Source organism: Talpa europaea, assembly GCF_964194135.1.
Source record: "Talpa europaea genome assembly, chromosome: 6".
NCBI lineage: Eukaryota > Metazoa > Chordata > Mammalia > Eulipotyphla > Talpidae > Talpa > Talpa europaea.
The window spans coordinates 42454497-42571625 of NC_140072.1; the positions used below are offsets into that span (position 1 = coordinate 42454497).

The window sequence follows — 117129 nt, forward strand, 5'->3', positions numbered from 1 at the left end:
TTGCTTCTGATTTTATGAAAAGTCTGATATCTACATTGAGAAGAATGATTAGTTTAATATTTAAAATTTTACAACTGGTTAATTCTTTGATATGACTTCCTAATAAAATATGAATGAGAAGGCTATTATTCTTACTTGAGACTTAGGAAGACAGTGATCACCAGAGGTCGTGGTGCCTTTGCCAAGGAATTCCCTTAACATCTGGCCCTTGATGTGATTGTTCTGAGCATTCTTGACATTGTTTTTTAGAGCTATAAAAAACCACTGCAGGGTGTCCCAAGATGAAGAGCAAAAAATTGTCAAAGGATTAAAAAACACATCTATGTAAAAATATTTAAAATCAGTTGTAGAAAAGAGGCTGATGGCAAAGCACACTTCTGATGGGTGGGCAGGATGCAGATTTCATACTCAGCGCTCCTGAGCTCATATCTTTGCTCCACCGCTGCATAAACAACCTTTGTTTGTGAGCACTTGTTATCTCCCAAGCATTTTATGTGAACTGTCTTATTTAATCTCTTCATCACAATCATGGGTACCAGTAGCATGTATGAGCCAGGAAACTCAGACTAGACAGGCTGAATAACCTGCTATGGCCCTGATCTAGAGGGGTGGAACAGAATTCAGAAGCAGTCCGATTCTAGCTAGTGCTAAGCATCTGGTTCAGGGATCAGTTCCAGAGCCTCTTAACCTTTTAATTTATAGACACATCGATAGCACTTATCTCCTTAATGCTCAAAACCACCCAACCAAGTAGGTGACTCAATCATTTCCATTTCATAGATGGTCAGACTGAAGCAGGAAGAGGCTTGCTTACTCTACTAGTTAAATGCCCTAGACTGATGCAGTTCAAGTGTTGAGCCCTCCGCCTTCAGGGTAGCCTCACAGGTCCAGGGCTGATCGTGGCTAGACAGGGGGAGACCAAGTAAGATACTCTGCACGGTGTAGTAGGAAATCTGCACACACATAGAGTTTATAGCCTGTCTGATCTAAGTTAATTTTCCAGCCCAAGGACACATCTGGAGGAGGGCAGGGAGCCAGCGCTATCTGAAGAACAGCCTCAGCACACTGGGACGAGCCCTGGGCAGGTGTCCAGGAGGACAATAAGGAGCTCCAGGAGCCGGACCTCACACGCTCCTGACAGCAGTGAAGGCCTGTTTACTACTGAACTGTCTTTGTTTAACTCACTATAAAAAGCCAGCTAGAAATGAAATGTTAAGGTGGTTTCTTTAAGGTGTAAAACCCGCTCCACCCCATCTTCCAGATTGCCAGCTATCTGATCAAAGCACATCTTAAAGATTCAATTCCAACACTAATGATAAAGGACTGATGACAAAAATCTACAAAGAGCTGATGAGACTCAACAAAAACAAAGTAAATAATCCAGTCAAAAAATGGGCAGAAGAGCTAAAAAGAAACTTCTCCAAAGAGGAAATGCAAATGGCCAACAGGCATATGAAAAAATGTTCAACATCACTTGTAATCAGGGAAACGCAAATCAAAACTACCATGAGATACCATCTTACACCAGTGAGAATGGCACATATTAAAAAAACTAGCAACAACAAATGTTGGTGAGGATTTGGAGAAAAAGGAACTCTCCTGCACTGCTGGTGGGAGTGCAAACTGGTCCAACTACTATGGAGAGCTGTGTGGAGATTCCTCAACCTACTAAAGATAGAGCTTCCATATGATCCAGCAATTCCACTCCTAGGTATTTACCCAAAGGACACAGAAAAGGTGCTCCACCTTTTGAATTAAAAGGGCATCTGCACCCCTATGTTTATAGCAGCACTGTTTACAATAGCTAAGCTTTGGAAACAACCCAAATGCCCAAAAACAGATGACTGGATCAAGAAGATGTTGTACATATACACCATGGAATATACTCAGCAATCAAAAAAGATAAACTCACGCAATTTGCAGCAACATGCATGGAGCTGGAAGGGATCATGCTCAGCGAAATAAACCAGAAAGAAAAAGAAAAATACTGGATGGTCTCACTTATAGCAGGAATTTAGAAAACCAAAATAAGGGACCAGGAAAGAGACTAAGTATAATAAAGAAAAAATTAAAATCAACAAGGAACTGTAGACCAGAGACACACTGGAGGGGAGGGCAGAAGGAGAGGAGGGATTAGGGTCAAAATAAGGGGGGTGGGAATTGTATGGGGAATATAACCAAAACAAAAATGCATACATTGTGCAAAAATGAAAAATGATGTAAGAATTATATAAAATAAAATAACAATAATAATAAAAAGATTCAATTCCTCTCTCTATTGGCATTCAGTGATGACAGGTGGCCTGAACTCCGGTCTCCGATCTACAGGGCCACTGGTTTCTCCAGGCCAGATGCACCCCACTTGTGAGTAGCCTCACGGAGACCCACACAGCCTAGTCCAGTTACCAGCCCAAGTGCTCCAGCCTCCAAGGAGAGCCAGTTCCACTGCGCCTGTGAAATATTCCATTTGAAAAAGTTCTGAGGGTTTGAAAAGAATCAACATTGTTAAGAGAAATGCCAGCATTACATTTTATCAATGAAAGAAAAAAATAAATGTTAGACTATTAAAATAATTTCTATTGTTGAAAACATTTGCATGGTTATTAAAAAAATCAGTTAAAAATGTATACTTGTGGGGCGTCCCTGGTGGCGCAGCGTTTGAGCGCAGGGTTGCGAAGCTGCCCATGGCCTCTGAAGCGCTGGTTTGATCTCCGGCTGCTCCCCCACCACCAGAGGAGGGTCCCACATGGCGCGCAGACCTCTCCTGCCTCCCACTGCTCCCCTCAGCAGTGTACTTCGGTCCTTCTGCCTGCTCTGCTCCCTGCTCTGGCTCTGGTGAATTCTCTCACCCTCCTGCGCTTCTGACTGTCTGTACCTAGTGTGCTTGTATAAATAAATAAATAAATCTTAAAAAATAAAATAAAATAAATCTTTAAAAAAAATGTATATTTGTGCAAACAAAGTTACTTATTGATGGTGATGATTGAAATTTTTAACAGCTCATCACCTTAAATCTTGATCAGGAATTCACTGACTAGATCAAACAAAAAACCCAAGGTATAATCACATGTGTAAGTTAAATAATCAAATACAAAAATTGAAAAACTATAAAGTTTCATATAAATTTAATATTAAGTTCTTACACAAATGGACCTTGTGTTTCATATTTCTAATTTTAATTATAGAATATAAAATACACAATGAACAGTTCATTGTGTTCCCACAGATGCAGTCCAGTTTGCTCAATAATTTTCATGTGGCCTAAGAAGGGTGGGAAGCCTGGGCCAGTTCTGCCAGGGGAGAGTAAGAAGTGAATGAGTTGTGGCTTATGGCTTTTCTCGAGACAACAACAAACAGCAGAGAAATTTGCTTCATCCCACCAATAGCCATGCTCCAAGGCATTGGTTAAAAGTGGTATGATGAGCAGTGTTTTCTCACTCAACTCCCTATTACCAAGAGAAGAAGAAAGTGGACTACAGTATTCAGATGCATTTATCTCCTCACTGAGAACCTTGGGATTGCGTGTTTTACTTAGCCACACTTGAACAGTTTAAAGTTTAGAAAGAACGAACTTTCAACAGAGCTAGTCCTTGGCAAACTCTTGTACTGTCTTCTGAGCATGAACTGAAAATAGCCCTTCTCAAGTTTTCTTTTGTATAAACTCAAAGTGACTCTTAAGTGAAAAAAGTGGGGACAAGAAACCGGAAGAAACAAGTCAGGTCATTGTCTTCTGTGGCCTGAGAGGACTGGGCTGAGCAGATCAAGCGGACAAGGGAATAAACAAATGCCAGAAATACTCATGACCTACAGGTTGAGACTAGCTCTGCCTTATGAAGGCTCTGTCTTTGTCTTCCTTCTTTCCTCTTCTTCTCTTTGCTTCTTCCTTTTTCTGGCCTTTTTTTTCTGAGCAGAAAGGCAAAATGAGTATCAGGACCCCAGAACCCCAGGCAGGGGCCAACAGCAAAGGCTGAACAGAAACCAGTCTTGTGACCTCTGCTTGGGCAATTTGAGGATGTCCCTTGGCTCCCCTAAAGCCACAATAAGTGTATGGTAAAGATAGTGACGCCTCTCCTGCAGCCCCTGGGTGATTGTGTAAGAAGGGAAGGAGCAAGGTTTTTGAAAGAACTTTATACTTGCTAGAGGCTTTTTCCAATTAGAGGAGACTCCCAATTTCATTTCCGACGTAGTGCAAACTCACTATTTGTCATATTAGAAATATTTCCCTGATTATATTATCAACTCCCTCCAAAAGAATGAAAACTAACTCAAATACAAAATAAAAGACTTTCATCTATGCCCATAACGCACACAGTTAAGGAAGTTGATAGAATGGAGGAGACTAACCTTCATCTCTCACCTAAAAGGCTGTTGAACTCCAAAGAGGGCAAATCCCTATACATTAGTGCCCAAAGGAATCTCTCCTACCAGTCTCAACCTGGAGTTTAGTTACCTGTGAGCCTCAGTGCCCAAATATGGGAGAGGGTAAGCAATGGTGACTATACGGACAGGATCTGGGAACACAAGGTGGGTCAGAGTGTGGTCCAGAGAGGAGGATGTTCTTCCTTTGCCTTCATGTCCCCTAGATTCAGCACAGTTTTCTCAATCAGGAAATGGGCCAAATCACAGTCTCTTATCTTTTGAATCAAATTTATTCTGGCCAGACTAGTCATGACTCATAAAAGTCAAGACCTTTGTAACTTCTCCTGGTCAATGGCAAAAGCAAGTTGGAACTTCTGCTGAGTCAATGGGAAAATGACCTCAAAATAAGTCAGCTATGACAGCAACTTAACTTCTCAAAAGACATTTAATTGTCTTGGGCGACAAATGTGAAAACAGGAAGTTTTGTTTTCTTGAATGAAAATTTCAGTAATGTACACTTGTTTCAAATTTAGATTTTTATCATTCCTCTTTTATTTTATTTCATTTTTTTATTATAGAGGCATGTTTTATTATTTATTTATTTGTTTGTTTGTTTGGTTGGTTTATACATGCACTGGGTACAGCCAGAAGCGCGGGAGGGTGAGAGAATTCACCAGAGCCAGAGCGGGGAGCAGAGCAGACAGAAGGACCGAAGCACACAGCTGAGGGGAGCAGTGGGCAGCAGGAGAGGTCTGCGCGCCATGTGGGACCCTCCTCCGGTGGCCGGGGAGCAGCTGGGGATCGAACCGGCGCCGCAGAGGCTGTGGGCAGCTTCGCAACCCAGTGCCCAACCGCTGCGCCACCGGGGAGGCCCTCATTCCTCTTTTAAAGTTCTGAGTAAGAACAGAAGTGAAACTGTCATTCCACTATCTTGAAAAAACATGTTTAAATTACTCGTGTTTAATTACTGCTATTTAAATGTCATGAGTATTTCTAGAAATTATAATCCAAAGACCACTTACTTTACAATATTTTTGTTTTCCATGGCTTTTACTGAAATGGACTTCGTGTTTAGATATTTGAAAGAAAACTTGAAATTCATATAGAATTTCAATATACATATTCCTACCTTTTAAGAACACAATAATTTTAAATTAATTAGTGGATTTATTCAGGCTGCACAATTATACATCATAACCCAGAAAGTGCTTTTGAATAACAGTCACAGGAGGACAAATGCAATCGATTCATTCCTTCACTAATATTTACTGAGAAGAAGGTTGTTCTAGACAATGGGATCTTTCAAAGGATAGCAATCTAGAATAACAATCCTGAAACGGGAACACAAGGTTTCAACTGAATACTTTCTTTTACAGAATTTTCCTCAGAATACTCTGGCATTTTGTTTATAAATACCACAGTGAAGTGGATCATCCAAGCCTGCAGATCTATTTAGCTCAGCAACAAAGCTCACAATGCTTTCCCTGGAAGCAGGCTCTTAGGCCCTGCCTCACAGAATTCACAAGAGAAGGGCTAGCAGTTGGAGTTTGAGAACCAAAATTCCACTCTACCACAGTGTGAGCAACTCAAGGGAATGCATCTTACCTCTTTATAAGTACTGATGACTTGCTTTAATAAACAAAAACAGAGGACAGGTTCGCTTTACAAAATTGGTAGCTAGCCTCCATTTGCCTCCATGTCCCCCAGATTAAGCAGTTTCCTCAATCAGGATACCTGCCAAATCACAGTCTCTTGTCTTTTTTTTTTTTTCTTTCTTTTTTCTTTGTTTGTTTATTTGTTTATTTGTTTATACATGCACTGGGTACAGTCAGAAGCCCGGGAGGGTGAGAGAATTCACCAGAGCCAGAGCAGGGAGCTGCACATGCAGAAGGACTGAAGTACACTGCTGAGGGGAGCAGCGGGCAGCAGGAGAGGTCTGCACGCCATGTGGGACCCTCCTCCGGTGGCCCAGGAGCAGCTGGGGATGGAACCGGCGCCGCAGAGGCCGCGGGGAGCTTCACAACCCAGCGCTCAACCCAGCTGCGCCACCAGGGAGGCCCTCTCTTGTCTTTTTATCCCAAGTCTTTTTATCCCTGTACTTCAGATTATGTTATCTCTAATGAGTTATCTTCAAGATTGCTAATTTTTGCTTTTGTCAGTTTATATCTGCTGTTGAACCCTTCCCAGTGAGTCTTTCTCCCAACAATTGCACATTTCCAACTATAGAAGTGCCAATTGGTGGGCCTCCCGGGTGGCGCAGTGGTTGAGCACTGGGTTGGAAGCTGCCCGTGGCCTCTGCAGCGCTGGTTCCATCCCTGGTTGCTCCCCGGCCACCAGAGGAGGGTCCCACATGGTGCGCAGACCTCTCCTGCCGCCCTCTGCTCCCCTCAGCAGTGTACTTCGGTCCTTCTGCCTGCTCTGCTCCCTGCTCTGGCTCTGGTGAATTCTCTCACCCTCCCGCGCTTCTGACTGTACCCACTGCTTGTATAAATAAATAAATAAATCTTAAAAAAAAAAAAAAAAGAAGTGTCAATTGGTTATTTTAATAACTTCTACTTCTTTATCGACATTTTCTAGTAGATTCTAAATTAAAAATTTTAAACATGGTTTTCTTCAATTTTTTGACTGTATTTTATAAAGATACTATTTTTTTAAAGATTTATTTATTTATGCATACAAGAATTGAGGTACAGGCCAAAGTTGTGGGGGGTGAGAGGATTCACAGAGACAGAGTAGGGAATAGAACAGGCAGACTGACTGAAATACACTGCTGAGGGGAGCAGCAGGCGAGTCAGGAGAGGTCTGCTGTGCCATGTGGGTAGCTCTCTGGGTGGGGATCAAACTCATTCTGCAGTGGCTGTGGATAGCTTCATAGGTTGTGTCTTAACCCCTTGTGCCACCAGGGAGGCCCCAGATACTATTTTTAAAATAATAAATTGTCTGCTAAGCCAACATCTGGGCCTCTTTAAGAACAATTTCCAATTACTTTTTCCCCTATTATCTTGGTTTTTTGCATGTTTCATATATTTTTGTTGAACCCACATATTTCAGATTATAAATTACATCAATTATGGATTCTAATTTGCCCCTACTTCCAGAGTCAGTGGTTATTGCTGACTTTGCTGGATTAATCCTATTGATTGGCTTTCACTTGCAGTATTTGACCACGATGTCTCTCCTCAGTTGCCAAACAATGAAACTAGTTCACTATCTCACACTATATACAAAAATTAACTCAAAATGAATTAAAGACTTGGATGTACGATCTGAAACCATAAAATACATGAGAAAAAATATAGGTAAAACACTACACAACACTGGCTTTAGTGATGTCTTTTGGGGACTCAGTACAATAGCAAGTGAAAAAAAGCAAAAATATAAACAAATGGGGCTACATCAAACTAAAAAGCTTCTGCACAGCTGAAGAAATGATCATTAAAAAAAAAAAAAGACATCCACATCAAGAAAAATAGAAGAGCCCAAGTAAATAATCTTACCTCTCATCTTGGGGAATCAGAAAAAGAAGAAACAAAACCAAAAATCAGCAGAAGAAAGGAAATAAAAATTATTTTATTTAGAGCACAAATAAATGAAATAGTAATCAAAAAAATATAATCAATGAAACCAAATGCTGGTTTCTGGGAAAAAATAAACAAAATAGACAAATCCGTCTCCAGACTAATTAAGAAAAAAAAAGAAGAAAACTCAGACAAATAGGATCAAAAATTATAAAGAAGAAGTTTCAACAGACACTATGAAATTCAGATAAATAAAAGAGTACTATGAATATTTGCATGCTAACAAGTTCAATAACCTAGACAAGACAGGCAAATTCTTAGAATTATACAATCATCTAGAATGAACAGGGAAGAATGAGAAAACCTGAATAAACAAATCACTAGCAAGGAAACTGAAACAGTAATTAAACCAAAAAACAAAATTCTAGGACCAGATAGCTTCACAAGTGAGTTCCACCAAATTTTCAAATATCAACTAATAACTATCCTGCTCAAACTTTTCCAAAAATTTGAGATAGATGTAATACTGCCAACCACACATTTTATGAGGCCAACATTACTCTAATACCAAAATCAAATAAAGACAACACAAAAAAGAAAACAGTAGACCAATTTTCCTAGAACACAGATACAAAAATCCTCAACAAAATCTTAGCAAACAGAATCCAAAAATGCATTAAAAGGATTCGATACCACGCCTAAGTAAGATTTATAGCAGATACACAAGGATGGTTCAGCATCCAAAAAACAATCAATATAATTCACCACATCAACAAAAAGAAAGATAAGACCATATTTTCATATCAATAGATACCAAGAAAACATTTGATGAAATGTTTTCATCCATTTATGATGAAAACCCTCAAAAAACTGGGGATAAATGGAAAAAACCTTAACATAATAAAAGCCAGATATGTAAAACCAACAGTTAACATCATTCTCAATGCTGAAAAACTGAGTTTTTCCACTAAGAACTGGTACAAGTCAAGGGTGTCCACTCTCCCCACTGCTATTCAACATAGTATTGGAAGTCCTAGGTAGAGTTATTAGGCAAGAGAAAGATACAAAAGGAATCAAATTCAGGGAAAAAGAAGCAAAACTATAATTATTTGTTGAAAATATGAAAATAGAGAACCTGAAAGACTCCACAGAAAAACTAATTAAAACCATAAACAAGGTCAGCAAAGTGGCAGGTTACAAAATCAGCACACAAAAATCAATTCCTATATGCAAACAAGGAACTAAAAGAGGAAGAAATTAAGAAAACCATGCAGTATCTACCTAGAGAACGAAAAACATTAATTCGAGGGCATCTAAGCATTCCTGTGTTCACTGCAGCACTATTAACAATAGCCAAGGTATAGAAACAATCTGCATGTCAAACAACAGACAAATGGATAAAAAAAAGAATGATAGAATCATCTAGACTTAGAATGAGAAAACATCATTCTAGATTGTATACATACACAGCGGAATATTACTCAACTATAAAATGATGAAATCTTGGCATTTGCAACAACATGGACAGAACTGGATGGGATTATGCCAAGCAAAAACAAAAGAGAAAGACAAAATACCAGGTGATTTCACTCATGTGGAATATGAAGAAACAAAGCAAATGAACAGACAAAAGTAATCCGAAAAATAACCATAGAAATTGGCCACAGAAGTGAGACTATCGAAGGGGCCTGGGAAGTGGGACATAAAGCAGGAGGGGAGTCCAGTGGACTACAGTGGAGGATTATTGGTGCTTTGGGGTAGGTATGTATGGTAACTTACATCTTGAAAAGGTGTGCACCTAACCTAAAATTATTTACATTGTTGTAAACCAATCTCAATTAAAAAAGAATACAATTTTTAAAAAGTAAATAATGAAAAAAATTAACATCTTTTTTGGTAAGCTTCTTATAGATACCAGAAAGTTCCAACCTTCTGTTCCATATGTTCTGCTTGTGCTTTATCCAATTGAACCTTTATAAATTGACTGCCATTCAGTTTCACGTAGATTCTCTTGTCCACAATATCATTTGGGAAAACCAAGTCCGTACAGATCTCATCATGCATGGCTATCAGAGTGTGGCTCCTACGACACCTATTTTTTGTAAGGTTTTTCTGCAGTGGTTAGGCAGAATTTTCCTCTGAACAACAAAGACAGCGTGCCTTCTACAGAACTTTTCCTCCAATAACATACTAGCAACTTGGATTTTTTGGAAAGACTTCGGTTGAGAAATAGGAACAAAGATCATAGTAGCTTTCCTACCACCACCCACTTCAGTTCCTTGGTGATGTTATATTCAGTTCCTTCAACTGGGCCTGAAGGTCTGTGTTCATCTACAGCTCAAGAAGAGGTTTTTTGTTCTAGGTTACTTGAAAATTGTTCCTTTTGGGTCTTGCTTTTATGATTTGTTCATTGAGATGAGCCCTGGACTAAGTACTCTCCACTACCGAAGCAAGAACCTTTGAGTACTCCATTCATCCCCTATGAACTATGAAGCTTTCTAGATTAGCTGATGGAAACAGGTACTTTTCCTGGCCCTTTTGCAGTATTACTCCTTTCATTCTGTTTGGTGATTCTTTTCTTGACTTCAGACTGTTCTTCACATGCAGAGGTTGACATTTCTCTGCTGAAGATTTTAGGAGGACCCTCCACACATCTCGAGATTCCTCTCCACACATCTCGAGATTCCTCTCCACACAGTCTCCTCTAGATGGCCTGTCTGCACACTAGCTGCCCTATTCACGTTGAACTCAGGCTGTCTTCTAAATTCAAGGGATCAGACAGGCTCTCCTTTGGTTTCTCCTCCCTACATTGTCATCCAGAAGCCAGTGAGTAAGCTGAATCAATCATAGGGCGCCCTTTCTCTGAAGTATAACTGTCATTCATTGCTTGATGTTCAGTGTCTTGAAAACTACCGCTGCATTTATTTGGTCTGTATTTTCATTGTTGCCATTTTAGACAGAAGAGTAAATTTAGTCCCCATTACTCCATTTCACAGGAATCTCTAATGTACTTTTTGTTATATAAAAAATTTTTTAAAAAGATTTATTTATTTATACAAGCACTGGGTACAGTCAGAAGCGCGGGAGGGTGAGAGAATTCACCAGAGTCAGGTCGGGAAGCAGAGCAGGCAGAAGGACCGAAGTACACTGCTGAGGGGAGCAGCGGGCGGCAGGAGAGGTCTGCGCGCCATGTGGGACCCTCCTCCGGTGGCCGGGGAGCAGCCAGGGATTGAACCAGCGCTGCAGAGGCCACAGGCAGCTTCACAACCCAGCGCTCAACAGCTGCGCTACCGGGGAGGCCATGTTATATAAAATTTTAAACTTACACAAAAGTCAGTCATGTAACTGTCCACATATCCATCTCCAGTCTTTAAAAAATGAACTACTCCTGGCCAATCTTGTTTTATCCATGTCCCCACTCTCTTCTCTCTGTCTTGTGTTATTTTGAAGCAAGTCCCAGACCTCATCTAAGCTCTTCTAAATATTTCTCGGTCACTTTCTGTAGTAGTCCTTCTTAGTGGGCCGCCCACAAGCCTCCTGTCTTTACCATCAGTATGCCTAAAGCGACTACTACTGCTTGTGGCATGCATCTCTTTGCTTAAAGTCTTTCCTTAAAAGTGGGTGAAAGCTACCCCGCCTTCTCACAGCAAACTGGAACTGCCAGTATAATTGGTGCCCTTCTAGGGACAGCCCTCAGCCAAGGACCAGCGGGTGTGAATATCCCAGCTCCTTCATCCCTGTGTGAGAGGACTCTAAGTCATGGACTTCACACCTTTCGCCTTTGTTTCTCTTGGGGATTATATTCCCTTTGTTCAAGGTGGTAGCTCAGTTGATGATGCCCTTTTTATGATCTCTAATCCCTCCCTGTCACAATTTCTTACTCCCCATATCACTGTGCTATTGCTGACATTACAAAGCACCCCAGACTGGGTGACTTGAGAAACTCATACTGTGGGGAGCTAGAAGTCTGAAATCAAGGTGTCAGCAGGGTTAGTCTCTTTGAGGCCTTTCTCTCTGCCTGCACATGGCTTTCTTCTCCCAGTGTCTCCACATGCCCTTTTTTTCTGTGTGTCTTTGTGCTCACCTCCTCCCCTTATCAGGACATCATTCCTATTGGAGTGGGGCCCAGTGATATGATCTCATTTCTACCTTGATTATAGCTTTAAAGGTCCTATCTTTAAATACAGTCACATTCTAAGGCACTGGGATAAGAAGATAAGGGCTTTAACATAACTTTGGGGGAACACAATTCAGTCCATAACACTCTTCTGTTGGTATTTACTGCACCTCCCAAATAAACTACTTCCATCTAAACTCCTACTCGGTGTCTGCTTCTGGGGGAAATGCAAATTAAGGAAATCTCTAAAAAATAAGGTCTCTTGAAATAAATAACCAGATCACTCCACATACTCTTTCTAGCTACATGTCAAGTGTTGACCCATTCTGTCTCATTTTGTTGGCTTTCTACATGCTCATCTCCTCACAGTGACAACAGGACTTCATTGATCTTCTTATCTGCTTCATTGATCTTATCCCTACGCAAGCAGTTCCTCTGACTGGGAGACACCAACTGCTACTTGATTTGCTTAAATCAATGAGTTAGTTCTAATCTGCCTTGGAAACAAAGTTATAATAGAATAGGAAAAAAAATCCAAACAACAAATAAAAGTCATTGCTGTTAGCAGGGAAAGGAGTGTGGGAGGAGTCAAGACAGGGGAGGGAAGACCACAAGGGACTGTGGTGATGGATCACCGGCTCCACCATGGTGGGAGAACTAAGGGGACTACACTTGAGGGGAGAAAACACTGTTCAAAAATGAACAATGATATAAGAAAATAAATTAATTGATTAAAAAAAAGCCATTGCTGTTAAATAATGTAAAATCCCTGCTAACTCATAAACACAAATTTGTAACATCTATCCCTGATTAAGGCATTGGGTATTTATTGATTTAATTAAGGTTTGAATACTTTAAAGGTGTCTATATAATATCATCAATTGACATATAGGGTAGATACTAATTTATGTCAAATACTTTCAAGCAGCTAGTGTCACCTACTGGTGAGGACTGGGTAGTGCGCTAAAGACAATATTTCTCTGAGTTCCTGAATTTGGTAGGTTACATAACAAGAACAGTTTGAAGTATTAGTAAACAACAAAAACTTGGCACAATAGAAAAAATATTTATACAACATGTAATTATGTTTCTTGTGAAAAGAAACTATCAGAAATGTATCTTCATAGCTACATATATATAAGCCTCAAAAAAGTAAAATCAGAGAGTATTGATTATGAAAAAAAAGTTAAATGAAGGCAACCAGAAGTGGGAGATGCATAATAATCATAATAATCTTTCAACATTTCTCAATTCACATAATCCCAATATTTTAAGTAAAAGCAATAAGTGAAAAATACTTTTATGCAGGGCCTCCCCTGGTGGCACAGGCAGTTGAGTGCTGCACTGTGAAGCGCCTCTTCAGTGCCAGTTTGATCCCTGCCTGCTGGCGAGGGTCCCACATGGCGCGCAGACCTTTCCTGTCATGCCCGCTGCTCCCCACAGCAGTGTATTTCGTCAGTCTGCCTGTTCTGTTTCCTGCTCTGTCTCTGGTGAATCCTCTCACTCTCCCCCCGCATCTGGCCTGTATCCCGGTTCTTGTATAAATAAATAAAATAAATGTAAAAAAACAACTTTTATGGAAATAGCACTATTCATGTTTGCTGTTAACCATACCCAGAAGCCTCTAATTAGCAGTGTAGGATTTCAGGGGCTCCTGGTCTTCTATGTTCTCAGCTGTCTTTTCATTTCCTCCCACAGTAACTTCTGGACTATGATTCAGTTTTATATTAGTTGCAACAAATTCCACTAGAGGAAAGCACAAATATGCATATTTGCTATTACCCCTTCTCTCTTATATAAGAGAGAATACATATTCTCTTTTGCACTTGGATTTACTTAGAAAAATATATCCTGAAGACCACCCCACACTAGTTCATAGCAACCTCTTATTTTTCACTTTTATTGCAATGTATTTGACGAATAAATCTATAATATAGTTAAAATATACAATGTGATTTGATACATGTATACATTGTGAAAGGGTTCCTATACCGAGTTAATTAACGCCCCATAATCAACTCATGCACTTTCCTTTTTTATTTATAAAAAAAATTTTTTAAGATTGATTTATTTATTTATACAAGCACTGAGTACAGTCGGAGGCACGGGAGGGTAAGAGAATTCACCAGAGCCAGAGCGGAGAGTAGAACAGACAGAGTGACGAACTACACTGCTGAGGGGAGCAGCGGGCGGCAGGAGAGGTCTGCGCGCCATGTGGGACCCTTGCCTGGCAGCCAGGGATTGAACCGGCGCTGCAGAGGCTGCAGGCAGCTTCGCAACCCAGCGTTCAACCGCTGCGCCACTGGGGAGGCCCTAAAAATTTTTTTTGATGACAACATTTAAGTTCTACTCTCTCAGGAAATTTCAAATGTGTAATACAAAAATATCAACCGTAGTCACCATCCTGTACATTATATCCTCAAACTTATTCATCTTATAATTGGAAATTCAAATGCTGATAGCACCCCTGTTATCTGTAGTTTTGTTTTTTTTTTTAAGATTTATTTATTTATTTATACAAGCACTGGATACAGAGCCAGAGCGGGGAACAGAACAGGTAGACTGACGAAGTACGCTGCTGAGGGGAGCAGTGGGCGGCAGTAGAGGTCTGCAGGCCATGAAGGACCCTCGCCGGTGGCCCGGTATCAAGCCTGCAGAGGCTGTGGGCAGCTTCGCAGCCCAGCACTTAACCGCTGCGCCACCAGGGGAGGCCCTGTAATTTGTAGTTTTGTGGGGATATTTTGTCCTGGTTATTGCTCCTATTTCTGTGGGGTTTTGGTAATGGAGTAAGTCCCTAACATTAACCATAGGTTCTTAGAAACTGTGACTTAAAGAAAAACTAGATAGTACAACAAACCAGATTCTCAAATAATACTGATTTGTTCACAGTGTCAAGCAGCACATTTTTCCCCTCATCATGCTAACAAAACGAGGTTGGATGAAATAACATTATTCAAGGACTGGTACCCATCCTAGTGGAGGAGTATGGGACAGTCCAGGTAGATTATAAACCACTCATGCTCTACTGTCACTATCTTTCTAGTTTTAGTGACTGGATATTTTAGAAAGCTCAGTGACTCTCCTGAGCTGCCGGGGTTGCCATGATGTAATTGCTCTGGACTCCTTTCCAGACCTTTGTTCCTCAGGATTCGCCTCCATCTCATGCCTTCACTGCCTCCCATAGTCTTAGCATCCCTTGGCAGTTTCTCACTCCTGGATTCAATTTCTATATTAGACTGATCACAACCTCAGTTGCTTTTCCTGACCTGAGAATCATACCTAGACCTACCCATGTTATGGTTTCATTTGACCACCCCCCTGGGCAACCCCACTTATATTGTTCACATTTTTCCTGCCTCCTGGTGTTCTGCCCAGTGGTTCCAGTCACAGACATTGGAACCAACCTTAAAGCTCCTTCCTAAGGTGCAACATCTATTCAGTCACCAGGACTTTTTTATTTAAAATCTACCTCTCATGTCTCCAAAATCCATCTAAATCTCCATTCCCCTGGCTGTTTTTGTGGTTGAAGCCACCATCTCTGAATGACTATCACTTATTTTTAAGTCATACAAATTATTGAAATTGTCTTAACTGGTCATGTGACAACCAAAATGAAGGAGGTAACCTCATCCTCCTTGCTTTAAAATCACCACTGTCTCTCTGGGTTCTTAGACTAAGTGTTATCTTTCCTGGCTCATAGGGAACTGTATGTCCTGGAACTGTTTAATTATTTTCAGTCTTGCTAGTATCCACCTCACACCAATACCTACTCATCTGGAAGGTTTTCTGCTGCTCCAGGTCTTGGAATAGGTTGTTCTATTTTAACTAAAACACCTTCAAACCTACCCCTTGCTCCCAGCCAACCCACCCTTAACTCTTCCTGCAGGACTTGACTTAAATGTCATCTCATGTCCTCTCCTCCCACCTGTCATACCTTCTAAATCTCTAGTGGATGTTCCCATGTGATCCCTGTTATTCGAGAGACATAGAAATGACCACACTTCTTGCTGCAAAGGACACAGATGCAAGTGCAGTCTTTAGTGAGTTTTAGGTCCTCAATAACTGCTAGCTGAATAAGTGACTAGGATGACTGGCAAGGTAGTCAGGGCCTCTTTAGTATAAATTGATCTAATTTTACGTTAATGACAATGTTAATGCAAGATTGTATTCTCCCTCTGGATATTATTTATACGCAATAATAAACTAGTTCTCTTTAAAAGCCAAGCATTTATTCATCTTTTACAGTTGAATGCCAGGTGACATACACCAAGTCTACCATCTGAGCTTTAAGTAATCAAGTAACTATTTGCTCTGAAAATTACTAACTGCCGAGGTTATGCTCACAACACGATGCCTTGGGTTCAAATGACTCTGACCTAAAGTACCTTTCAAGCTTTCCCATGAATTTAAAGGGCCATTTGTCTCACCTGCGTTGAAGGACTCGGAGGACGAGCAAAGTGCAAATGAGTCAAGAAACACAGACTGAGCCGACCTTTAGTTAGCAAGTCCATCTCATAATTCCCACTAAGCGCCAGACCAGAGTCACGTGGAATCTGGACCCTAGCCTCCTCCTGGGGTGGAACCAGCCTCCGCACTACGCCCACCTCACACGCCCTCCCAGCACCTGGCCTTCCCTCTCGGCCCCGCCTCCACGGCACGGCCCAGCCCTGAGGCCCGCGTCCCGGCTCGGCCCCGCCTCCACAGTCCAGCCTTGCTCTGAGTCCGATCTCCAAGCCCCGCCCCCCAAACCACGCCCTCCCAAGCCCCGCCCGCCTCCGAGCCCCGCCCGCCTCCAAGCCCCGCCCGCCCCCACGCTACCTTCCGCTCTTAGCCCCACCTTCGAGCCCTCCCCCACTCCCTACTGGCCCCGCCCCCAAACTCCGGTCCCGCCCTAAGGCCCGCCTCCACGCCCCGGCTCCTCCCCCCAGCCCGTTCAGTTCTAAGCCGGGCGCAATCCTAAGCCCCACCGCCGCTCTCAGCTCGGTTTTCCGGGCCCTAACCGCGCACCCTTACCCAAGCCAAAGCCCTGCACCCCCGAGTCCGAGTCACGCCGCCCCGTGCCGCCTCCCCCTCCCGGGGGCGGAGCCGCATCAGGTGCGGGGGCCCCGGGCGTGGCGGGCGTCACGGAACGCCAGGTGCGGCTTCCGCGTCAAGATGGCTCCCGCGTCGCGCGCCGGGGCCTGGCTCCGGCCCTCCCGCCGCCTTCCTTCGCGGGCCCGGCTGCTGTGCGTCGCCCTCTGCTTCCTGTGCTGGGCCCCGGCGGCCGTGGGCGGCGTCCCCGAGCTCGGGCTCTGGACCGCGACGGTCAGCGATGTAAGTGGAGTGGGGAACCCAGACGCGGCGCGTCTCCCGGGGCCGGCTCGGTCCCGCCGCCCCACGGCCCCGGCCCCGGCCCCGGCCCCGGCCCCGGCCTTGTTCATCTGCGCTTGCCAGGCCTGCTCTGGGTCCCCGAAGACGCTCCCTGAGCCTTTGTCCGTGTGGGTGGGACGCCCCCTCCTCCAGCCCGTCCGAGGCTGTGGGGAACATGATTGCAGTAATCATGTTTGTGCTTGAGGACCGTTCTCCCTTCTAAACGCTGTTACTCATCCCGAGGATCACCACTCCCCAAGTCCTGGCCTTTCGCTCTTTGACAAATTCTGGCTGGATCAGGTCCTCGTTTATTCAAACCTGAGCCCCCGAATTCCTTGGCACTTGAAGCGGCACCTTATGAGATTTGACCTCGGTTCCCCTTAAGCAGCCACAGGACCACACCCCTGAGGGCACAAGGACTTTTCCTGGACTGCTGTTTGGGCTTAAATGTAGAAAAGCACGTGTGCTGGTTGATTGATTTTTTTTCTTTTCTTTTTCTTTTTTTTTTTTTAATGAACAGGGAATAATTCAATAATCAAACACCACTCTCCCCTCTTTGTGGGTTCCTGCATTTCTCTAAGCCCCTATCCTAGTTCTGGACCTGTGTGTGTGGAGGTGGGTTGAGATGTGTGATAGGAGTGTTTGAAAGGCTGTCAGGAGGCATGAATGTGTGGAAACTAACTTTCCAGGGCTGGTCATTTGAGAACTTGGCATCCATTGCCTACATGAAATGATGTGGGAGGAATGCAAGAGTAGAATTTTGGAAACTCTTGCTAAAGAGATTCGGGAAATCTGGAAGAGGCGTTAATTCTTGCTTTTTTAGGATCAGAGGGTGACTCATTCAGCTGTTTCAGATGTGACTTTTCCACATGCATTGAAATGTCAAAGGCAAAACCTTTATTTTTTATTTTTCTCAACCAGAGGCCACAAATGCTTCCTACATAACACAAACTACACCCTCCAAAATAGTTTAAGTCCTAGTGCAACCATTTCTTCCAGTATTCTTCTGGATTGGTACCCTGTTTTGTGCACCAGTAATGTAGTCCGCATATCTCCATTATTGAATTTCTCTAAACGGTTAAAAAGCAAAACTCATGGTTTCATGCTGTGTCCTGCCGTGGACCAGCACAGCAGTGGATGATGAGGCCGTCTCAGGGTTGAGAGATTGCGCGGGGTGGTCAGGGAGTCGGCGAATAAATGACACAGACACACTTCAAGAGAGTGAAAATCTGAGTGCAATTTTATTTGAGTCAGTGGTCAGTATATATATGTTTTTCTAAAGGCATAGGATCAGTTATCAGTGAACTAAACCAGCTGGCTCATAGGTTTAACTTATCATTGACAGGGCAGTGATCTATGTCCCAAGTTACATCTGGACCTAGTCATATTCCTAAGTAGTCAGGCTAATAATCTTTTTTTTGTTCTATGTAATTACCTTTTTTGTATTAATAACTATTCACTACCACTAACTTATTTATTAATTAGTATGGGTGAATATACTTTTCACAAAGTAATATTTTTTCATTAAGATCAATGCTAACAGGGCCTCCCCTGTGGCGCAGCGGTTGAGCGCTGGGTTGCGAAGCTGCCCGCAGCCTCTGCAGCGCCTGTTCGATCCCCAGCTGCTCCCCGGCCACCGGAGGAGGGTCCCACATGGCGCGCAGACCTCTCCTGCCGCCCTCTGCTCCCCTCAGCAGTGTACTTCGGTCCTTCTGCCTGCTCTGCTCCCCGCTCTGGCTCTGGTTAATTCTCTCACCCTCCCACACTTCTGACTGTACCCAGTGCTTGTATAAATAATAAATAAATAAATCTTTAAAAAAAAAAAAAAGATCAAAGCTAACAAAGCCAAGGACACAACAGAGAAATCATAAAACTAACAATTCTATTATTACACAGAGTTTAGTAATGTTTCATTTGAATTAGCCTAATTATTAAATTATGTATTTTTTTTTTTAATTTTTTATAGAGGCATGTTTTATTTATTTGTTTGTTTGTTTGCTTGTTTATACATGCACTGGGTACAGTCAGAAGCGCGGGAGGGTGAGAGAATTCACCAGAGCCAGAGCGAGGAGCAGAGCAGGCAGAAGCGAAGTACACTGCTGAGGGGAGCAGCGGGGCCGGGGAGCAGCCGGGGATCGAACCGGCGCTGCAGAGGTCACGGGCAGCTTCGCAACCCAGCGCTCAACCGCTGCGCCACCGGGGAGGCCTATGTATGTTTTTTAATTAGCAACCAATGACCAGAAAAAGGAAAGATTTTAGAAAGTTGTAGCAGAATAAAGTTTGTGGGCCTTGAGAAAGCGAGATAAGGTTCCCTGTGTTCAGCATTCCTTTTTACTTTCTTTGTGGCGGCTTCTGGTGGTCGTTATCTCTTAACAGGCATCCCGCCTATCTAAGCTTTAGGGAGTTTGCTGTTCTGCATGGTTCCTTGCCCATGCCGGACCTCAGGGACCATGGCAACAGCCATTAGCCCTGAAGGTCACTGCAGGGGGAGGTGCAGCAGTGTCCATAGTGACACACACTAATATAAACTAAGTCAGAATAAGTAATATTAAAGTGAATCAACTGTTCACAGATTGTTAAACTACTTAACCATATCTGTAAAGATCTTTGCTAATTATACTTTGGATGGTGATATTCCAAAGGCCATAGGGGAGGAGTGACTTTACTTCCTGACTAACAAAGACACATTTTTTTTCTTTGGTCCCACATAAGCTTTAGTACTGTGTGACTCAAGTCAACAGCAGTTCAGAAGGTCCACCGTTGTTGAGTAGTGTGATAATGTCCCTTTTCAAGTTAGTAGAACTTCTTTAAACGGAAAAGGAAAGGGCCTCCCCTGGTGGCGCTGCGGTTGAGCGCTTGGTTCCTCTGCAGCGCCAGTTTGAGCCCCGGCCACCGGCGAGGGTCCACAAAAAAAAAAAATAAATAAAAATAAACGGAAAAGGAAAATGGGGAAATATTTCATTTGCACTGCTCATCTATCAAGAAATGGGTCTTTTGATTGTAAAGATCAGCAAATAGTTTGAGTACCTAATGTGCACCATGCACTATACTGTCCATTATTGCAAAGATGAATTTTAGATACAGCCCTTTCAGGAAACTCAGGCAACAATAGTCACAGCAGATTCATGAGTAATTACATATGTGGCAGCATTTGGGGATATTAGCCAAGCACCAGGATGATCACCCTATGTTGCTTTCTGCTGGCTGGTTCTAAAAGATAAGTAGATGTCACCTTGGTGAAGAAGAAAGAGGGGAGTACAGCTGCAGCAGTACTTGGGGCCTCTACTTCATGAAGTTCAGGCAAGAGTGTTAGAAGGGTCTCATAGTCTTTCCTGCCCAAGTTTGGCCTTGAGCTTGAAGCCAGGGGTTGCAAACTCAAAGACCTGTGGGAACTGAGGCAAGTGAGTTAAGTGAAGTAGGTTCAGGACTGGGGAGAGTGGGCAACTGGGTGGACTACATACGGATTGCATAATCTTCTAAAGAGGGCAATTGTCATTCAGCTCCAGCTGATAGAAACTATATGGCAGTGTGGGCACAGAATTGCCAGGTCTCCTTTTTATAAGGTGAAGCCAGAACCCATAATTTTATTATGTTAACTAATTGAAAGTTTTTTAAAAGGCCCCTGGTGGGCCAAACACCTATAGAATAGAAAAGGCTACCTGGCCACCAGTAGCTACTTTCTGGTGTGAATGAGAGAGAGCCATTGAAAGATTTTAGATTTCATTAAATGCTAATAATCCCTCTGGCTGCTATCTAGGGATAAATTATAATCTTACCTCTGGAGACAGAGGTACCAATTAAGTTACTATAGAATGGTAGGCAGGAAATGTTGAGGACTTGCATTAAGGCAGTGGTGGTGGGAATGGAGAGAAAGAACTAAATTTGGGAAGTGTTTGTGAGATATCATAGACATACTTTGGGGTTGGGTGATGGAGATGAGGCACTAGGAGGAGCCATGGCTTGGGTGACTGTGGGTGTCACCACCTACAACCAGAATAGTGTAGAAAGAGTTGGTGAGGAAAAGAGGAATGTTGCTGGTTTAGGTGATGTTGGTCACTGCAGAGGATATGACCTTTAGACAGTTAAGTATGTGGATCAGAGGAGGTATCCAGGCTTGGAGTTTTGTTGTTCATTGTTGAAATTCCTGGGGAGGGAAAGACAGTAAGAAAAAAATGACTGTCCTCTCATTGTTTTAAAAAATTCTTAATCACTTGCTCATTTAACCCAGTCCCTTCAGACATTAAACAGTTAGCTAATACATTACTTCATTTTGGTTGTAGTAAGGGTTGTGAGGATCAGTGGATCTTAGGAACCATGTATGGGACCTGGCTTGATTTAAGCCATAATAGAAGACTTCCTGAGAAAGTCTTTTGAACCTAGCCTTGAAGGATAAGAAGGAATTACCTAGATGAAGAGTGACATGGAAGGGTTTTTAAGGAAGTGTTCAGGTTGACCACTAAGGCTCTGGGTGCAGGAGGGAGACTCAATCATGCCTTTTGGAACTTAAAGAGAGGTGGGCAGGCCTTGATCATGCAGGACCCTGTAGCTCTGACAAGCTGTTAAAAGTACACGTGCAAACCTACAGCACTTTAGGGAAAGGAATCCCTGTTTTAGCAAAAGTACTTTAATGTTCCCAAGACAGCAGCTAAATGCACAGATGGGTCCTGTGTCCCAACAGCAGTAATCATGCAATGGCAGCAGCCCCAGGGTGAGACACTTGAGGCAGGAACTTTCCAGAACCTCACAACTGAAGGAAATTGATATGGCAGGCAAGCTTTTAAGCAAGTGAATGATGTGATCAAATGAACATTTTTAAAAAATAATCATTGTGGGGGCCTTCCCGGTGACAGAGGGGTTAAGCCTTAGCACTATCATGTTATCCCTCAGTCACTGCAGCACCAGTTCAATCCTCTGCCAGGGAGCTAACCCACATGGCGCAGCAGATCTCTCCTGTCTCACCCACTGCTCCCCTCAGCAGTGTATTTCAGTCAATCTGCCTGTTTTGCTCCCCACTCTCGTGAGAGGATTCACCCCCCCCCCAGCCCTGCACCTCTGGCCTACACCCCAGCTCTTGTATGCATAAATAAATAAATCTTAAAAAAAATAATCACTGTGGTCACAGGATTAAAGCTATATATTTTCTAGGGTAAAGCAATAAAACGGTAGAGAAAATTTTTTAAAACTTTCCTTGTTTTTCCATTTTAGAAATCAGGACCACTGATATTTAGGAAAACTATGTTTAACTCTACGGATATCAAGTTTTCTGGTAAGTAATAAACTTTAATAAAATAAATACAAATGTAACAATATAAACAAGGAACATCTTGCAATACATGTTTTATAAACTAATTCATTAATATATTGTGAACTAATATAATCTATATTATGAACTAGGCAAATGTTTTGTTTTTGCGTGGTTCTAGTGTTTTAAGGGTTTCTTTTGTTTCAATCAAAGCTTAGTTATTTGCAACAATAGATTTTTCTGAACCTGTCTCAGAAAATGTAATATGAATCATTCCTTAAAAATTATCACTAAAGGGCCTCCCCGGTGGCGCAGCGGTTGAGCGCTGGGTTGCGAAGCTGCCCGCAGCCTCTGCAGCGCCAGTTCGATTCCCGGCTGCTCCCCGGCCACCAGAGGAGGGTCCCACATGGCGCGCAGACCTCTCCTGCCGCCCACTGCTCCCCTCAGCAGTGTACTTCGGTCCTTCTGCCTTCTCTGCTCCCCGCTCTGGCTCTGGTGAATTCTCTCACCCTCCTGCGCTTCTGACTGTACCCAGTGCTTGTATAAATAAATAAATAAATCTTAAAAAAAAAAAAAAAAAATTATCACTAAAGTCTAGTAAAGTATTCTTTAGCAAGAAAGTATTTGATTTCTATGAAATTTGACTCTGACTTCCAGCTTTTCAAACTAGATGCATTTCTTTTAGTAACAGATGAAATGTCACGATTGTGATAAACTATGATCTGAAGATTTTCTAAATAAATACATGATCATAGTATGAAATTAAAATTATCAGATGCTAATATTTTAACTAGGATTTTAATACTTATGAAAATCAAAGTATTTGTTAGCACTGTGTTGTCAATGTAAACACAATATAAATACTGGTATGCCACTCATAGAGCTTGAGGTTTTCAGTATTTTTAATGGATTTATATTGGATAACATTTACTGTAGTCTAACTCCTCTTATTATTTCCAGTCACTTGACTAGATGAGTTGGTGGTCAGAGTTAGAGTTTAGGGATAAGGAGCAGTGTTCAATGGGTATAGCGTATTGGCTTTTTAGGGTCCAAACACACTTCCCTTTTCTCTAGCACACCATGTACTGATTGTTTGTTGGGGATTCTGATTTATGTGGGTCTTTGCTGAGGGAGGTAGGCCAGATAGCAACTACAAAACAGATGAGTTCAAAGCAGCTTGGTGATATCACAGATCATCAGTGGTGATAAGAGCTTGGTGAGGGGGAAAAAATAATGGCATCTAATTGTGGTAATGAATTTATACTCAGTCTTCAGACAATTAAAATGTAAAAGTCTAGTGCAGACAAAAAAAGTTACATGAATTATGAAAACGCAATTTGATTTAAAAAAATCAATCTGTAATATCTGAGAGCAGCCTAAGAATAATCCACAACTAAGACAGTGGTATTAACATAGCTAAAGTAAGAATGAAGCTGCAAAAACATTTAAAAATTAGGTAGGGGCCTCCCCGGTGGCGCAGCGGTTGAGCGCTGGGTTACGAAGCTGCGCGCGGCCTCTGCGGCGCCGGTTCGATCCCCGGCTGCTCCCCGGCCACCAGAGGAGGGTCCCACATGGCGTGCAGACCTCTCCTGCCGCCCGCTGCTCCCCTCAGCAGTGTACTTCGGTCCTTCTGCCTGCTCTGCTCCCCGCTCTGGCTCTGGTGAATTCTCTCACCCTCCCGCGCTTCTGACTGTACCCAGTGCATGTATAAACAAAACAAACCAGCAAACAAATAAATGAAGCATGCCTCTATAAAAAATAAATAAATAAATAAATAAATAAATAAATAAATAAAAATTAGGTAGTTTAGTCAGGCAAAAGCTGGCAGTGCCCCAACGGCATGGATGAGAGAGAGGTCTTGGACCATGACCGCAGCCCTGCCATGTGGCTGGCAGGTGTGGATTCCACCTCTACCTGAGCCTCCTTATTTTAGTGCCATGCTCGCCAAACAAAATTTTCATTACCATTGGGCATCCTTTCTAATTGATTATTACACATCCACTTTACAGTTCTTGTTCTTATTCATTTGGAAATTCTAGTTTATATATCTGCTTTAGTGGTGTGGTGAAAGACTGAGTCTCTGTTCTCACAAGGTCCCATTTTAGTGCCTGTAGAGCTAAGGATTAGCTTTTTTTTGATGTGTCAGTACTGTTTTGCATTTGAGACATCTGGCTTTTCCTCTTTTACTGTCCTGTTCTAGATTTAGTCATGTGGACCCACTGTTGAAAATCTCTTAGTATAGGGCCTCCCTGGTTGCCCAAGGGGTTGAGACACAACCTATGAGGCTGTCCGCAGCCACTGCAGCATGAGTTCGATCCCCATCCAAGGAGTACAATCCCTACCCTTGACTAAGAGATACTGAGGGAAGGGGAAGGCACCTTTGATAGAACAAGGATCAAGAGGCCTTTGGGCAGGGCACCTAACATAGTCTAGAAAAGCATAAAGAATGGGGTATAGTATGCTTGCTGGAGAAGGCTTTAAACATGAAAGAAGAGCAGGAGTCAGCCAGATGAAGAGGAGGTCAACAGTATATGCAAATGCCCAGGATAAGTGAGACTACTGTTCCATGTCTATTCTTACACCAGTACCACACATTTATAATTACTGTAACTTTGTAAGTTTTAAAGTCCAATAGTAAAGTTCCTCAACTCTGTTCATTTTGAAAACTGTTTTTACTATTTTAGGTATTTTGTATTTTCATATAAATTTTACAAATAGCCAGTCAACTCCTATATAAAAATCTGCTTGGATTTTAACTGGGATTAATCGACTCTATAGACATGGGGAGAAATGACGATGATATAGATCTTTTTATAGATGCCTTTTATCAAGTTGAAGGAATTTCCTTCTGTTCCTAATTTTCTGAGAGTTTACCATGAATGGTTTGTTGAGTTTTTTTCCAAATGCTTTTCTGTATATACCAATATGATTATGTGGTACATTTCTCTTATCCTGTTAATATGGTGAATTACACTGAGAGATTGTCTTTTCTTTTTTTTTTTTTAACGATTCATCCATTCATGCACACGAGAACTGGGGCACAGGCCAGAGGCATGGAGGGTGAGAGAATTCACCCGAGCCAGAGCAGGGAACAGAACAGGCAGACCAACTGAAAACACTGTTGAGGGGAGCAGCGGGCGAGCCAGGAGAGGTCTGTCGCACCATGTAGGACCCTCGCCAGCGGCCGGCCTGCAGAGGTTGCAGGCAGCTTTGTAGCCCAGCACTCAACCGCTGCGCCACCAGGGGAGGCCCCACTCAGTAATTTTTTAATGAATCAATGAGTGAAGGAAACATTTTAGATGTATTAAGCAGTGACTAGCCTGTCCAGCTACTCAGTTGACTTTAACATTGTTCTGAGCATATAGATGCAGCTGTGTACTATAATCACTTTTAGTTAAGTATAATAAGTTAATGTCTCATTTGCGGCGACTTTGGTAGAAATTAGGTAATATATTACTCATTGTTTCATTAAAGTAGCCTATTTTAAATTGTATTCTTGAAACCTTAAATTTATATTGAAATAAATATGTTATTATTGTAAAATGAAACTTTCTTTTTCTAAACAGTTAAGTCATTCAGTTGTTCTGGGCCTGTGAAGTTTACCATAGAGTGGCATTTGAAGTACCATATCTGTCACAATGAACATTTTGAGCTGGAAGTAAGTAAAACAAATTTTTAAGTCATGTAAAACTGTGAAGGAAAGATTTTGAGTGTATAGATTTAATAGCTCATTAGGTGAGGAGGCTAGAAATACTAGATTGTGCTTTAGAAGTTCCACAGATTTATTGGGACTTTGGCAATAAATAATTATATCAAAGTATATTCATAATAAGTATAAACCTTATGAAAAATGTTAGTAAATGTTTAAATCAGACCGTGGAAACTATTGATACAAGGACCGTAGGTTACTTACAACAAATAAAAATCAACTTAATTCAAGAAATAAATGTAAAAGTTTCAATTCATTAAAAAAAATTAGTAATTCTATATTCTACATTTGTTAGCATTCTGACATTTTCCTTTGTTTTACCTCTCATAAATCAATCAGTTTTCAGTATGAACTCATATTTTTACTTTGTTTTGTGGGTTATAATATACTACAGGTCTGATTGATTTTGCTCAAACTGTAGCTTATTTTGCCAGTGGGAATCAACCTTTTCTTGATGCCTAGGAGCTGTAGCTAGGTCATCTTTATCCTTTCTAGGATGAAGAACCTTGGGTCATTGATACGGAAATGAGTGTCCTCTTTATACTCAGTTGAATTAGCCACTTTTGCTTTCTGTTGCTGTTTGGTTTGTCTGTCTTTGTGGTTTAATGCTACTTTCTTTCTGGGTCTCTTACATGTAGGGGAAAAAATGAAAGTAGCCTCAAGACAGAGTATTTCTTCATGGTCATACCTTAATTGCTTTTCTTACTAGAAGATTATGCGTGTATTAAATACTGCTATGTCTGAGAACACTAGAATGGCTAAAATGTTAGGATTACCTTAATTGTATTTAACATTATACTCAAAACTCTGGTATTTTGTTCTGCATATTTCAAGTATTCCAAACTGAATAAATGTTGGTATTACTTAGCTTTTAAATTTTATTTATCTTCTTGGCTAAGACATTTGGAAAAAATTATAAGAGAATTTTCTTTTGGGTAGGACCTGTCACGAAACCATGAACTTAGTGTTGATGAAGACTTTTGTGGTCATTATTTCAAGAACATTGATTGTTGGACAACAAAAAATGAAAACTTAGATTGCAACAGTGATTTGCAGGTGTTCCCTTCATTGAATGTGAGTATTTGTCTTGCCTTATTAAGATAGAATTTATTTTATTCCCAGTGAATGTAAGTGTCAGTTTGTTTGCCTTACCAGTATTTTGATAAAGAATGGGGCTTAATTTGTTCATTTTTAGGCTTAGTTCTTTTGTATTTGTAGTAGTACATGATAAGTAAGGTATTGGCACCACTGTTGTATTTTATTTTACCCCTTTGCAGCAACATCTTTAAAAAGTGATTTTTTTTAATCTTCCTTTTATAATCTGCTGGTAATTCACCCTCATTCTCTCTTCTGTCCACGCCAGTCAGACCTTTGCCCCCATCTTCCATCGAAATAGGTCTAGTCAAGATCACCAGTGACCTCCATGTGTTAAATCCCATGATCTGGTACTCTTACAAGAGTTCTGTCGGCTTATTTCATTTATCAACATTGAACACACTGGAACACTCTCCTCCTTTATGTACTTTCTCCACCCAGCATAGAAGGTTATTAGATTCTAAAATTTATAAGCAATCCCTGGGTTGTGAGGCTGTGGATCATTTTATTTTTGTTCTCCTGTAAGTTCTGTAACGAAATGTATCGTTAGCAAAAGTTAAGGTTCTTTTTTAATGTGTATTGAAGTGTAATAAACATAGTGTAAAGCATACATGTCTGGAATGTACAACTTGAATTTTCAAAACCTCAACACCCATGTAGACTCAGGTCAAGCAGGGAGTGTTTTAGCACCAGGGACCCCTTTCAGTTCATCATACTCTCCCCACCAGTGGTAACCATGATCCTCACTAAGGGAGTTTTCAAAGACAGAATTTTGTTACTCACATTTGGGGTACAATAAGATTTGTTTGCTGATAATAGCTTTCAAATCTTTACTTTGTTCATAACACCATTTTTTTCTTAATTGTACATTGTAGATAAGCAACAATATAAAGTGGAATTATTATTCTTTTTTCCAGAATAAAGAACTAATAACAAGTAACAGAAATGTTTCACACCACGACAGATCAATGGTAAGGCATTTTATCTCTTTAAAATATACAAATTATAGTAAAACTGAAACATCTGCTAACAGATACTTGTAGAGTGATATAAAGTAGAACTTAGACATTTAGGGGAAGAAAAACATTTAAAACAATGTATTTCTTATATCTGAATGTTGTATATACTTGTTTCTGTCCTTAAAAATCTCTTTAAATTTTATTTTAAGATTTAACTTCTACCCAGCATTTCTTTTTTCTTTTTTTTTTTTTTGTTTGTTTGTTTTTTGTTTTTGTTTTTTTAACTGATAAAATATTGGTTAGGTCAATACCTAAATACAATACCTAAAACATTAAAGGAATATGTTCATGTGTATCACCACATGACACCACCACCAAAATACCCTTAACCCTTTGCCATAGACCATTCTCCCCTTAGTTCCCTCCCTCACCCTGCCCCTCTAGTAACCTCAGTTCTGCAGTTAGATTTCTAGGGCTTGTTTTGGTTTGGTTTTGTCAGTTCCTTTGTTTTGTTTTGTTTCTGTGTGTTCCACACATGAGTAAAGTCATCTGGTATTTGTATTTCTCCTTCTGGTTTATTTCACGTAGCATAATCCCCTCCAGTTCCATCCATGTTGTCACAATGGCTGTAGGGTTTTTTTTAAATAGCAGAAGAGTATTCTAATGTGTATATATACAACTTCCTAATCCATTCACTGTTGTTGGGCACTTAGGTTTTTCCCTAACTTGGCTGTTGTTAATGGTGCTGCAGTCAACATGGAAGTGCATATATCCTTTCAAATTAGTGTTTTGCATTCTTTGGATAAATGCCAAGGAGTGTGATTGCTAAATCTTTGTGTATATCTTTAATATTTTGAGAAAGCCCCATACTGTTTTTTCATAGGGACTGGTCCACTCTGCATTCCCACCAACAGTGTGTGGGGGTTCCTTTTTCTCCACAACCTCGCTAACATTTGTTGTTCCTATTTTTTTTGTTGTTGTTTGTTTTTGCCATTTTCACAGCTGTGAGGTGGTATTACAAATTGTTGATTTGCAATTACCTGATCATAAGTGATATTGGACCTTTTTTTTTCTTTTAACATTTATCATTTTTTACATTTTTGTAGACCATATTTTCTTCCCCCAACCCCTCTTTTTTTTTTTTTTAAAGATTTATTTATTTATTCATACAAGAACCGGGGTGCCAGCCAGATGCACGGGAGGGTGAGAGGCTTCACCAGAGACAGAGCAGGAAACAGAACAGGCAGACTGACGAAATACACTGCTGAGGGGAGCAGCGGGTGAGACAGGAGAGGTCTGCCGCGCCATATGGGACCCTCACTGGCTGGCCGGGATCGAACTGGCGCTGCAGAGGCTGCGGACAGCTTCACAACGTTGCGCTCAACCACCTGCGCCACCAGGGGAGGCCCGATGTTAGACTTTTTTTTCATGTACTTGTTGACCATCTGTATGTCTTTGGAGAAGTATCTATTTCATTCCTCTGCCCATTTTTTGATTGGGTGTTTGTTCTCTGTAGAGTTGTATGAGCTCTGTGTAGACCTTAGATATTAGTTCCTTGTCACCTATTTTATGTGCAGATATTTTCTGCTGTTCAGTAGAAGGACTTTTTGTTTTAATAGTAGTTTCTTCTGCTGCACAGAAGCCTTTTAGTTTAAACCTTCTTTTTCTTTAAAAACTAAAATTCTACTTCCAGATATCCAAGACAGCACGTGGTGATTTGGGCAGCATGATCATCATTAAGGATTTAAAGAAGTAGATGGAAACCATGGTGTAGCACAGGTTGAGGGGACGGAATGTAGTATTTGAGGGAATTACTAATAGTCAGAAGACTAACAAGTTGAGAGGGTTGGAGGAATGGTGTGTAGGAACAGAGAACAGGTTTAGGAGAGAGCTTAATGTTTGCTTTCATATTGCTGGTTTTCTCAGCCAATCTTAACTTGTAGTCTGAGAATGCAAAGTCATTTACTCTGCAGTGGCTAGGACAAACTTTTTGCTGTGTACAGGCTGGGGAAGGAGTGGGAAATGAAAGAGAAGGGGAGGAAATAGTAAGGAGGAATGTGAAAAGTTTGGTCCAGGTATGTGGAGCATTAGAAGGTTCTTAGATATTACAGTAGGCAGTTTTTCCTCACTGGACTGCTAGTGACATAGTACCTTAGAAATTTAAATAATTTAGCTATCATTTCTAACAATATTATGACTTCCTCACCCAGTTCAATTTAAAACCACACACACTTTTAAAAAGTGAATGCTTAGTGATACTAGGATATAATATGGGAGGAATCGATTTTTTTTTAATTGAAGGGTTATATTAAAACAGAATAGTTCTGCTAAGGGGAAACCGGTAGGAATATAGAATGGAGAAGACTTTTCCTTCTTTATCACTTTAGGTGTGGGAAGATAGTGGTTTAAAAAAATGGGGGAAATTCTTCTAATGTCCTTCCACTGACTACCATTTCTTTTTATTGTTTTATTTTTCAGTGTTTTTATGAAAGGGCCCAGTTTAATTACTAAAAATTGTTTTATTATGAGGAACCAATGTTTATTTCTTATATAGCAATTTAAAAAATAACTTAAAGATTATTTTTTCCCTGTTTCAGGATATTGTAGCCAGAACACAGAGAGATGGGTTTCATATCTTTATTGTTTCCATTAAAACGGAAAAAACAGATGCACAATGGAATTTGAATGGTATAATAAAATTACATGCATGTTTATTGTTTGCTTTCACTGTATTCTGTATTTTTGTCATTGACACAGATCTATTTTCTGTTAAAGCACAATGCTTAAAAGTGAATTTCTGTTAATCACAAAAATGAATAATCTGTTTATTTGAATAATAATAACAAATAATAATTTGTTTATATGAATAATCTGACTTATGTTTATCTCAACTCTATTTTTTTTAAGTGGGTTGGAAATTTAAAATTAAGATAAATTAAAATTTTTATTATTTTCTTATTAATTTTTTTAAAGATTTGTTTATTTTAAAGATTTATCCATTTATGCACACAAGAGCTGGGGCACGGGCCAGAGATGCGGGGAGTGAGAGGATTCACCAGAGACAGAGCGGGGAACAGAACAGGCAGACCAACTGAAATACACTGCTGAGGGGAGCAGCGGAAGAGACAGGAGAGGTCTGCTGCACCATGTGGGCTGCTCCTTGGCCAGCCGGGGATCGAACTCGTGCTGCAGAGGCTGTGGATTGCCTCATAGTGCGGTGCTCAACCCCTTGCGCCACCAGGGAGGGCCAAGATTTATTTATTTTTATACAAGAACTGGGGTACAGGTCAGAGGCAGGGAGGGTGAGAGGATTCACCAGAGACAGAGTGGGGAGCAGAACAGGCAGACAAACTGAAGGGACCACTGAAAGGGAGCAGCAGGCAAGACAGGAGAGGTCTACTGCACCATGTGAGAATCTCTCTGGCCAGCTGGGAATCGAACACGCACTGCAGAGGCTGCAGACAGCGTCACAGCGCTGCGCTCAACCCACTGTGCCACCTGGGAGGCCAAATTAAAAATTTTAAACTTTATAGTGAGGTATAAAATTTTCCTTCCTTCCAGATTAAAAAAAGTATATTTTAACATGTAGAGATGGGTAGGCAACACCTCAATTACATTTGAAGTAGATATTAAATAAATAAATAAATTCTAACTTTAGAAGATCAAAAAAAAAAAATAGCCATCATTAGGAGTTTAAAATTTTGGCTCTTTGAAAAAAAATTTGAAAGGTCTGTAGCCTAGGAGTAGAAGTATGTCTGTTAACTGTGTGATTTGTAAGGACTTGCTTCTCCCCTGACCTCATGGTAGACCCTCTGTGCCTTGTTTAGCTCTACTTCACACTGCCCAGTCATGAGTAGGCTCATACTAAGCAATTTTCACAGGAATGACTGCTTTCATATATCTTAGAATTACTTTGACTGCCATTTCCAGTGGGGTATCTGCTGGGCTGACGGTAGGCAAAAAACATGTGAGTGTCCTCGAGATTTGCAAAGTGCTCTGGCTCATCCTGTAGGAACAAGAGATAAGATAGGCTTTACCTCTGAGTGGCACTCAGTCTAGTGGGGAGGCAGAAAGCAGAGGTGAGACAGGGGAAGCTAGTGGAGGTGGTTGTTCTGGAAAAGTGTAAAAAGTAGGACTTCCTTTTTGAAGATGACATAATGGCCTAGACCATGCCAGAGAGAGGGAGCAGGCACCTTGATGTCGTTCTGCTACCTGGCCTGTGCCCCTTTCTTCCTCAGTGTCCTTTTCTTCGGACACCAGCAGACAGACGTTAAATCCCCTGTTAGAAACTGAAGCAGTTGCCGAGTTCTGCAAGTATTTCCTTATATTTAGCATTGTTACTGCTGCCTTGGACAACATCCCAAACTATATGCTTGAAATCAGTAATTTAGCTCAAGTTGCATTAGGGAAGACAGTTCTCAGTGAGGGGCCAAACTAAAACCAATACTAGGGCCTCCCTGGTGGCGCAGCGGTTGAGCGCTGGGTTGCGAAGCTGCCCGCAGCCTCTGCAGTGCTGGTTCCATCCCCGGCTGCTTCCCGGCCACCAGAGGAGGGTCCCACATGGCGCGCAGACCTCTCCTGCCGCCTGCTGCTCCCCTCAGCAGTGTACTTCATCAGTCTGCCTGCTCTACTCTCTGCTCTGACTCTGGTGAATTCTCTCACCTTCCCATGCTTCTGACTGTACCCAATGCTTGCATAAAATAAATAAATAAATCTTAAAAAAAAAAAGAGTTTAAATGTTAAAAAAATAAATAAATAAAACCAATACTACTGTGCAGTCTGCAAAAGGTCAGTTTTGGTCCAGCATTTTATAAGCAAAAGTATCTTTAATAAGATTACATAATCAAGCAACTAGTAACTTATTATCCAATGCTTTATGTGTGCTCTGTAAAAATTTAGCCTTTCTTTGTTTGGTTTCTACTTATGGAAACTGATGGGAATGAACTTATATTCAAAAACTTAAGAAAAGATTGTTAATTTTACTTTTTCATTTTTTTTATCCCCACCCTAACCGTCACCAGTTTCTCTTTCAATGGTGGGGCCTCATGGATATATCTCTGCATCAGATTGGCCTTTAATGATTGTGAGTATTTCTCATTTTTCCTTTTTTTAAAAAATGAATTTTGTATCTTAAGTGGAAAATCAGTGGCTCAGAGGTAGTAAGCCCTCAGTACCTTATGCTTTGACTTAACCTCTATTTCTGACTCCAGAATGACTGGAAAATTAAAAAATTAGATACTTGAATGTAGAAATGCCCATTTTCAAATGATCAGAAAAGGATTAACTGAAATTCTTTCTCTTCCTACAGTTTTACATGGTGATGTGTATCGTTTATATTTTATATGGTGTACTCTGGCTAACATGGTCTGCCTGTTATTGGAAAGATATATTAAGAATCCAGTTCTGGATTGCAGCTGTTATTTTCCTGGGAATGCTTGAAAAAGCCGTTTTTTATAGTGAATACCAAAATATCAACAGCACTGGACTATCAAGTAAGTTGTGACCATCTCCGTAAATATAGTATAATGCAGGAGTCTGCTGGCATCCATGAGCAGCACTGTGGGGGCCCCTTTCCTCAGTGGTTTGTTATCAGCCATAATATAGGTGAATGGAGGGAAGCCAAGAAGAGAATGTCATAGTTGAACTCTGATCTAGGTTAGCATGTGTGTTATCTTCATTTTCAGTTTTCCTCGCTGACTTCCCCTCACTTTCTTCCTGAGAAAAGAAAATTCCCATTCTCTAAGGTTCATCTACCAAGTATTAAATGAAAATAACATGAAGTTCTGAACAGGGAATTTTAATCCTTTCACCATTTCTGTTTCTCACCCCCGCCTCCCACATCATTCTCTTTCTTCTCCTTTCCCCTGCAAAAAAAGAAAATTTGGCCACAGAGAATAAAATCTGTGGTGCCAGGATGAATGGTTCCTTCAGCCTTTTTGCATTCTCTCCACTTTGTTGCTCTTACAAAGAACTTCCTGTGGGGCCTCCTTGGTGACACAAGGGGTTAAGTCTCAGCACTGTGAAGCTATCCACAGCTACTATAGCACAAGTTTGATCCCCCACCAGGGAGCTACCTACATGGTGCAGCAGACTTCTCCTCTCTCACCCGCTGCTCCCTTCAGCAGTATCTTTCAGTCATCTGTCTGTTCTGCTCCCCACTCTGTCTCTGGTGAATACTCTCAACCCCCCGCACCTCTGGCCTAGACCCCAGCTCTTGTTTACATAAATAAATTAAATAAATCTTAAAAAAAAAAAACTTCCTGTGTCCATTGAAGGCACCATCACAGTTTTCCCAGTGGGATGTGTGAAGCAGGGCAGACATATGTGTGTACCAGACTTCCAGAAGGTAGATTTAGAAAAGGCCAGTGAAGTAGAGGTACAGATGATTCTATCACTGAACCTTTGGAAAGTGATAGCTCAAGACAATTGAAAGTACCCAGGATGGTGCTTCTAAGCAGCCAGTTACAATTGGCTTTGGTACAGATTTTCAGAGGGCTTGGTTGTGTCTGCTATTTATTTTTAAATATTCCAGGACGAAGAATGTGAGTTGAAATATAGATGAAGCAAATTAGGCAGAATGTTGATAATTTTTGAAGCTGAATGGTGGGTAAATGGGAGTACATATATTGCTTTCTCTGTGTCCCAGAACAGTTTGTATTTTCCCCAAAATAAAAAGTTTCAAAGGACATATACAAAAGAATAAAGGACAGAACCCCAGAAAGGCATGTTAGAAGTGTTATCACTCTTACGGAGTTCAAGCAGTGTGGGCCCGCCTGCTCTAACACACTTGAGGAAGGAGAGAGCTGCGCCAGGACTAGGAGGTCGTGCTCTTGAACATCAGAGAAGGCAGTTCCTCTCCTTGCCTGCTAGGGGAGATGCTCCTATCTGGAGAGAGTAAAGAGTGGTGTGAACTTAGGTGAGGGGCAACAAAAACCTGAGATCCGGGAAGAGGTGAGAAACTATTTGCCATCCTCAGACTTCCACCCCTCTGAGATGACACCAAAGGGCTTGGAAAAGAAGCCCCAAGACTGCTGTCAGTGTCTTTGAGGAGTCCTGTGTGAAAGGAGAGGTACTAGAATCCTGGACATGTGTTGATGTTGTTTATAATTTTCCTGAGTGGGAATTGTGTGACCTAGGCTGTCTTTCTTAGCATCGATTCCGGAAGTGTAGACATTAGGAAACTCTTTAAGGGCTGAGAAGCAGGGAATGTTAGAACGCAGCCTGGTGCCTTAGAAGTAGTTTGTGTCAGATAGACTTCTTTCTTTTGTGCTTCCAGATTGGTGGCTAGGAAAATGTAGCCCTTCATATTTCTTCAAGACTTCTTCAAGTTACTTGACAAGGTCTTTTGTGATTGCATATGAAGAAAATAGAGAAAGGTGGGCTGAAATCAGTGTGTTCACAACTGGTTTCCAAATATCTTTCTACTTCTCTTCATCTTCACTGCCAGCATGCTTATCAGCTCTTGGCTGGATTTCTAGAATAGTCTCCTAAGCATTTTCCTCACCTGTAGTCTAATTCCTTTTTAAGCTATTAAGTAGCGCAATCTTGGCTTTATAAAAAATTGCCCAGGGCCTCCCCTGGTGGTGCAGGCGGTTGAGCGTAGTGCTGTGAAGCTGTCCGTAGCCTCTGCAGTGCTGGTTTGATCCCGGCTGGCCGGCCGGCGAGGGTCCCACATGGCTCAGCAGACCTCTCCTGTCGCACCTGCTGCTCCCCTCAGCAGTGTATTTCATCAGTCTGCCTGTTCTGTTCCCTGCTCTGTCTCTGGTAAATCCTCTTGCCCTCCTGCGAATCTGGCCTATACCCCGGTTTTTGTATAAATAAATAAATAAATCTTTAAAAAATAAAAATAAAAAATTGCCCATTTTATTCCTAGGGTCAGCGAACTTTCTCTGCATAAGCCACATAGTAATTATTTTTTGACTGTGAGGGCCATATGGACTCCGTTGCAGCTACTCTGCCATTGTAGCTTGAAAGCAGCCACCAGCAATAAATGGGCATGGCTGTGAGCCAGTGCAGCTATATTTACAAAAACAGATGTAGAGACTAGTATGGCTGATGACCTAGTTTACCAATTCCTTTTATATTCCCTGTTTTCTCTCATTGACTTCCTGCTGCCCTTAGCAGTTCAGACCCACAACATGGCCTTAAAGCTCTGTGTGACTGGTCCCTGCCTCTGTCTTTCTTTTCTCATTACACGACCTGCTACAGACGTAGTGAGCATTCACTTATGGCATATTTGCCCTTCTTCTTTCCCCTTTCCTGCCCTCACATACACCATTTCCTTTGCTTTCCCCTATCCCTTCTCCCAGAAGTTAACAAATACTGATTTTGATATCACTTCCTCTGAGAAGTTTTTCTGGACTCAATCGCACCTCCTTAAAGTGAACATTAGGTTGACTTTCTTCATAGTTCTGGGAGATGGTGCTGTGTTACCTCTAGCACTTACCTCCTGAGTTCTGTCTGCTTAGCCAGAGTACAAATTAGGGTAGGGGACGTGGTGTGTCTTTTTCTAGTTTAGCCACAAAGTAGGAGCAATAAATGAATAAATACTGAAAGCTTCCTGGAGAAAAGAAAGCTAGAAGACATTGTGGTTTTCAGATATTTACTGGACAAGAAGGAGGACATAGATTTTTGTAGCCTCAAGGGAATTAACAAAAACAGAGGGAAGCTCAGCGAGACAGATTTCAGGTTGATATGAGAAAGCGTGCCCATTAGAGATGATCAAATAAGGAGTGAGTTCTTCAGCAGGAAATGAATTCCCCTATACTGAAGTTTTTAAATAGCATTTGGATTAGATGACTTTTAAATCAAGTCTCGCTAATTTGTTTGAGGTCAGAATATAGTTGTACATTACATATTTAGAATCTTGGTGGCAGGCCTCCAGATGTACACAGAGTGAATGAGTTATTCTCTTTTTCCTCCCCAGCTCAAGGTTTATTGATATTTGCAGAGTTGATATCAGCGATTAAGAGGACATTGGCTCGCCTCCTTGTGATTATTGTGAGCTTGGGTTATGGCATCGTGAAGTAAGTATTGGTGTGTTGAAAAGACAGTATACAGTCTTGTGATTCCATTCATCTACATTATGGCTTCTGTAAAACTGGAAACTTCTTAATATTATAATGTAAATCCTATAGGGAAATAATTGCAAGAACCTGTTTTCGAGGGATTTGCATGTACTGGCTCGTTTATACTGTCTGCAAATAAAGATCCTGAATTTGAGTTCCAGTAACTCTATATAGTTAGATGAATAAATAACCAACCTTAAGAAGGGAAATTTTTAAATATTTCTTAAAGTTCAAACCAATTTCTGTTTCCTAGAAATAGTTACACTTCTGTGATTGTATTTGAGCATTGTGAGAGAAAGAGAAATAAATACCAAGACAGCAAAATTTCTGACTGACACCTGGCTATCCCCTGGGGAGCCTGCTGCTTCCTGACCATCTCAGACAGATCTTTTCTCTCTCATACCTGTGAGTCACTGCTGTAAATATGGAAGAGCTCATCTTCTTTATCCTCATTGCCTTTTTCAGACCATCATTCTTCCTTCCTCCGTAAGACACTCTGGTTCCCAGAGCTCAGACCTTCAGACTGGATCATCTGCGACACCTTACTGTGGGCCACTCTGAGCACTTGCTTCACTGTCCTCAACACTTCATCTATCAGAATTCCCTGTGGATGATCCTTTAAGTAACCTGATCTCACCCCATCTGCTCTTGCCCTTCACCACATCTCAGCTGTTGAGTCCCATGACTATTTTCTAGTTGTTATTATTACATAATTGTTCCCTCTTCATAATCGTAACTTTAAGCAACCTATTTTTTAATTGTCACCTGTTTCCTGTTTACTTTCTCCACTCTCAGTTTCAGTCGCTCTGACTCTACTATGGCTTCTGGCCCTTTGATCCTACCAATAGGTCAGCAGGGAACTGACATTCTTGAATACACCTGAAACCCCCTGCCTGACTCTGTGTCAACTTCACTTGGTAAGACCAGCTTTCTATCTGTCAGGCTCACCTGGAGCAGCAGGAGCTGCCTGAGAAGAACACCCAACCACCCTCCTCAGGCTGACTTTTACTTCATGACCCTGAACTTTCAATGCAGCCCTAGTGGTGCTGGCAGTTCTAGATCCCCTTGACAATTTATCTTCTCATTCTCCCTCTCTGCACAAGACAATTGTACCCCTTCTCTTTCCTCAAACCTTTGACTCGCTACCCATACCCATTTCCACTGATCTTGGTTCATTTCTCACTAAGGAAATAGCCATCAGACGGGAATTCCGATGTGATCCTACCGTCAAATCTGACCCTACATAGTGTTTTCCCCTTATCTGACCCTACACAGTGTTTTTCCTCTTGAAAGGCAGGGGCCATCCCTGCTCATGGTTAAGTCCTGCTCTGCCCTGTGCTCTAATCTCATCTGTCAAAGAAACTGGTCAGATACTCAGTCCTCTTTTCTCCCATATCATCAGTCTTCCTCTCTGGTGGGTCACTACCAACAGCACGCTGTCATTGCCATCACCTGCAGAAGCAAAACCCTCCCTTGATCCCATATGACCTTTTCCTCTACTTCTACTCCATTTCTCTTCATTCCTGTGCAGCGTAATTTTTCAAGTGAGCTGTCTGTACTTGCCACTTAAACTTTCCCTCATTTTCTTTTGAACATACCCTAGTAAGGTTTTGTCCCATCCTTCTGTTGAGACTGTCCTTATCAAGGTCACCTCTCCTGGCCAAATCAAGTGGCTACTCAGTCCTTACACAGGTACCTGGTCAGCAGCTTCGTTGGTTGAGTGCTGGTTGCACCATCTGTCTCTGCTGCCGGCCTTCCTCATCTTCTTGAGTTATGGTACTAGAGTGTCCCAGACTCAGGCCCCTCACCTTCCCCCTAGTGATTCGCACCCCTGGGCACGCTTAGCCAGTTCTGTGCTTCTAACATCAGAATGCTTCCAGAATTACTCAGTCCCATCCCCTCCCGAGCTACCCCCCTGGTCCAAGCCACCACCTGCTGCCTAGGCCTCTTCAGTTGGCTCCTGACTGGTTTTCCAGCTACTGCCCTGGTCTCCTATCATTCTTTTCAAATACAGCAATGGCCAAGATGATGCTTTAAAAATGTAACTCAGATCTCGTTACTTTCTTATTCATTCAGTAAAACCCAGACTCCCTTCTGTGGCTTTCCCAATGGCTGACTTCATCATCTGCCACGCTCCCTTTGCAACTGGCTTTCTTGCTGCTGTTGTTCTATAAATACAAACACTTCTTCACAGTGCAGTAAAGGCCTCTGCCTGTAACTGTGTTCTCCCAGATCCCACACATAGTTCACTTCCTCACTTCTGCTCCACTGTCCTCTCCCAGGGAAGATTGCGCTGTAGGATTCCTCACAGAGTACGCACCCTCCATCGTGCTGACCCCTCATTCTTTTTTACAAGACCACTTGATGTACATCTTAGTCTTTGCTCTCTCTCCCCCTCACTTGAGTGGAGTAGGATCTTTGCCTGTTGTGTGTCCTACTGTACCTGGAGGCCCTGGTGTGGTCCATGGCACAACTCAGACACTCAGTAAATATGCACTGTGTGCAATCGTGTGTGCTTGTGAGCTCAGGATTGGGGGGGTAGAGAGATTCTAGCCAGGAAACCTAAAAGTATAATGATACTTTTATTGAGGTTCTTTCTCAAATTATGGGGCCGTGGGAGGCGGGTGGCCCAAGAGGAGCTTAGTACAGTATTAAGAACACAAAATTCTCTTGCAGAATCTTGTACCTCTCAGTTCTAGTCAACATCAGGTGCCTATGGTTGCTGCAAAAAGAATAGAAGATTGAGTTCACTGTCAACTTGTTATAGTCAGCTCAAAGTGAGAGGTGTAACAGTTGCTACTGGAGTTAGCTGGCCAGATGAATCAGACCTTAGATTAAATAAATTATAAGTAGTCTTAAGTATGAGCTATGGATATTAGTTTAATTTTTATTGAGATTTTATTTTTAAATGATTATCATGAGTATTTTTTCAAAACCAGTTTTTTCTTTTAACTGTTCTGATGGTTTTTAAGTTAAAACATGTACAGTGAATTCTAATTTATAAATGTCATGAGATTTCTATTCTATTTTCAAATTATTAATAGCAAAAAATATCTTTGTATTTTCCCATCTCATTTATATTTTTAAGGAATAAAAAATGTTATTTTGATTCTTTTTAATTTTCAATGAAAACTCAGGTCTGTTAGCACTCTTATTTTGGGTATTGAGAGACAGAAGGTAATTGAATTTATCTTCTTAATATCCTGCACTTTCTCTACGCAAGTCAAAATCAGTGGATTATCTCTAACAAAACATAACTCAGAATGTTTTTAAATTAATGTTTAGTGAAAGAGTTAAATTATTACTTCTATTAAGACACTTAGAGGTTGGCACGTAACTTCTTAGGTTTTATCAATCTACTCTTTCATTTAGTAGAAATAGCACCTGGGTTATGTTTATTATATTACTTGAATTTCAGTGGCAGAATCCTCTAGCATCTGTGTGACCTCAAAATACTGCTGTGTGGGCATCTGTACAGCTTACTGTCCTAGAGAAGGAGACTGTTTTTTTTTTTTTTTTTTTTCTTATGTTTTTTTCTGAGCCTGTCTGTGCCTTGTTCCCAGAGAAAACGCTGTGTGCTAAAACAGTCCCTCAGAGGCAGCAGCAGGCTGATTTGCTGAGATCGTGACTACTCTGGTGTGGGAAAATGGCACCAGTGACTGAATGCGGATGAATCTTACTTACCAGTTTTTGTTTTCGTTTCTTCTGTTTCTTCTTCCTCACCCCAGGCCTCGGTTGGGAACAGTCATGCACCGGGTGATTGGGCTGGGGCTGCTCTACTTCATCTTCGCGGCTATCGAAGGCGTGATGAGAGTCATTGGGGTAAAGACTGCATCATTCTTTTCGTAGGGGTGGTGAAATGTGATTTTACTCGAGATCTCCTGAGATGAATTTTTAAAGATAAGAAATTTATGAGAAAGGTCAAATTTGAGCTATTTATTCCTATAGGACAGTTCCCTTTTTAAAAATACTTCTCAAAAGTAAAAGCCTGGACAGAGCCCTTCTTAAAACATTATTTGATTATGAAGACACCACTTGATATCATCCCAGGAGAATGTTCATAGTTATTCTTTATAAGAACATTTGTGTTTGTCCTACCCTCTGAACATGTTCATTTCTCCCTTAGTCCTTGTTTTAAACATGTGTAAGTGAACAGGGAGTTAATTGTACCCTTCTCAAACATACAAACATTAGATGGCATCACTTCTGTAAGTCTCATCTGATTATAGGTTTGCTCTAGCGCTTGTGGAATCAGTATTTTTAGCAACTGAGCAGGCCCCCCTCTTGGAAGACCAGGCGGAGGTAATTTTCAAGGGAAAAATGACCTGTCATTGTGGGCCTCAGTGCTTTACTCTCTAGAGAACTGTCAAAATATGTATTTATGTCTGTGAAGACCCTTAGTATCTCTAGCTCTTGGTTTATCTTAATAATGTGATTGATGGCTAGTGATTAAAAAGCTTATATTTTACTTGATTCAGATAACCTTGTAATTTTTACCCAAAATGCCTTTTAGCTTAGATCTATAAATCAAATTACTGTGCATGGAGAGAATAATTTGTTTATTGCTAGAAAAGGTCATTTCACAAACTATTTTCATCTGAACTTTAAAGCAGGGTACTGGTCCAATCCTCATTCTTCTTCCTGTTATCTTTGATACACCTATGTTCAGTTAGACATATCTATTCTCTATATCTTTAACTCTTTGAAAGGTACATTTACTTTTACCTTTACATGATAATAAAAAACTTTACATTATATGTAAGTTGATATTTCACAGGAAACTAATCTTTGCTAGAAAGAAAAGAAGATAAATATCCCACATATAGATGTAGCATGTGCATTCTTTTTATTTAAAACTTTATAGTCAATATCTTAGATAAAACTGGCTTAAATATGATTTTCTGTCAACTCTTAATTAGAATGTCTAATCTACAATTTGTTTATATCTTTCCACACAGTTCTTACTCACTTGTGTGTATATTCATCCTTTCACATGTGATGGGAAAGTTCAGGAGTCCATTTCATTAGTAGCCTGGGCTGTGGTGTGGAGTACACAAGGCAGGGATTGAAATGGTTGACCAAAGTGCCATGCCATTATACAATTTTACATTATACTGAACAACTTGATGACAAATTAAGATTTGTTGCTGCCCAAACAAATCATTTCCAGTGTCTGAACACAATTCTATTAATAAAGTCTTAGATGTGACTTCTATAAAATGATGACATGAGCTAGATTGTTTTTCTTAATCAGATTATAATTCCTATAATGTAGTGAAACTTTGACATTCAGGATTTTTTTCCTATTTTTATCTTTCAGGGTTCTAACCACTTAGCTGTTGTTTTTGGTGACATTATTTTAGCAGTCATTGACTCCATTTTTGTATGGTTCATATCCTTTACTATGTCCTAAGATAATTTGTTGTATCATTACTCTTAATTTTCAATAATAATAGAAACATAATTATGCATTATTATTACCGCAATATAAGAACTTAGTTGAAGGTGAAAAGATAACAACTCCCCAAACAATATCTTTATTTTCTCTGTTAACAGCAACCTTAGTATGTGTAATATGTGCCCCATTCCTGAGGAGGCTGGAAGAAAAACAGTGCCCCCACATTTAAGAAATTTATGATTTGTAGTAGAGACACATGCGTAATGAAGATCAGGGTAGCAATAGTAATTGCCAACTTGAGGGGAGTTATGCAAACAATGAAAGAAGTTAATTCTAGTATAAAAATCAGAAAACACTTCACAGAGATGTTGACATCTAAATTAAGACTAGGAGGACAGGGGCCTCCCTGGTGGCGTAGCGGGTTGAGCGCAGCGCTGTGAGGCTATCCGCAACCTCCGCTGCACCGGTTCGATTCCCGCCTGTCCTGGGGAGATTCCCACATGGTGCGGCAGACCTCTCCTGTCTCACCCGCTGCTCCCCTCAGCAGTATATTTCGGTCCTTCTGCCTGTTCTGCTCCCTGCTCTGTCTCTGGTGGATTCTCTCACCCTCCCGTACCTCTGGCCTGTACCCCAGTGCTTATATAAATAAATAAATCTTTAAAAAAAAAAATAGGAGGACACAAAGGGACTTAAAGGAGGGACTTACAGGAAGAAAGGCATTATGGAAAAGGCATTCTGGGAAGAATTGAAGAAAACATAGTTGGAAGCATGAAGATATACAAACAGTAGGGGAATGTCCCCAAATAGCTTGCCTGCAGGTAAATGTGTTGGGATAACCATGGAAAATCAGCCAGAAAGGAAAGAATGACATGTTTAACAGTTTAGAGTCCCTTTGGAAGGTAGAAAATAGTGAGGATTTGGAATTGTGCAGGTAATTAGCATGCTGAAATCTGTGGAAAAGAATTTAAGGATGACATGAAAAGATGACTGGGGATAGGAGTGTAGAGAAAAGAAGTCGAGTACGAAGTTATTTGCAGTGGAGGAGAGGTGCTGAGGCTTAGAAATAGAACAAGGGAAATGGAAAAAGGAGTTCAGATGCTAGACTTGTTAGAAATAAATGGGTGGCAAAAGAAAGAAAAGAGACTCCAGAGAAGTCTTGCACATCTCATTTGGATGGCCGGGGCAGTATTGCCATTCTCAAGACAGTGAACTTGGAGAAGGGACCTTTGTGGGTGAAGTTTGAGCTACTAGAACACCCTTCACTGGTGGTGAAGGTTGGAGGTTGTCTTTATGTGGAAAGAGGTTGCAGCCTTGGAAGCAACACAAAAAGAACATATAGACAGACCAGTGAGAGAAGAGAGGGCCCATGAGGGTACCTGGTGGGAAACGTGCCTGGGAGGAACACCACGGTGAATGGAGGTGGAATTATAGGATACAGGCATGGGTAGAGACTGCGAAAGCTTTGGTGCGGAGGGTGGTGAACAGTGACCAGTACTGCAGAGATACCGTCCCATGGCACACCTGGCTCTTTGGTCATTCCAGAGGTCACAGTGGGACAGCAGGAAAGCAAGTTAAGTGAGATGGTGAGATAGAAGTTTCAGAGGCTATGTTAACTGATCCTTGAGGATCCGCCTCACTGACGTGATGCATGCTCAGTCTGGGGAACTCCACTGTTTGTTTCTCCATCGCAGGCTCTGATACGCATTCATTGACATGGGAGGAATTCTAGAGAAACTACATCAGAGATACAGCGTTGTGCACATCTCATAGTATTTTTATCTATATCTTCTACATTTATGTTCTCTTTGAAACTCTTATAAAGGTTTTTTCCCCTACTGTCTTTGATACTTATCTTTTAACATTAAACATTCTTTTGTTTTCCTTGTATTTCCACTTTCTTGTCTTTGTTGTCATAGGAAGGGTCAGAGGCCTTAAATTTGCCTGTTTTTATAAGGAAACTCTCCCTTTCTGCAGGTGTGCTCTCAGCCTGGTCTGCCTATTCTTTACATTTCCTGTATGTTTCTGTTTTTTACTGAGGTAACATTGGTTACAACACTCTGTATGATTCAGAGATAGAGGATCACACCCTTCAGGTGTATGTTACCACACCGCACCCACCACCAAGGCACCAGTGATACTCCACCATAGTCCATTGGGCACCTGCCCACCCTCCCCAGCCTGCGGAACTCACTCCCTCTGGTAGCTTCTATTTTACTAGGGTCTGTTGTTGGTTTAGTTTATCTGCCCCTTTGTTTTTCTGTATTCCATATATAAGTGACACCATCCAGTACTTGTCTTTATCCTCCTGACTTATTTCTCTTAGCATAATCGCCCTCCAGTTCTACCCATGTTGTGACACATAGCATGAGTTCATCATTTTTTGTCTATAGCTGAATGGTAGTCCATGGTGTATATATACCACATCTTCTTAATCCACTCATCTGACTTTGGACACTTAGGTTGTTTCCACAATTTGTCTATTGTAAATAGTGCTATGGATCAATATAGGGGTGCATATATCCCTTCAAATTAGTATTTTTGCATTCTTTAAATAGATTGCTAGCAGTAAAATTGCTCTATATTATGGTGGATTTTTTTTTTTTTTTAATATTTTGAGAAATCTCTATAGTCTGTATTTTTGTTTAGCTTTCTTTGGGTTCTGGGGTCAGAAATGCCTTTGACAATCTAATGAAAACCATGGGACTCTCTTCACTGATTATAACACACGCTTCACACAATTATTTATTTTTTAATGATGTACCATTATTTTACATCCTTGTTAATTTTTTGACAGTACAGGATTACTCCCTCAGGTGTGGTCACTATAGCTGTCCCATCACCAAAGCACCCATAGTCCCCCACCATAATCCACTGTGCTTTCCTCCACCCGTTCAGCACCCCTCCCCATCTGCTGAACCACACTACATACCTTGTTGGGGATGATGTATGGACTAGCAGTGTAGACATAACTGATATGCACAGAATTGCCATGAAGATGAATCAAGCTGTTGGGCTCAGCATCACTGTCTCTAGATCTGAATGTCTTCTCTTCTGTCATTGTGCATTTAGAAATGAACTTAAGATATCTGTTCAATTTGAAGTTATCTTATTTCTAAAATTGTATATGCTGAGAGCCTTTAGCAGGAGGTATATTCTTCAGTCAGTCATTCCATTGCGCTATTGACTTTGCACATTTTACACATCTGTATTATCTTTTTCATGGTAATTTGCATATATGTGTTTCAAAGATAACTTGTTCTTAATCATTTACAAAGTAGTTCTTTGGGAAAAGCACTCAGTAATGCAACTTGATGGAAAGGTCCAGAGGAAAGTGGCTGTAAAGTTGCTAATTTCCTCTGAATTTGAGTGAGGGTAATTTATCTCTTTTATGGACAATATTGACTTTGGTCTATTCCAACATGTAATGAGCCAGATTGGGGTGTAGAGATAAGAAAAACTAGCCAAAAAATTTAGTTTTCTTAATTATTAATATTTTCAACAAAGGTGTTTTAGATAAAAGTCATAAAGAAATCTAGAAATTAAAATGATCTTGGTTGCCATTTCATGGTGAGAGAGAAAGAAAATTTAGTATCTCTGCTAGAACCTGAAGTTATGGTGTTTGCTTTTAGACTGCTGTTTGGGAATTTTCTTTACTGAAATAAACAGTGTGCTGCTCTGTACAAAAAGGAAATGGTTTCCTAAATGACTACAAATTATAAGCAGAAGAAACAGGTATGCATACATACAGAACTGAGTGCTCAGTTTAGTGACCTTGCTTCCTTTGATTTTGATGACCTTAATATAGCTAATGATCTTGTAAGAATCTAGTTCTAAAGTAGTAGAAAAAAATAGCCCCCAAAATTCAAAAGGTGTACAGCCTTTCTTTCCTCTTCTTTTCTGCTTGTTTGTTTTACATTTTGCTGTTTTGCTACAGGCAAATGATTCTGATCTTGTGCTTCTGGCCAGCCTCCCTCTCTCTCTCCTTGACTCTGGCTTGTGCTGGTGGATATCCTTTTCTGCCACAGCAGTGCATTCACGTTGATTCTCACTTAGGGTGATGGGGCCTGCTTGCTTTCATTACTACTTTCCTTTAATGGGAGAAACGATTTAATTAACTTTAACTAAATTTAACAGCATCTTGGTAAGTGGAAGCTTAAGTAGTTTCGAATTTGCTTTTCAGCCTTTATTTGACTTTTCAGAAACACTTGAATTATTAAATGAAACCAGATTTTTAATAGATAATTGATATTAGTCCAAAATGTTTTAAAAGTATTTGACTTGATAATGTTTAATGAATAAAGCATATTTGCATTTTTATAAATTGTGACAGTAGACTTAAATTGGTTGAATTTATTTTAGAAATTGATCTTCTTTTGCAACTTAGGGATCATTTAGAAAGCTTGAAAGGCAGTTTTGGGGGTCTCCCTGTTGGCGCAGGCAGTTGAGTGCAGTGATGGGAAGGTGTCCACAGCCTCTGCAGTGCTGATTCGATCCCCGCCAGCTGCAGAGCAACCACATGGCGTGGCAGACCTCTTCTGTTGCACCCATGGTTCCCCTCAGCAGTGTATTTCAGTCAGTCTGCCTGTTCTGTTCCCCGCTTTGTCTCTGGTGAATCCTCTCACCCTCCCGCACATCTGACCTCTACCTCGGTTCTTGAATAAATAAATTTTTTTAAAAAAAGAAAAGCAGTTTTGATAGTTTTCATACGAAAGTAAGCTTTTGATTAAAGAAATACTTCAAAGTTAAATTAGGAGGTATAATCTCTCCCCAGGAAGAAGTAAGGGAAGAATTGACCCCAGGAGCAGGTTTGTGAGCCTTACAAAGCTACAGAAATAGGCCCGGCCTCTCAGCCATGACAGCCCTGAATGGGATCTGGAGACTTGTGCTTCAGCCTTTGTTTGCCATTAATTTGCAATAAGTCACTGAGTCCTTGAGTAAATACCACTGCCTGTTATCAGTGAAAAAAGAAACAATTTCAGAAACTCTGGATTATCTGTAGATACTTACAAGCCTATGAGTCTAGAAGATGGCAAGGCTGTATTCTGTAGGATCAAAAATTGTCCATAGCTCAGATGTCACTTCTTCTGAGGGGCCTTCCTTAAGCCCAGAGAGGGTTTGCATCCAGTCCTCACTCCCCTGGGGAGTGTTTACTTATGATGTTGCGGAGTATGAGGATCTGCTTTCCTCATTGGAGGAAGGAGGAGGAAGTCTGATGGTCTTGTTTGCCTCCATGTCTCCACTGTCTGGCGCGCAGTAGATGTTCACGAAGCATATGTGGAGAGGAAGAATGAACATGAATAGATCCAAGCACTGTGACAAGTTGGAAGAGTAGTTTTATAGTGGTATAAGAGCCTACTTGACAGTGTTGAACTTTACCTGAACCCTGTGCTCCTGGAAAACAGCTATGGTTAAGACAAACCTAGCCCTTTTGTATTCCAGGAAAAGGCTTACTACAAAGAACCTGTTTCCCCTCAGGACACAGAGTAAGACTCCCAGATGCCCCCTTGTTTACCAATGACTAGGCTAGACACAGATCTGTTTACTGACTGATCTGGACAAAATACCAAACTGGACCAAACTGAGTATTCATATTCCCCCAAGTCCCTGAGCTTTGTCCACCCATAATCCTCCTTATTAGCCCCTCCTGGGAATCTGCACACCTCAAATAATGTCTTTCCCTGATAACTGTCCAGTCACGCCACTCACTTCCCCACACCTGCTTTCTAGTCTTGTTTACTCCTCTCTGCAAAAGTAAAACCTTGTTCTGCCTAGCCTTTGATCTTTATATCTTTGCAGATCTTTTAGTCAAAACATTCTATCATAATAACCTTCCTCCTATTGCAATAATCTTTTGATTAAAGTCTCCCTCTACCCAAATGTTTCAGATATTTGTTTTTCAATTTATAAAATGAAATTGGTAGGTGACCTGACTTCTTAATTATAGTGTTTGGATGATAAAATGTAAATACACAGAAACAGAAAGCACAAGCCAAGTGGCACGGCAGAACATGTAAAGAGTGGCCAAAAGACAGGGTATTTAATTTACTTAGTTCAGATGATGATAAATTGTAAAGCAAAATCTGGGATAAAATTAGTACCATGATTGTATAATGTTGACTAAGATAATATTTTCTGTGTATTTCACTTTTAATTATAGGAACTCTTAACAGTACCAATTTTGGAGATGTAGTAAGATTTTTATTTTTTATGTTAACTATTATTACATAAAATGCTTTTCCTTAACTTCTTTTACATTTTTATAAGTTTGGCACAAACTATGAAGACTCTAAGGCTAAGAAAGAACACAGTGAAATTTTCTTTATACAGGCACTTTACAAATACTCTGATCTTTGCCGTACTGGGTAAGCTATTTAATTTTCTTATTAAATGGATTATTTTAGTATTGCATGTCCCTTCAAAGGTTGACTTTTTTGGTGTTTTTCAGCTTCTGTAATCTTTATGGTGTGGACAACCAAGACATTTAGAATTGCAAAATGTCAATCGGTAAATAAAACCTTTCTATATTTTTTTATGTAATTTCATTTTTAATTATACTTTCAAGTATAATTTTGAAGAATTTAGTTTGCGTTTGTAAATAGATAATTTTAGTGGAGATTTTCTCTTTACTTTCATTTCCTTTGCATAGGTTTAAAAAACTTTTGCCTTCTTTAAATGAATCTGAAGCACTTCTTCGTAGATCTACTTTTCTCATTTTTTATCTGTTTTGGAAAAGAATTCTCTCCCTATATCATTTCATTTAAAACAACAGCAAATCTTTTTTTTCCTCTACACCATGAAACTGGGTTATTTTGTATGTAAATGGTTCCATGAGCCCTTAGTCTAACATATTTCCAGGGTTATATACTCATCCTGAATCCTGGGAAGACACTCTCCAGGGGCTCTCTCATTAAAAGATACCTTTCCAAACCTGAGATAGAAAATGCCCTCTGCGGGGGGTTTCTTGATTTAGAGCTAATCTCTACTATATAAGCACTTACAAACAGCCCTCCGAAAATCCTGAACTTTTGCTGATGTAAGTATAACTCAATGAGAGAAGGGACTGAACCTTCTGGAATTCCTTATTTTTTCCTTCTCTAAGCTTGATATTTTTCACTTGAAGTTTTATATGTATGTTTTGGATTTTCATTATTGTTTCTTATGTCTTCCTGTTAACCCTCAAGTTCTTTGAAAGGAGATATTTAGAATGTCAAACAGCCTTTAGGGATGTTTTGGGCAAAATAAAATTGCCTCTCTTACTAAAAACAAAATAATCTATTGGGGAAAATATTGCATTAAGATTTTTGGATCAGAGATTGTAGTGTCATCAATGTGAAAAAAAAATTGTCAACTTAATTCTAATTCTCCTATTAACCTGCCTCATGACTACTTTAGTCTAGAAAATAGCAACCTCTGAAGCCTCTTTACACTCTAATTTTCTTTGTGGCACTATATAATTTATGTTAGGATTTTATTCACCTGTTTGGTAATAAGGATGAAGTTAGCAATTAATGTTGATTTGGTAAACATAACATTTCTTAGTGTCTATGTTTCTTTTAAAAATTTGTACATATTTATTTGGAAAAACTTGATGATTGGAAAGATTTTATTAATACTTACCAATGTATACTATCTGAATGGAGATCTGTATATTTATTAGAAAATTAACTTTATGTTGAATTGTCCTTATTATAGGATTGGATGGAACACTGGGTTGATGAAGCATTTTGGAGCTTTCTTTTTTCGGTTATCCTTATTGTAATAATGTTTTTGTGGAGACCATCAGCAAATAATCAGAGGTACCTAGTAGGAAAATTCAAGTTTGGTAAACATTTGTCAGTTACCGGCTACAATATTAAATGGATTTTTAGAAACTGGGGGGAACTAGTCCTTGCTTTTAAGGAGTACACAGAAAAACATAACAAAGTAAAATAAGAGATATATAATATAAACTAAGTCCTGGGGTGAGATGGAAGAGGGTTGTGGAAGACTCCATGAAAAGGCAACATTTATGTTATGCCTTGAGGAAAAGAGCAGGACTGGGAAAGAATGTGCATTTTATGGAATAGTAGGAAAAGACTTTGTATACTTTGGAGATCATTGAAGCATGTGGTTTGCTTAATGTGACCTACATTGGAGGGAGATAAAGCTGGAAAGAAAGGGTGAGACCAGAATCCTAGAGATCCCAAAGTGAGGTTTAAAGAGTTGTGCTTTAGGGCCTCCCCGGTGGCGCAGCGGTTGAGCGTTGGGTTGCGAAGCTGCCCGCGGCCTCTGCGGCACCAGTTCGATCCCCAGCTGCTCCCCGGCCACCGGAGGAGGGTCCCACATGGCGCACAGACCTCTCCTGCCGCCCGCTGCTCCCCTCAGCAGTGTACTTCGGTCCTTCTGCCTGCTCTGCTCCCCGCTCTGGCTCTGGTGAATTCTCTCACCCTCCGGCGCTTCTGACTGTACCCAGTGCATGTATAAACAAAACAAACAAACAAACAAATAAATAAATAAAAATGACTCTATAAAAAAATAATAATAAATAAAAGAGAAAGAAAAAACTTGAAAAAAAAAATAAAAATAAAGACTTGTGCTTTGACTGCATGCCTGTTCCTCTCCCCCAAGGAAGGTACTATTAAGTTTCTTATATATACCATTGTGTGTGTTTCTATTATTTTAAAATTACTTAATAAATACATGCATACTTACATGTATGCATTTTTGTGCATCTACTTTTTCCTCCACGTCATTTTATATAGATCTGCCAATTAGTTTTAACAGCTATAGGGCATTCAACATGGTTTATATAACAGCCTCTAATTGTCAGACACTTTGTCTCTTGGCTTTTGCTGTTATCAGTAGTAGTGCTATTTGAATACTGTTGAACCTAGCAAATGAGACTCAATCAATATGCTTTATTTTCACCAATCAGATTAGTGATTGGAAACTTTTCTTTCATTAGAGGATAAGATTAATAAGTAGTGGAGATAAATATGACATGGGGAAAAAAGTATAGCAGAAAATTCCCTTCCCTGAACATTACATATTTCAAAGTTGCTTTCTAGAAAGATTTTATCCATCTGTGTTTTTACCAGCAGGATTTGAGAGCGCTAGTATGTTTCTTCACAATAATCTTGCCTAATTTAATGATCCAATAATTAAAATTTTTATTGTTTTAATTTATGAGAAACTTTTAAAATGCAGATATTTTTGTGTGGAATGACTCTTAGAAACTAAACAGGTTTAAACATGCTAGTAAAATTAAAACTGTTCCTTGGTTTTCATATAGATATGCCTTCCTGCCCTTAATAGATGATTCTGATGATGAAGTTGAAGAATTCATGGTAACATCTGAAAATTTGAGTAAGTAGTATGTTTTCTTTTTAAATGACCATTGTATAGTTGTAACGGGAGTATTGTAGTTATAATGCAAGGCCATGCACATTTTTTCCCTGTTTTTTTTTTTTCTTCTTCATTTTTCTTTTTTTCTTTTTTTTTTTAATTTTGTAGTTTGATTTTTTTTTATAATAAATTTTATTTTTATATTCCCCATACAATTGCAACCCCCTTATTTTGACCCCAGTCCCTCCCCTCCCGCCCCCTACCCCCATGGAGTGTCTCTGGTTCATAGTTTTTGTTGATTTTGATTTTCACTTTCTTATAGTTATTCATTTTCCTGGTCCCTTATTTAAGTTTTCTAGATTCCTGCTATGAGTGAGACCATCCGGTATTTTTCTTTTTCTTTCTGGCTTATTTCGCTGAGCATGATCCCTTCCAGCACCATCCATGTTGCTGCAAATTGCATGTGTTTATCTTTTTTGAATGCTGAGTAATATTCCATGGTATATATGTACCACATCTTCTTGATCCAGTCATCTATTTTTGGGCATTTGGGTTGTTTCCAAAGCTTAGCTATTGTAAACAGTGCTGCTATGAACATAGGGGTGCAGGTGCTCTTTGGAATTGATGTTTCTGTGTCCTTTGGGTAAATACCTAGGAGTGGAATTGCTGGATCCTATGGAAGCTCTATGTTTCGTAGGTCCAGAAATCTCCACACAGCTCTCCATAGTTGTTGGACCAGTTTGCACTCCCACCAACAGTGCAGGAGAGTTCCTTTTTCTCCACACCCTCGCCAACATTTGTTGTTGCTAGTTTTTTTAATATGAGCCATTCTCACTGGTGTAAGATGGTATCTCATGGTAGTTTTGATTTGCATTTCCCTGATGACAAGTGATGTTGAACATTTTTTCATATGCCTGTTGGCCATTTGCATTTCCTCTTCAGAGAAGTTTCTTTTTAGCTCTTCTGCCCATTTTTTGACTGGATTATTTTCTTTGTTGTTGCTGAGTCTCATCAGCTCTTTGCAGATTTTTGTGATCAGTCCTTTATCATTAGTGTTGGGTGCAAAAATGTTCTCCCAGTTGGTGGGGTTTCTCTTTGTTTTTGTTATTGTCTCTTTTGCTGTGCAGAAGCTCTTTAATTTGATGTAGTCCCAGCTGTTTATCTTTGCCTTCACTATCACTGCTTTGGGTGATGTGTCTGTAAAGATGTCTTTGATGTGAATATCACATAGTGTTTCGCCTGTATTTCCTTCTATGTATTTTATGGTTTCAGGTCTTATGTCTAGTTCTTTAATCCATTTTGAGTTGATTTTGTGTATGGTGTGAGGTAGTGGTCAAGCTTCATTCTTTTGCATTTAGCGACCCAGTTTTCCCAGCACCATTTATTGAACAAACTTTCTTTGCTCCAATGCATAGTCTTTGCTCCTTTGTCAAAGATTAGTTGACATAAATCTGTGGGTTTATTTCTGGATTTTCTATTCGATTCCATTGGTCTGTATGTCTGTTCTTGTTCTAGTACCATGCAGTTTTGATGATTATGGCTTTGTAGTATAGTTTGAAATATGGGAGTGTGATGCCTCCATTCCCTTCTTTTTTTTTCAGGAGAGCTTTGGCTATTCGGGGTTTTTGGTGATTCCATATGAATTTCATCAATAATTGTTCTGTTTCTTTTAAGAATGACATTGAAATTTTGATTGGAATAGCATTGAATCTGTATATTGCTTTTGGTAGGATGGCCATTTTAATAATGTTTATTCTTCCAATCCATGAGCAGGGGATGTCTTTCCATTTCTTTGTGTCTTCTTCTATTTCTTTTAACAGTGTTTTATAGTTTTCTTTGTATAGGTCCTTTACCTCTTTTGTTAGATTTATTCCCAAGTATTTGATTTTTTTTTTGTTTCGATAATAAAAGGGATGGTTTTTTTATTTCTTCTTCTTCAGATTTATTGTTTGTGTATAGGAAGGCTACTGACTTTTGCGTGTTGATTTTGTATCCTGCCACTTTACTGAACTGATTGATGAGTTGAATTAGTTTTTCTGTGGAGTTTTTGGGGTCTCTATGTATATTATCATATCATCTGCAAATAGTGATAGTTTGACTTCTTCTTTTCCTATTTAGATTCCTTGTATGTCTTTCTCTTGTCTTATTGCTCTGGCTAGGACTTCCAGTATTATACTGAAAAGCAGTGCTGAGAGTGGACATCCTTGTCTTGTTCCAGATCTTAATGGAATTGCTTTCAGCTTTTCACCATTGAAAATGATACTGGCTGTTGGCTTGTCATAGATGGCCTTTATGATGTTGAGGTATGTTCCTTGTATCCCAAGAATTTCAAGGACTTTTATCATAAATGGGTGTTGCACTTTGTCAAAAGCTTTCTCAGCATCTATTGATATTATCATATGGTTTTTATATTTCTTTTTGTTGATGTGTTGGATAACGTTGATTGATTTTTGGATGTTGAACCATCCTTGTGTCCCTGGAATGAATCCTACTTGGTCGTGGTGAATTATCTTATAGATACATTGTTGGATTCTGATAGCTAAAATTTTTTTTTTTAAACATTTTTTTTTTTTTAAAGATTTATTTTTTATTTATTTATACAAGAATTGGGTACAGTCAAAAGTGCGGGAGGGTGAGAGAATTCACCAGAGTCAGAGTGGGGAGCAGAGCAGGCTGAAGCACACTGCTGAGGGGGGCAGCGGGCGGCAGGAGAGGTCTGCGCGCCATGTGGGACCCTCCTCCGGTGGCCGGGGAGCAGCCAGGGTTTGAACCGGCGCTGCAGAGGCTGCGGGCAGCTTTGCAACCCAGCGCTCAACCACTGCACCACCGGGGAGGCCCTGATAGCTAAAATTTTATTGAGGATTTTTGCATCAGTGTTCATTAGGGAGATTGACCTGTAGGTTTCCTTTTTTGTGTTGTCCTTGTTTGGTTTTGGTATTAGTGTAATGTTGGTATTAGTGTAATGTTTGGTATTGTCCCTTCCTTCTCAATTTTTGGGAAGAGTTTGTGAAGGATAGGCACTAATTTGTCTCTGTATGTTTGGTAGAATTCATTTGTAAATCCATCAGGTCCTGGGCTTTTGTATTTGGAGAGGTTTTTGATTACCATTTCAATTTCGCTGCTTGTAATTGGTCTGTTTAGGTGTTCTATTTCTTCTTTATCTAGCTTTGGGTGATTGTAGGGTTGTAGGAATTTGTCCATCTCCTCTAGATTGTTGAACTTGTTTCCATATAACTGTTCATAGTAGTTACTGATTATTCTTTTGATTTCTGCTGTGTCCGTTGTGATTTCTCCTCTTTCATTTATGATCCTGTTTATTTGTGCTTTCTCCCTTTTTTCCTTTGTGAGCCTGGCTAGGGGTTTGTCTATTTTATTGATTTTTTCGAAGAACCAGTTCTTGGTTTCATTGATCTTTTGGATCGTTTTTTTTAGTTTCAATTTCATTTATTTCTGCTTTGGTTTTTATTATTTCTTTTCTTCTACTGGTTTTGGGGGTTTTTTGTTGTTCTTTTTCAAGATCTTTCAGCTGCGAGATTAGGTTGTTTCTTTGAGTTCTTTCTTGTTTCTTGATGTGAGCCTCTATTGCTATATATTTTCCTCTTATTACTGCTTTTGCTGTATCCCATACATTTAGGAAATTGGTGTCCTCCTTGTCATTCAATTCAAAGAATTTTTTAATTTCTTCTTTGATCTCCTCATTAGTCCAGTGGTTTTCCAGTAGTGTGGTTTTTAATCTCTATGAGGTAGGAGAGTTCCTTGCCTTCTTTTTATGGTTTATTTCTAGTTGATGCCTTCATGGTCAGAAAAGATGGTTGGTATGATTTCAGTCTTGGTGTATCTGTTGATGTTTGTCTTGTGCCCCAGTGTGTGATCGATCCTGGAGAATGATCCATGTGCGCTTGAGAAAAATGTATACTCCGTTTTTTTGGGGTTTAGTGTTCTATAGATGTCTATTAAGCCCAAATGCTCTAGGTCCTTATTTAGAGCTTTAGTTTCTTTACTTATTTTTTGTCTTGTTGATCTATCCATTGTTGATAGTGGTGTGTTGAAGTCTCCCACTACGTATGTGTTTTCTCTGATGTCTGTTTTCAGAGTTGACAACAGTTGGTGCTCCTTCGTTTGGTGAATATATGTTAATCAGTGTTATTTCTTCTTGAAGTATTGAAGTATTTGTCCCCTTGATCATAATGTAGTGACCGTTGGGGTCTCTTTTTATCTTTTTATGTGTGAAATCTGTTTTATCTGATATAAGTATAGCTGTTCCTGCTTTCTTTTTTGGTCCATTTGCTTGTAGGATTGTTTTCCATCCTTTAACTTTGAGTCTGTTTTTATCTTTTGTAGCTACTTTGTGTTTCCTGGAGACAGCAAAAGGTTGGGTTTTGTTTCTTAATCCAGCCTGCGACTCTGTGTCTTTTTTTTTTTGGTTCTTTTTTTTTTTTTTTTTTTTTAATAGAGGCATGTTTTATTTATTTATTTTATTTGTTTGTTTGTTTTGTTTATACATGCACTGGGTACAGTCAGAAGCATGGGAGGGTGAGAGAATTCACCAGAGCCAGAGCGGGGAGCAGAGCAGACAGAAGGACCGAAGTACACTGCTGAGGGGAGCAGCGGGCGGCAGGAGAGGTCTGCGGGCCATGTGGGACCCTCCTCTGCGGAGCAGCCGGGGATCGAACTGGCGCCGCAGAGGCCGCGGGCAGCTTCGCAACCCAGCACTCAACCGCTGCGCCACCGGGGAGGCCCGACTCTGTGTCTTTTTATTGAAGAGTTTAGTCCATTTACATTTAGAGTTAATATTGATATGTTAGGATCTGTATTTGCCATTGTGTTTGTCTTTCCTTTGATTTTAATTATTTATTCTTTTAATAACTTTTTTTTTTTTTTTGGCCTTCTTTCGTTGTTATTCATCCCTCTGAGGTTCTGACTTTAGGATTCCTTGTAGTATTTTTTGGAGTGGGGGTTTAGTCGTAATGAAATTCCAGAGTTTCTGTTTGTCTGGGGAGGTCCTTATTCTTTCTTCATAGAGGAAGGAGAGCTTTGTGGGATAGAGTATTCTTGGTTGGCATCTGTTTTCTTGGAGTCTGTTGACTATGTCTCTCCACTCTCTCCTTGCCCGTAGTGTTTCTTCAGAGAAGTCTGATGTCAGCCTGATTGGTTTTCCTTTGAATGTTATCTGTTTCTTCCCTCTTGTCAGCTTCATTATTTTTTTCCTTGTCTTGGATTCTTGGGAGCTTTACTATTATGTGTCTTGCTGTATTTTTCCTTTCGTCATGGAAGTTTGGTGTTCTTCTTGCTTCTTGTATATCAATTTTCAACTCCTTCTTCACGTTTGGGAAGTTCTCTTCAGTTATCTCCTTGAATATTTTCTCTGTTCCTACATCTCTCTCCTCTCCTTCTGGTATTCCTATAACTCTTATATTTCCTTTCCTCATGGAGTCAGATAGTTCCCGAAGTTTTTCTTCGGTCTTTTTCCTTCGTACTTCTCTTTCCTTTTCTGTTTTGGTTCTTTTTATTTCTGTGTCTTCAAGAGTACTTATTCGTTCTTCCATTTCATCTATTCTGCTTTCATTGCTTTTCCCAGAGTTCTTTAGTTCCTCCATTAATTCTTTGATCTACTGCATTTCTTTTGCTTCCCTCTTTAGGGACTCAATTTCATTCTTCTGATCGTTGATTATTTTTCCCATATCATTGTTTTCCTTTATGAGTTCCGTCACTTTTTTAATCATGGCAATTTTAAATTCTCTTTCTGGAAGGCTCAGAAGTTCTTCCAAGTTACTGTCGTTGCAATCTGGGGTGCAGTTTTCTTTTTGTGGTGTGCTTTTTTCCTGAGGAGTTGCTACTGTCTGTTGCTACTGTCTGTTTTCTAATTTGTCGTATGCATTGAGACACTGTGTTGCCGGCACTGGCTGGCATCTTGGGTGAACTTCTCCGCTCCCCTCTGGCTCCTCCAGGAGCCCTCTGTTGGCTTCAAGCAGTCTTTACTGAAGAAAGGTCCCTGTTCCAAAATGCCAATGTGGGGACAAACTCCCCTGTGTGCCTGGTCTGCCCCGGCGGTGGGTTCCCGCTCCCCCTCTGGGATTGGACTGCAGGCCAGAAGGGGCCTGGCGTGGGCGAGCTTCCCCGCTCACCTCTGGCTCCTGGGGGAGCCTTCTGCTGGTTTCAGGCAGTCTTTACTGAAGAAATGTCCCTGTTCTAAAATGGCGATGTGGGATGCACTCCCTGCGCGTCCGGTCTCAGGCACACTCTTCTGCGCACCCAGTCTGCCCCAGCCGTGGGTGCCCACTCCCCCTGTGGGCTCAGACTGCTGGTTGGAAGGGGCCTGGCGTGGGCTAACTTCCCAGCTCACCACTGGCTCCTCCGGGAGCCTTCTGCTGGTTTCAAGCAGTCTTTACTGAAGAAAGGTCCCTGTTCTATGGGGTGTTAGTGACTTTTTTTCTGGTCACTAGGTGGCGCCAGAGAGATCTCCTAGTGTCCTTGGGGAGCTGTTTTTTTTTCACCCCATGGGACAGTTTTCCCTGTATTTGTAAGCTCTATCTGAGGAAACTTCCATCATGGTAGACAGTCACAAAAATAAAAGTTTGTAGTGACACTCTCAAGATTGCCAACATAGTTTAAACTTTTATTACTTGTTTGATCTTAAAGTCCAAGTAATGAAGTAGGTACACTTTTACATAAAGCCAATTTGGGGTGTGCATGTGGGTGTGTGTGCAGTGCTTAGTTCTTAAATAATACTCACCTTCTTAATGATGATTGCAAGGTTTCTTTGAATCACCTCTTGTTCTTTTAAAATTATATGTACATCTGTAATTTCCTGGTCATAGCCAAAGCATTTCTAATTATGGTTTTAGTGCTATGGTCCGTGTTCTATAATTTCTGTATAGCAGCTTATCATTTTATTAATTTTGCCATAATAAACATTTGTTAAGGCAACATCAATTAGTAGCTCAGATGTTGAGAGTAATTTTATCTTTGTTTCATTTTGGTTTCTTGTATTAGAAACATTTTTTTCCCCATTTTTTTTGATGCTCTTAATTGTCTAAAATAATAAATTGCAACATAATCAGTGTGTCCTCCCAATAAAATATAATTAATGTGTTTTAAATGATTTTAAGATAAAAATTTCAGCTTCTTAAAATGTTAAACATACACCTGTCATGAAGTCTAGCCATTCTACTCAGATATTTATGAGAAACAGATGTCCACAGAAAGACTTTAATGTACACTATTATTTATAGTAGCTTTATTCTTAATAGTATTAAACTGGTTATATCCTAAAAATTCATCAAGAGGTAAATGAGTAAAGTAGTTATAATATACCCATACAATGGAATACTCTCAGTGACCAACATTGTACAACATGAATAAATCTTAAAACCTTTATATTGAGTGAAAGTAGCAAATCCAAGAGAATACATATAGAGTCCATGAATTATGTTACTACATATGAAGTTCTAGCACAGGCAAAACCCAGGTATGGTGATTATATAAATCAGCACAATTGTTGCTTCTGGTAGAACTAATAGTGACTTGGAAAGGAATTTAAAGAAACCTCCATGGTGACAGAAAGGTTAAATGTCTTGATTGAGATGGTAATTCCACAAGTGCACATATTTGTAAAAGCTCTTCTTCAGAATGTACACTTAAAATTTGTGTATTATATATGTTAACACCTCAACTTTTAAAAAGTCACTGATTTGCCCTTTCAAGAGAATAGATCTCAAATGTCAGGATTTCAAATGGAAATCTTTAGATTGAGGAACCTTGTTTTCATTCATTTTATCAACTTATGCTCTTGATGTCTTCATACTGTGCCAGTTGTCCTCGTTTATGGAGAAGCACTGTGTACCAGTTATCATAGTAACAAAAGTAAATACTTTGCATGGATTTTGTGTCAGGCACCATTTGTATGCTAACTTGTTTAATGCTCATCAGAACTCTACAAGGTAGACAATTTCCATTTTATAGCTGGAAACAAGAGTTGTTAGTTGCTTTGCCCAGGTTGGTTAGGTCAGCCAGAATTCTAAATGAGGCTCTCTGGTTCCACAACTCAGGTTCCTCATGTTTGCTCTACTCAGATGGCCAACAAAAGAAGAGCCTTAGTCAAATGTGAAGAGAATCTTTTTCCTTATTTTATACATCAGAGAACTTAAAGCATAACCAAAGATGTGTTTTATTCATGAGTATGATACCAAAAATCCTGTAGATTTTTTTTTTTAATTCATAAACTTGAAAATGTGATGACACTTTCTGAGGAAATATGCATATATGTGTGAATGTTTGTTTTGTTACATGCTTGCTTATTTAAACATCTCTAAAATTAGAATTCAGCCTAGCAAATTGAAAATTTGGTGGTGGTTGCAAATAATTGTCAACTCCATTAACTTTTTCCATCCCACCTACATTTCCAAATGGTATATCAAAGCCAACACCTGCCCAAAGCTCCCACTATTAATTATATTTTAAAAATCATATAATACTTTTACCAATTGTATATTAAATATGAGATTATAGAGGAAAATATTCTGATTTTATATTTTCATGTATATAATATTTCTCATCATAGCTGAAGGGATAAAATTAAGAGTCTCAAAGACGGCTGCCAATGGAACCGCTAAACCTACTACTTCTGATAATTTTGTGAGTATGGTATATATTTATTAGAATGGTTTTCTATCTTATGTATCGGTTCTTTGTATCTTTACTTTGTTTTTTCAGGACAAAAAAAATCATACCTATGCATCTAACTAAAACCAATAAGTACAACTATTTAGAATCCAAATTTTTCTTTAACTCTCTAAGAAAATGTTGACATAATTTCTGTAAGGCATAAATGCCAACTTCCTACAACATATGTAGAAATTAAAAGAATGTCATGCATTTGAGTTTACATACTTAAATTGTTATACATTCTGTTTTAAAATTCTGCTTTCAGGTAATAACATATAAATAATGTGTAACTTTATTTCTACAGGATGAAGATTTGAAGTGGGTAGAAGAAAATATTCCCTCTTCATTCACAGATGTGTAAATATCCTCTGTTAAAGTTTTAGTCTAGAATTTACTCAGGCTGTAGCATAAAGGGATCATGTTTATCCTTTGTCATGTGCTTTTCAAACCTTACCTCTCTATGTTTCTGTATGTCCTATGATTAGTGAATGACTGATTTACTTCATATGGAACCTTCATGCTACCTTAGTCTCTTGCTTTCCTTTTTTCTCTATACGGCCATGATTTTAATACTCCTGACCTAAACCAGCTTTTTCTGATCTAAGATGATCAGGATCAGAATTATGTTATTTTTCTTTCAACTGTCTATTATGGAAAAGTTCAAACATACATAAAACTTTTTTTTTTAAGTACTTGTAACACCCATACATGTATGGTGTAGAAGCACCGGAGAAGAACATGAGCATAGGAAGAGCGCAGAGGAAGGCCCTCTGGGAGCTTTGAGTTATTCAGTGCCTCTTCAGCTGTGTTGTGTTTGATACAAGAATTCCAGATAGCTGTTCCCACAGTAGAAGCAGAAAACAGTCAGATAGGTAGTGTGGATTTTCAAATGAGATAGCACACCAGTACTCAGATACCTATCCAATTTTAGTCAAAAATAACAGGGGCTTAAATAAATATGCAGTTGGATTTCAGTTATGTTTGGAATTATTCATTTGTATGCTTTAGTCATTGGTATTTCTCCAACATATTTGTCTCTAGAATTACTGATCGTTGTTTTTGTTGTTGTTTCTACTTCAAAGTTGTGATTATATTCTTACTTTACTTTTTAAATGATATTTTTGAAAATATAACACATTATGAAAAGCACAAATTGTAAGTGGATAGCTCAATAAATTTTTAATATGAGCACACTCAGGTACCTAGTGCCTAGGTAAAAAATAGGACATCATTAGAGCACCCTCATTTTCCTTTGAAATCATCACCCCATTTCCCAAAGATACTGCTGACCTAAAATCTGTTACTGAACATTACTTGTGTCAGTTTAAAAAAACTCTGTATCTCTCAGTAGTTCATTCATTTTCTTTGCTGTATAGTGTTCCATTATATGAGTAAATCATAGGTAACGAATATGGGTTGTTTTCAGTTTGTGAACTCTTAAGAACAGCATTGGCATAAATACTTCTCCATGTTTGTTGATGAACCTTAGTATTCATTTTTGTTGTCTGTCCAGAAGGAAGAATTAATGGGATATTCTTCTGTCCAACTTTAGTTGATAAATGGCCTCTTAATGCATTGCCAATTGTTTTGTTTTTTTATTTTGTTTCAGAGCTCTGCCAGTGTTAGTGGATTCAGATGAGGTAAAATATATTTTTGTTTATTTCTTTGGAGCTATTATTTTCACAAAGTAGAAAAATATTTCAGAAAGGATTTCAGAAAGTTACTTTTGTGACATGATTACAAATTGAGCAGGCTGAAAGACACCATACATTGGTTTGTTGATAAAGTAAAAGGAACTAGATTCTCATATAAAACAGGAACAAATTAAATGATTGTTGGTTGTAAAAGAGGGGAAGGATTACTTTATGAGATTTTGAGTCTGATCTTTTTGACATCTTGTTTATAGGTAAGAATTTAGAAGACCTTAAGATGGAATTTTATTTTATATTTGTAGATATTTTGCTGAGGTAGTAAATAAAAGTTTCTGATTCATTTTCACTTACTAAGTAGAAATTACTGAATAGAGAATGTGGATTTAGAAAAGTTTGGGGGGGAAATTTAACTAAGGAGCCTCTGGACATTGAAGAGTAGCCCAAGACAAAAAAATTTAAAAAGTGTAACAACTGAAGAAAAAGAAGTAGTTTATGTAGTTGTAGAATATGAGAGAAGCTACAGCTCTGTTCATGAAAAGGTAAGGGAAATAACTTTGATATCAAATGTTGATTTGCCTGTGTGGAATGGGGAGTTTTGAGAAGGGCTCAGTATACATGTACCTTGCTATAAAACACCTGAACTTCTATACTACAGAAAGATATACCATAGAATTACTTTAAAAGGGCATTTATGGTATTCATTTGATTGTTGATTTATAATTTCAATTATACATTAATTGCATACGTTGAAATAATTTCCTTGATGAGCTATCCCTAAAAACCCTATTTTGGCCTATTGCCTCATACTGATACTTCTGAACTTGAAGTATTTTCTAGCTAGCAATACAATGAAGTTTTCTGAATTTCTCAGCAGGTAATTTTATGTCACTAGAAAGTGTGAGTTACATGGTTTTTATTTCTGTATCTAATACTCTGTGTATATTGTTGTGTAATTATAAATTTCAGTCTTCTACAAAGTTGTATGGGAAGATTAGAGAATTTTGTTATGTTCTGGAAGGTGCACCTTCCAGATGCATTTTGATGCTTTTTTTTTCTTTTTTTTAGGAAATCATGACCAGATCTGAAATGGCAGAAAAAATGTTCTCCTCAGAAAAAATAATGTGATTGGGACCAATATAAATGAGACTGGCTAACGGTGAAGGACTCACTTAAGGCTCAAAGAGAGCTTTGTTTTGATATAGTGCAACAAGTTTTTATTGCATCATCTTAGAAATCTGTATATTAAAATTAAATATCCGGGTGGTGGGAAGGCCATGCAACCCTTCATAAACTGACTCCTGACTGTCAGTTTAATGTCCATTAAATTGCCTGGAAAATAAGGATGATTATGTGATTAGTTTTGCCGAGTGTGCACGTGTGTGTGTGCACACATTTGCACAAAGCCCTTGTTTGCAAATATCACCATGCACATCAAATCATGGAGTTAGGTCTTCTCTTTCTACGCTCTGGGGAACCTAACTCTCCAGAGAAAGTGATTGTGATGGTCACTTCCAGAGCTCTGCCAGTCCGCCCTGACTCAGGCTGTATGTGCATGTACTGCTGCGAATCTGCCTGAGGCGGGTGGTGGGCACCCAGCCACAGGGCTCCCTGAGCACTTCTCCCCCACAAACTGGGTGACTCATGACCAGTGAACCTTAGGGAACTTAGAACCTTATCTTTTGTGTAAACTTGACATACTTTGTTTTATAATAAAACATTTAACTGCACAGCACATCACTATTAATCTTTTCATTTGTTAACCTTCAATCATGTTTATACAATATTTTGTTACATTTATATGTAATGTGTGATTTGAAAAGTTTTTTGAAATGCAAAGTGTTCTAAACTTGAAAGGCAATTGAATGTAGTGTGACAGAAATGTGATGTTTTGCTCCTTTCATGACCAAAGATTCAGGGGTAGTGGACATTTAGACTAGGAATTAAAATAAGAATCTTGTATGTCTTTCTTTTGAAGAGTTTTATCTTGTGCATTAAGAATGATTTCAGGGATTGTTGATTAAGAAATTTTAACGTCCTAAATTTTAACAAGCAAATATAACCTTTTCTCTGGATGTGAAGCTACAAAACAAAAGTTTTTCTTTTGCTTTTTCAATTCATTTCTTTCTTTCTCATGTTACAGAAGTTTGTAAAAATTTATTTCAAGTAATGGTATCCTTGAATAATATTTTCCAAATTAATTTCCTATAGTGAAATCCAGATGTTGTCAAACATCGCTCAAAAAAAGCATGGGCTTCAAGATGTCAGTACTTTACAATGTCTGTCCTAGAGAAGGATTTCTAAGTTAATAGTGTGGACTCCATTCCTTATTTCAGTTTCTGCCCCAGTCACAGGGTCCCACCCACCCACTGCATTGTCCCAGCATTTATGTCCATTCTGGTTTTGGTGTATGCCAACCTCCGCCCAGTTGTTTCAGAGTGGAGGTGACATTGCTTCTTGTTCCCAGCATTTTTGTCTAATACCATGCCTCACATTTTGAGTCAGATTACCGTCCAACTCATCATATGATTCTAATTGAGTTTTAAAATGCAGACTCCTGAGCTTCCAGCCAGTGGGAGTTGCATATTTAATGAAGTCGGAGTAAGGAGTTGATGGTAGGTGTGATGATAAAGTAAACGGCTTCAGACATACTCTCCATAGTATTATGAAAACACATTTTCTGCAACTGGGAAGAGAAATGAGACTGCCTACAAGATTCAGCTACAGGTTGAAATGCAAACTTTTCTCATTAGTTAGAGAAAGCAGAATGCACTCCTCATAGCTTTGATAGAAATACTGTTTCTCAAAGGACGTATACTGAGTCTGTCACTTTTAATAATAGTGTGATCTGTTGCTGTTTCATGACCCTAATTGAATATCCTATGAAGGACCTTCTTAGATAAACCCTGGAGCCATAGATGTACTTCACATGAAGACACTGGGGAGAAATTATACCCAGGGCTACTGCACAGCTCATTATCCCTGCTTCTGCATGAAGTTTCCAGAAACATCATCAAGGTCTCTGAGGCCATCAGATCCATTCTTACAATGCCATCGAGATGGGTGTCCCTATTAATGAAGGAATCTGAGGATGAGTCCAGTTTGTACATGTTTCCAAATAAAATGGCTAAGTGTTGTTATACAACTTATGTAAGATTTATATGATGTGTGAAATTTATTTAAAATTTTCATGGTTTGAGTTAAATTAGTATTAAACTATTTGAATATGTGAACTTTTTAAGCTGAAGAGATATGATATTCCCTTCCCTTGTAAAAATATAAATTACCGAAATTTTTCATATCCCATAGAGAATACTGACTTCCCCCCTGTAATATAGTACAAAATTATTGTACATTGTTTGCACTACTGTAATGTCAAGACAAAGTATAAAAATGTAAATATAAAGTTGATTTTTAATTCCTTTTTTAAGTGGGTTGAGTTATTAAATTAGGTTATACATGACTGGTTTAAAGTTGAGACATGTTATACTAAATTTATATATCACTTGGCTGGGTACTTTTGTCTTTGTCTGATCAACAGCATGCAATAAGCAATACAAAACACCAAGCCTTACAAGTTTAACATATTGGTTAAAGTTCTAAACATATCAAATATACATGTGACAAAGCTAGATTTTTAAGGAAATGTATATTATAATGCAGGGCTCACTACTGCATTAAACAGTGTCTTTAGAACTAGGAAAACATTATCTGGGGAGAAAGTTTAGGGGTGTAAGAAGTTATATTTTTCTATTTTAAAAGGTTAAATTATTGTATAATTTGGAAGAAATTGTTTTGATTGTAGGACAAAACTATTTCAAAGATTTTTGTTTGAAAAAATTGATGTATTTTTGTGCCTTAATATTTTAACTTTTAATAAAATACCTTCTGGAATTTTGCATGAATGCCTGTTAATATCTACTAAGGTATAAATGTATAGGAAATATAGATTCCAGTAGATTGCAGGACATAAGGTTCTTAAGAGGTACAACTAATTAACAAGCATGGAAAAGTGTTCAACCTCAATAGTGATCACAGAAATACAAAATAAAGGAATTCACAAATCAAATTTAAAAATCAAATTCATATATTTACACCATTATAAATATTTGCAAAACCCTTTTGCTCTAATAGTCTGAAATGAGCACACATTGATGGTAATGTCATGGATTCAGTTTTTGTGGAAAGGTCAACTATGTTTATAACCTTCAAATACTGCCCATTTAGGTGATGTTTCAAAAATGATTCCAAATACAGAAAAAGACTTCCACACAAAAGTGTTTAGTAGAGCATGATTTAGAGACAAAATTAGAAACATCAACAGTAGTTCAGTGAATTATGGTTCAACCAGCTGCATGTTATAGAACACTTTGTAATCATTAAATTATTAGGGATTACAATAAAAGAAAAAATAAGGAATAGGATACAAAGTTGTGTATGTGGAGCCTTAACAAAGTGGAAAAAGGATCCAGTGGAATATATCACTAGGACCACTTGGTATTTAGGTTCAACTGGGGGATGGTCAAATTGTACCAACATTTCAGTAGAAGTTTGCTTCATGATCATGTGACAAATCTAGGTAGGTGTAGAGTGAACATCTCTCCACATGGTCCCTTGCGGACCCAAGATTTATTTCCATATTGCATGTCTACCATCAGAACCTATCAGCAGAGGCAAATGTTCATCCAGCTTGGGAAGTTTTGTGGGGCTACACCTGGAAGTGTGCACACAACTTCTCAGCATATTCCATTGGCAGAAACATCGCTGCCGCAGCAAACTGCCAGTTAGACTGGGAAATGTCAAGAGCCATATGCCTGCCTAATCTCCCATGAAAGGAGAGGATGGACTTGAGTGGACAACTGATGACTTCAACCACAGATTATTTGGGGCAATGGATTAGGAGAGATTTAAAGGGCTTTCTATGTTTTCTCAGTTTTCTAAGATAAACAGGTAAAAAGATAAATGTCGTTATGAGGGTATATGACTTCTAGAAACAAAGATTGTTTTATATCACAGTTAAATCCATTAATAAATAAATCTACCCTGCCTTGGCTACATGGAACTTGGGGAATTTTCTTCATAGAAATTATCCCAGCCTTGGGGTGGTCAAGATGGGTCATCCCAGAGGAAAACCTGGGATTATTAACAGTGATGACAGCTTAAGGAGTATTGGGAGTACTTAATGCCAGGCTTTCTTAACCATTGTATTCTCATAGTGACCAATAAAGTAGATAAAACTTATAAGTTTGTTTTTTTTCTGAAAGATTATGCATACTTACCTTGCAGGGGAGATACCATGATCACGAAGTGGTTTTCCCAGGGCGAGGCTTATCCATTGCACTCCGGATGTGCTGACCCCTGCGATTTCCCCAAATGTGGGAAACTCGACTGCATAATTTGTGGTAGTGGGGGACTGCGTTCGCGCTCTCCCCTGTTTAAAAACAAAAAGAAAGATTATGCATATAAGAACTGGGGTACAGGCCAGAGTTGCAGGGGGTGAGAGTATTCACCAGAGACAGAGTGGGGAGCGGAGCAGATTGAAAAAGCTTCTAAGTTTATAGATAGAAAAGGGACACTAGAGTGGTTAAATAATGTGCCAAACTCACTTTCCTGGCAGGTGACAATGCTGAAACAGTGCTGGTGGGAAACATCCTTGAAGGATTATTCTCAGAGTCTTGGGGAAAAGGGAAGTTTCAGTTAAACGCAAGTTTGCTTGTCATGCAAGTTAGATAATGTATCTAAAATTGCCTTTGCACAGGCCTTCACAAGGCAGCTAAGGTCTACAAAACAAGCAGCAGTGATTGTCAGAGGTGCTACCCAGACCCAGCCAAAACAAGCTCCTGCATGTGAAATTCAAACACAGGCTACTTTTATTTATCTGTGTTAAAATGAAGTTATCCAGGGCAAGTTCTATACCCATTGAGCGGTAGTGGGTCCACAGCTAAATTCCAACTGACATAAACTTGCATGGTACCAAATTCAAATGTAACTAATTTTGACAATATTTCCTTTAAATCATTTTGGGAAAGTATTAAGAAACTGCAATGAAAGTTAATATACAGAAAAAAAATTTAAGCTATCCAGTAGATGGTGCCAAAGTAATGTCTCTGAAGAGATCTGATCTCAACATTTTTGGTCTCTAAAAATTCTTGCTTTTAAAAAATGTATACTTTTACTTCACAAATACCATTAAACAAATTTAGAGATCAAATAAAACACTTTTCAAAAAAAAATACACAGACTATCCTGACAAAATACCAGGTGCTCAGGACTTCACAAGACGGCTAAGGTTATTATAAAAGCTGCACAAATTACCATTTTTAAATATTTTTCCAGTTTTCCTCAGAATTAGAACTTAAAAACTGGAAGTGGCTTCTGAGATCATTTTACAGATAAGAAAATGGGGAGGCAGGAAAACTTCATTGTCCCTCAGGTCAGACTTGGCCTACTTATTAGCTTTTATAACCTCTGGGATTTGGGGGATCAATGGGTTGGAGGTGCCACAGAAAGTTAAACTGCATGTCACAACTTGAAATACATTTTACATGCTTTGGTTACCCTTGCTGTGTCATTTTATGTGACTTTGCTGTCTTTTATTCTAGACCAAAATTCTGCCTCTACATAGTCATAATACTGAGTACATAATACTCTGGCTCTTGATAAATGGAGATTTCCTGGGGTATAGTGGAATCCAGAGAGTGACAGAGTCTATTTTACTTGTGGCACTGAAAATACTGAGACTAAATATTTTAGTCCATAAATGTTATCTTCCCTTTAAAAAAACAAAAGTTTGGGCATTAAGGTATATGTTCCCAAAGAATTAAGAGAGTGAAGTTAGCCTTTTCACTAACTATGAAATTACTTCTTAAGAATTTCTCATTTTTCCCTTCCTTTCTTTATGTGTGTGTGTGTGTGTGTGTGTGTGTGTGTGTGTGTATATATATATATATAAAATTATATATATATAATTTTTTTTAATTGAAGTAACATTGGTTTATATCAGTTTTTGTGGCTTAGAGGTATAGGATCTCCCCCTTCAGGTGTTGTTACTACACCACACCCACCACCAAAATACCCACAGTCCTCTGCCAAAGCAACCATTGTTGCTGTTCTTTTTTTCTCCCCCCTCCCCTCTCCCTTCTGGTAATCTCAGTTTCATAGTCAGATTTCCAGGGTTTGTTGTTAGTTTGGCTTTATCTGATCCTTTGGTTTCTTCGTGTTCCACAAGTAACTGACACCACCTCCTGACTTTATTCCTCTTAGCATAATCCCCTCTGGTGCCACCCATAGAGTCGCAAATAGCAAGCATTTATCTTTTTTTTTTACAACAAAGTAAGTTTCCTTTGTGTCTATATACTACATCTTCTGTACCCTTTTATCTGTCATTGGGCACAAGTTGTTTCTGTAATTTGATTATCGTAAATAGTGCTGTAAAGAAGGCAGGAGCACATACAACTCTTTGTTTAGTGTTTCTGCATTCTTCGAAAAGATGCCAAACTATTCTTAATAGTTTGAGGAAACTCCATACTCTTTTCTGCACAGAATAAGATCAGTCTCATTGCCACCAATAGCCACAAAAGACAATGAAGTCCTGATAGATGCTACACTATGGATGAAACTTGAGAACATTATACTTAGTGAAAGAAGGTAGCCACACACATACACACACAAAAAAATATTGATGTTTATATTATAAAATTTCCACGCCAAACCAGATTCCAGAGGGCACTGCAAGACTATTGAAGTGTTTCCTACAGGTTGGCCTCTGGGGGACAAAAGCGCTGGATGGGAAAGGATGCAGAGAGCACTTGAGGAGGCAAATAGAGCTGTCTGAATTCTAGGCCTGGGAATTAATTTTGGAAGGCAGCCAAGCTCACCTACCCAGAATTAATTTTCATAATTCCTTGGAGGTTGTTATCATTAGGTCTAACTTGTATAGGTGTGGTCTCAATTTACAGTAAAAAATGTTTTTGAAAAATTATACTTGAAGCTAATTCTGATAAATCTGCCTTAGAAAACATCAAAACGTGACTGAAAATAATGAGCAAATCCTTGTGTGTAGTTTCTGCTACAGTGTGCAGCAGAGAGTATACTCATGGTGCAAACACTCCTCTCTCCCAATCACTAACTTGCTTTTGGATTTTGGGCAACTTTCTGAAGCATTCTAAGCTTCAGTTTCCCAATCTGTAAAATGGGGAAAATAATGGGATCCATTTCCCTGTGTTGTTATGAGGGAATAAATGAAAACACTTGGGGCATGATTAACAGAGGGCCTAGCCTACCACAAGTGCTCCAGAAATGTTAGTCCCTCATATTTTCCCTGTATGAAGGATCACCAGTAAATTTAAGCAATGCCCCGTGAACTAAGCACCTACTAAATGCTAAGCACTATGTTGGGAATTTAATAGTATTTTGAAACTCGGTAAAACTCTTCAGACAAAGACTGTTTCCATTATATGCATGAAGAAACTGAGGCTGGCAAAGAAAGGAGAGTTGCAAGACTACATTGCAGCGTGCATGGAGTAAGATTTGATCCAGGTGTGTCTGATTTCAAGGACTGTGTGTCCTTGACTACAGCCACTACTCTGCCCCTTCCAGCAGCCTTTGGACGTCAATGTGGAATGGCATTCATGGATTTGCCATGTTTTCCTACTTTTGGCAGAAGTTGACTGGTATTTGGTCTTTAATCATGGAACAATTAGATTTTTTTCCCCATAGATTTTCATTTTATAAAATTGGAAACAGTTTTCTAGAGGGAAAACCTTGTCTAGATGTCATGATATCATACACGAGCAGAAAATATTTTCAAAGTTCAGTGCTGTACTGCATGGTTTGGTTGGCTAGGACTTGATGTCATGTGAAAGCTTAATGTAGTGCTTCACTCAGGGCTCTGCCTGGAGCCAGCACTTGATAAATATTTATGTAGTGAATGAATTAAACTATGTCACAGCATTCCTGCTGGGCCCTGTTGCTACCCTGTTACCCTGTGTCAGGTTATCACAGGACAATCCTATTATCACAGGAACACGGCTTTATTCCTGGAACTCTTGTAAGTAAGTGCTTAGTGACTGATGACATTTAGAATCAGAGATAAATGTGGGGATGGAGGCAGTAAAGGGAAAGAATCCACAATGAACTAACAGGCAAGATTTAACCACAGGTAAATCACTGAGAAGCCCATGAAACCTACAAGGGTAAGCCATATGGTGTATGACACCGTATGGACCCAGGAGGACAGCTCTGGAATGACCACTTCAGACTAAGTGCTGCTTCTGGCTAGGTCTTATACAGATTTCCATGACAAACCTCATTTCATTTTGCATCCCCAGATTATACAGGGAACATGACTACATCCAAGCACCAATCCCAAGAGATGGCAATAGATTCTGCCAGAAAACTTTTAAAATATTTTCTTTAGACATGTAGACCCCCTGCCAATCCCTTAACACTTAGAATATTCTCATGAAAACTAAATATAGAGCAAACAGGAGAAGTGTTTCTGATAGGCCCATTTTATTGTCAAAGGTTAGTTTGGGGAGTTTTTAATAAAGGGTACTGGGCTTATTTTCATGGGCTGTCTGCTTTTAGACAGTTTTGACAGGTTCTGGGCCACTGAGGATCCCCTGGATGACTACAGATCAAGGGCAATTGAGGACAGAGAGCCAAGGGACAGTGGTGCTGGAGCAGCAGGACCTTAGAAGGGTAATTCAGACCAGACATCAGAACACCAAACAGAAGGCTGTCATAAGACAAGAATAACAAACAGAAATTAGCAAATAGGGGGGAAAAATCCCTGTTCAAACTTAGAAATCCTTGCTAAATTTTTTAAAAGGAAAAAAATATCTATTCCTGTCAATAACAGTCCCTGAAACCCCATGATCATGTAAGTCAAAGGTGGGGTAGATTGAAGATGGTCTGTCTTAGAAACAACCCAGCTCTGGGAAGGGGCCCTGGGTTTGCATACTTTGGGCAAGTCACTCAATCACGCCCCACTCCAGAGTCTTCATCTGTGAAGTCAGGAGTCTCTTCCAGCTTTAGGAAACCATGGAGTGGGCATAAGAAAAGAGAAGAAGGCTTGCTTACATCTGCCAATGTGTGGTTTCCAGCGCACAGCCAGAGCAGGACTAAGAAGGTTTGGCCTTCCGGGGAGGCTGCCCAGTAAACACAAGGTGGGATAAAATACAAAATAAACACGGCCACACTGACCAGAACGAATCCTTTCATTACTGGGGCGGGGGACAGAAAGAGAGACGACACTGGCCTTTAGCATGGACAGCACACACATGAGAGATTGAGGCAGAAAACCACAGTTCCCACCGGTGGCCCAGGCTTGGGCCCTGCCTGCCTGATACCCTCCACCTGGACAGGCAGAAGCACTCTTCTGTCCAGGTCTCTCTCCAAGATGTTTAAGTAGGAATGAGAGTAAGATTAACTGGCCTGTTCTACTTCCTTTGGCAGGAAGGGGAGGGAGAAGCACAGTAGGATTTTCTGGGTAATGACTACCCAGGTGGCTGGGCCCCCACACCATGCCCCTTGCTTGCCAAGGGGCACCAACTTTCCTTTCTGGCTTGCAATAGAAAACAGTTCCTGCCTGCGGCTGCAATCTTCCAGGTTCATTCCCTGATATCTGATTGAGCACTAACAAGTGAAATTCAGAAAAGGAAATATATCTTTGAAGCTTCATCAGACTTGATGTGCACCAGGACATCTGCAGTATAGCCTCCTGAAAACTTTCTAGTTAGAAAGGAAATATTTTCCAGGAGCCTGAGTCAGCCCTTCCCAGCCTGTTTCCCACCGAATTTCAGCAGACCATGCAACACTCCGAAAACCCTGCCTCCCTGTTAAACTGAGTTTCTCCTTCCACTTGGGAAGCAGAAGGCTGTAAAATTAGGTCTGTAGGTTGTGTGTTCTTGTCTCCCAACAGCATTATTTGAAAAGATGCTGGTCTTATGGAGAATTTAGTTTAACTTATGTCAAGTTTATGAAGCCTATCTCCTGGGCCTCCCTGGTGGCACAAGGGGTTACGACGCAACCTATGAAGCTATCCGCAGCCTCTGCAGCATGAGTTCAATCCCCAACCGGCCAGGGAGCTACCCCCATGGCGCAACAGACCTCTCCTGACTCACCCACTGCTCCCCTTAGCAGTGTATTTCGTCAGTCTGCCTGTTCTGTTCCCCGCTCTGTCTCTGGTGAATCCTCTCTCACACACACCCCCCCCTCTTGCCTGTACCCCAGTTCTTGTATGCATAAATAAATAAATCTTTTTTAAAAATGAAGCCTATCTCCTGGCCAAACTGATCCTGGTTTCTGAGGAAGTTGGCCTTGCGTGGGTTTCTAAGTAAGATGGATCTGGATTGGACTCCCGGCTCTACCACGTGTTGCTACGTGATGTGAGCCTCAGTTTCCCCAGCCGGGAAAGGGGCCGGTCAGAAGCGTCCCAGCCCAGCCCAGGTGGACCCCGAGGCTCCAGTAGATGCCGGGTACCGGCCGAGCTGCCCCGGTTGCCCTTCCCTGAGAGGGCCCTAAGGATGCCTCGGCCTCTCGCCCGGCCTCTTCGGGGAGCGCGGGTTGGGCGCGCTCCCAGGCGCATTCCTGGCCGGGCAGCCCCTCCTCCTTGGCCTTAGCCAAGGGGCTGGCGCCTCCCGGCCTCGCCGGAGCTGTCTCGTGCGGCGGCTGCGGACGCTCGTGGGCGCGGGTGGTCCAAAGCCTGCGCGCCGCGCACCTGGACCCACTCGGCGCCTCGGGAGCGGAGCCGCCGGCGCCCGCGCACTCCCGCCTCCCGCCGGCCGGAGCCGCTCCTGGGCGCGGAGGAGCCCGGCACCCTGCAGGGGCGGCGCGGCACCCGCTGGGGCAAACTCGGCAGGAAAGGCAGACGAAGTTATTTCCCCTTCCCAAGCAGAAAGGTTCCGATTGGCAAGATGGTGCCCAACTGTCCCCGCGCGCTCTTCCTTCTGCTGCTGCTCCTCGCCTGCCCCGAATCGCGGGCTTCCCAGGTCAGTGTCCTGCCCCTTTCATCTGTCGGGGCTGCAGGGGGAAGCGACGCCCAGGCCGGAGGACCTGGGCTCGCCACATTCCACGGCAGTGGGTTGAGGCTGGGGGGCTTGGAGAGATTCTGGGCCAGCGTTCCATTTTCAGAGATGCGATCCCCCATCTGTCCTATCAGACGCATCTCCCGCCGGGTTTCTGGGAAGACCCGGGAGCAGTTTGTGTAAAAGCATCTGTCCGCTGGGGAGAAGGCGCCACGTGAGAAGCGCGGGCTGGACGAGGATTACCTTGGCATTCATGAGACTTCTGTCTTGCCTGGGTCTCCATCAGAGCTCCCTGTCACCCAAGTACTCCGAGAACGTCCCAGCTCTCCAAACTCCGACATTTAAATTGCTCACTGAAATGTTTCTTACCACTACCAATTTTTAAACGGGCTAGGACTTTGCATTTTGTAACGTGTCCCAGGCAGAGGTGGGCGGGAGGTTTCTCGAGTGTTCTCATCCGGAGTCTATGAGACTACATTTGCTTTCCCACACATACAGGCTGTTTAGTTTTCTTGTCCGTGCCCTTTGGCATTTGTTGGAGTCCTACTGCATTTATTTATTTGACCATTAAGAACGGGTGGTTAAAATTAAGATAAGAATGCTGATAAAAATGCCTCCTTCCTTGGAATTATAGAGAATGAGGGTTCAGTAACCTCTAGATTAGCTCTGGCAGCCAAAGACCCCTGTCTCTGGGATGGGTGTGGGCTGTGGACTGAGTGAGCAGGTACCCCAACAATAGGTCCTCAGCTGCAAAAGTGTAAACACTAAGGGAAGCAGGCCTGCAGGAGCTTACTGAGAGCCTGATGAGGGCTAGGTTCTTGCTAAGCATCTTTCAGGCAGTTCATTCTTGGAGCAGTTCATTGAGGTTTGAATTATTGCCATACCATTTTGCAGATGCAGAAACTGAGGCCTAGGGAGATTGTGACTTACTCAAAGTCATGCAGCCAGGAAGAAATGGAATAAATTTAGTCTCTCTTGGGCTCCAGACTTTCCTTTTCCCCACAAACACTAGTCCATGGACTAAATTCCCACACCATGAAGGTCTCCTTGGCCTGCAGGTCTCCTTGGCCACCTAGAATTCTGGGTTTCAGGAAAGGATTCCAGGCAGGACCAACCTGGTTCAAACTACCCCATGGGTGATGTTTATGAAGAAGTGGTGAGGTGTAGAAGTGAAACTGAAGGAAGCTATTCAGCCATCTGGTAACAGAGGCCTAGCCTGAGGCAGGAATTAATCCACCCAACTGGAAGAAGGGGCACCCACCCACACTGCAAATTACAAAACAATACAAAACCTCAGACCCAGAGTCTAACTGAAGCACAAGGGGTTAGGTAGGTGCATCCCCAAGCCATCCAAAGCCAATGGAGGGGGCAGGGTAGAAAGGATGTGGAAGAGCCCTACACTGTCAGTGTCTGCTTTACTGGGCTAACTGTCTCTCAAGGTTACCTGGAAAACAGGTGAGACCTCTGCAGCCTCAGATGTTGGCAACTGCTGCAGAGGCAGAAACAGGAACTCTCTCAGACACTGTTCCTGGAAGATCTGGGTTCACTCTCTGCCCTGCCATATCCAGTCTTTCTCAAATTCCTTATCCTCTGAACTTCAGTTTCTTTACCTCAAAAGCCCTGTCTCACTGGCCTTTGTGAGGGGAAGGGAGCCAAAGAATAGCCCTAGAAGTTGATCTGGAAATGCTAGTGATACTTTCATGCATAGAAAGTCCTATGAGGCAGGGGGCTTCTCCTGACCAGCTCGAAAGAGGTCTCAGTATCCCGTGCATGCTGAACCCCTCTTTACATGGCTCCTCCTTGGATCTTTGCTCAAATAAACACCTCTTTGCAGAGGGCTCCCCAACCCACTCGAAATAGGTCCCCTCCCGGGCCTACCTGGCAGCGCAAAGGGTTAAGACGCAACCTATGAAGCAGTCTGCAGCCTCTGCAGCACAAGTTCAATCCCTGGCCTTGCCAGGGAGCAGCCCACATGGCTCAGCAGACCTCTCCTGTCTCGCCCGCTGCTCCCCTCAGTGGTATATTTCAGTCAGTCTACCTGTTCTGCTCCCCACTCTGTCTCTGGTGAATCCTCTCATTCCCTACATCTCTGGCCTGTACCCCAGCTCTTGTATGCATAAATGAATAAATCTTAAACAAACAAATAAATAAATAAATAGGTCTCCTCCCTTCCCCCTTGTGTTTTCCATTATGTTCCTCTAAAGGACTATGGCATAGGATTGATCACATTTGTGACAATTATTTTGGCAGGTTTGGGGTTTATTGTCTGTCTTCCTATTACAGGGCAGGGTGAGGGGCACCCCTCAAATCTGCCTGCTCTAATTAGGTTCTGCCATCCGCCACATCAACACAAAACATATGAGACTTTAATGAAAAGGAACTTTAATACAATTAGTAAACAATACAGGAAAGGCAAAAAATACAGTTTCTAAACCAAAGCACCCAAAGATACCCGTCCCCTCGTGAGTAAAAGTTCACCCAAGCAGGATTGGCCCAGAGCAAGCCCCAAAAAGCCTGCCATAAGTCTAAAGATCTTCCAGTGGGGACCCACAGAAAAGGATCAGAAGCAACCAGACAAGTCTGGAAGGAAAAGAGCAAAATCAAAATCAAGATAAAAGCTGCCATTGTCACCAACCCATGGGTCTCTCACCCACATCTGTGTCACCCAGTCCACGACCAAAAGGCATGTGTAGTTTCTTCACGTGTCTCTCTGCTCCATGTGCCTCCTCCAGGCTCCATTCTGCTTCCACCTTTCTGTCTCCTCTGCAGCTTCTTCTCTCCCTGCTCAGCTCCACCCTCCTTTTGGGTGGGGCAGGAAACCTGGAACCTCCCCCTTTCCTGGGGACCACCCTGTTACATTCCCACTACAAGGTGCCAGGGACAGGGCCCACATCTGGACTTAGTACCCAGGGACCTGCTCTAGTAGGAGTTCAGAGGAATGAATGGAGCTGGGGCATACTGGGCTGGTCTCACTCAGCAGGGTGGGGCTGAGCAGTCTCTGGGCCGGCCTTGCCTGCACAACAGATCACCTGGCCAGCTTCTTTCTAGAAATCTTGATGCTTGCCTCAGCCCAGAAATCCTGACTCAGTGGGTCTGGATTGGAGCTCAGACATCAGTCTTTTTTTTTAAATTGTCCCTGGTAACTCTAATCAAGCAGATTCCTGAGATGTAGGAGGACCCCAGCTTTCAGAATTAAAAAGCCGTGGGCCTAGGGGAGGGCGGAGGGCAGGGGAATTCACAGTGGACACAAGATTGGGCTCTTAAAAAAAAAAAAAAAGATTGGGCTCTTGAGAACCTGAGGTGACCATGGACCCAAAATTTACCTGAGCTGAACACGGTATGGGCCCTGGGCCTCCTGACCCCAGCAGTAAGATCTGTTGGCTGGTGGAAACTCAGCAAGTGTTTAGAAAATAAAGCTACCCCCTGGGACTATGTCTTGCACAGAGGAGATGATGGACAGACAGCAACCCAGAGACCCCTAGGCAGAAGCAGTGAGATTTTCTCGTGGCAGCACCCACGGTCCTGTCTGGGATTCCTCTGTTTACTAGTGACTTTGGTAGCAGAGCAAAGGGAAATATGAAGAATGTGTATTTGTGTGTGTATGTGTGTGTGCACACAGGTGTGTATAGGTCTGTGTGCTGGTGCTTATGATTGTGACACTGTGCATGCATGTGTATGAATGTTGCATGGCGATGTGTGTGTGTATGTGTGTGTGCACACAGGTGTGTACAGGTCTGTGTGCTGGTGCTTATGATTGTGACGCTGTGCATGTATGTGTATGAATGTTGCATGGTGATGTGTGTGTATGTGTGTGTGCACACAGGTGTGTACAGGTCTGTGTGCTGGTGCTTATGATTGTGACCATGTGCATGTATGTGTGTGAATGTTGCATGGCGATGTGTGTGTGTGTGTGCACTCTACAGGGGAGTAGGAGGTCTCTTTCAGCAAAGATCTGGAGCAATGATCTTGTGGGGACAGGCAATTGCCCTCTCTCTCCTGCCATCCTCCAGTCTTTCCTCTTGTTTCCCTCTTATCGGCACATCTGTCCTGAGGCACTTTGCAGCTTTTGGTGATGGAGAGCAGGTGGTTGTGGGGAAGGAGGGAAGGTTGAGCAGAGTGGGGTTCCCACCAGTAGGCACCCTTTCTCAATACTGCTGTCCACTCTGTAGCCTTCCCACCGGAAGAGAAACAGTCCTGCTGGGGAGACAAGAAAGGGAGAACACTTTAAAAATCCCTATACCTCACCCTCTTCCTTCTATAGTGCCTCTGGCTGAACAGGAAAGGCAGGCTCTTAGCCTCCTCCTGAGTGTGGGGTGGAGGTACTATGGTTTTTCAGAAGGATTCCCCCTCCCTCGAGTTTCTCCTTGTGACCTGAGGTCACAAGGTTCCACATTCCGCCATCAGAGCTTCATTTTTTTGGTTGCCTCCTCCCATTTGACACATTGCTTTTCACAGTTTAATTTTAAAAACATTTTATATTTTCATGATTTTAGTCATAAAACTATGTTCTACATGTGATAACCATATCCTACAGTCAGGATACAGAACAGTTCCACCATCCCCAAAATGACCTTTTGAAATTCATGCCCTCTACCCACTTTAACCTCTGCTAACTCTGAGCTACCCTTCATTACTTGCACTTCGTCCTCTCCATAATTTCATATAAATGGAATTTTAAAAGTTCATGAGCTTTGAGTCTGACTTCTTTAAACTGGCAAATGCATTTAGGATTCTTCCATGTTGTTTTGGGTGTGTGTCATTCCTTTTTATTGCTGCATAATATTCCATTGTGTTAGCAATTACAGTTTATCCATTCACCCCTTGAACTGAATGACACCCATGGTGTCATTTCCAGTGTTTAGTCATTTATGATTAGAGTGGCTTTAAACATTTCCATACAGTTTTTGTGTGAATGCAAATATTCATTTCTCTTGTGTAAATATCAGGGAATTGGATTGCTTCTTGCCTCAATTCATTCACGTATCATTCAGAGTTGCTTTCAGTGCTCAGTTGCACTGTTCAGTAGTAGCAACAGAGACCTGTGGGTTTCCCAGTGCCTGTGCTATAGTTTTCTTTACTGTCTTTGCCTGGTTTTGTTATCTGGGCTTCATAAAATGAAACATAAAATATTCCCTTCTCTTTTGTTTCCTGAAGGAGATTGTGTGGAATTGGTGTTAGTTCTTGGAATGTTTAGTAAAATTTACCATTGAAATCATGTGGGACTCAGGTTTCTTTTCTGGAAGGTTTTTGACTATGAATTCAATTTCTTTGATAGTTACAGAGCTCTTTAGGTTAGCTTTTTTTCCTTTGGGTGATTTCTGGTAGTTTATGACTTTTAAGAAATTAGTTCACATATAACTAAAGTCATCCATTATTTGTCTTTCTCTTTCACTTTTGCTAAGAGACTTATTTCACCTAGTATAATCACCATCCAGTCCATAACAGTCCATCCCTGTTGTGGCAAAAGGCAAGATTCCAGCATTTTTATAGCTGAGTAGTATTCCATTGTGTATATATATGCCACATCTTCTTTACCCAATCTTTACCCAAAACAAACAAAACAAAACATAAACAAATCCTTAGATTCTGACAACAAAATGGAGGTAACCAGAGGGACAGAAGATGGGAGGTGTTTGGAACACGTAGAAGGGGATCAACTGGATAGTGGTGGTTGTGGTGGTATGGTGTTTACATCTATAGGGATGTGAAGTTGTACTCCTAAACTTACATAGTGCTGTTAACCAATGGTGTCTCCATTAAAAAATGAGAAGAAATTGGTCCATAGTCCTCTCTCTCTAAGACAACTGTTTTTAAGTGCCCTGAAGAGCACTCTGCATTTCTAAATGATGGATCTTCTGCAATAGCAGATTAATGCTTTGTTCTGCTGTTCACTGCACAGCCAAATAGTCTACTATGATTAACTTCCTTTTTGTACAGCCTTTTAGTTTTCTTGAAGTTTTTTCTCTTTGCCCTCATCTCTGTAAGCATGATTGCTGCTGTCAGCTGCTTTTCCCTGGAGCCTGAACCCTTAATCCTGCTGTGGCCTTGCAGCTGCCCAGGGACTTCTGCCTGGGCTGAAGATTACATGCTCTAGATCGTTTGTCATCCTCTTTCCTGGCTTACTCTCAGGAGAATGAGCTTTCAATTCTCTATGGTTAAGCCTTCCCAAATCCCTTTCCTACTATAGATGTTACCCTTTTTCTCCACTAAAACTTTTAAGCAGCCAGCTGTGGCATCTCTATCCCTGCTTTGCAGCTGGGGACTCAGGTGGCAGTGAGGCCACAGGTAGGAGCAAAGCCAAGGAAGGAGAGAGAGGGGGAACAATGACCTCATCCAACATCCCTCCTGTCCTAGGGGTGTTGGGGTGAGAGGATTCCAGACCTAGGCTTTGGTCTGAGAGTGAATGGGGTGATGAAGGGTGGGAAAATGAAAACCCAGGCGTCTTCCTTCCTAGGATGGTGTGGTCGGCTTAGCTGCCAATTCAGATCGATTCCCTGGGTCTGCCTAGAGTCTTGGTGGAGGTGGACTGTTGGTCACTAAAGCTCAGCCTGAAAGGATTGCATGGTCAATTAGGGGCATCTGCCATGGTGGCTGCCCTGGGGGCATTTGCCAGCCCTGCTGTAGGGATTTTCATACACTAGCCCTTGTATTATACAAATACATGGAGACAAGCTGAAGGTACAGGGATATGTGAATTATTCAGATCTAAAATGGGGTATTCCATAACACAAAGTGGTGCCTCAGTGACCTATGATGGGCCTGGCCTGGGAACAAAGCAGACAAGGACCTGCCTGTGGTTTTGAAAGAGCAGCTCTGGATCTGGAGTTGGCAGAGCAGGGTGGCAATCTGAGCCGGACTGTTCACTCATCCGTGGACGGGCCAGCTGGGTCTGGCTGGTGTAGTGTGGCCCATCTGGTGTGTCTGGCTCTGCTCCACATGGCCTCTCAGCTTCCAGGGAGCTCACAGACCTTCTCACATGGTGGTGGAGGTGGCGGCGATCCAAGACTGAGCACAAGACTTCTTGAGACACAGCCTGAGAACCAGGGCAGCACTTCCACTGGACTCTGCTGGCCACAGCAAGTCAGGAGACCAGCCCATATCCAGAAGTGGAAAAGCAGAGGTTCCTTTTGATGAGAAGAATTGGCAGTCTCCTTCACATTGTGTGGGTGTGGGGAAGGATAAGGACTATGGTTATTTCTGCAAACTTTCCACCCTAGTGGCCCAGTGATTCCTCCTCCCTCGCCCCCAACCTGTGTTTACACAGCTGGGTGGAGTCAGCGTGAGGACAGGTGTCAGGGAGGCCTTCATGGCACCTTTTGCTTTCTCCAGCAGGAAAGAGACTCAAGTCCTGTCTTGGGCAGTCCTGATTAGAGAGAAGAATGGAGGCCCTTTTGCTCGTGGGGGCAGCTTCTGACACTTGGAACACTGAGCAGTGAGTGTGAGGGTAAGACATGGGCAGCGAGGAAGGTGTGGCTGAGTAGCACAGTGGTTTCTCAAATTGCCCTGAAGTCTTTTAACTAGAACCCCATGCCCTCCCAGGCCACTCACCCTGGAGGGCCCTGTTTGATGCCAACTTGATTCTGGGCAGACCAAGTCAGAGGCCTATGAAGCTGCTCCTTTTGCTAGGTGGACACTGGCCCTCCCTCCACATGCCAGGACAGTTCTGCCTCCCAGATCCCCCAGGAGGAGTGATCATCTCATTGTTATTAGAGGCCTGATTGTCTGGGCCTCTCTCCTGATCCATAGGGACAGTGGTGGGTTTCCTGGTCTTCTGCCAACCTTCCCACAAATCAGATGACAAATAGCTGAAATAGGGTGCCATGTTGGAGGGAGGCCAGGAGACTGTTCCACACTAAGTGGGCAGGTAAGGACTCTCTGAGGAGGGAGCTTCAAAGTGAAAGTGGGAAGATAGGAGCCCAACCTCTAAGGAGCTGGGACAGATCTCCTATATAGAGGTAACAGCCAGTGCAAAGATCCTGGGGTGGAAATGAATTGCTAAGGTGTGTGGAGAAACACAGAGGAGGTTCAACTATTGAGCCCAGTTGAGAGAAGGCACCCACTCTAGCCATAGTTGGGGTAGGAAGGGCTCCATTACACAGGGCTCTGTGGGCAGAAGAGTGGTCTCTCCAAGATGTTTATATTCATATTCTCAAAACCTGTGACTCTTACCTTGAGTTTCAACCAGTGACATCCATGTCAGATATCTGGCCCTAGGACTATAAAAGAATAAACATGTGTTGCTATAAGCTGCCAGGTTGATGTTGATTTGTTATAGAAGCAAAAGAAAATTAACACACCCTGTCAGCAACATGGTGCGGAGTTTGCATTTGTCCTCATGGGTGGGGTCTCATCAGTGGGGCTTACGTAAGGAAGTGATGCAGTCTGCTCCTCATCTCTGTTATTAGGAAGCATAGGTTGTAAGGGAACAAGTGAGGACACAGGGAGAATGGGGGAGACACATGTGCCATGGTCCCCCGGGATCCTTTCTGTCTCTTTGTTGTCTTCTTGCCCAGACATACTTGGGATTTTTCTCTAGAGTGTAGTAAAATCTGAAAGCATGCCACATATTTGATATAACCTTCATGACCATCCAGGTTAGCTACTCTCAGAATAAAGACTCAAAGACTCTGAATTTCACCTGTGACCAATTCCCAAGACCCCAGCAGCTATTCTCTCTCCCTCTTGATTTGCCCATGCTACTGACCAGCACCAGGCCTGCTCCCCAACCTGACCGCTTTCCTCCACCTTCTCCACCTCCTCAGAGTTAACTGCCTGTGAGTATGGAGGGGGGAGCGGGAATGAACTGAGAGGAGTCGCTAATAAACTGGAGCCGCCTTTGAGCCCCTCATCATGGTAACTGTGGACTGAACACGCTTTCCAAGTGCGTGGGCGATGCATGATGTAGCCCCACCATCTACCCACCAGGTGACCTTTAACCTCAGTTTCTCTAGCTGTAAATCCTGCCTGCCTAATACAACTGTCAGCAGGTCTAAATGAGATAAAGATGGTTCTGATTTCTATGGCAGTTTCTGGTACAGAGTAGGGTGCTTGGTAAAAATTAGAGGAGTAATGAGTCAATGAGTAAATGAGGAGATGATGCAGTATGTTAAATTTCTCCTCCTTCTTTGCTCTATTTTCTAAACCATCTTTCTCTTCCTATAGGACATTGGGTTAAATCTCAAAAGGAAACCAGAAAAACATGTCCCATGTCTGCAACTAGGTCTTCAAGCAGCTGGGGGAAGGGCCGAGCACCAGGCAGGCTCCCACAGGGGATTGCAGTTGGTCAGGTGGCTCTGTGTGTGTGTGTGTGTGTGTGTGTGTGTGAGAGAGAGAGAGAAAGAGAGAGAGAGAGAGAGAAAGAGAGAGAGAGAGAGAGAGAGAGAGAGACAGAGAGAGAGAGAACTCAGCTCCCCACTGGACTGGGCTCCAGGGGAGATGCTTGTTGAAGATAATATGATGCTGTTAAAGCACAGCAAAGTCTGCAGGTGTATGTGGCAACTGGACAACAGTCAGCTGGGCAGCTAACCAGTGGGAGAATAAGGCAGGTTTGGGTAGTAAGACTAAGTGTACTCTGGGCTCACACCTACTCCATTCATTTTTTGGTTGGTTATTTGTTGGTTGGTTCTTTCAAACGGCCATCTGGTGTATGCTCAGATCTTATACTCAGTGGAGAGCATTTCAAGTTGTCTATGAAACTTGTTTGCTGCCCTCAGGCATACAACAGAGCCAGGACAGAGGTGTCCAGAGATGGACGTCAGCTCAGTGAAGGCTGCTGCGAAGAGGAGGAGTCAGGAGATGGTTGAGGCAGGGCTTGTGGTGGCCCAGTGACCCAGTCTCATCAGGGCCTGGAGAAGGGACACTGGAGGTTAAATCCTGTATATGTCACTCTGAACAGGTAACTTTGGTACCCACACCCTGCGTTTGTCCTTGTTACTGTGTGAAGTGTGGTGGTGGCAGCTCTAGGCTCCCATTGTTGTCACTGCTCCCATGACTGATTTAAAAAATAGACAGAAAGGAGGCTGGTGGTGTAAAAGTAGAATTATGGCTAGCCAGCATGGTAAATGCCCCCAAATACTCAGCACAGGGGGCTCAAAGCCTCAAAGCGAGACCCCAGGTGGAGGGCTGTGATGGTTAATTTTTTAAAAAAGATTTATTTATTTTTGCATACAAGAACTGGTACAGGCCAGAGGTGTGGAGGGTGAGAGGATTCACCAGAGATGTGTGGGGAACAGAACAGGCAGACTGACTGAAATACACTGCTGAGGGGATCAGCAGGCATGTCAGGAGAGGTCTGCTGCGCCATGTGGGTTGCTCCCTGGCTGGCCGGAGATCGAACTCGTGCTGCAGTGACTGCGGACAGCTTCATAGGTTGCATCTCAACCCCTTGCGCCACCAGGGAGGCCCCAAGTGATGGTTAATTTTATGTGGCTGACCATGGTATCCAGATATTTGGGTAAATATTAGTCTGGATGTTGCTGAGTGGGTATTTTTTTTTTTAACATTAATTAGCATTAAATTGGTAGACTTAGAAAAGCAGAGCGCCATGTTGTAGCTGCTGCCAAAAGGTTGGGTACCCAAGAAGGGAGCAATTCTGCCTCCAGACTGCCTTTGGACTTGAGCACAATGTCCTCTCATCCCTGGTTCTCCAGCTCAGTGGCCTGTCCTACAGATTTTCACTTGCCAGACCCAAAACTGTATGAGCCGCTTCCTTAAAATAAATCTGTCTCTCATTCCTCTCTCTCCATAGGATGTGTCCATATGCAGTAGACAGCCTATTGGTTCTATTTCTCTAGAGAACCCTGACTAATACAAGATTGCTGGGTAACTCCCCCCAAGAAGAATTCTCACTTCCCCCAGAAGCATCCACTTTCTCTGCTCTTCTGTGAGGGTACTGGTTAGAGGTCACTGGGATGAGAGAAGTCAGGGTTATAATCTGCCTCCGACTTGGTCTAAAATTAAAATAACTTCTGGAGGAAAAAACATGCACGGATCTGACATGACTCAGACGCCAAGGGCTTCAGACCTTGGCCAGCAGGCACACATTTGGCAAGTGTGCTTGGTCCCTTCCTAGACCTAAAGGCATCAAAACATCTGTGTTCCCATTAGCAAAGTGCTGACCTGACACATAGCTGTGGCTTGGGAGGAACTAGAGCGAGAGATGGCCCCTCCAAGGACCAAAGGGTAACTCATGACCACCTGGACTGGCCTCAGGCTCATCGTCACCTACGGGGCTCTCAGAAATAGCCACTGTGCCAAGAGAGCCACTACGCAGGACTTCGAGCCTGGACACAGGAGAACAAAGGCCTCAAGGACACCCCTGTGGGCCCCCCACATCCCTGGAGCTTCACTCCTGCCTTTTGGTGTCTTGAGAGTAGCTCTGGGTCTTGAACTTCATTTATAAATTGAGCCCAAACAACAAGGAGGCCGGGGTGGGATGGGAGGGGTCAGGCCTGCCGGGTTCTGCAGGGGGATGAGTGAACTGGAGGGACACATATCATCTTTGTTTATCTTTAATCCAGTTTGAGTTGATTTTTATGCATGGTCTAAGATTAGAGTCTGGTTTCATTCTTTTGTTGATGGCTGTCCATTTCCCCAACCCATTTATTGAAGAGACTATCCTTCCCCACTGTACATTCTTGACTCCTTTGTTGGAAATCAATTGACCATGAATGCATGGGTTTATTTCTAGACTCACAAAGATCTTCTTTGCATGATACTGTGTTCTGTTACCATCACCCAGCAAGGTCAGAGACAGGGATGGGCCAAGGCTTCCCAACCTTTCCTCAACAAATGCCCCCACCGCCTGTCCCTCTTCCTTCCTGCCTGGCATGCAGCCTGAGTGTGCTTGGACTTGAAGGTTCTCAGTTGTGACTGGCAAGATGAGCACATCTTCCTTCTCTCTAATGAGCCCTGGAGGGGCAGGTGGCTGATGCTGGTTGTCCTTGACTTGGGTGCTAAGCAGGAAGTGCCTCGAAGCAGAGGACAGTTGTGTCTGGACAGAGGAACAATGAGAACTAGAGACACTGGGCTGCTCAATGACCAAGTGATCTGGGCCCCATTCCCTCCATAATGCTCCCCTTCTTTCTGTACTTACTGGTGCCTCCATATATGCTCCCCTTCCCTCCATACATGCTCTCTGGGAGCCCTGTGTCACCGATACCAGGTTCCTAGGGAGGGTAATCTCCTCTTCCCTCTTTAAAACTTAGCCTTTTTGTGTACCCAGGGCAACTGTAGCTCTGCAAACCCTCTCCCTGATGTCTGGGCCAGGGCTTGTTGCAAAGGGAGGCAGCAGTTGCCTGTCTCGTATGGTGAAGGGTGTTTCATCCCTGTTCTTTCCCCACTTCCTGTCTCCTCTGTCTATGCCTCCCAACCTAATATTTGTACAGGAGATAGATATCTACTCCTGTGGGATCTTTGGCTTGGACCATAGAATTATCAGTCCATAGTGCAAATCAGCAAGACCATTCACCACACGGGTGTGTGAACAAATGAGACAAGGCATAAGACAGTCTAATGGGGCACCATGGCTTGTGGGGGATACAGGAGCACTGGAATTGGAGTTGGCAGAGCTCCCACCTGGCTCTACAGCTCAGGTCCTAAGCCCCATGATTTGGGGCAGGTTGCTGGACTGTCAGGTTCTCTATTGTCATCCATGAAATAGAGACAACCCAGGCCTTCTTCGTAGGGTTACTGCCAGCCAGGTACTCTTTAAGATATCTTTGCATATGGGAAGACCATCTCAAATATAATTACATATAAGTATCTATGAAAGCATTTCTCTCCCCCTTTTTTAAAAAAAGGAGGGGATGTGGGTGTGGGAAATGAATTCTGGGTGGGATCTCGGTGCAGCACTGGGCAGGTAATGGATTGTGGGAGGTCACTGCCCGGGTGCCCCGGAAACTGCGTGGGAAGGACCGCAACGGGGGAGGAAGAAGGAAAGCAAACAAAACTTCTCTTCCCAGCAATTGCATTTGGGGCTGGGCCCAGTCAGGCCCTGGTTAGGGTGGCAGCCAAGGAACCCCCATGGATTAATGAGTTCCAGGGGCAACTGGGGATTCAGCTTTGTCAAAAGCGTCCATTGAATCAGGCCAGTGAGTCATCTGTTTGGTGCGATCTCCAAGGTGCAGGGCCTGGCAGCCTCCCTGGGAGAGCGGTGGTAGCTGTGTTTCCACCCTGGTGGCAGCCTTCCACCAGTGAGGCCGGAAGCCACCCAGTCTACAGAGGTCACGTGCCTCCCTGCCACCCCACTGGTTTTTAGAAGATTTTAAGATTTGTAAAACTAATACCAGTTGTACATAGAAAAAATAAGTATGAAGATAAGAGTAAAGAAAAAGTAGTCATAAGTCTATCCTTAGAGGTAACTACCAGTACCTTTTTAATGTTCTCCCTTCTTCCATACAGATCATGAGTCAGGTAAGAAGAGGCCATGATGAGGTCGCTCACAACCCCTGAGGACTCCCCACAGCCAGGGTCCTATCACTGCCCACTGTAGGCTCCCCTCTCCACTCCTCATATTCTGCCTCTTACAGGCTATCGAGACTCATCACTAAGCCTGATGCAGAGTGTTGCTCTAAGTTAGGCTTTATTGTGGAAGCAGGAGTCTCCTTGTTCTGTTTTTAAAGTTTTTTCAAAAATCACCAGAACTGGGCATTGCCTTTTAGTGAATACTTCTTTAACGCTATTAAGATTTTTTTCTTATTTGCCCTGTTACACTTTTTAAAGTAGGAATCATTAGGCATTCCTGTTTGGCCTGTTTTGTGTATTTCAGCATCCCTCTGCTTTTAAAAATGTCCAAGTTGCAAGAAAGAAGAGGTTCCCCAAGGCCCAGGTATCCCAGCATTCAATTGAGAGAATCAGGAGCGTTTTGTGCAGTAAGCAGACTGAATGTAAGACTCTTTGGGCCCCGCGTCCAGAGTCCTCAGTTCTTTCTGCCTTCACTGTGGAAGTGGTAGTTTTATTTTGTTTGAGGGGTGAACTGGGGCAACCATATGTAGGACCATACATCTGGTGACCTTACTCGACAAATGTCACCATCTGGAAGGAAGGCTGGGGCGGTGAACACCTTATGAGTTCACTCTTACATCGTGGGCCCCCGATGGAGCACATGGGACTGAACCAGAGAGGGTGATGCATGTGGTTTTTCTCTCCCCAGAACTGCCTGAGCAAGCAGCAGCTCCTCACAGCCATCCGCCAGCTGCAGCAGCTGCTCAAGGGCCAGGAGACCCGCTTCGCTGAGGGCATACGCAACATGAAGAGCCGCCTGGCTGCGCTGCAGAGCTCTGTGAACCGAGTGGGCCCAGATGCCCCACCAGGTGGGTGCTGAGTCAACATGCTGGAGCCACGGGGCACACAGACCCTTCCTTGTGGCCTTTCTCCCCATTCTGAGCTGCCCATGTGGGGGATACAGGAGCACTGGAATTGGAGTTGGCAGAGCTCCCACCTGGCTCTACAGCTCAGGTCCTAAGCCCCATGATTTGGGGCAGGTTGCTGGACTGTCAGGTTCTATATTGTCATCCATGAAATAGAGACAACCCAGGCCTTCTTCGTAGGGTTACTGCCAGCCAGGTACTCTTTAAGATATCTTTGCATATGGGAAGACCATCTCAAATGTAATTACATATAAGTATCTATGAAAGCATTTCTCTCCCCCTTTTTTTAAAAAAGGAGGGGATGTGGGTGTGTGGGTGTGGGAAATGAATTCTGGGTGGGATCTCGGTGCAGCACTGGGCAGGTAATGGATTGTGGGAGGTCCTATGCCTTTCCCTGCCTCATCTTCCATCTGGGGCCCATTTTTTTAACAGTTTGGTGGGGAGGGGTGCACTGTATTAAAAAGGCATCTATCAGCTCTCCTTTCCACATCTGAACATTGTGCATTTTCCCTTAGACCTTTTCATTCCAGGCTGAGGAACGCTCATGTCTGCATGTTATCCTTACAGAACTGTTGAAAGGCCCCACTTTGGGGGCCAAAGCTGCTTCTCCCTTCCCCATTCCCTGCCCAGGTAGACTAGTTGGCTCCAGGTTGTTTTTGTTTTTGTGTTTTTTTTTTTTCCATTTAATAGATAACTTTTTTTTTTAAGATTTATTTATTTTTGCATACAAGAGCTGTAGTACAGGCCAGAGGTGCAGGGACAGGGAGGTGAGAGGACTCACCAGAGACAGAGCGGGGAACAGAACAGGCAGACTGACTGAAATACACTGCTGAGGGGAGCAATGAGCGAGAAAGGAGAGGTCTGCTTCGCCATGTGGGTTGCTCCCTGGCTGGCAGGGGATTGAACTCGTGCTGCAGAGGCTGTGGATTGCTTCATAGTGTGGTGCTTAACCCCTTGCGCCACCAGGGAGGCCCCAATAGATTACTTCTTAGAGCAGTTTTACGTTTACAGCAAAGTTGAGCAGAAGGCGCAGAGAGTTCCACATATAATCTCCTTGAACACACACCGTCCCCCTGGATCAACATTCTAAGCCAGCGTGGCCTGCCTGGTATAGCCCAGGGCCTGACATTGGCTTCGGATTTTCAGGCATAAGAATGACTCCCCCATTAGTGCCTGAAGGTTGGGAGGGTAGGGCAGCTGGGGGCAAGATCTGTTTGTCTAGTGGGGTTACAGACTCCTCCCCACCCCCAAACTCCCTCTCCTGAGGATGACTCCGAGGACCCTGGGTGCTTTTCCTGGCTGTCCCTGCAACTGCTGGCTCATTGTCAAGGCCCAGAGATGGACGCTGCACGTCCCCCAGCCAATCCCTGGTGGGATGGAGTTGGGGTGGGGTTGGGTCCTGCTGGCTCTAAGCCATAAGCCCACAGAGCAGCTGATGGCATGTAGTCATGTAAGATGAAGTTTGCCAGGAAGGCATTGGATTTCCCACCTTCTCAGAGATTTGGTAGCAAATCCAGTGTCTGAGCACCAAGTTGACTGTTTCTCTTGGCACCACTGTTGCGGAACTAGACTTAGCCACCAAAGTGCCTCAAGCTTTCCAGGGTGCTGTGAGGGCCCAGCCCTCTGTGAGACTCATTATTCCAAGATGCGGCAGGACATCCTTTATGCTTCAGATAGGGAAACTGGGGCCAAGAGAAATGAGTTAGAAGTAGTAGGCCCCAGATCTGGTGAATTTCTTTTTTCTGATAGAGGCTCAAGTTCACAGATCCTTTCTGTCTTCATGGGATCAGAGGTGTCTATAATCCCTGGGAGTCTGACAGAAGAACCTGCAGGAGATAAATTATAAAACTGCCCTACTTGGGCCTCCCCGGTGGTGCAGCGGTTGAGCGCTGGGTTGTGAAGCTGCCCGCAGCCTCTGCAGCACCGGTTCGATCCCTGGCCACAGGGTGAGGGTCCCACATGACGCGCAGACCTCTCCTGCCGCCTGCTGCCCCCCCTCAGCAGTGTACTTCGTCCATCTGCCTGTTCTGCTCCCTGCTGTGGCTCTGGTGAATTCTCTCACCCTCCCGCGCTTCTGACTGTGCCCAGTGCTTGTATAAATAAATAAATAAATCTTTTAAAATAAAACAAACAAACAAACAAAAACTGCCCTGCTTGAGTTAATTGAGATAATTTATAAAACTGCCCTGTCTACTTGTGTAGACAGAAAGGCAGCTATTTCTAATTACAGTCTCATCCCCAGCTTCAGGGTCTGTCTTCCCTGAACCATGTGAGATTATTAGAAGTGACCAATTCTCTTTTTGAAAAAATTGTCACCATGTACTGTATCTCTCATGTGTTGGATGTGGGGCAGGCAGCTACCAAGTTTCCCATTGCCATGTGCTGGGGTGGGGGTTGGGAACTGCACCTGTGCCTAGGCGAAGCCAGAGATTGCCCCATAGTAATTGCAGATAGTTAAAAAAAAAAAAAAATTTTTTGCTTTTTTTTTTAAATGACATTTGCTGGAGATCAGGAAGAATACTTCTTCATCCTGGAAAATTGGCCTTCCTTTTTCTGACTTCTCTGTAAAGTATCTTCATCCTATCTCCCCAGCTTTTCTTTCCTACAGCTTTGGGGCTCATGCAGGCAGTTTCATTCCATTCGTGTTCCCAAATTGCTGGGATTACTTAAGTGCTGATCTCATTCCTTATACATTGACCTCACTCCGGAAGGTGCGAGGAGCTCCCCTGTGGCCCTGGAGACTCACCAGGACGTGGTCATGGCAAAATGAGCCCACCAGGAAGTATGTCCTCCCACTGGACAGAAGCCTTTGGCTCCCACTGAGGAAGTGACTGCCAATTAAATCAAGTAGTTGATTTTTAATTAATCTGCATCCATTCATTAATTCTACCACCATTTATAAACACATCCTTTGTGCCAGAACTGTCTGAGGTAGTGAGGTATGATTTACCTGTGAGTTGCCCCAGCAGGTAGTTTTTCTTCTTTGAAGATTCTTAATTTTTTTCACCCTTGGAGAGACCCAACGTCTTTCCCCTCAAAGCATTTTCAATCCTGTTCAGCACAATAAAGCAGTAATTTTTTAAAAGCGCTATCAAGTCATGTATTTATAGGGACTGAGGCAGCAATCTGGGAGTGCCCAAGACTAGGAGGTGAGGTCACACTTCCTTCTCACACTGCTTTTACCCCTGCATGCCAAAAAGACCACAATGCAGCCTCGGTCAGTTGTCCCCCAATAACCAAAGAGCATTGAGAGCACTCAGAGAGGGGGTGGGCTCCTGCCTTGCTCCCCAAGCCAGGCTGCCATGGCTGCCCCGGGAAGAACACGGGTGGGATTTGGGGCCAGAATCACAGTGCTTTGCTGCTGCCCTTGGAAACCCAAAGGACCCATGGGGTGTGGGGCTCCTCCACATCAACACGTGGGCTGGTGTTATGTCATGGTGGATGCCATGACACTGGCACCACTATAGCCTACACAGAGCAATAATTTCATGTTCATCTGTTTAAAACCCTAGCAGTATTTCTACAAATGACACTTAGAAATTATTTTAAAGTGTTTTTAGAAATGGTTCTGAATTTCCAACTAAGCTAAATGCAAATCCAGCCTGTGGACACTTTCTCATTAAATAAGGGTGCCAAGCACCCCCTTGCGGCAGGTAACAGCGCACCACTGTCCTGCAGAGAATCCAGCTGCTTCTGCCTTCACGGCACAACCAGGGCTCAAACCATCCCTCTCCAATCCCAGCTCCCACCTTGGTCTGACCCACCCTCATCATGCCCTGGGGCGCTGTGAGCTCACACCTGACACCACAAGCTCAAGCTGCAGCCAGAGCGGTGCTGTCAGCTTATAAGTCTGTCACTCCATGACTCTGTTCAAACCCTTCCACAGCCCCACCCACTGCAGCCCAGGTCTCCTTGACATTCCCCAGACACCACTTCAGGACCTTTGCACCTGCATGTTCCCACTGCCCTCCCCAGATCATCTGTGTGGTTATGTCATCACCTTCTTCAACCCTTTGCACCAGTGAAGCCTACCCTGACCACCCTATTCACAATTGTACCCCTCCCCTGGCATCCCCAGCTCTGTTCCCTACTTTCATTTCTACACGACACTATCATTCTCTCAGACTCTGCCATTTGCTTATTGATCGTGTTATCAATTGTCTCCAGTGATAGAGGGTTCTAACTTCCTGAGTGCCTGATTTTGTCTGTTTTGGCCCCTGATGTACCCCAGGCATCTAATATAGTGCCTAGCACATAGTAAGAACTCAATAAATACTTCTGATTTTATTTGTGTGTCACATATTATTTGTTGGGCAATTACTAAGTGCCCGGCTTGTGGCAGGGACATGAGACCAGGCACCCTGCCCTCTCAAGTTCCATTCTGAGAGAGAAGACTGACAACACACATGGAAACAAACATGTCAGTAAGGTAACTTTCATGGTTACAAATGGTAAGAAGGAAGCCAAGTGAGCTGGGGGTGGAGGTTTCAGCTAAGCAGGGTGTCAGAGAACACATTGGGAGATGAGGTCTCAAGTGGAGACCCAAATGAGTGAGAAAGAGCCAGAGATAAGATGCTCCAAGGAGGGCCACCCTGGTGGCGCAGGCGGTTGAGCCCAGCGCTGTGAAGCCGTCCGCAGCATCTGCAATGCCAGTTCGATCCCCGCCGCCCTCGGAGCAACCCACTTGGCGAGCAGACCTCTCCTGTCGCGCTCGCTGCTCCCCTCAGCAGTGTATTTCGTCAGTCTGCCTGCTCTGTTCCCTGCTCTGTCTCTGGTAAGTCCTCTCGCCCTCCTGCGCATCTGGCCTGCACCCCAGTTCTTTATAAATACAATAAATCTTAAAAAAGAAAAAAAAAAAAAAAGAGGCTTCAGGGAAAGAACATCCCAGGCAGAGAGAAGAGTAAAAGCCCAGGGCTGGAGGTGAGGTGAGATTGAGTCTGGTCTGATCAGGAGATGAAGGAAACCCTGTGTGGCCGGAGCTCCTGGAAAGCAGAGCAAGTGGGAAGGTGAGATGCACCTGCAGGGGGCCCCTGCTCTGACCTCCCCTGTTTTGAAGTCCTGGGAACAACGCCTAGTGTCTCTGAGTCATGGTCTCCTCACGTTTCACTAAGTGGGTATCCTATTACCCATACCCGAGAGTATTTGAGGATTCTGTGAGCCATTGCTTCTACAGTGCCCGGCCCAGGGCACACTGGAGTAGGCACTCAATAGAGGGCCCTTAAAGGTGGGAACCTTGTAATGAGAGTGATGTATAAACTGCTGTGCTCCTTCTCTTTCTCCTTACAGTTTCCTGCCCTGCCCTGAATGCTCCTCCTGATGGCAGAAAGTTTGGAAGCAAGTACTTAGTGGATCACGAAGTCCATTTTACCTGCAACCCTGGGTTCCGGCTGGTTGGGCCCAGCAGTGTGGTGTGTCTTCCCAATGGCACCTGGACTGGGGAGCAGCCCCAATGTAAAGGTACGGCCCCTCATCCCCAGGGATGTGCAGGGTAGGAAAGGTAATTCTTAGGGACACATTCTGCCTGATGCCCTGACCACTCTTCAGACCCAGAACTGCAGCCAATGTGTCTGATGACACTTCTGCACAGGCCTGGGCTGCTCCCTATCCACATGAGCTTACCAAACCCTCACAATTCCATCTTGTTTTGCATATGGGGAAACTGAGGCATGAAGCAATGAAGGAACTTTTCCAAGGCTATGCAGCTAAGGGCAGGATGTGTTGATTCATACCTGGACATGCTGGCTGCAATGTCTATGTCCCTCAATACCTCTATTCACTCTCGGTGATGACTGGCTCTTATTGACCTTGGGACAAGAAACCTTTCGTGAGGTGTGGAGAGGGACAAGAAGGAGGTACTTTGGAGAAATATTCTTCATGGCTGCTCGTTCTGTTGTACAGTGCCTGTGTTGACACACCTCAGCAGGAATTTATTTGATTAATAGATGCTATCTCCAGTGGGAATCTCAAAGGGATTGTCTAGAGGGAGAATAGTGCTGCTCTCTGCTATTTAGTGACCAATTGTGACCTATGGCATGACATAGACTGGAAATCAGCAATCCAGTTAATCCTACCTCCACTCCCTTGGTCCCAGAGTGGTTCTGGATATTATCACCCACTACTGCATGCATCCATTTCATGTTCCAAATCAACAGTCTTGAAGTTGCCATATATTGAGACCACAGGGGGGAATAATTTCTTAATTACAGGGGATTCATTTCAGGACCCAAAGTGTCAGTGAAAACTTTGGCAGCACTTTAATAACTTCCCCGCACCCAGCCCCCAGTCAATTGCTTGGAAAGATGATGAACCCAACTTGGCATAAAGGGAAATTACACATAATTACACCATTAAAAAAAAAGCCCAGTGGGCAGAGGATGGTTCCAGAACTCTGCAATGGAAAACAGCCATTTGGTTTCCTGAATTATTTCCCTTTTTTCTTTCTTTTTCTGAAAGGCATGTTTTTCAAACTTTCTGAAATGGGGGAACCACAAGCCATAGGACTTGTCCCTTTGACAATATGAGTAACCAAAGAAAAAATTTGAGACAAGTAAATGCCTTTGTCCCTTACCACCATTTTGGGAAAAAGGAGTTGTTTTTTCGTCAGTCACTTTTTCAAACTTTCATACATTTGCTCAACTGATTTTCATTAGCACCAGCTATGCATTGTGCTGGGGGCCAGGGATTCAATGCTGAACCTAAGAGGCACTGTGCAACTTCATGCTCATATTCTGGAGGCAAGCAAAACAGGTAGCCAAATACAAAGGTAAATGAGTTGACCTTTCGGGTCAATGCTTTGAGGTGAAGTTATCTAACAAGGGATTAAGAATAAATACCGTGGATATGAGGAATAGTCAAAGGTCTCTCTAAGACAGTGACAATGATGCTGAAGATAAACAGAACCTAGTCACGAGACCAGCAGGTAAATGGGCAGCATGGGGAAGATGCCATTCTAGGAAGGAGTAACATGTGCAAAGGCCCCAAAGAAGGGAAGAATTTGGCATGCTTGAGGAAATGAAAAATAAGTTATAAAATCTTCTCGTAGGAGAAATGTGTGAACAGAGAGTGAGCAAGGGAAGTAGAGACACACACAGGTCAGCCTGTAGCCAGGAAGGCTGTGCAGGCAGTGAGATTTTAGTTGCAGTACCTGGTGATTGTTTGCTATGCAGAGAATGAATTGGAGGTAACAATGGGAGTCAGGAAACCACCACTGGAGAAGTTCAGGGAAGAGAGATGGCAGGGGAGAGTGAAAGTAAGTTTAGAGCTAGAGTTGGTGGGACTTGCTGCTATCCCACATGGGCTATGATGGAGGAAGGGAAGTCATGGCTGCAAGACTCGTGTTTGTGATGTGTGATGTCTTTTGAGGTAGTGAAGACCTAGAGACATATATAGATTTCTTTTTAAACAATCCCTGAGTGGGTCATTGATCAGAATCCTACTTAAGTAAAGTTAAATGTTAAGTTAAAATGCTTATGGGAGGTACTAGTAGAGATCCATTTATTCAACCCATGGAGACATGAGTTGTACATATCTAGTTATCGATTCCAGAACAGTAAAATACAGTGTACCCATTACCAATCCCAGGGGGGACTCAGGAAACTTCTGCCCCTGCATCTTGTTATCTTAGTGGCTAAAGAAAACACGCTGCAGTCAGAGACTGCATGGGATAACCCTTTTACTCACGAAGGGAAGAGACAGCAAGATCAGCATCAGCAGTGGCTGGTGGTCCTTCACGGCCAGTGGGGCTCCCGCAGCAGGCAATGCACGACAGTTCCCCTACATGTATGCCTCTCCTGCAGCAGTGGAAGACCCCAACTTCCATGGAGTCTATTGAAATATTGAAAGCTGCAGGCATGCTGGAGGGCCATTGACACACACATAAGCAGAACGAAGAGCACAAGACAGGAAAAGATTTCTAAGAAAGGCCGTGTAGATATTTATCTCCTGGTAAGGAAGCGTTCCAGGCCCAGGCCCATTCTTATTAAGTAGAAGTCAAAAGACAGCACGCAAGAGTTTGTCTTTCCCAACAGAGCTGTCAGGCGGATGGTTGGAAGTAAGGTCTGGAGCTCAAGGGTGAAGGTAGGGCCAGAGATACGCAGTGGGGAGCTATTAGCACAGAGATAGTATATAAATTCATGGAAGTGATAAGAGTAGCAAGAGGAGAGGCTAGGGCCTCCCCAGTGGCTCAGCGGTTGAGCGCTGGGTTGCGAAGCTGCCCGCAGCCTCTGCAGCGCCGGTTTGATCCCCAGCTGCTCCCCGGCCACCAGAGAAGGGTCCCACATGGCGCGCAGACCTCTCCTGCCGCCCGCTGCTCCCCTCAGCAGTGTACTTCAGTCCTTCTGCCTGCTCTGCTCCCCGCTCTGGCTCTGGTAAATTCTCTCACCCTCCCGCGCTTCTGACTGTACCCAGTGCTTGTATAAATAAATCTTTAAAAAAAAAAAAAAAAAAGAGGAGAGGCTAGAGATAGAAAAGAAGTGAATGAGGATAGAGACCCAAAGGGTGCTGCAGTTTGCAGCAACATGGATGAAGCAAGAGGGATCATGCTCAGTGAAATAAGACAGAAAGAAAAAGAAAAATACCGGATGGTCTCACTCATAGCAGGAATTTAGAAAACCTAAATAAGAGACCAGGAAAAAGACAAATTAATACAAAGAAAATATCAAAATCAACAAGCAACTATAAACCAGGGACACACTTGGTGGGGAGTGGCGGGGAGAGGAAGGCTTAGGGTCAAAATAAGGGGGGGTGCAATTGTATGGGGAATATAACCAAAATGAAAATGCATACATTGTGCAAAAATGAAAAATGATGTAAGAATTATATAAAATAAAATATTAAAAAAAATAAATGGAAGAGAGCAAAGGAGACAGAAGAGGCCCAGTGGTGAGCCACAGGGGGCCGGGCACAGCATCGGTTTGCATGTTTCCAAGTTTATTTTAGTCAGGATAGAGGACAGCTCCACTTCACACATCTTTTGGCCTTTCCTCGGAGAACTTTAAGAAAGGATTTGATTAGAAAAAGCTGCCTTTCATATAGCAGTCACTTAATAGTTACTGAGTGATTAGCTGGCTGATGTATCCAATGATTGAATGAATGAGAGATGATGGTTAAAGACTGAATTTCCGGGCCTCCCCGGTGGCGCAGCGGTTGAGCGCTGGGTTGCGAAGCTGCCCGCAGCCTCTGCAGCGCCAGTTCGATCCCCGGCTGCTCCCCAGCCACCGGAGGAGGGTCCCACATGGCGCGCAGACCTCTCCTGCCGCCCGCTGCTCCCCTCAGCAGTGTACTTCAGTCCTTCTGCCTGCTCTGCTCCCCGCTCTGGCTCTGGTGAATTCTCTCACCCTCCCGCGCTTCTGACTGTACCCAGTGCATGTATAAACAAAACAAACAAATGAATAAATAAATAAAACATGCCTCTATTAAAAAAAAATTTAAAAAAAACAATTAATTTCCTTTCACACTTTTACCTAAGCATATATATGCAAATATTACATATTCAGCATCATCTGTGTTGTGTTAATTAACATAAGCAAATCTCACTTAACTCTTCTTTCCACTATTTCATTTTTTTGTTTTTTTATTATTTTTTTATTTTTATATTCCCCATAAATTTCACCCCCCTTATTTTGACCCCAATCCTTTCTTTCCCCGCCCCCCCCCCCATAGTGTGTCTCTGGTTTATAGTTGTTAAATGTAACTTGAATGGGGCCTCCCTGGTGACTCAGGGGTTAAAGACAGCACTGTCAGGCTGTGCCAGCCTCTGCAGCATGAGTTTGATCCCCAGCCAGGGAGAGACCTACATGGCGCAGCAGACCTCTTCTGTCTCACCTGCTGCTCCCCTCAGCTGTGTATTTCAGTCAATCTGCCTGTTCTGCTCCCCACTCTGTCTCTGGTGAGTCCTCTCACGCCCCGCACCTCTGGCCTTTACTCTAGTTCTTATATGCATAAATAAATCAATCTTTTTTTTTTTTTTTAAAGATTTTTTTTTTTTTATTTTATAGAGGCATGTTTATTTATTTATTTGTTTGTTTGTTTGTTTTGTTTACACATGCACTGGGTACAGACAGAAGCACAGGAGGGTGAGAGAATTCACCAGAGCCAGAGCGGGGAGCAGAGCAGGCAGACGGACCGAAGTACACTGCTGAGGGGAGCACTGGGTGGCAGGAGAGGTCTGCGCGCCATGTGGGACCCTCCTCCGGTGGCCGGGGAGCAGCCGGGGATCGAACCGGTGCCGTAGAGGCCGCGGGCAGGTTCGCAACCCAGCGCTCAACCGCTGCGCCACCGGGGAGGCCCAATAAATCAATCTTTAAAAAATAAATAAATGAAAAAAAAATAAAAAAAAAAATTAAAAAAAAAAAATAAATAAATGAATGTAAATTGAATTATATGAGGCACTTCCTCAGAAGGACTAGTCTATACTTATTTAGTCATTTCTCTACTGTTTCCAGATTTTTGCAATCATAAATAATGCTTAGGCAAGCAATCTTTTTTTTTTTTAATAGAGGCATGTTTATTTATTTATTTGTTTGTTTGTTTGTTTTGCTTGTTTATACATGCACTGGGTACAGTCAGAAGCGCGGGAGGGTGAGAGAATTCACCAGAGCCAGAGTGGGGAGCAGAGCAGGCAGAAGGACCAAAGTACACTGCTGAGGGGAGCAGCGGGCGGCAGGAGAGGTCTGCACACCATGTGGGACCCTCCTCCGGTGGCCCGGGAGCAGCTGGGGATCGAACCGGCAGCGCAGAGGCCACGGGCAGCTTCGCAACCCAGCGCTCAACCGCTGCACCACCGGGGAGGCCCTAGGCAAGCAATCTTAAGACGTTTTCAACATGGAAAATTTCATGCAAACACTCAAGTAGAAAGAACAGTATGATGACCCCCATGTTCTCATAACCCAGTAATTATCAACACAGCAGTTCCTTAATATCTTCAAATATTTAGTCAGGGTGAAAATTTTTCCAATAGTTTCATATTTTTAACACTTTCTGCGAACCTGTGTTCAAATAAATTCCATATACTACAATTGATCAAATTTGTCATTACATCTTTTTAAAATCGACAATCTTTGCCCCCCGCTCACATGCCCTGCCTTATTCCTTTGCAGTTTGTTCAAGAAAATGAGCTTTTCCCCCCAGGCTCCATATTGCTAACTTCTTCTGGATGGAGTCATTGAACACAACCTTCTGGTCTCTGTACTTCCCCCCAGTTTTATTGAGATACAGTTGTCACAGCACTGGGTAAGTTTCAGGTAGATAGCATAATGACCTGGCTTCATATATCAGGATTACCACAGTAATCCTTTTGTTAACATCTGTCATCTCATACAGAGACCCAAAAAAAGGAAAGAAGCTTTTTTTCCCTTGTGATGGGAGAACTTTATGTATTTACCCTCTTAACTTTCCAACATGCCATAAGGCAGGACCAGCTATAGATATCAGCGTGCATTACCTCCCTTGTACGTATAACTGGAAGTTTGCATCTTTTTGGTCTCTGGCCGTCACTCCAGAAGCTAGATTGGCTTCAGGTGGATCTTTGTTTCATCTGGGTGGGACAGACTGTATCCTTCTGTAGACATAGAAGAGCTATCTGCTCTTCTTGGTGATTGATGGTCACCATCCTTATGTCAACATCCCACAAGTCAGCAACAAAAGGAACTCAAAGGGGCCAATGTTCTTGCCCTTTGAGAAAGGGTGCAGCTTTACTGCTGGATGCCACTTTGTATGGACCTAATAAACCCATCTTACAATTTCTTTCCTAGATTATCTTTTTTTTAAAGGTAACTTTGCTTTATAACATTATGTATGTTTCAAATGTGTGTCATTATAAATCAACATGAGTATCTTAATATGTCTTCTGTCCGCTGTTTAACTGATGTAATTATTGGTGTAATAAGCATCTAGGTCTTTTCACTCAGATGCCCAGAGGATTTTTTTCTGCTTATTTGTAACTGAATAATTGTATGAGGAGTCATCTCAGTATCCGCCTTCTTGAATTGATTCCCTCAGGTGTTAATTCATCTTGTCAATAGAAGTTTCAGTCACTAGAGGGCCTAGTCTCCGGGCACTCTCAAAAATCTCTATTCAGATATCAAGGTCTCTAATGGGAAGAGAATTCAGACTGAGTCCAACAAAGAAAACTGGTAAATGAAAGAGATTCCAGAGAAAGTGGGGCAGGAGAGCTGAGAAGGCATGAGCCACAGGAGAAACAATGACAGAAGTGAGAGAATAGGAGTCAGGAAGTTAGGAAAGCCATGTGGGAAGACTTCTTTTGCCTAAAAATGAGTAATAGAAAATAAATTTTTGTCAAATCCCATACAACAAAACAGAGAATCACGTCTCTGGAATGAAGAGATGCCAAAAGACATGCCCATGAAACAGATGAAAACTGTCATCTGATATTTCTAAATGAGCTGAAAGAAATCTTTTGCAGATAAAAACTGAAAGAACAGCATCAATAAAAATGAGAAGTGACTGGACAAATGGAATTTTGATACAAGCTGATTGAATCCAGGAAAGAATTAAAATAAAGGAAAAACAATCAGAACTTGTCTATTAAGCACTTAGCTCAGGTCTAGGGAAAAAGTAAGTGCTCACTAAACAGTAAATTAAAACAGAATTCGCCACGATTTTAGCTGGCAGCCTGTCCTGTGGCCAACACCGCTGCCCTCTTCACAGCTCTGAAGTCTCCATGCACTGAACTGAAAGCTACCTCCTGGGATGGATGTGAGTGTGATGACTGAACTTCGCCCAGGACATAATGGGGCGCCGGGCTGGCCACTGGGCGGCGGAACGCCACTGACTGTACATCAAGAGAAGAAAGAAAGTCTGTGTGGAGCCTGTCTAGAAATGAAAATCCTGCAACACGATCCAGAAAGGGAGATAAGGCAAGGGTCCTGGGCACCTGTGCCTGGCTTTGGAGCCAACCACCCCTCCACCCCCCCCCCCCACCCCACAGTGCAGGCAGGTGTGGCCTGGCTCAGTGCCTTCCCCTGGAAGCCAAACAGGGAACCATGGTGTGGGTCACACTGGGGCCAAACTGAAAGATACTGGTGTTCACCCTCTTTGGCTTTCTGCCCACAACTTCATGGCTGAGTGGGCTGCCCAACCTCAGATTGCACTGGTGAGAAACAGTAGGACTGGACAATGGGTGTAGGAATTCTAAGCACTGTGGTATTTGTGTTCAGTGTCATTCCAGACACATTCCAGGAAATAGGTCATCTGAAAACAGAATGTATGTGCAAGAGTGCGTCCAGCTGAGATTACTGAGAAATTGAAAAGGCTCCTTCCCCAGGGATAAGCAGTATTTGGAGCATATGGGTCCTTTCATGATTAATAGAAGCCATATAATTGTCTACATAACATCCCAATCACGAGAAGCTCAGGGAAGCTGAAGGCCCTGCCAATCCACCCACAGCCAAGCTGTTGTTCTCATTAGAAGCAAAGCACCTTTTTCTTCCTCTCGATAGCCACAGCAGGGCAATGCTCTTATGCCAACAAGGAGATGTTTCCAATGTTCTTTCCCAGGATGCTGTGGTCAAGTCAGTGAACTGACAGACCTCTCTGCTGGAAATGGTCTCTGTTCTGTGTGTTAAACTGGGCTTAAAGAATTCATAACAAGCAGATGTGGCTGGAGGGTTTTTAACAATCTTTTTTCCTAATTAGAACATTTATAAATGTTCATTGTGGGAAAATAGAAAAGTGCAAAAAGGTATAAATAGGCAAAGAAAAATTACCTGTAGCCCTAATCACATAGAGAAAAACCTATTAAACTTCTAAATATGTGTACAGAGTTTTTGCACATGACTGTTGTGTATATGATTAAGGAACATTTCTATTTTTCAACATTAAGGAGGGTAAGAATCAAGAAAGGGTCTTCCCTAGATGCACAGGAAATGTCAAGCACAGGAGAGCTTCTGGGCAGGATGGGGAGAAAATTGATTTCTCCATCTCTGGACATTCTGATGGGCTATTTCTTCTACATCTAACTTCCCTGAATTGGGCACTCATTCAAAACATGTTCTACCTGGATGCAGGCTGATAGAGGTAGGGTCAGGTAGGATTTGACTCAAAGGAAGTGTGGGCTTGTGCCCACAGTAGCTGCCTCTGGCTAAAACTACCTGCATTGCAAATTAGAAAGTGGTGCCTCTGGGTGGAGCATGGCCAGGTGATGGGCCAGCTCCCACAGGCAGAGCTTCAGGTGGGCACAGTGTGTACCAGGGCACGTGGCTTGCTGAATGGAAGGCAGGCTGCATGCCAGCCCCATTGGCATGTGATAGAGCCCTATTTCATGTGATAGAGACAGTAGCAAGGGATGGGTAGGGGAGAGATAGAAAATTGGAATCATCCTACAATGTGAAGAAAGTTAACCCATCATTTTTTGTTTGTTTTAGAATTAGAATGCACAGTCTTGTCCTTGAAATTTTTTTCTTTTCCTAGAAATCAGTGAATGCTCTAGCCAACCTTGTCAAAATGGTGGGACATGTACAGAAGGAGTCAACCAGTACAAATGCATTTGTCCTGTAGGAAGGACTGGAAACCGCTGTCAATATCAGGCACAGACTGGTATGTAGCTGCTGTGGAACTGAGTGAAGACAGGGAAGAAGACCATGTTCAAGTGTCCCCCAATGCAGACCTGTTGGGATCTCAGAGAGTTGGTGTTTCTTCTGTTTCCTGTCTACTGATGCCTCTGGTTCCATGAGATGGTTATTGGGGATGGAGTGTTTCTCCATGGGGTAACAGTTTTAATCCTTCTTATGGAAGGAAATGAAAATGGAAGTTCTGACTCCCAACCTGAAAGCTTCCTGATTGGGTATTTGACCTGAAAAATTTCCTTGATGCCACCTTCACTTCATGGATATTTCCCCTGCAGATCAGAAAAACAATTTCTCCTTTTAAATGCTCCCATCACATCCTCAAAATTAGTAGCTATTGATACACGCTCAAGTATTTTCAGTCCTGGAAAACCAGACATTTGACTGGTGATGAGGTTATTATCCACATCTTAAAGCCTAACAAATCTCCAGGCAGAAGGTCTATAAGTCAAACAGCAGCTGTTTTTGCAAATGCAAGAAACCCCAATAATAAGGAATGTGTGAGGGAGAGAGGGGACTCCTCATACTGTGCTGTAATCAATGTTTCTTATATTTAAAAAGGAAGAGCCAAAAGAGGACCTATTCCTTCGCCAGAAGAGCCTGGAGTGTACTGTCAATGTGTGTGCAATGCCTGTGCTTGGTGGGGGAACTGATAGTCAGCATAGTATTCAGAGAGCAAGAGCTTTGCCAAATCTTGATATTCTTGCATTGGGCCCAGCCCTAGGTCAGTTTAAAATATTACCCCCAAGAGATTTGCTGCCTAATATGTCTCGATTCTATTCAGCTGAGTCAGCCTACTGGCTGCTTTCTCAGGAGGCTGCCATCCAGGGAGTCCAGAGGCCCCCTGACAGCTCCTGTCTTTGGGGCTGCTCTCTGTGGAAACAGAAGGAGGCAGGGCCTTCTTGGCAGCCCTGCTGCTTCTCCCCTTCTTACAAACAGGAAGGAAAAAAAGAAACGGGCCTCCTTTTAACCCTAATGTGTTGGTCCCAGACACAATATTCTAGGCCCCACCTAAGGGTTTCTGTACCCAGCCAGTAGTTCCTCAGGTCCAGGAGGGCTCTTTACATATAAAGTATCCTCATGATAGGAATAGACTCCAGGAAAAGGAAGGAGTGAGTGAGCAGGTGCATCCAAAGTCTGCTCATGTCCTCTCAGTCTCAGTGAAGGGCCCAGCAAAGCCATGGCTTCTTCCTCTCCTGGTGCTCAGCCTGGAGCCCTCCTTCTGACCAGCTCTGCCTGTGTCTTTCCAGCAGCGCAGGGAGACACTCTGTGATTATTATTATTTTTTAATCCATTCACCTTTTCTTGATTGCTGTTATATATATATATATATGTTATATCATTTTAAGCATACAGTTCAGTGTTATTAAATATTCACAGTGCTGGGCAACCACCACTACCAACCACCTCCAGAACTCTTCATCTTGCAAAAGGGAACTCTGTCCCATTGAAACTAGCACCCCCCCACCCTCTTCCATCAGCCTCCCCCAACAATCACTCCACTACCCCTCTCTGAATTTAACTACTCTAAGAACTCATTTAAGTGGAATCCTACATTTCCTGTCCTCATTCAATTCCTTTTGCCACCAATTTCTCTATCATCTCCCTTAACCAAATGAGAGCTCTAAATCCTTTGAAAACCTTCAAAGCCTCTCCTTTTTTTCTGATTAGAAAAGTGATTTATGTTCTTGATTAAAAACAACAACAAAAAACTTAGTGGCATAGAAAAGAACAAAGTGCAACAAAAGAGAAACCCCCAAAACAGCATTTTAATTTTAAACTCCGGTCATCAAAGTTAGCATGTTGGTGTTTTTAAATGGAAACATGAATTTCACATCACCCTGGGCCCTCTTGGTGCGCAGTTGTGTGACCTGCTTTTTCTTCTTTTTTTTTTTTTTTTAAGATTTGTTTATTTATTTATTTATACATGCACTGGGTACAGTCAGAAGCGCAGGAGGGTGAGAGAATTCACCAGAGCCAGAGTGGGGAGCAGAGCAGGCAGAAGGACCGAAGTACACTGCTGAGGGGAGCAGCGGGCGGCAGGAAAGGTCTGCACGCCATGTGGGACCCTCCTCCGGTGGCCGGGGAGCAGCCGGGGAGCAGCCGGGGAGCAGCCGGGGAGCAGCCGGGGAGCAGCCGGGGATCGAACCGGCGCCGCAGAGGCTGCGGGAGCTTCGCAACCCAGCGCTCAACCGCTGAGCCACCGGGGAGGCCCTATGTGGCCTGCTTTTTCATGCAATATTATTATATTCTGGTGCGCTCCCCGCCCTCCGTCCCTTCGACTGGGCGCTACACCTTCGGCTGAATTTTTTTTGCTTAATGACTTGTCTTTCCTTTCCCTACTCCAGAGTGACCTCTGAGAAGGGCCGCGCCCCGTCTCGGTTTTCCTCCCGGGCCCTACTCAGGGTTGGGCCCCCGGCAGGTGCGCCAGGGCCGGGCACTGAGGGTGTCTTCTCCCCGCAGCCGCCCCGGAGGGCAGCGTGGCCGGCGACCCTGCCTTCAGCCGCGCGCCGCGCTGTGCGCAGGTGGAGCGCGCGCAGCACTGCAGCTGCGAAGCGGGATTCCACCTGAGCCGCGCCGCCGGCGCCGACAGCGTCTGCCAGGGTAGGTGCGGCCTCCGCCCGGGGCGCGGCGCCGCGGCGGTGCAGGGGGCGGGAGGTTGGGGCAGCGAGCTGGGAGGGCAAATGCTGACCTAATTGTGGTTAAGACACAGCTAGCAGGTAGATATCAAGGGTCACAAGAAAGGAAGGCTGCAGAGGAAGCAGCGAGGGGGACGTGGGGGCAGGTTCACGTGCAATCAGATCCTATCTCCACACAAGCTTGCGCATTCATCTAGGAAAATCTTGCACCCCTTTCTTCCCAATCCCCCTCTGACTGGAATCAAAAGAGTGGGTGGCAGGGAGGAGCTTGAATCGCTGCGCTGGTGTACAGGGACTGGGACTCACTCCCTGCCCTCTGCTCTGCTTAGCTTTGCTGACCCGCCCGCTCCTGCTCTCTTCTCGTGATTACCAAAGTTCTGCCTGAAACCATGGCTTCAAACCTGAGTTTGTGCTGAGTTGGTGCTACCAGCCTCATAATGCAACAGCAGAAATAATGCTCCATTACTCTCAAAGATGATTCCCAAAGCATTAAGATGGGGCTTTGAACTCATCAGGGGAGCGAGGTGCACCCTTGCCCTCTAGGCTGCTAGACCTGATTTGCCAGCCTCTGTGGGGTCTCCAATTATTATTCAGCCTTAGACTGGGGGCCGAGGGAGGGCCGAACACATTAGCTCCCTCTCACTCCTCCATACCATTGTCCTCTGGGAAAATGGGAGCATCCCTGCTCCTCTTCTGGGTATTCTACTGGGATGAGGGCTCAGTCCTTGGATGCCTGCCCTGCAGCATCTGGAATCATACTGAGCATTTCTGTCCCCAGATGTGAATGAGTGTGAGCTCTACAGGAGAGAGGGGCATCCCCGGCTCTGCATGCACACCTGTGTGAACACCCCGGGTTCCTACCGCTGCACCTGCCCAAGTGGGTACCGGACCTTGGCTGATGGGAAGAGCTGTGAGGGTAAGTGAGACTGTTTCAGAGGCAGGTGGCTTTGGGCCTGGAGAGTGGCCTCCACACCTGGTCATTTGCTACTTCAGTGACCTGCCAGGACCTCAGAATGGAGTATGGGGAGGGGTTTTAAGCGCTTCAAAATCTCAGATATATTCAGCCTTAAAAAAAAAGGGGGGGGAAGGACCTCTCAAAATCAGTCACATCGTCATCTATATATGTAGGAAAATTAGTTGCTTAACCATACTGGCAAATAGTCTCTTTTGGAATAGACCTTATGGAATAACTGGTTTCAAGGTCAGGTTATGTCCTCCCACTCAGCAATGCTTTTAGCTAGGGCTGGACTCAAAAGCAGAGCAACCAGTTGGTCACCCACATTATGCAACCTGGAGGAGACCATGAGGCTCTGGACAGTGCAGATTCTCCACTGCCCTGCACTGCCAAATCCGCCTCTGAAATGGGCAGTACCTGATGGACACTAAAGTTTTAGTGTGGCTGGGCTCCATAGCAGCTGAGGACCAGAACAAGACTGAGCACTCAGGGACAGGCAAGAGGGAGAGAACATCACTACCTCTGGCCTTGAGAAGTAAGGGAAGGCCTAATAGAGCATGACCATGGTGGACAGTTAACACCAGAACCGCATCCAGGCAGGGACAGTACAGAAGAATCAACATCCTAGTCCCTCAAGTCTCCCATCTGCCAAACCCAACTGTAAGTCAGAGGGCCTGAGAGCCAGGAGGTACAGTCCAGAGCAATCAGTTGCCATAGCAACAGAAAGTGGATCTCAAGATGGTGAGGGGAGCAATAAGATCGGAAGAATCCTGATCCTAGGTAGTAGCCTCCTGGAGGACTGGGTTGAAGTTTCTGAGGCCAATTCCAGACACAGTGGGAAGGTGATTTCATTGGCAAGTATTGGCTGCTATGTCAGCAGAAGGATCCCAAAGAGGGCAAAAGGGGATATGTGCAAAGTGGGGATGATTGGCAGAATGGAGAGGCTGAGGACCCTCGCAGCAGTCACCAACATCACCAGCAGAGAGGTCCCAGGGACACTGGGCACACTAACAGTCCCAATCTGGTCACTATGGCAAGGACACAAACACTTCTGCACTGAAGGTGGTTCATTACCCACTTGGGTACATAAGGGGCATCTGGGGACTGCTGCCAGTGGCTTGTGTTCACTTTTGTGATGACTATTATTACCACATTGAGGCCTCCCACTTCCCCACTTCTTAAGGAAAACGCAGGTTTGAGAAACACAGATGTACAGTCTTCACATTAGTCCATAGTCAGAATATGCATCTCAGACATGAGGACAAAATGGTCTTCATGCTGTTGCTGTCCCCAAATGCTGGCCCAGCAACCCCAATGATCCAGTGATTTTGGAGAAAACTGGGTCTGCCGATGCAGGCTGGCCTCAACTAGGAGACCCCTCAGCAATACTGCCCCCATGGAGACAGGACATAGCAAGCGTCCAGCAGGTCCCAGACAGTGGCTCTGAACTTGTGAGGTAGAAGGGGCAGGAGAGAGGGCAGAGGGTTCTTGGCAGGCTGATGTAGGAATGGGAGAGAAGAGGTGGCTTCCCAGTGAAATCCTAGTGGGCTCTACTGCAGGACTGAGGATATCGGGTACTAAAGCAGGAGAAGGTATCCACAGTGGCTTGCTCCATCCATCTGATAATTATACATGAAGGCCCATGCAGAATTGTGCAGGGTTGGGTAGAAACACAGCCTCCACCTGGGAAACTCACATCTTAAAGGGAGCAGAGAATGCATACAAATGAGAGTAAGGCTGAGTAGGAAGTCCAAAGGGGCCATGAAAACAGCCTAAGACAGGACCGGGGCCTTTTGGTTAGGGAGGAGGCAGGTTCGAGAGCAGTCTATGTTGTAACCCTTACTTGCTGCATTCCGGCACCTCCACAACCACTCATACCCCAGGGAAGGAGAACAGGGTCTGGGGATGGAGTTCCCCAGCATGGTTTTGCAGCACTTCCACAAGACCAAGTTCTCAAATGGCTGAGAAAGATAGGCTTTCCTGCTTTAAGAATAAGCTGTGGGTGTCTGGCAAGCTCGCCATGTCAGACCAACACATTCCGATGCCTGACGGGGCCTTTAGTGTGGTCCTGTCAGTGAAGGAGGAAACATTGGAGGACCTTCACCCTCACCGGGTATCCCATATTTCAGATGTCGATGAGTGTGTGAGCCCACAGCATGTGTGCCCCCCGGGAACCACATGCATCAACACAGGTGGGGGCTTCCAGTGTGTCAGCCCAGAGTGCCCCGAGGGCAGCGGCAATGCCAGCTACGTGAAGACGTCTCCCTTGTGAGTATAGCCTGGGCCACGCACAGCTGGGCCTCCACGTTGGCTGGGCCACATTCTTCCAAGAAGTTTTTAGGGAGAAGTACAGTGGGGAGAAGTACAGATATGTACGAGGAAAGATGAAAGGTGGGGAGATGGAAGTATGGCTTCTCCGAGCTTCCTTAATTGTCTGCACTGGACACACTGTTGCTTTGTGCCATAAGAGTCCACTATGCATGATAGGAGTAATGTTCCAAGAGCATCTGTGTGGACATGAAGGATGATGGGACCGCAGCCCCCCAAGGGTGGCACTGTCAGAGAGGGTCACTGCAGGGAGAACTTTACCAGGAGGCAGGTGTATCTACACCAGTTTCTCATGTTCCCCCAGCTAGTCACTTGTATGTCCTGTAACTTTACATTCTATCATTCTGCTTTTCTAATGCTACTACTAGAAGATTCAACTTCTAGCAACCTCAACCCTTAATAGCTTTGTGAGTCTTTTTTCCAAAAGGTGGGTGATGGACCTTTAAAAATAATTACAGTGATGACAAATTGTATGCATTTTCTTCTGAAATAGAATCACAGGAAGCTTAGCTTTAGAGTGAATTGACTAGACAAGTTTAGATGCTCGAATTATTTTGGGAGCGATAGTAGATTAGAAACAGCAAGCAAGTCAGTGGCACTGAAGCCTGGGAGCCACAGTGAGAGTGAAGACACCAGGATCTTCCACAGGAGTCACTGAGTGAAGGGGGAGAGAGCCTGTATGTCTGCCCTTTGGGAACATGATTTATTAACCGTGGGTGTGATATCAACCATGATGATATCAGTCACCAAATAGGCGACATTGCATTTATCGCTTATGTTTGAGAAGACAGAGAAACATCAAAAGCATTTCCACAAGACGCTGGCTCTAGATGGTTGGGAAGATGGTTTCCTACTTGAAGAATAAATAGTGGGTGTTAAGAAAGCTCACCATGTGGGAACCACCCATCCAGGATGTTGCCAGCTAGCTGCTGGGATCCCATCCCAAGAGAGGTCTCAGCTCCTACAGAAGGGCACCTGCGTTGAATACCAGCATCACCATTGTTAATCTTCCCTGCTTTACTTTTCTGTAAAAAGTATAGTAACAGTCCCTGCACATACACACGTATTCACACATGCATACATGTATGGGTACTCAGGACAGCATCTCTCCCCTGGTCACGCCTAAAACTGGCCTTGCTTTCTTGCACCTGTACTGAGGGACCCGAGACTGGGAAGGCCACTTTGGTGGCCTCTACAAGTGGTCAGGTGGGGCAAACAAGCCAGGTCCAAGCCGGCCCCTGGCCAGCTTCCCCAAGGCTGACTCCTTGTGTTTTGCCTCTCTGCTCCAGCCAGTGTGAGCGAAACCCCTGCCCCATGGACAGCAGACCATGCCACCACCTGCCCAAGACCATCTCCTTCCATTACCTCTCTCTGCCTTCCAACCTGAAGACGCCTATCACACTTTTCCGCATGGCCACAGCCTCAGCCCCTGGCCGACCTGGACCCAACAGCCTGCGATTTGGAATTGTGGGTGGGAATGGTCGTGGCCACTTTGTGATGCACCGCTCGGACAGACAGACTGGGGAGCTGATCCTCGTCCAGACCTTGGAGGGGCCTCAGACGCTGGAGGTGGACGTTGACATGACAGAATACCTGGACCGCGCCTCCCAGGCCAATCATGTGTCCAAGGTCACCATCTTTGTATCCCCTTACGACTTCTAAGGGTGCCACGGGGGTGCCAGGGTGTGGAGGTCTGGGCTCATTTCTCTTTCCCTAAGACTCAGAAGGGGGCATGGACTGCAACAGACCTCTCTGCCCACCCCTGTCACATGCCAACCTGCCTCTTCACCCATGGAGTGGCAAAGGACAGCCACAAAACCAAACTGCTGCCACCATATTTTTTGCTTTAAGGTGCTTCCCCTAGATTATGCACTCATTTTCTCAAATTGTTTTTTCAGGTGCATAGGCGGCTTCTCAAAATGTCATGTGAATGGCATTGAGTTTGAACTATCTGGGGAGGGAGAAGTTCCTGGTATGTGTCTGAGATGACAGTTAATCCTTCTGTATTGTTACAGTCAAACCTTGTGATGAAGTGGTTCTAATCATGCTGGGGGTCAAATCATGCACGTGGCATGGGTCCAGGGGCCCTTAACCACAACCCGTCCATATTACTCTTACTCAAATTCCCCTCTTTGGCATGCCAGCCAGCCTTCTCTCATCAGGGAACCATGAGAGGTCCTGGAACCCCCATGCAAGTTCTTCTAGACTAAGGGACCAGTGTTAAAGCATAGATTCTGCCTGAATTGATCCCCTTTTGAGAAATCATATCTCAAAAGATAACCTGTTGTTATAATTGGAGAAACAGTCTATTGCTCCTCCCCATCCACCTGGCCTGTCCCTGAGCACGTGCTAGCCCAGTTCCTTCTAGGAAAGGATACCTGATTGTCTTTCTAGGCTGGACCCCTGGCTTAAATGAGGAAGAAAGAAAATACAAAGTTGATGTTGGGATTGCTCTACCAATAGAAATTTGGGTTGGCCAAATGGTAGATTGGTAAGGAAGGCAATATCTGGCAACAGAGAGTTTTAGAAAATGCTTGCATTGCCATTGATTATAGTTACTTCTGATGGTAAAGCCAGAGATGATGCCCTCCTGGTGAATGAGGAAAGAAAGCACTGCCTGAGGCTAGGAATGGACTGCGAAAGACCCTAAGTTCAAACTGAGCTAGCTAAGCTGTGAAGATGTGTCAATGTTAGTCTTAAGTGAGATTGCATCACATTTCACTTAAAAATTCGTCTTGGTGTGAGGTGGAGCTAGAGAAACATGTTGCTTCTTTAGTGATCAAATCCTAAATCAAAATGGTTTCTGGGACACCTTACTTTGTCAGCAAAGAGAGAGACACAATCAAGAGTTGCCTTCGAAATTCTGCTGCCAGGGTCTCAGCTGCACTCTCTCCATCCAACAACAGAAAAAGGGCCTACAAATGTACTTTTCCAGGTTGTTTCAAGACTTTATTAAAACTATTATCCACAGCCTCATGTTCCCAAATGGTGCTATGATGGAACAACCCAAACCCCTGTACAGAACACCAGAGCCCAAGGGCCTGGCCATGTTCCTGAAAATAAGATGCCCCAACACTGTCCTCTTCCTTCTGCAGAGGGCGTGGGTGCAGCTTAGAAAGAGAAGCCTCTTACCTCCCAGCATGTGAGGAATCATTTGGGGCCTATAGAACAGGGGCCCCACCTAAACCAATGTATGATAATAATATGAATGCCAAACAGGTCCAGTGTAAAGAGTGGTCTGCATTGCCAAGATCTGCCATTGCCAACAAACCTGCTTCCATTTGTAAAATCCCATCTGAGGCCCAGTCCCCTTGGCCTCAACATAAGAGTGCCCAGCTGCGTGAGTCCTCCACTTGTGGATTGTCTGTGTCCTCCCTCCCTAGGCAATACTGTGCTCTCTATATCCTCTCAATTTACTTTCTCCTAAATGGAAACCAACTTTTTTGTCCTTTCAAAGCACCAATCTGCTCTAGGTTAGAGTAGCTAATAATTAACAGTTACTAGTTTACACCCCTCACCAGGTAATATAATTCTATATTATTTGGTTGGGAATTTTTAAAACTTTTTATTATGCACAATTGCAAACATATACAAAACTAGAGAGAATAATACAGTGAATCCCATGTCCAAGTCACCAACTTCAACAATAAACATAGGCCAATCTTGTTTCATCTCTATTCTTGCCCCACCCGATGATTTTGAAACAGATACTGGATATTATATCATTTCATCTGTAAAATATTTCAGTATGTATCTCTAGACAATAAAGACTTTTTTTAAAGAAAGCATCCCCTCCATACCAGTCATTCCTAAATAACAGCAATAATTCCTTAATACCTTCAAATACTCAGTCATTGTTCAAATTTCTCAGTGGGTGGTGATTTATTGTTTGAATAAGACCCATGCACTGTAATTTGTTGATAAGTCTCTTTAATCTCCTTTAACTGAAAGCAGTGGTTCTCACAGTTACATTGGAAAAACCTGTTAGAAGATAGAATACTGGATCATTTGTCCTCTATCATGTTTTATAATCTGTATTTTCCTAGGTGCATCTCTGTAGTGTCTTTGCCCCAGTTCTTCTCTATCATCAGCTATATCTAGAGATTTCACCAAATCTCTAGTGGCCTCTTTTTTCTGATGTCAGCAGTCATTGATGATTATTACCTAGATTATTACTTCTTTAAGGGGTTGCAAATAATTTTAGTGCCATTGGTTCTTCTTCATTTATTAGCTAGCATACTTTATAAACTTGCTTTCATCAATTGTTTGGTTACACTGAGGTCTGGTTTGTATAGGAAAGGCGGGAGAAATTCTTGACTTTCCAACCCCTTTGCTGGTTCCAAATGAGGTAGTATCCTGAAAGAACCTTTCCAACATGTCCAGGGAATATTGTTTTCTTCTTTGAGTAATCTAGTGCAATATTATCCTTATTTTTGCTATCTTTGGCTCTTAGAAACTCCCTAAGAATCAAGCTGGCTGATTCCTTTTGACAGATCCCTACTGGTCTTTGACAGGTATGTGGATGTCTCATATAACAAAATGTCTCAGATCTTTATTTTCTATGTCCCATCCTTTAGGTCAGCCATTTTCTTCCCAAGGATCACACATCTTTCCATGTAGAATAGAGATAAAAATCTGAGTGCTAGGAGTACTCATTGGAACTGACTAGTCATTGTTTCTTGGTTTTAGTGGACAGAGTCCCCAGCCATGGACTCTTCCTGGCTAGGGTGGTCGGACTTCTGATGTGTTGCTCAGGGTTCCTAGTATAAGTGTTCCAGAAAAGGCATGGCCTTTTTGACCCAGCCCTGGAAATCACATAGGGTCACCTCCCCCATATTCTTTTGGTTGAAGTAGTCACAAGCAGCTGAGTCAGGGGAAATGTACTTGGACCAATGAATCCTCAATGGGGGAAACCTCACATGTACATGTGAATATCATGTGTAGGAAGGCATGTTACATGCCTAGTTTATACACAGGAAGCCATCCAGTACTCTGACTCACACATGCCTAACTTATCTCTGGTGACTGTCCTTTATTTCTGTCCTTGGAGAATTCTTGAATGACTTGAGCAGAACACATCATCCCCATCTGAGCTGTTTCATGGTTTATTCTCTACCACTTCAAAGCTTAAACATGTTTTAAAAATCCTTTTTACTCTTTCACCCAAAGATCCACCATTTTTCATATGGTTGGGAAAGAAAAATAGTGCCCCTTTAATGTTCTAATATTTTATTATTACTGAAGACTTTTTATGTTCCTGATTCTTGCAGAAAATACAGCCTCAACAAGACAGGCATTAAACACCCTTGAGCTGTTTCCAGAATATCAAGAACAATTTAAGACAAGGGATGTGAGAGAAGCTGAGACTAAAAAAGGGTGGAGTGAGGTGTGTCCTTGCCTGATGTTCACTAAAGCTGCCCCTGGCAAGAGGAATGTGGGGGAAGCCTCAAAGGCAACAGTGAAGGCCAGCAAGGAGACTGAGACCTAAGGGTATTATTGGCATCCTGAATCCCAATTTCCCATACCTTGATTTGACCTGAAAGGTTCTGAACAAGAGACCCTTCTAATTCATGGTTGGGTTCAGACCCTAGCTAATTCATGGACCTTCATGGAGCTCCCGCCCACAGCTTTTTACACCTGTGGTATTCCTGCTGGGATTTAACATGTGGGCGCCAGCAGTGTCTTCCCAGTTTAGTGTCAGCTCGCCCTACTTACTACTCCCCTTTTACCCAGAAGGGTACCCCCTTCTTTGTTTTGCATTTCAGTCTCCAAATGGAAAGGTCTGTACATCCCATTTCAAAAGTCAAGACCATCTCCCCCTTCTTTTTCCTGACACAGATTTAGCTGTAGGGCACGTCCCGGAGAACACAGTCCTGCAGAGCTGGCAGGTTAGAACGGCAGGGGCCAGGGGAGGCCGCACAGGTTTCTGTTTCCTGAGGGGCTGCTCACATGGTCTCCCCAGCTTGGGGAGAACATAGATCCCTTCACAGCTGCATAAGGACAGGCATTCAGTCTCAGACAATCAGGAATTCACTAGGACCAGGTTTTCCTCCTTCGTGGGCTGAAATGACTGTTTTATGTACATTTGGCTAAAACAGGGCATTTCTATTGATTCCGCATTTGCCTGACTTCAGCTACACAAGGAAGTTTAAATTGGCTTGAGTCTGTGGGCATACGGAAAGCTGAAAAGAGCTGGTGTGTCAGCAGATATGGGACTGAATCAAATTTGTTCAGGAAGTTCAAGATTAAAATCCAGTTTATATTATTATGTAACAAACATACCTGCCAAGCAACACATCCAGGCAAATAAATTTGAAATATTTTTCATAGAATACAGCTGGTACACAAAATTTGTATTTATTTAAGACTTATGTGAATGTTAAATAAGACTGCTTCTGTGGAATCCCTTAAAAGGATAGTTGTAAAATCTGGAGCAGGGGTAAAAGTCCCAAATACTAAGGAACAAGGAGCATCCTGCCAGGAAGATGAGCCCCTGGACAGCCAGAGAGGGAAGGATTCTGAGATAAAAGGACTAGTAGATGGCACAGTCTTCTTACCAGTGATAAGTATTTCTAAAGTACAAATATGAATGCAAAAAAAAATGTAGTGTGATATCAATACATTTGAATGAAACAGAAATTTCTTTTTCTTTTTTTTTTTTTTTGTGGGACTCTCGCAGTCAGCCGGAGAACAAACCGGCGCTGCAGAGGCTGGAGGCAGCCTCGCAGCCCAGCACTCAACCGCTGTGCCACCAGGGGAGGCCCTGAACCAGGAATTTCTGTCTGGAATAGCAGGTTAAAGATCTCTGAAAGTCCACTAAAGACATGAGACCAGTAGCTAAAAAGTCTAACTTTTTGGGTCTCCCCAGTGGCACAGCGGGTTGAGCTCAGCGCTGTGAAGTTGTCCGCAGCCTCTGCAGTGAGGGTTTGATTCCCGGCCGGCCAGGGAGATTCCCACATGGCGCGGCAGACCTCTCCTGTCTTGCCCACTGCTCCCCTCAGCAGTGTACTTCGATTCTTCTACCTGTTCTGCTCCCTGCTCTGTCTCTCACCCTCCTGTGCCTCTGGCCTGTACCCCAGTGCTTGTATAAATAAATAAATCTTTAAATATAATAAAAAAAGGTCCAACTTTTCTTCAGAACCCTGGAAATTAAAGGCTTACAACAATTCAAAAAGAATTTACTGAAGAAAAACAATGGAATGTTGGTAGAATGCCTTGAGGATTTCAATTTACTCTAATTCTCAATTTCTCCCCAGCTCCAAAGCAGCCCTGAAGATCAACAGGCCTATAATCACAATCACTGAAAACCAGTACCCTAGTAGTCACCACAGTGGGCAAACAGATTTGGAGCTCTTCAAATGCCCCGTTCCCCACTTGCAGTTGTCACTTGTTGATCTATGACAGGTCTTGAAAAGCTACATTCTCAGGGCCCGTCATCATTTGGTCAGCCTCCGAAGCAATGAGCACATCCAGCATCCAGATCTTGGATTGCAAGTACTATTCTCAGTTCAAAGGAATCTGGGCTCGTAAAAAGATGGTCAAATTGACTGAGGTGAAAATATACAAAATGAGCCTCGATCAACCCTTCCCAGTTCATTCAGGCTGTTGGCAGAATTCAGTAACTCGTGATTGTAAGGCTAAAATTCCCATTTCTGCCATGTCACTGGAGTTGCTCTCAGCTCTGGACACATGGTCGCTTTTTCCTCCAAAGTTAGCAGGACCTCTCTCATGTTCCGATCTTTGACTTCAGGAGGGCTGGTCTCTCTTACAGGTTTA

General features: G+C 42.7%; 2 protein-coding genes across 4 annotated transcripts; both read left to right on the top strand.

Moving 5' to 3' along the window:
- Positions 1–17100: 17100 nt before the first annotated feature.
- TMEM87B (transmembrane protein 87B) lies at positions 17101–63579 on the top strand (the record flags this gene model as incomplete). 2 transcript variants are annotated; one of them, XM_084235338.1, is made up of 19 exons in its annotated part: positions 17101–17307; positions 22549–22609; positions 26152–26243; positions 27234–27368; positions 28307–28360; positions 30946–31036; positions 33370–33431; positions 33657–33840; positions 37275–37374; positions 41145–41238; positions 42737–42822; positions 49079–49176; positions 49260–49318; positions 50507–50610; positions 52086–52159; positions 60699–60772; positions 61107–61159; positions 62412–62442; positions 63520–63579. In XM_084235338.1, 19 exons carry the CDS (start codon positions 17149–17151, stop codon positions 63577–63579), a joined length of 1671 nt encoding a protein of 556 aa, XP_084091464.1. The 2 variants fall into 2 exon arrangements, with proteins under 2 accessions (XP_084091464.1, XP_084091463.1); XM_084235337.1 differs by lacking the exon at positions 42737–42822 and adding an exon at positions 46749–46820 and having other exon boundaries at positions 17149–17307; positions 49068–49176.
- Positions 63580–74369: 10790 nt separating this feature from the next.
- On the top strand, positions 74370–111015 carry FBLN7 (fibulin 7; the record flags this gene model as incomplete). 2 transcript variants are annotated; one of them, XM_084235452.1, is made up of 8 exons in its annotated part: positions 74370–74444; positions 88633–88792; positions 94136–94306; positions 103277–103402; positions 105895–106035; positions 106849–106986; positions 109155–109293; positions 110643–111015. In XM_084235452.1, the coding sequence occupies 8 exons, from the start codon at positions 74370–74372 to the stop codon at positions 111013–111015; spliced, it is 1323 nt and encodes a 440-aa protein (XP_084091578.1). The 2 variants fall into 2 exon arrangements, with proteins under 2 accessions (XP_084091578.1, XP_084091579.1); XM_084235453.1 differs by lacking the exon at positions 105895–106035.
- Between the last annotated feature and the right edge of the window lie 6114 nt (positions 111016–117129).